The sequence below is a fragment of the Salmo salar genome, chromosome ssa03 (genome assembly GCF_905237065.1).
Source record: "Salmo salar chromosome ssa03, Ssal_v3.1, whole genome shotgun sequence".
NCBI lineage: Eukaryota > Metazoa > Chordata > Actinopteri > Salmoniformes > Salmonidae > Salmo > Salmo salar.
Window position 1 is genome coordinate 12036611 of NC_059444.1, and position 144179 is coordinate 12180789.

Consider the following 144179-nt stretch of genomic DNA (forward strand, 5'->3'; position numbering starts at 1 on the left):
TAGTAGTCCGAGACTAGCCTTGAATAAATAGTATTCTGCCAGCAGCACAGACAACGACGTCAATTAGTATGGTAATGGTAAAACCTTCAAAAATAAAAGCCTGCATTTCAAAACATTGCATAACTCATTCAAATAATATTGAATTTTAATCAATTGCCACTTTTATTGTGCCAACAACAAAATACAAAACGGCAATTTATGAAAACAAATATATGGTTTCTAAAAACATATATATATTTTTTTGATCAATAATGAAAAAATACAATGTTGACACTGATATGTTAAGAATATTGGCCTGTAGAGATTACATTTCTACCTGTCTCAGCTAAAGTGGGGTGGGAAATACTCAGTTTGGTCTATACTAACCTTATATGTGTAGTTTTGGAGGGGGACTGTGTCGTACATACCCAGCAGTACTTTGTTCTTCACCCCGTCCATAGCCCCCAATGCAATACAATAGATTGTAAGAAGGATCCATATTGGCTTGTAGAGCGAAAACCTTTCTACCTGTCACAGCTAAAGTGGGCTGGGAAATACTCAGTAGGGTCTCTACTAACCAAATATAGTTAGTTTCTCTATAAGCCAATATGCAGTGTCAGTATTCTGTATTCAACCCGTTGCTCAGCACGATAGCCATTTATTTTATTTAACCCTTATTTTACCAGGTAAGTTGACTGAGAACACATTCTCATTTACAGCAACGATCTGGGGAATAGTTACAGGGGAGAGAAGGGGGGATGAAAGAGCCAATTGTAAACTGGGGCTGATTAGGTGACCATGATGGTACGAAGGCCAGATTAGTAATTTAGCCAGGATACCAGGGTTAACACCCCTACTCTTACGATAAATGCCAAGGGATCTTTAGTGACCACAGAGAGTCAGGACACCCGTTTAACATCCCATCCAAAAGACGGCACCCTGTACAGGGCAATGTTCCCAATCATTGTCCTGGGGCATTGTGATATTTTTTTAGACTAGAGCAAAGGGTGCCTCCTACTGGCCCTCCAACACCACTTCCAGCAGCATCTGGTCTTCCATCCAGGGACCAACCAGGGCCAACGCTGCTTAGCTTCAGAAGCAAGCCAGCAGTGGGATGCAGAGTGGTATGCTACTGGCATTTAAGTTTCTGAAATTGAGTAATTCCAATAACATATATTTGTATTTTATTAAAAGTATTTATATAAATATGTCAAATTATCCATGTATTACAATGCTGTGAAAAACAGATGTGCTGCACTTGAGTGCAAAAAAATATATATCGATTTACCCAAACTTTAGCATGTCTTTGCAGAGGGACTCTTATTTTGAAGGAAAAAATAAAGCGTGTGTTCGTAAATTCACACTGGCGTGCCAGACTGAGTATGTACATTCATTGTCCGTTCATAAATTCAGAGCATACATTGGACGCTCTGGCCGAGGAGTAGGGTTTATCTGAGTGTTCTGACCTCACAACGGCAGTCACCCAAGTTAACTGGTTAAAGTTAGCTTGCTAGCTACTTCCAGACATAAATGAGAGAACACCTTACTCTGACCATTGTTCTCGCACTAGCAGAGCTGTTTAGGCTGTGTTCTTGTTACATAGAGTGTTGGTGACTGTAATTGTGCTGCTGGCAACAATTGACAAGTTTTTTTTTTGCCGACTTTTACTGACACCGGTCTTAAGGGTGTTGCGGGTTCATAAATGCATCAGTTATTCGGCACCCCGTCACACTCAGACGGCAGCGCTCTGAATTCGGATTAGATATCCAGAGTGAATTTACGAACGCACCCGAGATCTTGCGGACAGCATAACATCCTGATGCTAGGAGAACGGTTAATAGTCATCGGTCTGTATGATTCCCCAGTGACGCCCATACGACCTGAAAATCAACTATTAGCTACGTTATTAACTAGTCACAGAGTGTGGTAAGTGCAATAACCAACCTATGTGATGTTTTTGTCTTCAAAATAGAAACCGGAAAAATTCCAAATGTGTCCGTATCGCTAGGCCAGGTAGTACTGTGCAAACAGTGTGGCTAACTACAGCTAGCTAGCTATCATCGCAGCCAAATCACTAACTCTGGTCAATGTTGTTACGTGCGGTTTAATCTTTCTATTTTCCCCAATTTTGTTTAGTGACTGGCATCAATTTACTTTCGTTACTCACCAAAGTCACTAGCTATGTTATTGGAGTGCTGACACACTTTGTCGTTTCCCAGAAATACCGGTAAACGTTATTGAGCACTTTTGTTTTCCTCCAGACTGTCTCTGGTCCATACAGCCATTGGTCCACGCACATGCTCGTTAGGACCCACAGAGCCGGTGTTTCGGCTCGGAAAGTGTACCTCAATCCTGGGATGAGAAATGTGTTGTACTCCGAATTGTCCCGTTATCCCAACTGTTAAAACGAGAATATTGAAAGATTACGGGAGTTTATTTAAACGTATTGGTTTAACAGTTGCGATAATGGTACAACTGGGAGTACAACTCATTTCTCGCCCCTGGTTTGGAGGTACGTTTTCCCGAAGCCATAACTTGCGCAGTGACTTAATAATATAAACATGAAAGTGTGTCGGATCTGCTAGTTTGCGTCTGGACCAGCGCTACAACAAGATTAGCAAAGCTAGCCAGAACTGCTCTCTGACTGTGACTCGAGTTGGTCGGCAGTACTTTAATGTTTTTTTTGTAATGATAATTTAAATCGTTGCCTTGCCCCATGGATGCTTGTAGTTATCTATTAGGAATGTAGCCAGCCAGCTAGTTTGTGTGATAATTGTTAGCTGGCTAGCTACAGTATAGTAACTGACTAACGTTAGCTAGCTAACGTGTTAGCCAACATAAACTGACATAACCAAATTAAGCAGCAGCTGTGCATAGCATTTGGTAGTTGTCTACAGTAGCTAGTTTCACAGTCATAAGGTAGCTAGCTATCTTCTATGTTAGCCAGAGGTATGACTGTTATTAGCTGGCTAGCCATACAAGGTCTACGCTAAGTTAGCTAATAGGCTTTTGCATAGTAACAACAAACAATGGCGTGCATAATTAGAAACATAATAACCAGTTGTCTGTCTTGTCTGTCTTGTTTGTTGAACACCGAGGTAAAGTTGGTTTTATATTCACAAATTCAAGACATTCGCCAAAAGCCTTTTATTTTATTTTTTTATCATTAACTAATTCACCATTTGACACAGAATCATCAACCTAGATATGATTTATTCTATAAATGTCTAGCATCATTTTACAACCTTTTGTTTTGAGTAAAAAAATCCAGTTTTGATTTGATAGAGGGCGTGTGGTCAAAGTTCTAACGAGTCTGTTATACCCTATTAGAAGGGTCCTGGCATAACATTCTGCATCTTCAGTCATATTAAATTAGATTACAGGAACAAACGACGGGATGAAGGGGTCAGGCCTGATTAACAAAGAAGACGGGTGGATGGATCAAGAGGACCAAGAGGATCAACATCAACATTCCACAGTGGAGATAAGGAAAACTAAGAGTGAACCATAACAAACACTACTGTTCAAAAGTTTGGGGTCACTTAGAAATGTCCTTATTTTCAACAGTGAAGAGGTGATTCTGGGATGCTGACCTTCTAGGCAGAGTTGCAAAGAAAAAGCCATTTCTCAGACTGGCCAATAAAAATAAAATATTAAGATGCGCAAAAGAACAGACACTGGACAGAGATATGGCTTATTCTTTGCAACTCTGCCTCGAAGGCCAGCATCCCAGAGTCGTCTTTTCACTGTTGACATTGAGGCTGGTGTTTTGCGGGTACTATTTATTGAAGCTGCCAGTTGAGGACTTGTGAGGCATCTGTTTCTCAAACTAGACACTCTAATGTACTTGTCCTCTTGCTCAGTTGTGCACCGGGGCCTCCCACTCCTCTTTTGTATTCTGGTTAGAGCCAGTTTGCGCTGTTCTGTGAAGGGAGTAGTGCACAACGTTGTACGAGATCTTCAGTTTCTTTTAATTTCTCGCATGGAATAGCCTTCATTTCTCAGAACAAGAATGAACTGACGAGTTTCAGAAGAAAGGACTTTGTTTCTGGCCATTTTCTAGCCTGTAATTGAACCCACAAATGCTGATGCTCCAGACACTCAACTAGTCTAAAGAAGGCCAGTTTTATTGCTTCTTTAATCAGGACAACAGTTTTCAGCTGTGCTAACATAATTGCAAAAGGGTTTTCTAATGATCAATTAGCCTTTAAAAATGATAAACTTGGATTAGCTAACACAACGTGCCATTGGAACACAGGCGTGATGGTTGTTGATAATGGGCCTATGTAGATATTCCATAAAAAATCTGCCGTTTCCAGCTACAATAGTCATTTACCTCATTAGCAACGTTTACACTGTATTTCTGATCATTGATGTTATTTTAATGGACAATGATCTGCTTTTCTTTAAAAAACATGGACATTTCTAAGTGACCCCCATCTTAAGAACTGTAGTGTATGTATATACCAGAGGGTGGATAACAATATAAAACGCTAATAAGTGGACGGTACATGTTTTGTTTTTAGGCTAAATGTATACATTATGATTTGCCTCAGAACTGTATGTGAACCCCTCTGCAATCTACTAGCACTAACCATTAAAACCTAGTACTTCCAACAGGCTATTTGGTTTCTTTCTCTCTCAAACTGCTAGCACAGAGCCTACGTGAAAATGTGTTTTTTCACAACAAAAAAATCAACTGGCTCAAATCGGCTCTACATAATTCAGCAGGGAGGTGTGCAACTACCACACATTATACCAGTGGAGAAACTACGTCACCTACATAGGTATTACCATATCCCTTTCAACTCACATTCCTTGCAGAAAGAACTATTTTCTAACCTTTTAAAACGTCCAGAAAGACAGTGGTCTTAGAAGAGTATTTATAGTTTAAAAGACATATTTTATGTGAATGGATGTGGATGAAAGAATTCTGTCAGTGTTTTAATGTCCTAGTTTCATATTTTTCTTCTTTACCTCTTTCTTCTTTACCTCCAACTCTATATATCCAAGTGAGCCTATGAGGACCTTGGGGATCAGATTTACCATTATACCCATTGATCAAACATAACAGACAGACACTGCTCAAAAGGAGTTGTTTGTTATATCGATGCTCAGTTGCCACTTTATTAGGTTCACCACCCTATTCACGAAAATAAATTGCTCCTACATACACCAAGTCCCATGGTCTTTGCTTGCTAGACACTAAAGCATGCAGAGAAGTATTCAGGTATTCTGTTACTGTTTGTTTGAACTTTAGAATGTGCAAAATGACAGCACAGTCTTTGATGGTCTTTTGTAACTCAGAAAAGTTTCAAAACGTGTACTGACTGTGTAATAAACTCCAACTGGACTTAACTTGAACAGTATCTCCTTTCCCAGTTTCATCAACAGTTTTGAATTCGCTCTGTTCCAGATGCATAGGGGGGTGTACCTAATAAAGTGACCACTGCTTCTATATACTTTCCAGAATGTGTTCTGGGAATACCTGGGGTATTAAACATTTGGCTGTAAATGTTGAACAGTTGAATCTATTACCCCAGAAGATGGTACCGTTCAGCTTGTCTGGGGATGACAAAGAAGGACTTTAACAAAGCCAAAATAGGAAAATATTGGAAGGAGCCTCTTTGGTGTTAAATTAGAGACATATAAATAAAGGACTGGTGTGCCTTGTAACTACTTTAAAATGTGGAACTGTTGCACTAAAAATGCAAACATTGATTTGGCATACAATTGAAGGTTGTGTAACTTCATATAGAACAAATTGCACTTGAAATGAACATTTCTCGCAAATAAATGTATATTTTCACTTTTTTCTGCGACAATCACTGAATTAGTTGGTTATTGATTTATTCATCTTTACATGCAATATTTGAGATTTTATGTATTTCTAGAAAATCAAAACTGGAATTTGTCTGCATAACAAAAGGTTGTAAAAGTATGCTAGACATTTATAGAATAAATCATATCTAGATTGATGATTCTGTGACATGGTGAATTAGTTATTGATTTTTAAATGGCTTTTGGCGAATGTCTGTTGAATGTCCGAATGTGTGACTATAAAATCGACTTCACCTTGGTTTGCTGATCGCCCTAGCAAACCAGTGCAATTGTCCATTCAAAAAAAGTTTGTTACTTTCAGCTGAAACATCTGTGTCTCTACCTGTCCATCCATCTGACAGTTTAGAGGAGCTATCACAATGGAGCCATTGGGACAGGATGCCAACGACCACGGCCAAAACTCAGTTGGCGACGGTGTGCACCCATGGGAGGTAACAGACATGACCAGGCTCCGCCGCTTTATCTGCTACGGCTCGGAAATGGCCATCTATGACACCAAGGAGCACCGGCTGGGCATGGAGAGTGCCCTGGCTCTGCTCTCCCTGCTACAGGAGGGCAGGGGTTGCGAGGTGGTGGAGGAGGTCAAGAGGCTGGCTCTGGAGGGCAGGCCAGTCAGGACCAACCCTTCCCTGTTCGCCTTAGCTGTGTGCTCCCAACATTTGGACCTGAATACCAGACAGGGGGCGTTCCGAGCCCTGAGTGACGTGTGCCGGGCCCCCGAGCACCTCTTTACCTTCATCCAGTACAAGAAGGAGGCAAAAGAGAGGATGCGGTGCGGGATATGGGGACGGGCCCTGAGGAAAGCGGTGTCGGATTGGTACAATAAACAGGACCCCATGGGCCTGGCTCTGGCGGTGACCAAGTATAAAACGAGAGAGGGCTGGTCGCATCAGGATCTGCTCAGACTCTCCCACGCCAAGCCTGCTAACGAAGGTGAGCTGCAAGAGATTTACAATGTACACACTCTCAAACACTATTATCAATATACAAGGGACATAAGTAAATGGTGTAAGATTTAGACTACGGAGAATGTTTTTTTGTGTTGATGCCATTTTTTTAGTATAAGGGTTATCCTCATGGATGAAATCAGTAATAAAATAGTATCTCAGTAAAGCCTTTAAAGTAACAAGTGATTGTCTGATTTTTGCTCTGACAACTCTGCTGTGCTTGCAGCGATCGTGTTGATCAGTAAATACATTATGAAAGGATGGAAGGAGGTCCAGGGGGCATACGCCGACAAGGAGAACTCGGAGGAGGTGATCAAAGTCCTCTCGTACCTGGAAGCGGTTGAGAAGGTCAAACACAGTGCTGATGAGATGGAGGTCAGCCATCTAATAGAGGAGCATAGTCTGGAGCGGGAACAACTTCTGACAGACCACCTGAAGTCCAAAGCGGTGAGCAGTGTGCACCGACCAACTTATGTTTTTAACCAACTCTTTTAAAGGTGTACTTTGCTCAAATTAAAGTTGGTCAGATGTTGAGATGTCCTCGTCACTGCTAGCTTTTTTTTTTTAAGAGTGTAGTCCCACTCCTCACAGTTTTGGTTATTAACCGTGATACATAGGAAAGATAGAGGAGAGAGTGTGCTGAAATATAGCAGTGTGACAGATTCAAATCCATTGCGCGGGAGTATATGTAGGCTGGGGCCTGCGGCTTAGACCACTAGCCTACTCTAAGCCACACTCCTAGCTGTTTTCTACATCCAGCTCTATGTCTCAATGCCATATTAATGGGAAATATTAGCACCATATAATTATCATAGTGGAATTATCACTTTTTCATGTGTAGGGTCTCAAGACATCCTTATTACTTTTGTGGGATGGGGGTTGTTTTTTGGTCATGTATGATGCCTTTTCTCCACTGCAGGTATGGAAGGCATTGTTAAAGGAGATGCCCATGGAGTCAATGCTAAGGACCCTGGGTAAGATGACAGCAGACCAAGTCCTGGAACCAGGAAGCTCAGACGTGGCAGAGGTGTGCGAGAGGATCCAGAGTGAGGCGGCTTTAAAGAAGGTGAGGCGTACCTACCTACTGTCTCTCACCTTCTGACAACTGGGATTCATTCACATAATGCTTTCCCAGGGATCTATCTAACTGTTTTATTCTTGTCTTAGGCAAAACTCCACCCTTTCAGCGTCTTGACAGCCTCGGAAAACTACAAAAGGGGCCAAGGCAACCGGGGGAAAGTGAAATGGGAACCAGACGTTGACATCATCAAAGCACTGGACTCTGCTTTCTACAAATGTTTCACAGTAAGTCGAGCGTCGCATATACTGATACTCACAGATAGGGCTGTGGCAGTCATGAAATTTTGTCAGCCAGTGATTGTCAAGCAAATGTTAATTAACATAAACATATTTAGCATAACCTGCAAGCCACTGATGCAGAACTTTGGAACATCTACATTTTAAAAAGTCTAATACATTTAATATAGCTTGCACCATCACAATAAATCCATTATTTATTTTAGACAGGTCTTAAGAAACATGATATGAAGAAAATGTTCCATTTATATTTTAGTCATTTACTGTAAGTCACTCTTATCCAGAGCGACTTACAGTAGTGAATGCATGCATTTCATACATTTATAATTATTTTCTCTCCGTACTGGTCCCCCGTGGGAATCAAACCCACAACCCTGGCGTTGCAAACACCATGCTCTACCAACTGAGCCACACGGGACTGTAGTCTATTTCAGAAGAACAGAATAGCATACTCTTGAGTTGTCCTGATCTACCTATGCCATATAGTTGTGGGCTACACTAGTTCATTTAGCAGACAAGATTTGCTTAGAATTACAGTGGCATTATTTTATGGTATGAAAAATACATTTGAACATAGCTGAATAAAATATAAATAATATTTTCACCAAACGATTTCTGAGGGAGTGCCTACGTGGCTGTTCTGTGTTGAGCGGTTAACAAAGAAACAGGTCCTCCTATATGCTTAATTTAGAGCTATGTATTCAACTTCAGTTGTGATCCAAACGTTGGGCTATAGGTTTTGATTTTTAATACATTCTAAGGCTGCATGATGCGGCTAATGATTAGAAAAAGTTGCATGAAAGGCATGAGCTCTGCTTTGTTTCTTGCACACGCTGAACACACTTCAACAGTCTCTCATTCACAATTTGACAAGCACTTGATAGTGCCTGGAATTTCCCAGTGGCATCCCCCTTGTGTGGGAATATAATAATAATTCCCAGCTGCGTGCTCCAAAGCATCCAGGAGAAGGTCATTCGGAAAGTATTCTGACCCCTTGACTTTTTCCACATTTTGTTACATTACAGTCTTATTCAAATATTTATTACAAAACAATTCCTCAATCTACACACAATACCCCATAATGACAAAGTGAGAACAGGTTTTTAGACATTTTTGCAAATGTATTACAAATAAAAAACAGTTACATTATTTACATAAGTATCCAGACCCTTTGCTATGAGACTTGAAATTGAGCTCAGGTGCATCCTGTTTCCATTGAAGCCAAACTATGGCATGCAACTGCGCATGGGGACAAAGATCGTACTTTTTGGAGAAATGTCCTCTGGTGTGATGAAACAAAAATAGAGCTGTTTGGTCATAATGACCATCGTTATGTTTAGAGGAAAAAGGGGGACGCTTGCAAGCTGAAGAACACCATCCCAACCGTGAAGCATGGGGGTGGCAGCATCATGTTGTGGGGGTGGTTTGCTGCAGGAGAGACTGGTGCACTTCACAAAATAGATGGCATCATGAGGAAGGAGAATTATGTGGATATATTGAAGCAACATCTCAAGACATCAGTCAGGAAGTTAAAGCTTGGTTGCAAATAAGTCTTCCAAATGGACAATGTCCCCAAGCATACTTCCAAAGTTGTGGCAAAATGGCTTAAGGACAACATAGTCAAGGAGTGGCCATCACAAAGCCCTGACCTCAATCCCATAGAAAATTTGTGGGCAGAACTGAAAAAGCATGTGAGAGCAAGAAGGCCTGACTCAGTTACACCAGCTCTGTCAGGATGAATGGACCAAAATTCACCCAACTTATTGTGGGAAGCTTGTGGAAGGCTACCTGAAATATTTGACCCAAGTTAAACAATTTAAAGGCAATGCTACCAAATAATAATTGAGTGTATGTAACTTCTGACCCACTGGGAATGTGATGAAAGAAATAAAAGCTGAAATAAATCATTCTCTCCACTATTATTCTGACATTTCACATTCTTAAAATAAAGTGGTGATCCTAACTGACCTAAGCCAGGGCATTTTTACTAGGATTAAATGTCAGGAATTGTGAAACAGAGTTTAAATGTATTTGGCTAAGGTGTATGTAAACTTCCGACTTCAACTGTATGTAAATTTATACATTTGCAGAAATAAAAAAATATATACTTTTTGCTTTGTCATTATGGGGTATTGTGTGTAGTTTAAAGGGGGGGTAATCAATTATAGAATAAGGTCGTAACGTAACAAAATATGAAAGTCAAGGGGTCTGAAAACGTTCGAATGCACTCTGTGTGAAAATTGTTTTGATTTAGAAGTGACCGTTATCATGCACCTGTCTCGGAACAGATGCTGGGGGAAAAAATGTAATCTATGCACTTAATTAGCAAACGGTGGACGCTTTTCCCGTGGTTAATTTTCATGCCAGCCAGGTAGGCAATACTCTTGTTGTAAAGTGAAGCGATGTGTTTAGTGTTAGGAAATTTGAGAAATAAATATAGTAGGCCTAGCCTATAGAAACCTGATGGGCTCCTCTTTTTAATAGAGGCCATCAACTGTTTTCTCACGCAATTGCCTATGGGGTCTCATGAAGTGTTTGATTTTTCGATCACATTTGCATTGATGTCACAGTGATTAGAGAGACAATAGAGTGCTGAGTAGGCTACTAATGACCATGAGCAGCATCAGAGCTTGGAGAACCCTAGTTACCGTGACTAAACGGTCACATGGAATTTGACTGCGGTCGTTACTCGTCACCGCCGGTGTGGCGGTAAAGCGGTCACCGTAACAGCCCTACACAGAGCATCCCACTGTTCTGAGTAGTGTTCACAAATGCAAAACGTTAATTGTCCCCCACGATGAAATGGATACGTTTGTCGCACACGATATCTGACGTTAGTGGCCACATTTTTACGAAACATGGGTATGATGCGTCGTGCCATATAGATCCGGGATTTTCAAAATGACACTGATTGGCCCAAGGTGGTAGCTATCGTAATTAACTGAAATGTGTTAGTCACAAACAATATCTTAATTGGGATGCATTATTATTGAGGGACGACATGTTTACTGTTGCCATGTTTTTTTTCGTTTTTTTCCCATTACATTTTAGTCATTTAGCAGATGCTCTTATCCAGAGCGACTTACATAAGTAATTAGGGTTAAGTGCCTTGCTAAAGGACACATTGACAGATTTTTCACCTAGCCGGCTCTGGATTGAACCAGCAACCTTTTTCGGGTTACTGGACCAGCACTGTTAACCTCTAGGCAACCTGCCACCTTACTTCACTTGTGTTTCTTTCCTGAGAACGTGGAGCCGGCGGGGAAGCGCTTTATGGTGGCGGTGGACATTAGCACATCACTGAGCAGCGTTGTTAAGGGGACTGCCGTCAGCACAGCTGTAGCGGCTGCAGCCATGGCCATGGTAAGTCAACGCACTATGAGCGGTACTCCTAAACAAGGCTAAATGACTAATGTAGTTGTTTTGTAGCTGTCTTTCAAAGCGGTGTCTCTAACAGTTCGAAGACTGGTCTCTGGAGGAAGGTATAGTCAAGGAAAGGGTCTGTTGACACATTCTATGGATTCCTGCCACATGTTTCCCCACATGCCTCCATCTCAAGAGAGCACAGGCATTGCATGCGTGCTTTGTAATGAGGACTTGTCATTTTTACATTTGAATGTTAGTCCCTCTCTGAGATGCCAGGAATTATTTCAGCATTGTGTTCTAAGTTGGTTGTATCTTGGTTGTATCTATGTTACAGATTTTTGCGCGGACGGAGGCAGAGACACAGGTTATGGCCTACTCTGAAGGAGCTATAGTTCCTTGCACCATCACTGAAGGCATGTCTCTTCGACAAGTAGCAACCGAGCTGGTCAAGGTATGGAAACAAGAAGTGTCTCTCTGCAAACTATGCACCTCTGAATGACAAAATACATTTTTTTTACGGAAAGCTTGCTTGGAAAAAAACGAAATTCTCTTGCCAAAGTTCTAAAAGTTCACTGAAAGGCTTGAGAAAAGTTAATTTCCGTTTTGTTACGCTGGGCCCTACTGAACATTATGAATTTAAAATGTAATGACTCTGTGTCATGTTCATAGCTGACCCCCTGTGTCAACCACCTGTTCACAGATCCCCAGTGGCTATACAGACTGTGCTCTCCCCATCCTGTGGGCCTCGGAGAAGACGATCACCGTGGACATGTTCATCATATTCACCAACAGTGCCTGTTGGCACGGCGAGGCCAATCCAGCGGAGTGTCTGAGGATGTACCGACATGTAAGACACTTTGCTGTGGTGTACCACTGTCCTTCCCCTCTTAACTCCTTATTCTTTTGGTTGCATAGATATACAGCCTCATTATTACATCATTATATTGTATGTCATTACGTGGAACTACAACACTGTAGTGGCATGCAAGTGGCAAACATGGCATGACACATCCGCAAATATTGTATCCTCTGATCGTTCTTAATCATGTCAAATTAAAATGTATTGGTCTCGTACACATATTTTACAGATGTTATCGCAGGTACAGTGAAATACTTATGTTTCTAACTCAAAGTGCGATAATACCTAGCAATACACACCAATTCTAAAAATATGAGTTAGTTGGGCGGCATCCACATTTTCATACTGTTTCTGTACCTTCCCGGGGTTATACGGTATTACCGAATGTCCACACAAGGGCCGGTATTTCCCAAAAAACACTTCCTTTTTTTTTTTTTTTAATACATAACTATTTAGGCAACAGGGATCTTGATCCAGGAGAGGTTTGAATGTCTCTGTTGTAACCAAGAAGCTTGATCTTGACATCTAGCCACTTAGCTAGCAAGTTAGCAAACCAAATGCATAGCTGGAGTCCTGAGCTGGATCTAATTTATTTGACACATTGGACATTTTTTATAGTTATACTTAACCTATAGTTACAGTATAAGTAACTATTATTACGGTATCGTATTACGGTATTGAAAATCATACCGGCATTATTTGTAAATATTTCTAAATTCAAAAACATCCTGTGGCGTTCTGCATTAGCATCGAATAGCCCCCATGATATGCAACTTTTCAGCGAAGTTAGGAACCAATATACACAGGCAGTTAGGAAAGCTAAGGCTAGCTTTTTCAAGCAGAAATTTGCATCCTGTAGCACAAACTCAAAAAAGTTCTGGGACACTGTAAAGTCCATGGAGAGTAAGAGCACCTTCTCCCAGCTGCCCACTGTACTGAGGCTAGGAAACACTGTCACCACCAATAAATCCACTATAATTGAGAATTTCAATAAGCATTTTTCTACGGCTGGCCATGCTTTCCACCTGGCTACCCCTACCCTGGTCAACAGCCCTGCACCCCCCACAGCAACTCGCCCAAGCCTCCCCCATTTCTCCTTCACCCAAATCCAGATAGCTGATTTTCTGAAAGAGCTGCAAAATCTGGACCCCTACAAATCAGCCAAGCTAGACAATCTGGACCCTCTTCCTAAAATTATCTGCCGAAATTGTTGCAACCCCTATTACTAGCCTGTTCAACCTCTCTTTCGTATCGTCTGAGATTCCCAAAGATTGGAAAGCTGCCGCGGTCATCCCCCTCTTCAAAGGGGGTGACACTCTAGACCCAAACTGCTACAGACCTATATCTATCCTACCCTGCCTTTCTGAGGTCTTCGAAAGCCAATTTAGCAAACAGATTACCAACCATTTCGAATCCCACCGTACCTTCTCCGCTATGCAATCTGGTTTCAGAGCTGGTCATGGGTGCACCTCAGCCACACTTAAGGTCCTAAACGATATCATAACCACCATCGATAAGAGACATTATTGTGCAGCCGTATTCATCGACCTGGCCAAGGCTTTCGACTCTTTCAATCACCACATTCTTATTGGCAGACTCAACAGCCTTGGTTTCTCAAATGACTGCCTCGCCTGGTTCACCAACTACTTCTCTCATAGAGTTCATTGTGTCAAATCGGAGGGCCTGTTGTCCGGACCTCTGGCAGTCTCTATGGGGGTGCCACAGGGTTCAATTCTCGGGCCGACTTTCTTCTCTGTATACATCAATGATGTCGCTCTTGCTGCTGGTGATTCTCTGATCCACCTATGCAGACGACACCATTCTGTATACCTCTGGCCCTTTGGACACTGTGTTAACTAACCTCCAGACGAGCTTCAATGTCATATACAACTCTCCTTCTGTGGCCTCCAACTGCTCTTAAATGCAAGTAAAACTAAATGCATGCTCTTCAACCGATCGCTGCCCACACCTGCCCGCCCGTCCAGCATCACTACTCTGGACGGTTCTGACATAGAATATGTGGACAACTACAAATACCTAGGTGTCTAGTTAGACTGTAAACTCTCCTTCCAGACTCGCATTAAGCATCTCCAATCCAAAATTAAATCTAGAATCGGCTTCCTATATCGCAACAAAGCATCCTTCACTCATGCTGCCAAACATACCCTCGTAAAACTGACCATCCTACCGATCCTCGACTTTGGCGATGTCATTTACAAAATAGCCTCCAACACTCTACTCAACAAATTGGATGCAGTCTATCACAATACCATCCATTTTGTCACCAAAGCCCCATACACTACCCACCACTGCGACCTGTACGCTCTCGTTAGCTGGTTCTCGCTTCATACTCGCCGCCATACCCACTGGCTCCAGGTCATCTACAAGTCTCTGCTAGGTAAAGCCCCGCCTTATCTCAGCTCACTGGTCTCCATTGCAGCACCCACCCGTAGCACGCGCTCCAGCAGGTATATCTCACTGGTCACCCCCAAAGCCAATTCTTCCTTTGGCCGCCTTTCCTTCCAGTTCTCTGCTGCCAATGACTGGAACAAACTGCAAAAATCACTGAAGCTGGAGACTCATATCTCCCTCACTAGCTTTAAGCACCAGATGTCAGAGCTGCTCACAGATCACTGCACCTGTACATAGCCCATCTGTAAACAGCCCATCCAACTACCACATCCCCATACTGTATTTATTTATATATTTATCTTGCTCCTTTGCACCCCAGTATCTCTACTTGCACATTCATCTTCTGCACATCTACAATTCCAGTGTTTAATTGCTATATTGTAGTTACTTCGCCACCATGGCCTATTTATTGCCTTACCTCATTTGCACACACTGTATATACACTTTTTCTACTGTACTATTGACTGTGTGTTTGTTTATTCCATGTGTAACTCTGTGTTGTTGTATGTGTCGAACTGCTTTGCTTTATCTTGGCCAGATCGCAGTTGTAAATGAGAACTTGTTCTCAACTTGCTTACCTGGTTAAATAAAGGTGAAATAAATAAAATGAATGGTATATTGCCCAAGCCTAGTCAGAGTCTGGAATATAAATATATGTACCAGTCAAAAGTTTGGACACCTACTCATTTAAGGGTTTTTATTTTACTATTTTCTACATTGTCTTGAAGGAGTTCCCACGTATGCTGAGCACTTGTTGGCTTGTTGGCTGCTTTTCCTTCTCTCTGTGGTCCAACTCATACCAAATTATCTCAGTTGGGTTGATGTCGGGTGATTGTGGAGGCCAGGTCATCTGATGCCGCACTCCATCACTCTCCTTCTGGTCAAATAGCTCTTCCACAGCCTGGAGGTGTGTTTGCGTCATTGTCCTGTTGAAAAACAAATTATATTCCCACTAAGTGCAAACTAGATGGGATGGCATATCGCTGCAGAATGCTGTGGTAGCCATGCTGGTTCAGTGTACCTTGAATTCTAAATAAATCAGACCGTGTCACCAGCAAAGCACCATCACACCACCACCTCCATGCTTCACGGTGGGAACCACACATGCGCAGATCATACGTTCACCTGCTCTGCGTCTCAGAAAGACACGGCAGTTGGAACCAAAAATCTAAAATTTGGACTCGTCAGACCAAAGGACAGATTTCCACCGGTCTAATGTCTATTGCTCATGTTTCTTGGCCCAGGCAAGTCTCTTCTTCTTATTGGTGTCCTTTAGTAGTGGTTTCTTTGCAGCAATTTGACCATGAAGGCCTGATTTCACGCGGTCTCCTCTGAACAGTTGATGTTGAGATGTGTCTGTTACTTGAACTCTGAAGAATTTATTTGGGCTGCAAATTCTAATGAACTTATCCTTTGCAGCAGATGTAACTCTGGGTCTTCCTTTTCTGTTGCGGTCCTCATGAGAGCCAGTTTCATCATAGCGCTTGATGGTTTTTGCAACTGCACTTGAAGAAACTTTCAAAGTTCTTAATGTTCCATATTGACTGACCTTCATGTCTTAAAGTAATGATGGACTGTCATTTCTCTTAGTTTATTTGAGCTGTTCTTGCCATAATATGGACTTGGTCTTTTGCCAAGTAGGTTCTATCTTGTGTATACCAACCCTATTTTGTCACAACACAGCTGATTGGCTCAAACGCATTAAGAAGGAAAGAAATTCCACAAATTAACTTTTTAACAAGGCACACCTGTTAAATGCATTCCAGGTGACGACCTCATGAAGCTAGTTAAGAGTGTGCAAAGCTGTCATCAAGCCAAAGGGTGGCTACTTTGAAGAATCTAAAATATACACTGCTCAAAAAAATAAAGGGAACACTAAAATAACACATCCTAGATCTGAATGAATGAAATAATCTTATTAAATACTTTTTTCTTTACATAGTTGAATGTGCTGACAACAAAATCACACAAAAATAATCAATGGAAATCCAATTTATCAACCCTTGGAGGTCTGGATTTGGAGTCACACTCAAAACTAAAGTGGAAAACCACACTACAGGCTGATCCAACTTTGATGTAATGTCCTCAAAATGAGGCTCAGTAGTGTGTGTGGCCTCCACGTGCCTGTATGACCTCCCTACAACGCCTGGGCATGCTCCTGATGAGGTGGTGGATGGTCTCCTGAGGGATCTCCTCCCAGACCTAGACTAAAGCATCCGCCAACTCCTGGACAGTCTGTGGTGCAACGTGGCGTTGGTGGATGGAGCGAGACATGATGTCCCAGATGTGCTCAATTGGATTCAGGCCTGGGGAACGGGCGGGCCAGTCCATAGCATCAATGCCTTCCTCTTGCAGGAACTGCTGACACACTCCAGCCACATGAGGTCTAGCATTGTCTTGCATTAGGAGGAACCCAGGGCCAACCGCACCAGCATATGGTCTCACAAGGGGTCTGAGGATCTCATCTCGGTACCTAATGGCAGTCAGGCTACCTCTGGCGACCACATGGAGGGCTGTGCGGCCCCCCAAAGAAATGCCACAACACACCATGACTGACCCACCGCCAAACCGGTCATGCTGGAGGATGTTGCAGGCAGCAGAACATTCTCCACGCCGTCTCCAGACTGTCACGTCTGTCACATGTGCTCAGTGTGAACCTGCTTTCATCTGTGAAGAGCACAGGGCGCCAGTGACGAATTTGCCAATTTTGGTGTTCTCTGGCAAATGCCAAACGTCCTGCACGGTGTTGGGATGTAAGCACAACCCCCACCTGTGGACATCGGGCCCTCATACCACTCTCATGGAGTCTGTTTCTGACCGTTTGAGCAGACACATGCACATTTGTGGCCTGCTGGAGGTCATTTTGCAGGGCTCTGGCAGTGCTCCTCCTGCTCCTCCTTGCACAAAGGCGGAGGTCCTGCTGCTGGGTTGTTGCCCTCCTACGGCCTCCTCCACGTCTCCTGATGTACGGGCCTGTCTCCTGGTAGCGCCTCCATGCTCTGGACACTACGCTGACAGACACAGCAAACCTTCTTGCCACAGCTCGCATTGATGTGCCATCCTGGATGAGCTGCACTACCTGAGCCACTTGTGTGGGTTGTAGACTCCGTCTCATGCTACCACTAGAGTGAAAGCACCGCCAGCATTTAAAAGTGACCAAAACATTAGCCAGGAAGCATAGGAACTGAGAAGTGATCTGTGGTTACCACCTGCAGAACCACTCCTTTATTGGGGGTGTCTTGCTAATTGCCTATAATTTCCACCTGTTGTCTATTCCATTTGCACAACAGCATGTGAAATTTATTGTCAATCAGTGTTGCTTCCTAAGTGGACAGTTTGATTTCACAGAAGTGTGATTGACTTGGAGTTACATTGTGTTGTTTAAGTGTTCCCTTTATTTTTTTGAGCAGTATATTTATTTGTTTAACACTTTTTGGTTACTATATGATTCCATGTTTGTTATTTCATACTTTTTGTTCAATATTATTAGACAGTGTCGAAAATAGTAAAAATAAAGAAAAACCCTTGAATGAGTAGGTGTGTCCAAACTTTTGATTGGTACTGTGTGTGTATATATACAGTGCATTCGGAAAGTATTCAGATGCCTTGACTTTTTCCACATTTTGTTACGTTACAGCCTTAATCTAAAATTGATGAAATTGTTTTTTTGCCCTCAATCTACACACAATACCCCATAATGACAAAGCAAAAAGATGCTTGTAGGAATGTTTGCTAATTTATTCTAAATATCACATTTATGTAAGTATTCAGACCCTTTACTCAGTACTTTGTTGACACACCTTTAGCACTGATTACAGCCTCAAGTCTTCTTGGGTATGACGATACAAGCTTGGCACACCCTGTATTTGGGGAGTTTCTCTCATTCTTCTCTGCAGATCCTCTCAGGTTGGATGGGGAGTGTTGCTTCACAGATATTTTCAGGTCTCTCCAGATATGTTCGATCGGGTTCAAGTCTGGGCTCTGGTTAGGTCTCTCAAGGACGTTCTGAGACTTGTCCCGAAGCCACTCCTGCGTTGTCTTGGCTGTTTGCTTAGGGTCATTGTTCTGTTGGAAGGTGAACCTTCGCCCCAGTCTGAGGTCCTGAGCACTCTGGAGCAGGTTTTCATCAAGGATCTCTGTACTTTGCTCCGATCATCTTTGTCTCGATCCTGACTAGTCTCCTAGTCCCTTCCGCTGAAAAACATCCACACTGCATGATGCTGCCGCCACCGTGCTTCACCGTAGGGATGGTCTCAGGTTTCCTCCAGATGTGACACTTGGCATTCAGGCCAAAGAGTTCAATCTTGGTTTTATCAGACCAGAGAATCTTGTTTCTCATAGTCTGAGAGTCCAAGTTGGCTGTCATGTACCTTTTACTGAGGAGTGGCTTCTGTCTGGCCACTCTACCATAAAGGCCTGAATGGTGGAGTGCTGCAGAGATGGTTGTCCTTCTGGAAGGTTCTCCCATCTCCACAGAGGAACTCTAGAGCCCTGTCAGTGACCATCGGGTTCTTGGTCACCTAGGCCCTTCTCCCCCGATTGCTCAGTTTGGCCTGGCGGCCAGCTCTAGGAAGAGTCTTGGTGGTTCCAAACTTCTTCCATTTAAGAATGATGGAGGCCACTGTCTTATTGGGGACCTTCAATGCTGCAGAAATGTTTTGGTACCCTTCCCCAGATCTGTGCCTCGACACAATCCTGTCTTGGAGCTCTACGGACAATTCGTACATTCATCTCTAGTACGTTCATCTCTAGGAGACATAATGTGTCTCCTTCCTGAGCGGTATGACGGCTCCGTGGTCCAAAGATGTTTATACTTGCTTACTATTATTTGTACAGATGAATGTGGCACCTTCAGGCGTTTGGAAATTGCTCCCAAGGATGAACCAGACTTGTGGAAGTCTACAATTTTTTTCTGAGGTCTTGGCTGATTTATTTTGATTTTCCCATGATGTCAAGCAAAGAGGCACTGAGTTTGAAGCTAGGCCTTGAAATACATCCACAGCTACACCTCCAATTGTCTCAAATTATGTTAATTAGCTTATCAGACGCTTCTAAAGCCATAACATCATTTTCTGGAATTTTCCAAGCTGTTTAAAGGCACAGTCAACTTTGAGTATGTAAACGTCTGACCCACTGAAATTGTGATACAGTGAAATAATCTGTCTGTAAACAATTGTTGGAAAAATGACTTGTCATGCACAAAGTAGATGTCCTAACCGACTTGCCAAAACTATAGTTTATTAACAAGAAATTTGTGGAGTGGTTGAAAAATGAGTTTTTAATGACTCCAACCTGAGTGTATGTAAACTTCCGACTTCAACTCTATCTCAGCAAAAAAGGAAACATCCTCTCGCTGCGTTTATTTTCATTAACTTAACATCTGTAAATATTTGTATGAACATAACAATATTCAACAACTGAGACAAACTTAACAAGTTCCACAGACATGTGACTAACAGAAATTGAATAATGTGTCCCTGAACAAAGGGGGGGTCAAAATCAAACGTAAGTCAGTTTCTGGTGTGGCCACCAGCTGCATTAAGTTCTGCAGTGCATCTCCTCCTCATGGACTGCACCAGATTTGCTAGTTCTTGCTGTGAGATGTTACCCCACTCTTCCACCAAGGAAAACCTGCGAGTTACCGGACATTTCTGGGGGGAATCGCCCTAGCCCTCACCCTCTGATCCAACAGGTTCCAGACGTGCTCAATGGGATTGAGATCTGGGCTCTTCGCTGGTCGTGGCAGAACACTGACATTCCTGTCTCGCAGGAAATCACGCACAGAATGAGCAGTATTGCTGGTGGCATTGTCATGCTGGAGGGTCATGTCAGGATGAGCCTGCAGGAAGGGTACCACATGAGGGAAGAGGATGTCTTCCCTGTAACGCACAGCGTTGAGATTGCCTGCAATGACAACAAGCTCAGTCCGATGATGCTGTGACACACCATGATGGAGCCTCCACCTCTAAATCAATCCCGCTCCAGAGTACATGCCTCGGTGTAACGCTCATTCCTTCGACAATAAACACGAATCCGACCATCACCCCTGGTGAGACAAAACCGCGACTCGTCAGTGAAGACCACTTTTTGCCAGTCCTGTCTGCTCCAGCGACGTTGGGTTTGTGCCCATAGGCGACGTTGTTGCCGGTGATGTCTGGTGAGGACCTGCCTTACAACATGCCTACAAGCCCTCAGTCCAGCCTCTCTCAGCCTATTGCAGACAGCCTGAGCACTGATGGAGGGATTGTGCGTTCCTGGTGTAACTCGGGCAGTTGTGGTTGCCATTCTGTCCCTCAGGTGTGATGTTTGGATGTACCGATCCTGTGCAGGTGTTGTTACACGTGGTCTGGCACTGCGAGGATGATCAGCTGTCCGTCCTGTCTCCCTGTAGCGCTATCTTATGCGTCTCACAGTACGGACATTGCAATTTATTGCCCTGGCCTTATCTGCAGTCCTCATGCTTTCTTGCAGCATGCCTAAAGCACGTTCATGCCGATGAGCAGGGACCCTGGGCATCTTTCTTTTTATGTTTTTTCAGAGTCAGTAGAAAGGCCTCTTTAGTGTCCTAAGTTTTCATAACTGTGACCTTAATTGCCTACCGTCTGTAAGCTGTTAGTGTCTTAATGACCGTTCCACATGTGCATGTTCATTAATTGTTTATGGTTCATTGAACAAGCATGGGAAACACTGTTTAAACCCTTTACAATGAAGATCTGTGAAGTTACTTAGATTTTTACGAATTATCTTTGAAAGACAGGGTCCTGAAAAAGGGACATTTATTTTGTGTGTGTGACACTTAGATTGCACACAGGTGGACTTTAACTAATTATGTGACTTCTGAAGGTAATTGGTTGCACCAGATCTTACTTAGGATCTTCATAGCAAAGGGGGTGAATACATATGCACGCACCACTTTTCCGTTTTAGATTTTTTTTAAACAAGTTTCTATTTTTTATTTTTTCACTTCACCAATTTGGACTATTTTGTGTATGTCCATTACATGAAATCCAAATAAAAATCCATTTAAATTACAGGTTGTAATGCATCAAAATAGGAAAAACACCAAGGGGGTGGATTCTTTTGCAAGGCGCTGTATATGCAGGTGTGAATTTACCACATGTGTTTCTTCAACTTTATTGGAGTCCATCTCAAAGATGATCAATGGAAACTGGATGCACTTGAGCTCAATTTCGAGTCTCATAGCAGTGTCTGAATACTTATGTAAACAAGGTGTTTTTTTGTTGTCATACATTTTTTAATCTGTTATTGCTTTGTCATTATGGGGTGTTGTGTAGATTGAGGAAAATATTTAATTTAATCAATTTTAGTATAAGGCTGTAACATATCAAAATGTGGAAAAAGTCAAGTGGTCTGAATACTTTCCAAAGGCACTGTGTGTATATATATATATATATATATATATATATGGTGGTGGTGGTGTGAATAGACAGTATGCACAGTATATGAATTTAAAAGGGTCTCGATTGTGTTTTGTTTTTGCTAGAAAATGGGTATCTTCTCCAAACTTATGGTGTGTGGGTTGACCTCCAACGGCCTATCCATCGCTGACCCCGCCGAGGACAGGGGCATGCTGGACCTCTGCGGCTTTGACCTGGGAGCCATAGAGGTCATCCGTAACCTAGCCCTGGACCTGATCTGAGAACAGATTCTGGACAGTGCAAAGACGAGAAAGAAAAATATGGAGAGAATTGGTGGAAATACCTTGAAATGGATGTGGCTGGAAACGACGCAGAGAGCGGATTTCTTTTTTAAAGTTGATATTTCCAATAACGATTTCTTCAATTTATCATAACCTCAAAAAAATTATAAGGTCTCCCTGTTGGTCATGTTGAGAGGTTAGCATGTCTTGGGGGTATGATGCATCAAGTGCTTCATTTCTAAACGGTAAAACAGATGAAAATACTCTCAAATAAAAAGTGACATCTGTACTTTTTGGGCACAGCGGTCTAAGGCACTGCCTCTCCGTGCTAGAGGTGTCACTACAGACCCTGGTTAGATTCCAGGCTGTATCACAACCGGCCGTGATTGGGAGTCCCATAGGGCGGTGCACAATTGTCCCAGCGTCGTCTGGGTTAGAGTTTGGCCGGGGTAGGCCGTCGTTGCAAATAAGAATTTGTTCTTAACTGACTTGCCTAGTTAAATAAATCAAATAAATACTCACACCTCATATCTAACATTTGAGCTCAAATCCAAAATGCTGGAGTATAGAGCCAAATTCAAAGTTTTAGCTTCAGCCTCCAAATAAATACGTAGGGGAGTTTATGTAAGAAGGAATCCCTGTATACATCTACCACTGGAGGATGGCTCAAAATAATGGCTGGAACACCGTTTGATACCATTTCACTTTTTCCACTCCAGTCATTACTACAAGCCTGTCCACCCCAATTAAGGTGCCACCAATCTCCTTTGATATGTTATAGCAAGTTTGATGTGAACATAGAGCGCTTTTTTAATCTGTCAATTTTCATAATTTAGCAAACTCACTTATCCTGAGTGACTTACAGGAGCAAATCAACAGATATTTCACTTAGTCTGTTCAGGGATTCGAGCCAGTGACCTTTTGGTTACTGGCCCAATGTGCTTAACCGCTAGGCAACCTGCCTCGTCTCTTTTGACTTCTTCAATTGGTCTAATCACTATATAGAAGACTAAGCAACTTATTTTGTTCGATTGCAGTATATATTTTTTGTTTTTTTATTAGGTCAAACACATGATAGAATACAGTTGGTGCACTGAAGCATGTAACATGCGAATCCATTTAGTTTAATTTGCTTTGTCACAAGTCAAAACAAGGAAGTATTTGATGCCAAGAGATGAGAGAGTGACTGTCATCATTGTCACTGGCAGTTTTTGGCAAACCTGCAAAATTGGTTTATTCCCTGGGTCATGTTCATTAGGGCAGACGTTCAAAAAGGTTTTAAAATCTTGGACAATGGAAAATTTAAAATGAACGTTTCTTATTGGACAAGTGCAGGAAGTCCCTCCCTGTTTCAATTGGTTTTCTATTTGGTGCCTAATGATCTCGACCCTGGAATCTATTGATTTTATGGATTACCAATGGCTTTTTCTATTGCTGTATCATGTTGTTGAAGGTCTAAACAAGACCATTTAATAGTCTGAAGACTGAAGCTGCTAGACGCACATTAAAAGTATTCCAGTGTAGGAGGTTTATGATAAACAAGCACTAATGTTAGAATGTCAGTTATCCAAATACTTACTAATGTTCCATAGAAACTTACTAGCTACTTTTCCATTGTAATAGATCCCACTGAATGTATCTTTGTCATACTTGTGTAACACTGTAGATATTTAAAATGCAATGCTTTATAATTCTTCAAATATTGAATAAATAAAATGAGAATACTAAAATGCTTTACCTTTTAGCAGTCAATTCAATGGGAGAATGTTGGCTGAAGCTAAAATAGCGCAAGTGGAAAGTATTAACTGTGGTTTATTGAATTGTTATTTTCTGTCTTCTGTCATTTCAGATCAACCCTAATTTAGACAAAACAAATTCAGACCCGGTAACTGTGATTTCTAAAGACCTTTTTACTTTGTGTTGATTTCATCTTATTCAATATAAAGTATGGCACAAAATGTCAGTCTATTAGGGCCCCACCAGTTCCCAAGTTGGTCCCAACCCCATGAGTTGAGATAGAAGCCCATCTGAGGACATCGGTTCGAACGTAGTTAACAGAACATGCTACATTTGAAAATGCTCTAGACCCTAATAATGCATTCATTCTGAGGTAATAATACTTTGGAGTCATTTGCGATAGTAGAGAATACAGTGGGGCACATTGACAGGTGGAGATAGAATGGCCACAGCAGTCCATATTGATAGAGAAAGTTGAACTGAATAAATTCTAAATGTAGGCCTTACTGTCACATGACTAATCCATTCCTCTTTCAACTGAAAGGTGATTTCAGTTCATATTGCATGCCATTTACATTAGCCATAGTGTCAATGCAAACCTTAATAAAGTGTTTCATGGACATTTCTTTACTATGTGTGTATTTACTTTACAAAATGTACCTTTTACAGAGAAGGCAAGCAAGTATTTTGTGGCTATAGAAGGGAATTCAATTTTTCTTTTTAGGCATAATGGCCATAAATGAATCATGATACATTTATGCATTTTATATATGGAGAACAGAGATTATAATAAAACAAAAAGTGAAATGTTATGCAATTTGTGTTGAGAATAGACCTATCCATTGACACTGAACACAAATACAACTGGAAATTGGGATCAGGCATTCTGTGAGACCACATTGCATTCTGTTGATAGGTGACTGGGGGCCTTGCAATCACGCTCGCTAGTTACATGAAGACAAGTGAAGATGGCGGACGTGTTGAGTGTTCTTCGCCAATACAACATCCAGAAAAAAGAAATCGTCGCCAAAGGAGACGAAGTTATCTTTGGAGAGTTCTCTTGGCCCAAAAATGTCAAGACTAACTATGTCATTTGGGGGTATGTTAATTTTGCTTATAAATTGGTAAATTACTCGTTTCAATCGGCCTGTTGTAGCTAGGCTAGCTAGTAACGTTAATAGCTAACGTTAATGTTAGCGTGATAAGGTTGTTGATGCTAAAACTTTTCTTGCTGTGTTTAAAAGGTGCTAGCTACTATTTGCACCGAAAGATGGCAAATGCAGTTATCATTTATTGTTAGTTTGGGGGGTTTAACTAGCACACTAGCTAACTATCTAACGTTAATTGCTTTGTGTAAAAGCCACTACCCAGGCAACATTGTCATAAGCCAGCTGTCATGCTTGCAAACCCGCGGTAGTTAAGTTACAGTATTGCAACTAACTATTGATTTCCTCAGGTGACCGTACCTGTCACCGTGTTTTTAACATTTCTAGCTTGCCAGTTAGACGTTACTTTGATGTTCTGTGTCAGCTAGCTAGCTAAGTATTTCCTGGTTTTTGCAGAACAACCAGTCGTTCAGGCCGAATGACATGAAATAGTTGGACAACTTCATTTTAACCCAACAAGTTGGACCAGTTGGAAGTGTCATTGGAAAGCTGTGACAGTCGTCCTGGTCACTATTTGTGTGTAACGTCATTAACAAAATACAGGATTTAAACTATCTAAGCCTTCACTATTAATGCATACATTGTGACTAAATTCCAGATTAGTTCCACAAGAGGGCACCTGGATTTTACTGAAACAACTGTAAACAATGTTCAAAACTACTGGTCAACGCTGACTAGTGTTACAAAATTCTTTTAACTTTCCCAACATTCCCTGGTTTTCCAGAAATCCTGGTTGAAGGATTCCCGATTTCATGTTTATTCTGTGAATCTTCTAATAAACATTTCTGGAAAACCTAGGAATTTTGGGAAAGTTAGTTTAATTATGCAATGCTAAAGCTGATTGTAATGATTTTCAGAACTGGAAAGGAGGGTCAGCCCAAGGAGTACTATACTCTGGACTCCATTTTGTTCCTGCTCAACAATGTGCATCTCCCTCATCCATCCTACGTGCGAAGGGCTGCAGTAAGTAGACTTAATGTCCTCACTGCAAGTGAGAGTTGTATAGAGTTAGTTGAGTACTGCTGTCATGTGCCATGGATGTTCTGTCTTCTCAGTGTTGCCAGTGGTCTATGGATTGTCATTGCCAGAGGCGTTGTTGTGACCTTGGTAAATTGTGTTGTATTTCATTGTGATTTACATGGGTTTTCTGATCACCCCCTAGACAGAGAACATTCCGGTTGTCAGAAGACCTGATAGAAAGGGCTTGCTGTCCTATCTCAATGGGGAAAGTTGTAAGTACAAATTGAAACCAAATCAGATTTAATACAGTGAAATTAATGCACACACGTTGATTCCATTGAAATTATTGTACTAAAACAATTTCCTTTTTGATTTCTCTTCACAGCTACTTCAACAAGTATCGACAGAAGTGCCCCCATAGAGATTGGTTTGCAAAGGCCAACTCAAGGTAGTTTTAGCATTTTGAATATGACAACTCTTCCATTGATTGAATGATTTAATCCATGTATATTAGAAAATTTGTTCCCTTGAAACAGATATATCAACAGTCCATGCTGTAAGGCCTAATATACTATTTTGTTCACCATTGGCCTGTGTTGCACATGCAATCAGCTTGGTGAGAGTCATTTTAGATATTTTGCAGATTAGAATTGGAAAGGTATTGCGTAATTTTGCACAAGTTGGCTAATTAATCCTGTATTGCGTCATCAGTCAAACGAGCAGCAGATGAGGTGTCATCCGAAGCCAAAAAACCAAGGATTGAGGTATGTATATCATCTTTGACCGGCGCCATTCAGACTCCTCAGCTCAGTTCTTTATAGAACGTACTCCTCAGCTCAAAAGGAATTCTTTATAGGTATCCTGTTTAACAAGATGCCAGATAAAATTGTCTTAACAAGCAAGTTATCCAAAGCAATTTACAGTACAGTGAATTCATACATTTTGAGAATATGATCCCTGCCCAAATTGAATACATGATTATCTTTCATCATACGGCGCATTTTACCATTCTAACACATTCTGTTGTTATCTAGGATGAGGAACGAGTGCGACTGGACAAGGAGCGTCTGGCTGCTAGACTGGAAGGCCACAAAGAGGGCATAGTGCAAACTGATCAGATCAGGTATGAGGTGCCTACACCCTTCCATCATCCAGTCAAGTTTATTTTGAAATAAGTTTTTTTTTTTTTAACGGTTCAACAACATAATGAATCTGGCAGCATCGAGCTGAATTGCGAGTATAGATTTGTTAAAAATACCAAAACACAATAAACCGAAAATATATAGGTCCTAAGCAATGGATGAAAGTAGCTAGTAATGTTTATAATCTGCTGTTGGCCTGGGCAGAGCAGTCTTATGACTAGCGTTAGGATGGGTATGAAGGTACTGTCATTGAACGTCCATAGTTACAAAATGTGGGCCGTTATCATGAAGCCATTCACCGTTGCTACATAGGTTTTAAGATGCTATGGTATCCCAATGAGAGCAGGCTGACATAAATACAAACCAGGAAGTTTGCCTTATTCACTAAACACTGCATTATTTAAATTCACTGCTCAATCAACCACAAACATTCATTTCTGCTCGAGGCAGCTTAGCTTTTTATTAGAGTTTTTTTTTTTTCTCCCCCCACTAAATTATCTCGGGAGTGGGAAATATAAAAAAAATAATAATAATAAATAAACATTTCCAATTCACACATGCATATAATATATTCTTGTATAGGACAAATGTCAGCAGCCACCTAATTATTCATGTGTTCTGTCAGCTTAGCTGGTGAAGTAAGGGCTAATAGAGATCACCTCTGCCCTCAGGTCACTGTCTGAAGCCATGTCCGTGGAGAAGATCGCCGCCATCAAAGCCAAGATTATGGCCAAGAAGCGCTCCACCATCAAGACAGACCTGGATGAGGATATCACACTGAAGCAGAGGAGCTTTGTGGATGCCGAGGTGGACGTGACCAGGGACATAGTCAGCAGGGAGCGGGTGTGGAGGACCAGGACCACCATCCTACAGAGCACTGGAAAGGTCAGAGGTCAACCCCTAGAGTGTCTATGGCTGGGGGGAGCGAGGGTCATGCTGTCATTAACCCCCTAAGGTTAATTTCCATACCCCTGTGGATGCATCTCAATCAACCTCATCCGCCTATGTTGAACTTGAAAGGTGACGGCGCTAGAGCAGTGTTTGTCAGACAATGAGACATCCCAAAAATTGGTATTTTCACAAAATTGAATGTAGCGTTCAAACGGTTTTGCGTACAAACTATTGAGCCCTCAGAGTCATGAACACGATGGTGCTTTCCGTTTTGCTCTATGATCTCAAGTGTCAAGAGACTCGCCTGAAGTTGGTTCAACCGATCTGCCAACTTCTGTCTGTAGCGTCGGACCCGTATGGGCTACACACTAATATAACCCCTCTGTGCAATGGTGAGTGTCTCACGAACATGTACAATACCAGTCAAAAGTTTGGACACACCTACTCATTCAAGGGTTTTTCTTTACATCAAAACTATGAAATAACTCAGAATAATGTAGTAACTAAAGTGTTCAACAAATAGTCTTCAAACTAGCCACCCTTTGCCTTGATGACAGCTTTGCACACTCTTTTTTTACATTTTACATTTACGTCATTTAGCAGACGCTCTTATCCAGAGCGACTTACAAATTGGTGCATTCACCTTATGTTATCCAGTGGAACAACCACTTTACAATAGTACATCTATCTTTTTTTTGGGGGGGGGGGGGTAGAAGGATTACTTTATCCTATCCCAGGTATTCTTTAAAGAGGTGGGGTTTCAGGTGTCTCCGGAAGGTGGTGATTGACTCCGCTGTCGTGGCGTCGTGAGGGAGCTTGTTCCACCATTGGGGTGCCAGAGCAGCGAACAGTTTTGACTGGGCTGAGCGGGAACTGTGCTTCCGCAGAGGTAGGGGGGCCAGCAGGCCAGAGGTGGATGAACGCAGTGCCCTTGTTTGGGTGTAGGGACTGATCAGAGCCTGAAGGTACGGAGGTGCCGTTCCCCTCACAGCTCCGTAGGCAAGCACCATGGTCTTGTAGCAGATGCGAGCTTCAACTGGAAGCCAGTGGAGTGTGCGGAGGAGCGGGGTGACGTGAGAGAACTTGGGAAGGTTGAACACCAGACGGGCTGCGGCGTTCTGGATGAGTTGTAGGGGTTTAATGGCACAGGCAGGGAGCCCAGCCAACAGCGAGTTGCAGTAATCCAGACGGGAGATGACAAGTGCCTGGATTAGGACCTGCGCCGCTTCCTGTGTAAGGCAGGGTTGTACTCTGCGAATGTTGTAGAGCATGAACCTACAGGATCGGGTCACCGCCTTAATGTTAGCGGAGAACGACAGGGTGTTGTCCAGGGTCACGCCAAGGCTCTTAGCACTCTGGGAGGAGGACGCAATGGAGGTGTCAACCGTGATGGCGAGATCATGGAACGGGCAGTCAACTTAACTGATGAAATAATTGAGTTTATGGTGTGAAAATTAGCTTGCTAATAAAGTCAGACAGCTAATGTTAGCTAGCTAACTTTACATCAGATGAGCTAACATTAGTAACCTAACCATTTCACTATAGTATTCACTGGTATACGACTCCTTGCTGTTCCTCAAGTTATAACGCGTTAGTAGCTTACTGGACCCTGGGAATCTGTGTGAAATGTTAACTAGCTAACGAACTAACTACTATCTGTGAACTAATGTTTTCCCTCTACAGTATGTGGTTAATATTCGTAATGAGAGAATTAGGTGAAAATGAAGCATTGCTTGTTAAACAAGTGGATTCATGGATGAAGTGTAGCTGGAGCTGGGCCTGGTTTAAGCTGGATGCCACTATAGAGGTGAGTTGAAAGGAACACCATACACTTTCCCGCTTTCTCACTTTTTCAATACAGTGGATAAAAAGGGCTATGCCAGGTGTACTCTGTGCCTGAAAGAGACCCTTGGTTGGCATAATTGATATCATGCTCTGCTGGCATATTGTAGAAAAGGCAGAAAGTGTACAATGCAATAGTGTAGCCCGACGAGATTGCTTTTGTTGTGTTGAATTTGACAGTAACACTTGCGTGTGAGTGGGGGGGATCATTTAATGTTTTACTCAGTGAATGTTATTTTTGCACACATGTAGCCTTGTGCACTTGATTAATGTCTAACATAGTGGCCACTATAATAGAGCAAAAATAGAATGCCTGTTTTTCATTATTTTCATTAAGATGTTGTTTTTCCAAAGTGCAATAGTTAGATGTGTGTAGTTACAAGCATTCTATTATAAACATATTATAAAGACTGTCATGTCTAACTGCAATATTAGTGTATTGTTTTTTTTCTCAAGACTTGAGTTTCATTTGCAGTAAAGTCTAGGCAACAAATAACATTGGATTTTACTTTTTTTAGCTGTGAGTTAGGTTCACATTAACCTTTTTTTATTTTACACACACACTGATCATGTAGATCATATTCTTTGTTTAATTAGTTAACCTTTCCCCCTAGTGTCCCCTTTTTGGTCCCTCACCAGTTTGTAGAATAATAGTGAACAGGGATGCAATGTAAAAATAAATGATAGAAAACCCCTTGAATGAGTTGGTGTCAACTTTTGACTGGTACTGTGCATGTCTGTTTTGCTCTGGGACACCCACAGGCCTCACAAGACTTGTCTGAAGGTCCACCGGTACCAGTTGAAAAAAATGTATGGAAGTATTTATACTGTTCAATGCAAAGAACATGGGGTTAAATGCATGTTCAAACACTTTTTTTATTATAAAAAAAAGATTTACTATATAGAAGAGACTTCAGAACAAACTTCCTTTTGATATTTTTGGGGGACTATCTGTTCCATGCAGTGAATCTGTTATTCAATGCGGTTGTATGGGCTAATAGCAGTAAGGCCAAAAATACTTTTTCATATCATTTTTTTATTATATATATTTTTATACTTCAAGGGGTCTTAAAATTCAATCAAATAGGTAAATGTTCCTTGTTATGACCACCGTAATACAATTAATACAATTACTTATAGCTTAGTAGAACCCCCCCTCCCAGCTTAGACTCTGATGGGTTAAGGTAATGAGATGGACATCTGGACATTATTAGGAGGAACCCAGCCACATGGGAAGAACAAGCATGTATTCACTCCATGTAGACATTACCGTGTTTGGATCAGCTTCCCCAGTCCTAGCCTTGAAGGGCGGAGGTAATGGTCCATATCCGTAGCTGATCAACAATCTTTGGCTTATCTGTTTTCACACTTCAGTGTTCTTTTAATGCCTGCAGGTGGCAGCATCACCTCAAGGGAAATGAATGGTTTGGTGGCGATATCTGCTGTTCTCTTATTAAACAGAACAGCAGATATCTCGTCTACCTTTTTTACACTGACGTCTCGTCTACCTTTTTTCTTATTTTTTTTTTTTTTTTACACGGTGCTGATAAATCTTATGCTCTTGCAGAACTTCTCCAAAAACATCTTTGCCATCCTTCAATCGGTAAAGGCAAGGGAGGAGGGACGCGCCCCTGAGCAGAGACCAGCACAGAACACCACTCAGGTGGTAAGGAACAGCCCATGTTTGATTCTGGATATAAACTGATGTAGATATACCTTTTTAGTTTGATTTTGGATACACACTTTTGCATCCTAGGAATCCAGCCATGTGATTTTCATTTTTGCCATTGTGATGTAATACATGCATAATTGAGAATGACTTCCTTAACCAGTAAAGGCTTTAGCTGAGGAATTCCATAAACATAAATGAATACCTCCCTGTTCTAATTTCTCCAAGAAATGGAGCTTGAAATTAACTGGGAGTTTCTCCAGAAAAAGGTCAATGAGTATTTAACCCGTCGAAGCAGGGTTGAGCGTAGTATTACCACTGAACTGTCCGTTATAGCTGTCTCTCTTTGGATCCTTCATTGGAAATGACCTGTGTTTTAAGTGTGACCTCTTATCTTCCCTCAAGGACCAGTCCATAAGGAACAAACAGCCTGTCCCAGCTGCTTATAACCGATACGATCAGGAGAGATTCAAAGGAAAAGAGGGTGAGTGGTAGAGCTGGGATGATAAACTGAAAATTATCACTTATCGCAGGCATTTTGCTGATTATCGTTCATTATGATAAGTAGCCTATTGTAGAAAAATGTGATGTTTTTAAATGAAATAAGTTTGCTACTATAGGTGATTGTTAATGGGACAATTGATGCCTACAATCAAACTAGTTACCGTAATTTCCGGACTATTGAGCGCACCTGAATATAAGCCGCACCCACTGAATTTTTTACAAATTATTATTTTGAACATAAATAAGCCGCACAAGTCTATAAGCCGCAGGTGCCTACCGGTACATTGAAACAAATTAACTTTACACAGGCTTTAACGAAACACGGCTTGTAACAAAAATAATCAGTAAACAGTAGCCTACCAAGAAAGTCATTGCTCCAGACCAAGCTCCCGTGCAGCAGCTCTATTTCCTTTTCCAACAGCCAGATCAATCGCCTTCAACTTGAAAGCTGCATCATATGCATTTCCCTGTGTCTTTGCCATGATGAGGGTGACAAAATGACTACCGTAATCAGAATCATGGGAAGTTTGAGAGCGCTCGATTTAATCTAAACAGTAAACAAAAAAGTTGTTTGATCTTAACCCGTTCGGCAATTTCATTGGTCTAATGAAAGCTTCATGCCGCCAAAAAACTGAGCACGTCACAGAATGTTTATTTATTTATTTTTTTGTGTGTTTTTTTTAAAGCAGGAAAAAATCCATATATTAGCCCCGTCATTGTTTAAGCCGCGAGGTTCAAAGCGTGGGAAAAAAGTAGCGGCTTATAGTCCGGAAATTACGGTAGTAGTTTCAAGAGAAGTCCACATGAATGTTATAAAATTGAATATCTATTTATTGTTATTGCATCAATGCAGGACATTTATCGTGATATGAATTTTTGCCCATATCCTCCCAGCTCTAGTGAGTGGGACCAGGGCACATATTGTCATGTGACGTGTGCTGCTGTGTAAATATGGGCATGAATAGTAACATTTTGTGTGTGTGTGTGTGTGCATTAGTTTTAGCTGACCTGAATGAAAGTTTGTGTCTCTAGTCACATACGCATGCAATGTATATGTTCATAGATGGTGCTTAAATTTGTGAAGTAAATATATATTTTAGTGTTTTTCATTTCCTTACACAGTAATGAACAAATGAAGATAAACCAAAAAAAATTGTAACTATTTAAAAAAAAATGAAAAGTAAGATTCAATATTGATTAACTAATTGTGTCCTTAGAAACGGAGGGTTTCAAGATTGACACCATGGGAACATACCACGGCATGACCCTGAAGTCTGTGACGGTAAGATCATCCTTTCGTCTTCTGTTACCCTAGTCGGCTTGTAGTTTAACATATATTCAGGATGTTTAGTCCGTGCAGGAATTGAACAACCCCATCGTTGTAGGGTGACGCTGAAGGAGGCACAGTGATGCCGAAACATTGGTGATTTACTCAATAAATGACTGGTAGTTTATGTAGTGTGTGTCTCTATTTGTATAGTTTCTTCTCCGTTAGTCAGCTATATATATATTTTTTTTACCAGCCCCCCAGAAAATTGGGACCATAATTGCATAAAAATACCATTTAAAAAATACGGATGACCATGCTTTGTAATGTTTCTAAAACAATACATGAATTAGTAAGAAGTAATGTGGTATATTGCTCAATTTAAATGATCAGAGACCGGAGGTTACTGTGGTAATGGGAACACTAGACTCCTGTCACGTGTTTCTGGGAGATTTGGGATCTGAGCAACGGCTCTTCGCTTTGTTGAAGCAGCAGACTCGAACTAACGTTGAAAAACAACCAAGCTTGAAAACAAAACAATGTAAATCTACTCGCATTTGACAGGTGTTAATCTTATGCTCTGTGTTCCACCCAGATCTGTTTCCTGTCAACCACATGCTCTACTCTTGCAGATATCCTGTCTTTCATTCTTTCTACATGTCAACTGCTACTTGTGAGATGATTCAATGTTCTTTTTGGTTTTTGATACTTGACATTCTTTATTTGGCACTAGAAGTGGTTTTACCACTGCTCAAGTATGCCCAAAGATCTTTTGGGGGAATAATTGAAGTACCCTTGAAGGCTCTTTGAAACCCAACATAAAAATTTAAAAAAAGGGAAACTATTTAAACCCAAGTTCAACACAATGGATACCAGACCGTGACAGTCCACCAATACAGTCTAAGCTTTATCAGTATCCCCTGTTCAAATATAATGGGCCCTTCACACGCAAACGGCGATGGAGCATCATTTTCACACGTAGTTCTATGTACTTTCGTGTGGCTTAAATGTTGGAACGGCCTGTATATGACGCTCCATCGCGCTGTTTGTGTAGCGGCTTTAATTCAGGTCCTCTCTATACCGACGCATACATTTTTTTTTTCAATTAATATATTAAACAAAAAAAATGAACTGGAGTGCCAGTAAAAAAAAAATATGACTGTCCTCAACCATTAGTTTGTCCAAAAACGTGCTTTACTCGGTTACATCTTGCCAGTGACTCTGCACAGGCCATGATCTAACATCACCCTTGATCCTTTTGTCACCAAATATTCTGTACCCATGCAGTCTCCTCTGGTGAAACCTGCCCATCTAGTCGTTGGGTGTGTTGATGCAGGCGTTGTGCTTGTTGCGCTGCAGGTGGTGCCAGTACTTGAGCAGTTCGTTGGGGTCAAACTGGTGGGAGGTTATGAGGTGGCTGTACTTGCAGCTGGAGTAGGACACCCGCCAGTGGTTGAACAGGAACTCATTGGGTGGCGGTGTGGGTTCGATCCGCAGCTTGGCCAGGCAGATGCCCATGTAGACGTCCTCCAGATGCAGCCTGCGAATGCCTAGAGAGGCCCTGTAGATCTTCCCCGCCAGGTCCCCCGAGAACACGTAGCCAGTTCCTGAGCAGAAGGTGGGGTACCTATCGCTGGGATACAGCTCAGGGGACATGTACCACTTGCTGTTCTTATTCCTGTTGGGCGCATAGCCCTTCATCAGGTAGCCTGTGAAATAGTCACGTTTGGGCTGATTTTTGGGCCGGAGCAGCTTCTGGACGAGATACTCGGTGTTGACAAACATGTCACTGTCTGTCTTCATGACGTAATTGGCGCCCGGGCAGTGCGCGGCCACCCAGTGCATGCCCATCAGGGTTTTGATGGTCAGGTTGTTGTACGTGTCCATGAAGTCCTGCTGGATGATGTCATGGTGCCTCCTGCTCTCTGTCTCCAGTCTGCTCTGCTGCAGGCGGCCCACCTCACCCTCCTTCACGCCCAGCAAGAAGAGCCGGACAAGGCCTGGGACCACACTCTCGTTTCCCCATGTTTGCCGGATGGCCTCCCTGGCCTCCACCTGCTGGATCTCCGTGGCTATCAGTAGCACCAGTAAGGGTTCTGGGCCGCCCTCCCAGCACTTGTTGGGCTCGTTGATGATGTAAGGGTAGGGTTCCGATGTCAGCAGGCCCGCTAGCCCGACCTCTCCGCTCAAGCTAGCATTAGTCGCCAGCGAGCTCTCCAGTCCCATAACCCGCTGCGGAGAGGAGTCCCCCTGACGGTAACTGAGGTTGGCATTCATTTTCGGAGGTGCAGGGGGAACCGGTGCATCCCTCCATTGAATCTGTGAGGAGCTGTGATTTCTTTTGTCTTTGGAGTGTAGTCCTCCCTCAGTGTAAGCCACTGGGTTCTCCCTCCGCAATGTTGGGCCCTTGATGCCCGGCAGCCAGTCCTGATGACGCAAGATGACCAGGACCACCAGCAAGGAGAGGAGAGACAGGAGCCTGGTGACGTGCGTGCAGCAGTAGCGCCTCCTCCACAGCATGGTGGCTGTGCACCACCTCACTTGGGCAGCGGCGACACCCGGTCAGGTGCTTGTCGTGTGCGAACAAACCTTTATTGCCGACGACAGGGTGATGTGTCAGAAGTTCCTGAGGGAACTACACCTGGGATGGTGCATGCTGTTCTTCCATTCAAGTCACTTTAAATTGCTAGTCAGATGTCAGTCCTGCCTGTATGTTTCAACCAGCTTCATGCTCTGAGACGAAGTGCAGTCTTCAACAGAGGGTTTATCTAGGAGAAAAACAAGTTATTTATATATGAGGTAGATCAGCTTTAATATTGCAGATTGTAGCTTCCATCAATGTAATTGTCTGCATTTCCAATCCCCGATATTTTTCTGGTAAATATATATTTTTATACATACACTATCGTTCAAAAGTTTGGAGTCAGTTAGATATGTCCTTGTTTTTGAAAAACACTTTTTGTCCATTTAAAATAACATCAAATTGATCAGAAATACAGTGTAGACGTTAATGCTGTAAATGACTATTGTAGCTGGAAACGGCTTTTATTTTTTTTTATGGGATATCTACAGTTGAAGTCGGAAGTTAACATATACACTTAGATTGGAGTCATTAAAACGTTTTTCAACCACTCCACAAATTTCTTGTTAACTATAGTTTTGGCAAGTTGGTTAGGACATCTACTTTGTGCATGACACAAGTCATTTTTCCAACAATTGTTTACAGACAGATTATTTCACTTATAATTCACTGTTTCACAATTCCAGTGGGTTAGAGATTTACATACACTAAGTTGACTGTGCCTTTAAACAGCTTGGAAAGTTCCAGAAAATGTCATGGCTTTAGAAGCTTCTGATAGGCTAATTGACATCATTTGAGTCAATTGGAGGTGTACCTGTGAATGTATTTCAAGGCCTACCTTCAAACTCAGTGCCTCTTTGCTTGACGACATGGGAAAATCAAAAGTAATCAGCCAAGACCTCAGAAAAAAGATGGTAGACCTCCACAAGTCTGGTTCATCCTTGCGAGCAATTTCCAAATGCCTGAAGGTACCACATTCATCTGTACAAACAATAGTACGCAAGTATAAACATCGTGGGACCACGCAGCCGTCATACCGCTCAGGAAGGAGACACGTTCTGTCTCTTAGAAATGAATGTGCGAAAAGTGCAAATCAATCCCAGAACAGCAAAGGACCTTGTGCAGATGCTGGAGGAAACGGGTACAAAAGTATCTATATCCACAGTAAAACTAATCCTATATCGACATAACCTGAAAGGCCGCTCAGCAAGGAAGAAACCACTGCTCCAAAACCGCCATAAAAAAGCCCGACTATGGTTTGCAACTGCACATGGGGACAAAGATCATACTTTTCAAAGAATTGTCCTTTGGTCTGATGAAACAAAAATAGAACTGTTTGGTCATAATGGCCATCGTTATGTTTGGAGGAAAAAGGGGGAGGCTTGCAAGCTGAAGAACACCATCCCAACTGTGAAGCACGGGGTGGCAGCAGCATGTTGTGGGCGTGCTTTGCTGCAGGAGGGACTGGTGCACTTCACAAAATAGAAGAAAAATATGTGGATATATTGAAGCAACATCTCAAGACATCAGTCAGGAAGTTAAAGCTTGGTCGCAAATGGGTCTTCCAAATGGACAATGACCCCAAGCATACTTTCAAAGTTGTGGCAAAATGGCTTAAGGATCACACAGTCAAGGTATTGGAGTGGCCATCAACGCCCTGACCTCAATCCCATAGAAAATGTGTGGGCAGAACTGAAAAAGTGTGTGCGAGCAACGAGGCCTACAAACCTGACTGTTACACCAGCTCTGTCAGGAGGAATGGGCAACGTTCACCCAACTTATTGTGGAAGGCTACCTGCGACATTTGACCCAAGTTAAACAATTTAAAGGCAATGCTACCAAATACTAATTGAGTGTATGTAAACTTCTTACCCACTGGGAATGTGATGAAAGAAATAAAAGTTGAAAGAAATAATTCTCTCTACTATTATTCTGACATTTCAAGTTCTTAAAATAAAGTGGTGATTTTAACTGACCTAAGACAGGGAATTTTTACTAGGATTAAATGTCAGGAATTGTAATACATTTAAACTCAGTATTTGGCTAAGGTGTATGTAAACTTCCGACTTCAACTGTACAGAGGGCCATTATCAGCAACCATCACTCCTGTGTTCCAATGGCATGTTGTTAGCTAATCCAAGTTATCATTTTTAAAGGCCAACTGATCATTAGAAAACCCTTTTGCAATTGTTAGTACAGCTGAAAACTGTTGCGCTGATTTAAAGAAGCGATAAAACTGTCCGCCTTTAGACTAGTTGAGTGTCTGGAGCATCACCTTTTGGGGGTTCGATTACAGGCTCAAAATGGCCAGAAACAAAGTACTTTAGTCTGACGAGTTTCTGAAGATTCTCGTTCTGAGAAATGAAGGTTACTCCATGCGAGAAACTGAACATCTCGTACAATGCTGTGTACTATTCCCTTCACAGAACAGCACTAACTGGCTCTAACCAGCACAACTGAGCAAGAGGACACGTACATTAGTGTCTTGTTTGAGAAACAGGCGCCTCCCAAGTCCTCAACTGGCAGCTTCATTATATAGTACCCGCAAAACACCAGTCTCAACGTCAACAGTGAAAAGGCGACTCCAGGATGCTGGCCTTCTAGGCAGAGTTGCAAAGAAAAACGTACCTGACTGGCCAATATAAAGAAAATATTAAGATTTGCAAAAGAACAGATACTGGACAATGGAAGATTGTAAAAAAGTGTTATGGACAGACAAATCTATGTTTGAGGTCTTTGGATCACAAAGAAGAACTTTCGTGAGATGCAGAAAAACTGAAAATATGCTGGAGGAGTGTTTGACGCCGTCTGTCAAGCATGGTGGAGGCAATGTGATGGTCTGTGGGTGCTTTGGTGGTGGTAAAGTGAGGGATTTGTACAGGGTAAAAGGGATCTTGAAGGAAGGCTATCACTTAATTTTGCAACGCCATCCAATACCCTGTGGATGGCGCTTAATTGGAGCCAATTTCCTCCTACAACAGTACAATGACCCAAAGCACAGCTCCAAGCTATGCAAGAACTATTTAAGGAAGAAGCAGTCAGCTTGTATTCTGTCTATAATGGAGTGACCAGCACAGTCACCGGATCTCAACCCTATTGAGCTGTTGTGGGAGCAGCTTGACCGTATGGTAAGAAGTGCCTATCAAGCCAATCCAATTTATGGGAGGTGCCTCAGGCATCATGGGGTGAAATCTCTTCACATTACCTCAACAAATTGCCAACTAGAATGCTAAAGGTCTACAAGGCTGTAATTGCTACAAATGGAGTGTTCTTTGATGAAAGTAAAGTTTGAAGGACACATTATTTAAATAAAAAATCATTATTTATAACCTTGTCAACGTCTTGACTATATTTCCTCTTCATTTTGCAACTCATTTCATGTATGTTTTCATGGTAAACAAGGACATTTCTAATTGACGCCAAACTTTTGAACGGTAGTGTACGTACGTACGTACGAAAATTATAAATATATATTTTCCTTTTATAATTTCCCGCAAACTCTACCACCTCTCCCGTAATTGGAGTAAACTAATAAACAACAACACTTAGGCTTCTACTTCCAGCTTATAAATACTATATACGTTTTACATACACAATCTATTTTACTACAGTTCTATTTTGTTTTTAGACCTGGCCATCCTCTATTTCTGATGTCCATCCAGTTTGATTTCTATTTGCTGTATAATTGTAACTGATTGTTAACACCCAAGCTGAAACCATCAAACGCTTGGTTTGGGGTGACCTGAGCGATTTGTATTGGTGTGTCTTGACCATAATACTATTAATCTTCTAATGAATTATTAATTGTGAGAAGTGTAATCAGCTCTTCAAAGCTTATGAGCCCTGTTTAGCATGTCATTTAGAGATTAGACTGGCTAATGAGTCTCAGAAAGCAGGGAACTGTCATTCACACTGTAAAAGTGTCAAAAGGGCTGGGTGTGGCGCTAACACTGTCTGGTCTTTGACAGAGTTGGAGAGTCATTTAGTTTTTCCACCTCTGCTGCAGTTGAATTGTGTATTGTATGAAACTCTAGACTGCGACTGATTTTTGAGAGATGGCATCAATCGTTTTAGTGATGAAGAAAAGAGCAGTGGGGAGACGGCTATGTGTTTATTAATAGGTCATTCTGAGCAGAGATGACTAACGATGTTCGTGTAAGAACTCATCTGTCAATTGAGTCAGACCAGTCAACGACTATTCCCTTAGACTATTCTGATCTGCTGTATACCATGTACACTGGAGGCACTGATAAAGCTGCTTGGGAAAAGTATTTGTTTGGAGATGAGGAGAAAAGGACTCATTTTGATATTGCTTTGCATACATTTACGTGTCATTTAGGGTTATTTGTGTATCTCCTTGTGAGACATCTTTCTTTTTTCCTTTTTTTTTACAACTTTTTTTTCCCCCCAAAGGTGAACACCTATAGGTGGGTGGACTAGATGGTGAGCTTCTCTGACAATTGGAGGAATTCATACTGAGATGGGAAGTGGTCACATTTGGCACAACTCAAGCTCACTGACATTTTTAGGAAAACTTTGCTCCGGCATTAAGTAGGTTTGGTTTAGATTGCTGTAAAAGCAATGCTCCATTTGCCTTTTTTTGTGCCAGTAGCCCCCTGGAGTGGTGTGGGTTCTCTCGCATTCGACTGGTTTACATGCTGCCCTCTTAAGATGCGCGCCCCCCCCCACAGACAAAGGGTTGTTTTGTGCATGCACAAGAGGTGCTGAAAAGCCCAATGTTAAGCCCTCAAGGAAACATCCTCAGGAACACAAAGAAACACTAACACACCAATATGTTAGAAACAGAAGCAAGCCAGAAACTGTGTACTTGGCAGTTTTTACTACAACTATGTTGTTGAAGTATGTGAGTATATGTCAGCTGTGTTGTTGCTGGATTTGAGCTCGCCGGACCAGAAGACATACCTGTTCCCAGTGCAAGTCGTTTCGGAGGAGGACGGAGGGATTGCTCTGCACATCTCTCAGGGTAAAACAACCTCCCCATGCCTCTGCCCATTGCTGCCCCTAGATTGAAAGGTTTATCTATATCCTCTTCTCCCTTCCCACAACACACCTTGGCTCTCATCACCGTCGCACAGTTACACTTCCATCGCTGCTCTTCTCCCACTGGATGGTTGGCCCAATCACGCGGCCACTGCTTCTATGGATCCGGTCCTCAGGTTTGGACGCCGTCGTTCCTCTGCTATGTTTTCTCAGTTATTCCACTTACTGCAAACATGCCCACACGCAGAACCGTCCCTCCCTTGGTTTCAGTTCAATATTACTCACATGGGAACACTGTGTGTGTAGTTGGAGCACCAGCAATGCAGTCTCGTTTTCAGTGCTGCTGCTAACTTGAGGCTAACAGAGCCGTAGAGATGAGATCCAGCAGATCACCGGTACTGCTGCTGAGCGGGGCAAAGTTGTCCCGTACTCTGCACTCCACTCCAGTCGCTCCCTTGCTACGTTGCTAGGCAGAGTGCCAGATGAATGTATACCTGCCTGTTCTTTCCTCTGTACGTCTCTGGTTCTCTCAGGCACTCTGCATCTGTCTCACTGCTCTTATCTTTTCTGCCCTTGCGCTTCCTCTTTCCCTCTCTCTCTCTCTGGTGGGTGGTACTGAGGGGGCAGGGCTATTTTTCTCTGTACGGTCTGATAGACAGCTGCAGGCTTGGTGATTAGTATGCTCCACGTCTCACACACTACCCATGGCTCTGAAAGAGGGGGAGGGTTTCTGAACTATTAATTCCCACACCCCGATGAGGACGAAAGAATTTGAGGGGAGGGTTACAGTGCTCCTCTCCCAAGGCATGTTGTCTTGGGTCTCTATGTAGTGTTGTGGTGTCTCGTCGTAAATGTGTTCTTTAACTGACTTGCCTAGTTAAATAAAATGTAGTCACTCTCAATAGCTGATCTTCTCCAGAGCATTTGCAGGGACTCCAAACCTTAAGCTAAATGCCTTTTTTCTTTTATTTTTTTATTATTATTATTTTTTCTTTACCGGAGTGACAATTGTAACTGTAGCGTGTTCTCGCTGGAGCGCAACAAAATGCTATTTCACCCTGCCACCCTGGCTTTATCTCAATTCTTTCCCCTTCAGGTTTTTGTGTGCGAGAGGGATGTGAGCAGCTTCTAGTGGGGTGGAATATGGAGGGTCTGTTTGTGGTGTTTTGAGGCTAAAATAGCACCACCCACACACACACACACACACACACACACACACACACGTCGGCTCAAACAGATCCAGCTCGTAGAAGCCCAGCAGCAGATTTTAACTTAATGGAAAATTAATGGTTTTATGCAACAAATGTTAGTGCATCGATTCTTTCCTCTATTCAAACTGAATCGTTTCAAATGTAAAGGTATTGGAGCCCATGTATCTAGATGGGTAATTCAATCATCTTGAAAGGGAAAGCTGCACATCCCTAATGAATATGTTAGAGACCATGAGTTGGATGGAACTTACCTTCTTTCTGCCAGTATGTCGAGTTGGATCTTGTACCCATAGGAGCAAAGCAGGAAGTCTGTCCAATGTTTTTAGTTGATTTAAACTCAACTAACATTACAAAAAATTACATTTCATTGCATGAGCCTTATTTGTTATCATTTGAATGAACAATCTATATTACCATGGAAATTATTGCCTCACAATACCACACAGCCATTGTTTGGAGAAGTGTCAAGTGCTGTTTCCCTTTTGGTTTATTACCTCACTGTCAGACTGACTCAACTACCGTACATTGCACTACCGTGTTAGGCTAGACAAAATTGATTCACTGTTTGATGGATTTTCCCCCCAGAAAAGTGAAGCGAGCGAGCAAAATTATGTATATGTACAGTTGAAGTCGTAAGTTTACATACACTTAGGTTGGAGTCATTAGAACTTGTTTTTCAACCACTCCAAGTTTGTTAACCTCTATGGGCTAGGTGGGACGCTTGCGTCCCACCTACTCAACTGCCAGTTGAATCCTGTGGCGCATTATTCAAATCCTTAGATATGCTATTACTTCAATTTTTAAAAAATATGACTATTTTACACAATTTTAAAGACAAGACTCTCGTTAATCTAACCACACTGTCCGATTTCAAAAAGGCTTTACAACGAAAGCAAAACATTAGATTATGTCAGCAGAGTACCGAGCTAGAAATAATCAGACACCCATTTTTCAAGCTAGCATATGTCACATAAACCCAAACCACAGCTAAATGTAGCACTAACCTTTGATCTTCATCAGATGACAACCCTAGGACATTATGTTATACAATACATGCATGTTTTGTTCAATCAAGTTCATATTTATATCAAAAACCAGCTTTTTACATTAGCATGTGACTAGCATTCCCACCGAACACTGCCGGTGAATTTACTAAATTACTCACGATAAACGTTCACAAAAAGCATAACAATTATTTTAAGAATTATAGATACAGAACTCCTCTATGCACTCGATATGTCCGATTTTAAAATGGCTTTTCGGTGAAAGCACATTTTGCAATGTTCTCAGTAGATAGCCCGGCATCACAGGGCTAGCTATTTAGACACCCAGCAGGTTTAGCACTCATCAAAGTCAGATTTACTATAAGAAAAATGTTCTTACCTTTGTTGTCTTCGTAAGAATGCACTCCCAGGACTTCTACTTCAATAACAAATGTTGGTTTGGTCCAAAATAATCCATCGTTATATCCAAACAGCGGCGTTTTGTTCGTGCGTTCTAGACACTATCCTAAAGGCTAAATAAGGGTGACGAGCATGGCGCAATTCGTGACAAAAGAATTCAAAATATTCCATTACCGTACTTCGAAGCATGTCAACCGCTGTTTAAAATCCATTTTTATGCCATTTTTCTCATAAAAAAGCGATAATATTCCGACCGGGAATCTGCGTTTAGATAAACAGACAAAGGAAAAGAAACCATTCGGTCGAAGCGGGCACGCGCCTAAGCCCATAGTACTCTGAGTGGCCACTTGCCAAAAGCGATAGTGTTTCAGCCAGAGCCTGCCTCGATATCGTTCAACGTTTTCCCGGGCTCTGAGACCCTATGGAAGACGTAGGAAGTGTCACGTTATTGCACAGATCCTTAGTCTTCAATAAAAAGAGCCAAGATGAAACGCTACTTCTCAGACAGGCCACTTCCTGCTTGAAATCTTCTCAGGTTTTGGCCTGCCATAGGAGTTCTGTTATACTCACAGACACCATTCAAACAGTTTTAGAAACTTTAGGGTGTTTTCTATCCAAAGCCAATAATTATATGCATATTCTAGTTACTGGGCAGGAGTAGTAACCAGATTAAATCGGGTAGGTTTTTTATCCAGCCGTGCAAATACTGCCCCCTATCCCCAACAGGTTAAAACCTCTTTGGGCTAGGGGCACTATTTTCACATCCGGATGAAAAGCGTGCCCAAAGTAAACTGCCTGTTACTCAGGCCCAGAAGCTAGGATATGCATATAATTGGTAGATTTGGATAGAAAACACTCAAGTTTCTAAAACTGTTAAAATAAGTTCTGTTACACTCAGACATTATTTGGCAGGCGAAACCCCGAGGACAAACCATCCAGGGAAAAAAAAATATATATATATTGAGGTCAATGTTTTCAGTTCGTTTTCTATGGGAAACTGAGGCACCTGGTTGCAGTTCCAATGGCTTCCACTAGATGTCAACAGTCTTTAGATATTGGTTGATGTTTCTCTTTTGAGAAATGAAGAAGTAGGGCTGTTCATTGTGAGTGTCAAGCCAAGTGGACTCTATTGTTTGTTGTGCGCGACCTGGAGCTCGCTCCACGTTGATTTTATCCGCTATTGAACACAGTATATTCCGTCTTAAATTTTAGTGATTCTTTACGTTTTAGGATAGCTAAGGTTGATTACGAAAGTTGTTTGAAATGTTTGGACGACGTTTACATGTAACTTATTTGATAATTTGTAGTCATATTGGGCAAGTTGGAACCGGTATATTTCTGAATCAAACGCGCCAAATAAATGGACATTTTGGGGATATAAAGAAGGAATTTATCAAACAAAAGGACCATTTGTGATGTTTCTGGGACATTTTGGAGTGCCAACAGAAGATCTTCAAAGATAAGGCATGAATTATATTGTTATTTCTGACTTTCGTGTCGTACCTCCCTGGTTGAAATGTTTGTCATGCATTTGTATGATGGGGCGCTGTCCTCAGATAATCGCATGGTTTGCTTTCGCCATAAAGCCTTTTTGAAATCTGACACTGCGGCTGGAATAACAAGAAGTTAAGCTTTATTTTGATGTATTGCATTTTATGAAAGTTAAATATTTCACCGGATGTTGTCAATGTTCCGCTAGTGGAACGTCTAGCCGTAACAGGTTTTAACAAACTATAGTTTTGGCAAGTCGGTTAGGACAAGTAATTTTCCCAATAATTGTTGAGACAGATTATTTCACTTATAATTCACTGTATCACAATTCCAGTGGGTCAGAAGTTTACATACACTAAGTTGACTGTGCCTTTAAACAGCTTGGAAAATTCCAGAAATGATGTCATGGCTTTAGAAGCTTCTGGGAGGCCAATTGACATAATTTGAGTCAATTGGAGGTGTACCTGTGGATGTATTTCAAGGCCTACCTTCAAACTCAGTTTGCTTGACATCATGGGAAAATCAAAAGAAATCAGCCAAGACATCAGAACTAATTGTAGACCTCCACAAGTCTGATTCATCCTTGGGAGCAATTTCCAAACGCCTGAAGGTACCACATTCTTCTGTACAAACAATAGTACGCAAGTATAAACACCATGGGACCATGCAGTCGTCATACCGCTCAGGAAGGAGACGTGTTCTGTCTCCTAGAGATGAACGCACTTTGGTGCGAAAAGTGCAACTCAATCCCAGAACAACAAAAGACCTTGTGATGATGCTGAGAAAACGGGTACAAAAGTATCTATATCCACAGTAAAACGAGTCCTATATTGACACAACCTGAAAGGCCACTCAGCAAGGAAGAAGCCACTGCTCCAAAACCGCCATAAAAAAGCCAGACTATGGTTTGCAACTGCAAATGGGTACAAAGATCGTACTTTTTGGAGAAATGTTCTCTGGTCTGATAAAACAAAAATGGAACTGTTTGGCCATAATGACCATCTGTTTGGAGGAAAAAGGGTGAGGCTAGCAAGCTGAAGAACACCATCCCAACCGTGAAACACAGGGGTGGCAGCATCATGTTGTGGGCGTGCTTTTCTGCAGGAGGGACTGGTGCACTTCATAAAATGGATGGCATCACGAGGAGGGAAAATTGTGGATATATTGAAGCAACATCTCAAGACATCAGTCAGGAAGTTAAAGCTTGGTCACAATTGGGTCTTCCAAATGGACAATGACCCCAAGCATACTTCCAAAGTTGTGGCAAAATGGCTTGAGGACCACACAGTCAAGGTATTGGAGTGGCCATCACAAAGCCCTGACCTCAATCCTATAGAACATTTGTGGGCAGAACTGAAAAAGAGTGTGAGAGCAAGGAAGCCTACAAACCTGACTCAGTTACACCAGCTCTGTCAGGTGGAATGGGTCAAAATATGCCCAATTTATTGTGGGAAGCTTGTGGAAGGCTACCTGAAAAGTTTGACCCAAGTTAACCTGTTGGGGATAGGGGGCAGTATTTGCACGGCCGGATAAAAAAACGTACCCGATTTAATCTGGTTACTACTCCTGCCCAGTAACTAGAATATGCATATAATTATTGGCTTTGGATAGAAAACACCCTAAAGTTTCTAAAACTGTTTGAATGGTGTCTGTGAGTATAACAGAACTCATATGGGAGGCAAAAACCTGAGAAGATTCCTTACAGGAAGTGGCCTGTCTGACAAGTTCTTGTTCTTCTTGGCTCTGTTTATTGAAAACTGAGGATCTTTGCTGTAACGTGACACTTCCTACGGCTCCCATAGGCTCTCAGAACCCGGGAAAAAGCTGAATGATGTAATTCCAGCCTCTGGCTGAAAAACATTAGCGCGTTTGGATAGTGGCCGGTCAGAGTACCATCAGACTGAGGCTCGTGCACGAGGGGATCCCATGTTTTTAGTTTCTCTCTCTTTGTACGTAAACACGCTTTCCCGGTCGGAATATTATCGCTTTTTTACGAGAAATTGCATAAAAATTGATTTTAAACAGCGGTTGACATGCTTCGAAGTACGGTAATGGAATATTTAGAAATGTTTTGTCACGAAATGCGTCGTGCGCGTCACCCTTCTTTACACTTCGGATAGTGTCTTGAACGCACGAACAAAACAGAGGATATTTGAACATAACTATGGAATATTTTTAACCAAACCAACATTTGTTATTGAAGTAGAAGTCCTGGGAGTGCATTCTGACGAAGAACAGCAAATGTAATAACATTTTTCTTATAGTAAATCAGACTTTGGTCAGGGCTAAACTTGGTGGGTGTCTAAATAGCTAGGCCTGTGATGCCGGGCTATGTACTCAGAATATTGCAAAATGTGCTTTCACCGAAAAGCTATTTTAAAATCGGACATAGCGAGTGCATAGAGGAGTTCTGTATCTATAATTCTTAAAATAATTATGTTTTTGTGAGTAATTGAGTAAATTCCCCGGAAGTTTGCGGGGGGTATGCTAGTTCTGAACGTCACATGCTAATGTAAAAAGCTGGTTTTTGATATAAATATGAACTTGATTGAACAGAACATGCATGTATTGTATAACATGTCCTAGGGTTGTCATCTGATGAAGATCATCAAAGGTTAGTGCTGCATTTAGCTGTGGTTTGGGTTTATGTGACATTATATGCTAGCTTGAAAAATGGGTGTCTGATTATTTCTGGCTGGGTACTCTGCTGACATAATCTAATGTTTTGCTTTCGTTGTAAAGCCTTTTTGAAATCGGACAGTGTGGTTAGATTAACGAGAGTCTTGTCTTTAAAATGGTGTAAAATAGTCATATGTTTGAGAAATTAAAGTAATAGCATTTCTAAGGTATTTGAATAACGCGCCACGGGATTCAACTGGCTGTTGAATAGGTGGGACGATTTCGTCCCGCCGACCCTAGAGAGGTTAAACAATTTAAAGGCAATGCTACCAAATAATAATTTAGTTTATGTAACTTCTGACCCACTGGGAATGTGATGAAAGAAATAAAAGCTGAAAAATCATTCTCTCCTATTATTCTGACATTTCACATTCTTAAAATAGTGGTGATCCTAACTGGCCTAAAACAGGGAATTATTACTAGGATTAAATGTCAGGAATTTGAAACTGCGTTTTAAATGTATTTGGCTAAGGTGCATGTAAACTTCAACTGTGTGTGTGTGTGTCTGTGTGTATCAACATGAAGTGGATAAGGAATAACAGTACTTTACCACATTGTCCTACGCGCTTGTGCAGACTCTTGGGCCTAATGTGAGCTTCAAGAGTTATATTATTCCATGTGAAAACCTACACAATTTTTCTTAAAGAATGCAGATGTCAGTGTTATAACCATGAGAAAGGAAACACAATGGGAAGTATAACTTGTGACAGTTTCATTAAGTGCAATCCAATCTCGTGATTTTGATGTGTAGGGTAATAGAGAACACTATAATAAAAATATAATTAAAGAATGATTGACAAATAATTGTAATCGATTAAAATGTTGATGCATATGAATGAGTTCATTACCTGAATACATCTCTATAGCCGTTAACAAAATATTCATACAAATATGATTAGGCCTCTCATAGACTAGGCTTTGTTCAAAGAGGAGGTCAATCAAGTTAGGTCTGCCAAATTAATGGAGCATTGGAAAAAATACATAAATTCAGCCGTAGAGTATAGCCAATCATCAAAATAAATATTGTTTATAACATGCACAATTAGAAGCATCACTCTATATGGAGCAAGCTTGACTAAATTCGGGCCCAGTAATTTTGCTCACCGCGGCCTCTGTCTCGTCTGGCTGCCACATAAAGCCCCCACCTTGGAGACATGCGATCACATCATTGTGGAGCTGCTGATCTGCACGAGGTGTGTGCATGCCACTGGTGATGTATTTTCCTTGACATGCTAGCTGTTCTTGGCGGCTTATAATCACCTCAAATGCATTCCGTCCTGGTGTTACCAGTGGCTCGCTATTACTGCTAGTACCGGAAAAATGTAAGTTAGGAATCGCAAATCACCATACAGCTGACACACTTCAATTTCATCTATCATTTTGACTTCAATTTGGTTGTCCAAAATACTATCAGCTTGCACTGCGTCTTTGCTGATGAATGCCCTGCTCTCTGGCCAGTCAATTGGTTCAATGATGTTGCGTCTATTAATCGCTTCTAATAGATGTGAAAATTAAGCATTAAACATGAATTTAACCGACTGTTTTATAATGAGTGACGTCCCACGTTTAACTTGGACACACAGTAGGAATTTGCACTGGCTTCAGACATGGGAGAGAAATGAAACATCTGCACGTCGCCTGTAGGTGTGAACGTGTGTGTTTCACTGTCCAATCCGAGGCTGGAACATGATCGGAGGCTGTTTGGACTCTTGCGCATCAACTTGGGGAAAGCCTCAAGGTTGAGCGGACAGTGCATTATAAACAAAGCTCTACATATATTGCCACCGCATATATTTTTTAAATATTTATTTATTTTGCAGGGTGCGGAGTTAAGGCGGGGCATCCGTTAAACCGTAATTCAACTTTGTCCGGACTTAGTTTTACACAGATAATTGGGTGTACTGTTGCTTCATGCGTGGTGTGTGTCTACTTACTGAGACCAACTGACTATTGGCTACTAGGTAGCTACTTCCCACGCAGTTGCTGGACAGTAAGTGTCAAGCGGGAGCGAAGGGCACTGTGTCCCGGTGTTGCCGTTCATGCCCTCCCCATTGACTAGTAGACTGTATGTATCAAGGTGACATCTAGCTGGTTATCAATATTATTTATTTGTTTAGGCTGCTGTCCTACTTGAAATAAAATCATATGAGGGGTGGAAAAAATTGGCACGTTAGCTACCGCCAGCAACACGACTTTGATACCCAATAGGAAGCAGGATGGAAGTGTGGTGGAAATTCTACCTTTTTAACTAATGAGGCGAGGCAAAGTCAATAATCAATCAAAGTATTACTTTAATAAAAAAATGTATTATAATGAGGCTGGTCGTATTTCACGCAGGTGAAATGGAGTGAGAGCCTGCTGTACAAAGAGTACAGGATCATTTATATAGTCAAGCTACCCCATGCAAGCATCTGCAAAACACGTGACCCTATGTATGTTTGTGTGAGGGGAGAAAAGGTTGCCTCAGTCTGTCGCAAACTTCATACTTCCTCTATCAGTAGCTCAAAGGTTCCCCCAAGTTGGTCAAACAAGTGCTTTTGATTGTCTGAACAGAACAACAGCTTTATCACTGTTGTGCAGGATATAACCTTTACTCTGTCTCCAGTTATCTTAAGAGGGACCGGTCAGTTTCTGTCAAGTCTTGGCTAAGCTCCAGACATCATGGGGTCTTTCTCCACACACAGAACCGTTAGAACAGGCCTCTATTAATGACACACACACACACACACGTATCTTATGAGTTAGTTTATTTAACAAACTCAAGCCCAATGCTTAGGCTTAAAGATGGATATTTTAGTACAAAAGCATTAGTAAGGTTTCATAGAAAATGCCCCCACAGCAGGCACGTAGATACAACGGTGCACTGGTCGCCGACTTATCGACTCGTCGTGCAGCCCAATCAGCCACACACAGGTCTTGAGTGGCAGCAAATCTGCACAATTAGCTGATTGGCTTTCCATACACTCACTCCTTTCAACTCGCCCATACTCTGTGCACCATATTGGGCTGCACCTACCCATACTTGATTTAGTGTATCCATGAGTTTACCAGTTAAATTGACAGGGTTCTATTCATTCTACTTCTATGTGTGCTGCTGCTGCATTGTGGTGGGGGGGGGGTGTTAAGAGTCCATATAACCGCAGGAATGTCAGGCCATCCCGTCGTCAGTCAACTGTTTTTACCCTTTTTCTTTTGTCACATGCGCCGAATACAACCGGTGGAGACCTTCATATGAAATGCTTACTTATATGCCTTTAACCTCTACGGGATGGGTGTCCCTAAACCAGGATGGTTGTTGCTAACGTGCGCTAATGTGACTAGAATGACGTTATATACAACAGCCAACTTTCCGGGACCAAGACATGTCTTAGATTAACAAGAATTTACACTTTCTGCCCATATATCTGCAGTTTCCAATTAACAGTAGCTATTAAAGTGAAAAAAATACCATGCAATTGTTTGAGAGTGCACAACAAACTTATCACGGCAACTGGTTTGATAACAGCTCACCCAGAGGCGGTGCTCCTAGTAGCCGGGGACTTTAATGCATGGAAACTTAAATCTGTTTTACCAAATTTCTATCAGCATGTCACCTGTGCAACCAGAGGGGGAAAACAACTCTGGACCACCTTTGCTCCACGCAAACAAAGCTCGCCCTCCATTTGGCAAATCTGACCATAATTCTATCCTTCTGATTCCTGCATACAATCAAATATTAAAGCAGGAAGCACCAGTGACTTGGTAAATAAGAAAGTGGTCAGATGAAGCAGATGCTAACCTGCAGACTGTTTTGCTAGCACAGATTGGAATTTGTTCCAGGATTTCTCAGACAGCATTGAGGAGTACACCACATCAGTCATTGGCTTCATCAATAAGTGCATCGATGACGTCGTCCCCACAGTGACCGTACGTACATACCCCAACCAGAAGCCATGGATTACAGGCAACATCCGCACTGAGCTGAAGGCTAGAGCTGCCGCTTTCAAGGAGTGGGACTCTAACCCAGAAGCTTATAAGAAATCCCGCTATGCCCTCCGACGAACCATCAAACAGGCAAAGCGTCAATACAGCACTAAGATCGAATTGTACTACACCGGCTCTGACGCTCGTCGGATGTCCTACATTAATTTCACATTTCCACAAACTTCAGTGTTTTCAAATTGTATCAATAATATGCATATCCTTGCTTCAGGTCCTTAGATACAGGTAGTTAGATTTGGGTATGTTGCAAAAAGAAATACATTTTTTTTCTTACTCTAGTTTTTGTTACACAATTAAATAACCATAACGAGGCTATATACATGGGGTACCGGGACAGATTTCATGTTTTATTTTAGTTTTCATGACGGTCTTCATCCGTAACCGTTGGTTATACTGTGCCATCCCTAGCTGCAGCTTGACCAGTGTGTTTGTGTTTCAGGAGGGAGCGTCTGCCAGGAAGGCCCAGACACCAGCCCTGCAGCCCGTCCCCAGACCAGGTCTGTATCTAGCAGCACCAAAGTAGATCAAATGGAAACGACATGTTTAAAGTAGGCCTTCGTAGAGATGGCTTTACAAGTCATTCAAAACTCCTATATCAGTGGTCACCACCAACCCTGGTCCAGAAAGTACGTTTTGGTGCTGGGCTGGAATGAAACCCTGCACACCATGTTGTCACGCTGGACTTATAACATGGTGTGTGTGTGTGATTCAAGGCCCTCTCTTTATTGGTTGAATGGAGAACGTTAATGGGCTGGACTGCATGCCCTGTACTCAATGTTCCCTCTAAGCAGTAGCCTCCCCTGGGACTGCCTCGCAGAAGAAATATATCAGCCCACGGAGAGAAACACGAGTTTGAACTTCACTCAACTTTCTAGAGCAGTGGTCACAAACCGGTCGATTGCATTCCTAGTCGATTGCCAAACTTTTTTTTTTAAACGATAAAGCGGTTTTATTTTTTGGGGTCTCTGGCTGTTGGCGGTAGGTGCACCTGATTCAGCTGCCTTGCGTGCCGGGTAGGCCAGCGGTTACCATTTTGAACCATTTCATGTCTGAAAGTACAAACTCCGCCTTCCCGGTGGGCCCAGAGAGCAAATCAAGTGGCGGCGGGGGGCGTAGCCTAATACAGACGGAAGCATGTCTGTTCTACAAAATATATTTACTTTGTAATAAATGCTTTGAGTGGATAATTATTTATAGAATCATAATAAAATACTAATCATTTGTAATCATAACAATTGTGTCCAATGGGATTAATCCAGGTAGGCTTTAGCATGGGGTTTGTCCTTGTACATTTTTATAGCCACTGCTTAATCAGTTGGGGTACAGGTGTTGATGCTTATTGCTAATAGCACATCTGATAATTAGACCATGCGTATGCTATTTCCAGTATGTTAAAATAATGCTTTTTAAAAAAAAAAATTGTACTAATATGTTATTTGGCCCATTTCTGGAGATGGAAATTATCATTTAGATGGTGTCTGCATAATTTTAATTAGAGTAGAATGTCCTTTATAAAAAGTCACCAGTCCTCCTACGTAAAAAATATCCCGGGGGAGTACCCCGGACCCGACCCCCTAAACAAGGGGACTGAAATTGGTCAAAATTGCAGTTTAATACATGTACAAAATTATCCTCTTTCCGTAAAAGCATGATGGTCTTGACTTTCTTACATGAAAGGGGAGATTAACTTGGCCCCAGACAATCCATCTGAGATCGACATAAGTTTCAGTCTTGGGATTTTTGTTGTTGCTTTAACCCGTCTCTGGATACTCTTTTCAAAACCTTTCTTGGGACAACTGTCAATTGCTTCAAGGTTGCACACCTTCACCAAACGCCAAAGTCCTCCAAGGAGCGCCGTCAGACCAGTGTTTGGCAGCTGTCATCGAGCGTCCGTCATTGTTTCCACCCAAATCATTTATGGGGGAAGTGCAGAGCGGACATGAGGTCCGAAGCTGGAGGTCACCGCTCAGGCCCTTGATTCGCAAGTTTGTTCTGCTATCCAGTTCTGACATCCGGCGTGACTGTGTAGAGGAAAAGTCACGTTCGGTGTGTGTGTGTGTGACATCCATCCACGTTGTGAGCAATAGCCTGACAGCCAGAATCTGACACATTTCCACCGCACCGCTGATGTAGATTAATAGATGAGCTCAGTTTGATAAAGTAGCAGATGTCACAAACACTGGCCTGGAGGAAGGAATGCTGAAATTCAGCTTTAAGGAACTCGCCACATTACACAACACATTAGTTTAAAAGTGTCGTTACTTTTTCTGTTCTGAATACAGGACGGAATTCAATGTGACTTTACAGTCAAGATGTGTCCACATCTCACGCCATTGAATGTGTAGACCCAGCTGTCTCTAATCCTGAAAAAATTGAGTTAGGAAATTACATGGTGCTTGTCCTTTCCATTCATTTTGGATTGTGGCATATAACTGCATCATGTTCAAACATGGCCTGGGTTGTGGACTTAACTCAAGAGGACCACTTTTGAGTTATGAAACATTTTGACTTGAGTGTTATGTCCCTTTTAATGACAACTTGACTTTTTAATTTGATTTGTGAACCAACCCCACATTTCAATGTCTTTTTTTGCTAATTGTTAAAAAAAAAAATGCATTAATGCGACAGTGTCATCTCTCCTGTCACAGAATATATTAATAATCAAGGCAACAACCAGCATAAATGTATCTCGGGCAGAATCAATGCTGGTTTGTGTCTGTTCTTGGTGGAAAAGAGATGCAAGCTTTTAAAACCTAATAGGAAAATCTATTTTTGGAAGCCTCTGACACACATGGCTCTGTTGGATGAGATCTGGGCCTATATTCAGAGTCTCAGAGTTGGAGCGCTTATATAGGATCAGTTTTGCCTTTTCAGAGAATGAATTTAATTATATGAACAGTGGTGACCTGATCCTAGATCAACACTCATAATCTGAGACTCTTTGTGAATATGGGCCCTTTAACTATAAAATAAACCATAGTAAGAGCTGCTTTGCTATAGTGATATACAGGAAACATACTAAAGCAGCTGCTCGCTACTCATTGTATCAAAGCCTCTAAACACATGGAGACAAAAAATAGCTATAGGTCGTGTCTCGGAACGAACAAGTGAAACTGAAATCGGTAAACAGAACAGCAGTACATTTGGTTTGATAATACGTGTCTTCAGTAAGCCAACTCCATTAAGTTATTTTATTTTTTAGGAATTGGATCACGAAAGCAGTGCATTGGCTTTACCTGGTCTATGGCTTTCTGTTGAAAGCTGAATAGAAGCCAGAGCTGTGTCCTCTAACACATTTCATATGTTGTATCCTTCTCCCTGCAGTTTCCCAAGCCAGACCCCCACCAAATCAAAAGAAGGGTAAGTACTGCTACACGTGGTGTGTGTGTGTGTGTGTGTTATTGATGAATGTTGTTAAATGGGAATATATGAACTAATGCGTATTGTGGTCCTGTTTCATTGCAGGCTCTAGGACTCCCATCGTCATCATCCCAGCGGCCACCACATCCCTCATCACCATGCTCAATGCCAAGGACCTCCTGCAGGACCTCAAGTAAGTATTGTGTCTGTGTCTACAGGGAAAAACGTTGATAAATCCTTTTGGTGTTCAACCCTGGTAAGTCATCATCAATACACACACAGTATTTATGCAACTCTATTTGTGGTGCTGGGTGTTGGCATTATCAATAATTTTAATTGTCTTCTGCTTTGTACAAATACATCGAGCATAAAGTGCTAAATAGGAAGCAGGTGTTTGACTGAGCCAAACCCCTATCCGTTGAAATGTGCACAAGCATTTGTCTAAGTGGTAAACGTTTAACGTACATGACATTAAGTCGAGTTTTATCCAGGAAAATACACGTTCTTATTTGATTAATAACAGTACTTCACGAGTGAGGCTTAAACAATGAAACCCTCTGCAATGTCATTGTTCGCCACCTCCACACCTCACGAAGGTGAAATACACCGGCGTGTTCATTGAAGGTGCGTACAGACGCACATGAGTGGAGTAATTGCTATTTTGCAGTTTAATTGGCGTCATAAATCACTGGACGTCATAAGATGTCGGTGGCTCCGGCTGTGTGGATAAGCAGCGTGGAGGGAGAGCTGCCGTCAGGGCTCTCCCTGGTTATAGAACACAGGGTCTAGCTACCCACCCCCTGCTCTGCGAATACATGACAACTCTTTATAAATGCCCCCAGCTCTGCGAATACATGACAACTCTTTATAAACACCCCCTGCTCTGCGAACACATGACTGCTTCTAAACATTGCTACCATAGCTGCACATAGCTGTTGGTTACTAAGCCAGCCTGTTGCCTGAGGTCATAGTGTCCGGTTACATTTAAAAACAGGGTGTTTTATTAGGGGGTGGGAATTACTTTTGGTAAAAGAAAATTAGCGCTTATTATTGGCCTTTATCATCAAAGAGAATAAACATAATTAGGTCAAGGAAATGGTTCTCCAATACTGCCCTACAAAACAAAAGAGCGGGAGCTGCACATTTGGTCAAAAATGACTCACTGACAATTTTGATATGTTAACTACTAGGGCTGCGAATTGCTAGGGACCTCATGATACACCTTGTTTTGTGTATGGAGAGGCTAGCAATTGCTAAGTTTCAAAACAGGCAAAAAAACTAAAACTACCCTACGGGGGATGTCTTTTTAGTGTGACTGGGAGAAGATGGGACTTTTTTGTAGTTAGTGTGCTAGGGAGACAATGGAGGTAGGGCTTTGAAGGCAGAGGCTGGAACGAATGATGGCCAAGTGGAAACCATTCAGACTGGGCTAAAAATAAAATCTGTGCTGGAAATAAGACTTCATTATTTGGGACACTTAGTAACTTGATCTTATCACACCCAAGTTGTCCACATTTGTCCTCTTGGGACCACTACTACCAATTATTCATATGTATAAAATAAATTCCAAAAACACAACTTCATTATTAGAATTATAATGCCTTTGAGATTTGCATATATCCATAAAGCTATGTCACCTTCATCGTCCCAAAAAAATACTTATTTTTAGCTTTGCCCCCCTTTCTGAAGAACAGTTGATAACAGTAATGCACTGTTGAACTTGGTTATACATGCGTCAGTGATAAGATTTCTCAGGAATCCGTAATTCCTGCTTTCTGACATCCTCTCATACTGAATTGATATTAACCAACATGTTTATTTTTTCATTGCCCTCCCTCTGTTAGGTTTGTGACGTCAGAGGAGAAGAAGAAGCAGGGCATCCAGCGGGACAATGAGGTGCTGCTCCAGAGACGTAAGGACCAGATTCAGCCCGGGGGGGCAACGCTCAGCGTCACCGTGCCCTACAGGGTTATTGACCAGCCCCTCAAACTAGCACCGCAGGACTGGTGAGTCACCACCACCAGACATGATCATTTGTCATCTTCCATACATATGTTCCACTCTGTATCGTCACCAGGACCGTACATGATGGTTCATTATCGTCCATACATGCATTGTACTCAGTAGGACTGTTGAGTCACCAGGACTGTACAGGACTACACAGGGCTCTAAATTAACATTTTTCATTAATAGCACTGGTGCTCCTAACTTAAAGTTAGGAGCACCACACAAATGTAGGAGCACCAGAAAAATAGATGTTTCTAGTTGATTGAGATATTGCCTACTTTGGGCCTATATGAATCATACTTACTTTTGAAGCACATATTTTGAAGAAGGTATCCATTTTACTTTCTGTGCCATACCCACCAAATGTTTGCATATACTGGTGATGATACCAGGTTGTTAGTGGGGTTGCACGATTTGAGCAAAAAATCTAATTGCAATTTTTCTACCAAACATTGCTATTTGACTTGTGATATAGATCAAAACACTGAGTCATAGAATTAGAATAATCATTATATTTCTATGGTTGCTATTTGGCAAGACAACAAATGGAAAAAGCCAGGTAGGAGTTATGTCAGGGTAGGAACCAAAGTGTTGGTCAGTGTTTCCCAGGGGACCCTATTTACATTTACGTCATTTAGCAGACGTTCTTATCCAGAGCGACTTACAAATTGGTGCATTCATCTTGTGATAGCCAGTGGAACAACCACTTTACAATAGTACATCTTATCTTTTTTTTTGGGGGGGGGGTTAGAAGGATTACTTTATCCTATCCCAGGTATTCTTTAAAGAGGTGGGGTTTCAGGTGTCTCCGGAAAGTGGTGATTGACTCCACTGTCGTGGCGTCGTGAGGGAGCTTGTTCCACCATCGGGGTGCCAGAGCAGCGAACAGTTTTGACTGGGCTGAGCGGGAACTGTGCTTCCGCAGAGGTAGGGGGGCCAGCAGGCCAGAGGTGGATGAATGCAGTGCCCTTGTTTGGGTGTAGGGACTGATCAGAGCCTGAAGGTACGGAGGTGCCGTTCCTCTCACAGCTCCGTAGGCAAGCACCATGGTCTTGTAGCAGATGCGAGCTTCAACTGGAAGCCAGTGGTGTGTGCGGAGGAGCGGGGTGACGTGAGAGAACTTGGGAAGGTTGAACACCAGACGGGCTGCGGCGTTCTGGATGAGTTGTAGGGGTTTAATGGCACAGGCAGGGAGCCCAGCCAACAGCGAGTTGCAGTAATCCAGACGGGAGGTGACAAGTGCCTGGATTAGGACCTGCGCCGCTTCCTGTGTAAGGCAGGGTCGTACTCTGCGAATGTTGTAGAGCATGAACCTACAGGATCGGGTCACCGCCTTGATGTTAGCGGAGAACGACAGGGTGTTGTCCAGGGTCACGCCGAGGCTGTTAGCACTCTGGGAGGAGGACACAATGGAGTTGTCCACCGTGATGGCGAGATCATGGAAAGGGCAGTCCTTCCCCGGGAGGAAGAGCAGCTCCGTCTTGCCGAGGTTCAGCTTGAGGTGGTGATCCGTCATCCACACTGATGTCTGCCAGAGATGTGATTCGCCACCTGGTTATCAGAAGGGGGAAAGGAGAAGATGAATTGTGTGTCGTCTGCGTAGCAATGATAGGAGAGACCATGTGAGGATATGACAGAGCCAAGTGACTTGGTGTATAGCGAGAATAGGAGAGGGCCTAGAACTGAGCCCTGGGGGACACCAGTGGTGAGAGCACGTGATGCGGAGACGGATTCTCGCCACGCAACCTGGTAGGAGCGACCTGTCAGGTAGGACGCAATCCAAGAGTGAGCCGCGCTGGAGATACCCAACTCGGAGAGGGTGGAGAGGAGGATCTGATGGTTCAAAGGCAGCAGATGGGTCTAGAAGGATGAGAGCAGAGGAGAGAGAGTTAGCTTTAGCAGTGCGGAGAGCCTCCGTGACAGAGAAGAGCAGTCTCCGTTGAATGACCAGCCTTGAAACCTGACTGATTTGGATCAAGAAGGTTATTCTGAGAGAGATAGCAGGAGAGCTGGCCAAGTACGGGACGTTCAAGAGTTTTGGAGAGAAAAGAAGGGATACTGGTCTGTAGTTGTTGACATCGGCGGGATCGAGTGTAGGTTTTTTGAGAAGGGGTGCAACTCTCGCTCTCTTGAAGACGGAAGGGACGTAGCCAGCGGTCAAGGATGAGTTGATGAGCGAGGTGAGGGAGAAGGTCTCCGGAAATGGTCTGGAGAGGAGGGGATAGGGTCAAGCGGGCAGGTTGTTGGGCGGCCGGCCATCACAAGACGCAAGATTTCATCTGGAGAGAGAGGGGAGAAAGAGGTCAAAGCATAGGGAAGGGCAATGTGAGCAGGACCAGCGGTGTTGTTTGACTTAACAAACGAGGATCGGATGTCGTCGACCTTCTTTTCAAAATAGTTGTTGAAGTCATCCGCAGAGAGGGGGGGGGGGGGGGATTCAGGAGGGAGGAGAAGGTGGCAAAGAGCTTCCTAGGGTTAGAGGCAGATGCTTGGAAGTTAGTGGTAGAAAGTGGCTTTAGCAGCAGAAACAGAGGTGTAAAATGTAGAGGGGGAGTGAAAAGATGCCAGGTCCGCAGGGAGGCTAGTTTTCCTCCATTTCCGCTCGGCTGCCCGGAGCCCTGTTCTGTGAGCTCGCAATGAGTCGTCAAGCCACGGAGCAGGAGGGGAGGACCGAGCCGGTCGGGAGGATAGGGGACATAGCCAGTCAAAGGATGCAGAAAGGGAGGAGAGGAGGTTTGAGGTGGCAGAATCAGGAGATTGGTTGGAGAAGAATTGAGCAGAGGGAAGAGATGATAGGATGGCAGGGGAGAGAGAGCGAAGGTTGCGACGGCGCAATACCATCTGAGTAGGGGCAGAGTTAGTAGTGTTGGAGGAGAGCGAGAGGGAAAAGGATACAAGGTAGTGATCGGAGACTTGGAGGGGAGTTGCAGTGAGATTAGTAGAAGAACAGCATCTAGTGAAGATGAGGTCAAGCGTATTGCCTGCCTTGTGAGTAGGGGGGGGACAGTGAGAGGGTGAGGTCAAAAGAGGAGAGGAGTGGAAAGGAGGAGGCAGAGAGAAATGAGTCAAAGGTAGACGTAGGGAGGTTAAAGTCACCCAGAACTGTGAGGGGTGAGCCATCCTCAGGAAAGGAACTTATCAAGGCGTCAAGCTCATTGATGAACTCTCCAAGGGAACCTGGAGGGCGATAAATGGTAAGGATGTTAAGCTTGAATGGGCTAGTGATTGTGACAGCATGGAATTCAAAGGAGGAGATAGACAGATGGGTCAGGGGAGAAAGAGAGAATGTCCACTTGGGAGAGATGAGGATTCCAGTGCCACCACCCCGCTGACCAGATGCTCTCGTGGTGTGCGAGAACACGTGGTCAGACGAGGAGAGAGCAGTAGGAGTAGCAGTGTTTTCTGTGGTAATCCATGTTTCCGTCAGCGCCAAGAAGTCTCCTAACATAATCAAATTTTTTGCTTTCGCTGTAAAGCCTTTTTGAAATCGGACAATGTGGTTAGATTAACGAGAGTCTTGTCTTTTAAAATGGTGTAAAATAGTTGTATGTTTGAAAAATAGAAATTATTGCATTTGAGGTTTTGTATTTTGCGCCACGCTCTTCCACTGGCTGTTGAATAGAGTGGGACGGTGACGTGCCAACTAGCCCAGAGAGGTTAAACCCTTTACATTGAAGATCTGTGAAGTTAATTGGATTTTTACTAATTATCTTTGAAAGACATGGTCCTGAAAAGGGACTTTTCTTTTTTGCTGAGTTATGATCGACATTACCTGACAATATTGTTGTAATGCTTGGCTGTACATGAAAGTACCCTACATCCACATACTGCTACACCACTATAGCAACCAGCCCCTCAAAAGTTTACAAATGACTATCCTCTAAATCTGGCTTACAATGCGTACTGCCATTTTACTGGACTACACACATTCAGTACAGTGACATGTTGTATTATTTGTCTTTTGGTTTTGTTTATAATTAAGCAATAAGGCCCGAAGAGGTGTGGTATATGGCCAATATACCACGGCTAAGGGCTGTTCTTGCCCACGATGCAATGCAGAGTGCCTGGACATGGCCCTTAGCCGTGGTATATTGGCCATATATCACCTCCCCGGGGCTTATTGCTTAAATATAACCCTTAGGTGCCTTATTTCTATAATAAACTGGTTACCAATGTAATTAGAGCAGTAGAAATAAATGTTTTTTTCATACCCATGGTATACGGTCTGATATACCATGGCTGTCAGCCGATCAGCATTCATGGCTCGAACCACACAGTTTATAATTTGGTGGGTGCTTATATTTGTTCTATTTCACACATGTACACGTGTGTATTACTACGCATGTGTAAATTGGATATGTTTTTAATTTTCTTTGCATATTCCAACTCCCCCTGGGACGCCTTTTTGGAGAGTTGGTTCATGGCCAGGGTCTGCCGTTATCAACGGCGACCCTGGAGCAATTAGGGTTAAGTGCCTTGCTCGAGCACATCGACAGATTTTTCACCTAGTCAGCTTGGGGATGCGAACCTGCAACCTTTCTGGTCACTGGCCCAAAGCTCAGCTGCCCGCCGCCTGTGAAAAATTCACCCGCAATCTGCAATCAGAATGTCTGCCAGGGTTAGAAAGTTGATATTGACTTTGTGTTGTGCAGGGATCGTGTGGTGGCTGTGTTCGTGCAGGGCCCTGCCTGGCAGTTCAAAGGTTGGCCTTGGCTGTTGCCTGACGGATCTCCTGTGGACATTTTTGCTAAAAGTGAGATTCCTCCCATTTCTCTTGCTGTTATACACACGGGTAGCATTTTTGACAAGGTAATTGAATTTCTTGTTGCAGGTAACTACTGGTAATTAGTGTGGTTACCCAGTTAAAGTGCCACCCATACGGGTCTTTGGCTCCTAACCTGTTATACCTGTTCAATGAACTGGACTTAGGTTAATTCATATTTGCAAGCTAACCTGTACAACCCAAGTCTCAACTAGTATTGGTCCTACCTAATTGACCTTGTGGTCTCCCTGCAGTAAGAGCCTTTCATCTGAAGTATGACGAGCAGAAGATGGATCCCAACGTTCAGAAGTGGGATGTCACCGTGTTGGAGCTGAGCCACCACAAGCGCCATCTCGACCGGCCCATGTTTCTGAAGTTCTGGGAGACCCTCGACAGGTGTGTTCTTGAAAGCACATTTGTGCACATGTATGCTCGTGATGCAATGGGGTTGATATTAAACCCACCTCTCTCTAATCTGGGATATATTTTCAATAAAATGTCTGGGGAAAATTACTAAAGGGGAAAAAAAGTGGAAGGAAGATTTCTGTGTAGATGGGTTATTGTAAATGTTAGCACTCATATACATGGAGCTAAATAATCTATCTGTAAATGTTCTCTGGCGTTAGACACAGTTGGGATGTACAGTATATTTCAATGAGATGACATTGTAGAATGCATGAGCTCCTACTGACCAGGTGTTCTCGTCCTGTTCCACCTACAGATACATGGTGAAACACAAGTCCCACCTGAGGTTCTGAGCCTGGACCGCTGCCTCCTTCCTCCACAGGTCCCGTCAAGGCATTAATGAACCCCCTGCCCCAAACCTAGCCCCCCCCCCCTTCCTCCTCCCTACCAGGACTACCTCTAGAAGAGACTGGGTACCCTACTAGCACTTTGGGCTCCCAGAAAAATCCCCCGTGTTCAGATAGTCCTTCAGGAAAATACCTTCTACCTGGTCTCCATAGTTACAAGCAGCAGATGCAGTATGTCACTCTGGACATGGGGAAGTTGGAGCTTCCAATGTTTTTTCAAGTTCCAATGTAAAAAAAAAAAAAAGATCAAAAATATTTTCTAACATCAGAGCATCTTACTGTGGAGACCGAGGTTGAAGCAAGAGCAAGATGGAGGGTCAGAGCGGACGAGGGGGGATGGATAGATGGAGGTGAGAGAAGAAACCTCTTCTCGTACTATTTCCTTTGTGAAATGAATCCTGTACATTCCATGTGAAACATGAGCTGGCTAAGAAGCCCTTTGGAAATCTAGTGGTGCAAATTAAAATCACTGCTAACCATAAAGGGTATGAGACCTCTGTCAGATTCATTTTCCTGTGTTTTTACTTAATAAAGGAACCCTCCCCCTCCCCCCAGGCTGCCTCTCAAATGGCACCCTACTCCATATATAGCGCACTACTTTGTCTACCCAGTGTCTAAACACAGGGCCCTGGTCAAAGGTAGCACTATGAATGGAATATGGTGCCATTTGTGATGGAAACCCATTTTGACAAAGTGTAGGTAGGCAGCCCATAGAGAATTATAGAGGGCTCTTTGTTTCTGTTATTATGGTGTCAAAGTGCATAGGCAGCGCCTTTGATGCCATCTCCATTTTGATGTCAATTTTGTTAATCTACTACTTCTGAGTTGGTAAACGAAGGGTACACACTACCACCTGGAGTGTGTTGTTTGAACAAGGCCACCGTCGATTTACTGACACCTGCAGTTATGGAATGTTTGCTCACCAGCTAAATTCATTTGCTGATCCCTTCTGGTGACCTGAATGGATTTTGCAATCCTTCCTTAACACATAGGAAGTCCCACCAAGTTGACTACTTAAAAAATGGTGGAGGTCCTCAATGGCGCTGCTTTTGGGCACTATGATGCAGCCCTGTAGCATCTGAATGATGTTCTATGCGATACAAATCTATATATGATATAAGAGCCAAACTTTCTGAACATACTTTGAAGAAAATCAAAGAAGCTAGTCTCTCTTATTGATGCTTATCAAAGATCTTTATGATTCAGTGGTATTGATGTGTTCACATTTTTCAGACAGTCAATTCCAACCTTTGCTCCAAGTGTTTTTTTTGTGTGGCGCAAATGAAAGGATTGATGGCGAACATTGCATTATGTTATGTGTTCATAGTGAAAAGGGTCATAAAGCTGGTAGAGGAACGAGTCTTGATTGTGTTGCTATTTACTTCTACCTTTACCATGCAGAGATGTTTTTTTTCCTGCCCATATGATCTGAACTCCACTAGGGAAACTGATGACAACTGAACTTGTAACATATTACCAGTCTTACCTCTATTTACTGTTGGTAAATGGAACAGTGGCTTTGAAGAATAATCTTAAAGTTTAAAAATGGGTGTGTAATCAGCCAGCTATTGTAAAATAAAATACCTCAGTATATCAGCTACTTTAGAACAACAAAAACTCCTATGCCAGTGTCTAAAATGTGGTGGGAAAAAGACAGGGTGAGTCAACCAACTGTTGCCCAATGAGTCAGACTACTTCTTTTTCTTTTTTTTAACTAGGCAAGTCAGTTAAGAACATCATTTACGGCCTAGGAACAGTGGGTTAACTGTCTTGTTCAGGGGCAGAAGGACAGATTTTTACCTTGTCAGTTCAGGGATTCGATCTAGCAACCTTTCGGTTACTGTCCCAATGATCTAACCACTAGACTACCTGCCACCCCGAAATGTACAGCACCCTGAAATGGAACCTTGCCCACTTATACTGGAACACAACCAGGTAGTAGTGTCGAAGATGGAGAACAGAGCAGATCAGGCTTCCTGTAAATTCAGAGCCATGTCTCTAGGTCCTATTCAGTAGATGCCAATCGGGAGAAAGCGGACAAACCTTAAGAGACTTCATGCACTTGTCCAGAATTTAACGCTCGTCTTCTGTCATCAAAAATGTTTTTGCTATGAAGTTAACTCAAATTGTGTTAGTCACATGCTTCATAAAACAGGCATAGGTAGACGAACAGTGAAATGCTTACTTACGAGACCTTCCTAACAATACAGAGAACATGGAGCAAAAAAACAAAACAATTGCCGAATTGGTCAGGAGCCCGTAAAATCTGCTATACATTGCAGCGCCATTCTAAGAGATTCCATGTGCAAGAATGTAGACGACACTGGTGTAAACAATGACCCGCCACACTCTGTGGTTATGTTTATTATGGGACGTGAAGGTGATCTGACCAAATAAAGATTGACTCGGGGTGGAGTTGTCGAAATTGGATATCTGATCTCATCACCTCTAGTGCCACAGATGATACATTTTTATAAATAGGTAGGAATGTTGAGTCATAATTTAGAAACAAGTTTCGAAACAACCCCCAGCAGCACAGAGGTAAGTTACAACATTAACGCATTATAATATTGGCCAGGTGAAGTCCAGGAGTGGAGTTGGCCAGACAGATGTCTTGCTCACCTGAAGGGTGGTGCACATGCAGCAGATCAGTGACGTCAGTCAGCTAAACTCTGGGTATGGTAAAGTGGGGTGTGTAGAAATATACCCACTTTACCATACCCAGAACTTTAATGTAGTTCTAGCCTACATCATTTACAAACTGTAAAATGCTATTTGGAGAACAGCAACAACAAACAAATGACCCCACACGAATTATCACTGCAATATTAGGTTTAAATGTCTGTGGAATGGCGTGTACAATGTACTACTGAACTGTATACATACTACTTTACTTGTGAAACAGTGCATCATGAAATGGACGCATAATATATATGCTATCAAGTCTCAAGGCCGAATTCAAAAACCGACATCAATGTGCATTAAACCGGAGCATTAAACCGTGGACTGTGAATATAAACTATGCTAGATAATTCCAACACATGCATTTAAATACAAGGCACACAAAGGATTTACTTAGGTCTACAATCGACAAGGACGCATGAAGACAAACTCGACCAAAGAATTAAGAAAATCGTAAAATACAAAAGGAAGATCTACACAATAAGGCCTTGCGTGTCGTTCAGCACCACTGAATGGACACTGCCTCCGTACAGGTAGACATAGAGGAGGTCCGTGGCACGTGGCTGAATGGACACTGCCTCCGTACAGGTAGACATAGAGGAGCTCCGTGGCTGAATGGACACTGCCTCCGTACAGGTAGACATGGAGGAGCTCCGTGGCTGAATGGACACTGCCTCCGTACAGGTAGACATAGAGGAGCTCCGTGGCATGTGGCTGAATGGACACTGCCTCCGTACAGGTAGACATGGAGGAGCTCCGTGGCATGTGGCTGAACGGACACTGCCTGTGTACAGGTAGACATGGAGGAGCTCCGTGGCACGTGGCTGAATGGACACTGCCTCTGTACAGGTAGACATAGAGGAGCTCCGTGGCACGTGGCTGAATGGACAGCGTCTATGTCTAGTAGCTAGAATTATTCAGTTTGTGGCCAGTTAGACATTTTTGGGGCATGGTTGAGTAAGTAGCCTACAATGCTTATATGCAAATCATAACCGGCACGCAGATCTTTAGAGATGGTAGGATCATTTGTAAATTGGCACTCACATGGAAAAGGTTGCCCACCGCCTGCTATTGGCTATATGAAGCCACCCTCGTGGAACGGCGCATACAGTGTACTATGACAGTGTCGTCTCATGTGATTCCCACCAAAATTGTTGCCTTGCATTCAGAGCAGTGTTGCCAACTCCTCAGTAAGGAAAGTAGCTATTGGCTGTCCTAAAAGTCGCTAGAATTCGCCAAATGACATCATCACCAAATTTTCATAATTGTCCATGTGCATGTAATTGTGATGGATGCTGTCGGAGAGAGGAATAACTTCGTGGGAGGCAAAAAGTGAGTAAGAAACACCCTAAATATGTTTAGAACTACAAATGAACTTATGTCGATTCTTGTTTTTTTTTATGTCACAATTCCAACCCTCCTCCTTTATCCGGGCTTGGGACCGGCAGAGTGACCCAAAAGAGAGACTGGCGGAGTTACTTCGTTTATTTTATGTTTTGTTTTTTTGTTTAGTTTTTTACATTTACATCCCGCCCTGAATGTACCCGCTGCTTGTTGAGAAGAGTAAGAACGATACGTGCTTTCACGTCAGAGTCTCCAAAAGTCTCCAATAACACCAGAAAAAGTTGCTAGATTTGTCGCTAGTCGTTTTTTTTTTAAATGTGTCGCTAGAGGGGTCTGAATACTCGCTTAATATAGTGACAAAGTCGCTAAGTTGGCAACACTGTTTCAGAGATGTACGTTATGTGTGCATCCTGCTCATTTTTGCATTTGCCTGTCTGCATTATTCGCCGCAGGGAAGGAAAACATTCTGTGAATTTTGAAGCATTGTATCAACAGGGTGGCTCTGAGAAGATTGAAGCATTTTATCAACGAAGGAGGCGGCTCTGAGAAGATTTTAACATTTTGTATCAACAAGGCGGCTCCGAGAATATTAATATTGCAACATAGTAGCCAAGGAGGAGGCGGCCCATGCAACTTTTTTCCCCGGGGCCAGTTTATGAGTATGAGTATTGTGTTGCCTAGCAGCATCTGTGCTATCTGGGTGCTCATTGTATATTTAAGTGATAGTAACCGAAAGGTTGCTGAATCGAATCCCTGAGCTGACAAAGGTAAAAAATCTGTCTTCTCCCCCTGAACAAGGCAGTTAAACCCTCTGTTCCCTAGTAGGCCGTCATTGTAAATAAGAATTTGTTCCCTGTTAGGCCTTCATTGTAAGTAAGAATTTGTTCTTAAAACTTCAGGATTGGTGGGTCCCCCACGGGACGGTTGAGTTAACATAGGCCAATGCGATTAGCATGAGGTTGTAAGTAACAAGAACCTTTCCCAGGACATAGACATATCTGATATTGGCAGAAAGCTTAAATTCTTGTTAATCTAACTATACTGTCCAATTTACAGTAGGTATTACAGTGAAATAATACCATACTATTGTTTGAGGAGAGTGCACCATTTTGAACATGAAAACCAATTAGGCACATTTGGGCAGTCTTGAGCCAACAGTTTGAACAGAAATGCAATGGTTCATTGGATCAGTCTAAAACTTTGCACATACAAACTCTAAATTGCAGCTGGGCTGGAATAATACATTATGGCCTTTCTCTTGCATTTCAAAGATGATGGTACAAAAAAAATACACAAAAAACAGTTGGTTTTATCTTTTTACCTTTATTTAACTAGGCAAGTCAGTTAAGAACAAATTCTTATTTTCAATAACGGCCTAGGAACAGTGGGTTAACTGTCTTGTTCAGGGGCAGAACGACAGATTTTTACCTTGTCAGCTCGGGGATTCGATCTTGCAACCTTTCAGTTACTAGTCCAACACTAACCACTAGGCTACATACCAGATCTAATGTGTTATATTCTCCTACATTCCTTTTAGATTTCCTCAAACTTCAGTGTTTCCTTTCAAATGGTACAAAGAATATGCATATCCTTGCTTCATGTCCTGAGCTCCAGGCAGTTAGATTTGGGTAAGTAATTTTAGGCAAAAATTGAAAAAAGGGGCAGATCCTTAACTGACTTGCCTAGTTAAATAAAGGTTCAACTAAAAAAATGTAATAAAACATTTTTTACAGCAAGAAGTAAAAAAGTTTGCCCAACTAAGTAATCATTAATGATTTGCATTATCTCAGATATCATTCTGTCTCTGCATGACAATGCACATTTGTTATAGCCTACAATTGTTATTGTCCTTAAAGCCAAAAACAGGACATGTACTTGTGGGAAATGCTCTAAATAGCAAGTTGTTTATTTTCATACCAATAGGCCTACATGAAACCAAAATTACACTAGCCTACTGGGCGAATAAATTAAAATAACAATTACGCTTACAGCTATTACAACATACATTTGTAATAGCAATAAAACAGCTTTTGGCTTTGAATGGTCACCAAAAAGGAGGGCTCGCTACCTCCCAATTCCCAATTAAATGAACCCCTGGCTATCAGATTACAACAAGGTTTACAAGGCCAGGTTCAAATGCAGTCATCAAATTCAAAGCAATCGGCACACTCCCCAAAAGGGATCGGAATGATTTGAGTCTACTTCTCTTGTTGTGGCCTACTTCACATTTTTGGTCTTGAGCTAGGGTATACCCGTCCATACCCAACTGTTATAGGCTTAGATAGAACTAGCAGTAGTACCAGGTGTGTAGTAGCAGGTGTCTTGGTCCTGGATGGATAGCTCTTTTCTATCCATCCGTCAAGCTTGGATTGGTCGTTGTGGCTTCGTGCTTGGATTGTAGGAATTGAGCAGGTGAAGGTGTTGGCTTTATAAAGGGCTGTGCTACCCACTAAAGCAGGGGTGTATTCATTACTGCATACCGTAGCAAACCGTTTAGCAGGAAACAGTTTTGCCACAAAAACAAGCATTTCTTATTGGACAAGTTGAGGTTAGTCCCGCCCCGTTTCCACAATTTCCTTCGATTTGACTCCTAGTGAATACTCCCCTGGATGTCTTCCCTTTCAATGGGAGTCATCCGTTGCCAGATGAATGACAATGGATGCTGATGGATGATGATTGTTCGACAGAGCACGCACAAACGGTTGTCCGTCTTTTTACTTATGTCATACACGATTTAATCCATGTTCATGCGTCTGAGTGTGGCCATAGTCATATGTAAATCCTCTTCTCTCTCCCTTCTTGTTTTTATATCTTCTCCTTGGCCCAGACGGCATCCCGTTCACCGCCCGCAATCACAGGGCTCTCGAGAGGGTGGTGCGGTCTGCCCAACGCATCCCCGGGGCACACTGCCCTTCAGGACCCCTACAGCACCCGATGTCACAGGAAGGCCAAAAAGATCATTAAGGACATCAACCACCCGAGCCACAGGCTGTTCACCCCGCTATCATCCAGAAGGCGAGGTCAGTACAGGTGCATCAAAGCTGGGACCGAGAGACTGAAAAACAGCTTCTATCTCAAGGCCCTCAGACTGTTAAACAGCCATCACTAGCTTAGAGGCTGCTGCCCTATATACTGTATATACACATGGAATCACTGGCCACTTTAATAATGGAACACTAGTCACTTTAATAACATTTACATACTGCTTTACTTATATATATAAATATATACTGTTTTCTATTCTACTGTATTTTAGTCAATGCCACTCCGACATTGCTCATCCTAATATTTATATATTTCTTAATTCCATTCTTTTACTTTTAGGTTTGTGTGTATTGTTGTGAATTGTTAGATATTACTGTTAGATATTACTACACTGTTGGAACTAGGAACACAAGCGTTTCTCTACACCCGCAATAACATCTGCTAAATATGTGTGTGACCAATAAAATGTGATTTGATTTAGTGTGTCTTTGTGTGTGTGTGACATTTATGTTAACTGGGCACATTATGTCCCTCCAATATGATGATGATGATGATGACCCTACTAGCCATGCAAAATGCCCACATTACATGTTCAAGATGTTACATGTAAAATGTCATACTCGGAAATTACACACCTTGGAGCAATGTTCGAGCTAAGGCAATGGATGTCAGATTCCATTGGACAGAGGAATGGATGTCAGATTCTCTTGGACTTTACCAAAGGGAAAAACAGACAGAAAACTCCCCAAAAAATCACGCGTTTGGGTAGGCGGGGCATAAAATATGGTCTGGAATTGTGCTCATATTTAGCTGGGGAAGAGGCGGATACAGCAGTGATGTCACTGTTGAGTGGTGTCTCATTTCTGACTCGTCCTCTCTGTCCCAACTGAAGCTGGAACTTCTAGGCCTGATTTAAAAATATATATAATACAAAATAAATATATTTACATTTTTTGTTGGGGGGGGGACTCGAATTACCAACCAGGTCATCAGTTATCCGATTAAAAACATTTGCTTCCACCCTATGCCAAAATGTGTAGAATTGCAGGAAATTTGTTATAAAACTGCAAAATCTACCCCATGGCAAAATGTGTATGGGGGGGGGGGGTATGGACGTGGGTGAAGACCCAGGACCACTGCGGCCCCTCATGGTGAGTTCCATTTTTTTTTATGGCCCCCAACACCATCAAACTTGTAATTTAGCTGAGCTGACCTTTTAAGGATATTAGTGATTATTTTATTGTATGTTTATTTGTCTACTGAAACAGGCCCATCGCAGGAGTTTCTGATTTCCTAATGTTGTCAATGTCAACAGTGAAGGGCCAGGAATACCAATACCCCTCTGGACTGATTAGCAAGACTTGATTAGCTGTCAAGGCGACTAATTTGACCAGCTTGTGGTAAGCCTTAAAACTGCAGGTAACCGACTGTCAAAGGAGTGTTTTAATAGTGTCATGTTTAGGTGAGACCAATGTTAATTAAGCAGGTACAAATATATTCAGTATCTGCTTTTTAGCTATGTCTCTCTCTCTCTCTCTCTCTCTCTCTCTCTCTCTCTCTCTCTCTCTCTCTCTCTTTTACAAACGTTGTTAGGTTCTGAACAAATAGTAATGGTTCAGCTGGACAAAAAAAAGCTCAAGCCAAGTTTATTCATCCCATTGGGTCATACAGCTGCAAAGACGAGGTATGATAACAAGCACATAAACTACCGTTCAAAAGTTTGGGGCTCACTTAGAAATGTCCTTGTTTTTTAAAGAAAAGCACATTTTTGTCCATTAAAATAACATCAAATTGATCATAAATACAGTGTAGACATTGTTAATGTTGTTAATGACTATTGTAGCTGGAAACTGCAGATTTTGTTTATGGAATATCTACATAGGCGTACAGAGGCCCATTATCAGCAACCATCACTCCTGTGTTCCAATGGCACGTTGTGTTAGCTAATCCAAGTTTATCATTTTAAAAGGCTAATTGATCATTAGAAAACCCTTTTTTCAATTATGTTAGCACAGCTGAAACCTGATATAAAGAAGTAATAAAACTGGCTTTCTTTAGACTAGTTGAGTAACTGGAGCATCAGCATTTGTGGGTTTGATTACAGGCTCAAAATGGCCAGAAACAAAGACCTTTCTTCTGAAACACGTCAGTCTATTCTTGTTCTGAGAAATGAAGGCTATTCCATGCGAGAAATTGCCAAGAAACTGAAGATCTCGTACAACGCTGTGTACTACTCCCTTCACGGAACAGCGCAAACTGTCTAACCAGAATAGAAAGAGGAATGGGAGGCCCCGGTGCACAACTGAGCAAGAGGACAAGTACATTAGTGTCTAGTTTGAGAAACAAACGCCTCACAAGTCCTCAACTGGCAGCTTCATGAAGTAGTACCCGCAAAACACCAGTCTCAACGTCAACAGTGAAGAGGCGACTCTGAGATGCTGGCCTTCTAGGCAGAGTTGCAAAGAAAAAGCCATATTTCAGACTGGCCAATAAAAGCCTAGAAGGCCAGCATCCCCGAGTCGCCTCTTCACTGTTGACGTTGAGACTGTTGATGTCCCAGACAAACTAAACAACTTCTTTGCTCACTTTGAGGACAATACAGTGCCACTGACACGGCCCGCTACCAAAACCTGCGGGCTCTCCTTCACCACAGCCAACGTGAGTAAAACATTTAAACGTGTTAACCCTCGCAAGGCTGCCGGCCCAGACGGCATCCCTAGCCCTGTCCTCAGAGCATGCGCAAACTAGCTGGCTGGTGTGTTTACAGACATATTCAATCAATCCCTATCCCAGTCTGCTGTTCCCACATGCTTCAAGAGGGCCACCATTGTTCCTGTTCCCAAGAAAGCTAAAGTAACTGAGCTAAATGACTAACGACTCACTTCTGTCATCATGAAGTGCTTTTAGAGTCTAGTTAAGGATCATATCACCTCCACCCTACCTGACACCCAAGACCCACTCCAATTTGCTTACCGCCCCAATAGGTCCACAGACGACGCAATCGCAATCACACTGCCCTAACCCATCTGGACAAGAGGAATACCTATGTAAGAATGCCGTTCATCGATTACAGCTCAGCATTTAACACCATAGTACCCTCCAAACTCGTCATTAAGCTCAAGACCCTGGGTCTCGACCCCGTCCTGTGCAACTGGGTCCTGGACTTTCTGACGGCCCGCCCCCAGATGGTGAGGGTAGGAAACAATATCTCCACTTTGCTGATCCTCAACACTGGGGCCCCACAAAGGTGCGTTCTCAGCCCTCTCCTGTACTCCCTGTTCACCCATGACTGCGTGGCCATGCACGCCTCCAACTCAATCATCAAGTTTGCAGACGACACTACAGTGGTAGGCCTGATTACCAACAACGACGAGACGGCCTACAGGGAGGAGGTGAGGGCCCTCGGAGTGTGGTGTCAGGAAAATAACCTCTCACTCAATGTCAGCAAAACAAAGGAGATGATCGTGGACTTCAGGAAACAGTAGAGGGAGCAGCCCCCTATCCACGAGACCGCAGTGGAGAAAGTGGAAAGTTTTAAGTTCCTCGACGTACACATCACAGACAAACTGAAATAGACCACCCACACAGACAGCGTGGTGAAGAAGGCACAACAGCGCCTCTTCAACCTCAGGAGGCTGAAGAAATTTGGCTTGTCACCGAAAACACTCACAAACTTTTACAGATGCACAATCGAGAGCATCCTGTCGGGCTGTATCACCGCCTGGTACGGCAGCTGCTCCGCCCACAACCGGAAGGCTCTCCAGAGGGTAGTGAGGTCTGCACAACGCATCACCGGGGGCAACCTACCTGCCCTCCAGGACACCTACACCACCCGATGTCACAGGAAGGCCATAAAGATCATCAAGGACAACAACCACCTGAGCCACTGCCTGTTCACCCTGTTATCATGCAGAAGGCGAGGTCAGTACAGGTGCATCAAAGCTGGGAACGAGAGACTGAAAAACAGCTTCTATCTCAAGGCCTGTTAAACAGCCATCACTATCATTGAGTGGCTGCTGCCAACATACTGACTCAAATCTCTAGCCACTTTAATAATTAAAAATTGGATGTAATGAATGCATCACTAGTCACTTTAAACAATGCCACTTTATATAATCTTTACATACCCAACATTACTCATCTCATATGTATATACTGTACTCTATACCTATACCATCTAATGCATCTTGCCTATGCCGCACGGCCATCGCTCATTCATATATTTATATGTACATATTCGTATTCATTCCTTTACACTTGTGTGTATAAGGTAGTTGTTGTGAAATTGTTAGATTACTTGTTGGATATTACTGCACAGTCAGAACTAGAAGCACAAGAATTTCGCAACACTCGCATTAACATCTGCTAACCATGTGTATGTGACCAATCAAATTTGATTTGATTTGGTTAGACCTGTTTGCGCTGTTCTGTGAAGGGAGTAGTACACAGCGGTGTACGAGATCTTCAGTTGCTTGGCAATTTCTCACATAGGAATAGCCTTCATTTCTCAGAATAAGAATAGACTGATGAGTTTCGGAAGAAAGTTCTTTGTTTCTGGCCATTTTGAGCCTGTAATCGAACCCACAATTGCTGATGCTCCAGATACTCAACTAGTCTAAAGAAGGCCAGTTTTATTGCTTCTTTAATCAGAACAACAGTTTTCAGCTGTGCTAACATAATTGCAAAAGGGTTTTCTAATGATTAATTAGCCTTTTAAAATGATAAACTTGGAATAGCTAACACAACGTGCCATTGGAACACAGGAGTGATGGTTGCTGGTAATGGGCCTCTGTACGCCTATGTAGATATTCCATAAAAACATCTGCTGTTTCCAGCTACAATAGTCATTTACAGCATTAACAATGTCTACACTGTATTTCTGATCAATTTGATGTTATTTTAATGAACAAAAAATATGCTTTTCTTTAAAAAACAAGGACATTTCTAAGTGACCCCCAACTTTTGAACAGTAGTGTTTATTTATAACCTCCTACTAGGCACGGTCAATTCCTTACACATCTAGACAGCCAATACATCTCTGTTGCTAGGCAGGAACTTAATTGGCTCCTCTCACTGGTGTAGTTATGGCCCTTCCTGATTCTAGAACTTTTGTGGGCTTGGAAGTGTGTGTGTGTGTGAGAGATAGGACTGTAGTAGGAGGGTCTTTGGGGTGGGCCCCTCTGGCCCCTCTCCCAGAGGTTTCTTCTCACTACATCTGTTGACTTGACCTCAAGCCAAATTCCTCCCCCTCCGTAGTTCCGCTGCTGGCCCGCCTTATCAGAGACTAACTGTTGCCCTTCGTCTCCCTTAGTAACTTTCCATACACATTCCTTATTGAACCTTCATTGACACAGAACATAAACAGTTATCATATGTGTAACATAACTGACTTGCCTAGTTAAATAAAGGTTAAATAACATTTTTTTATATAAAAAAAAGTAATCAACAAGTTCTTTATATAGTGACAGGAATAAGTATATTTCTAGTTAGAACCCAACAATGTAAAACAGAAAAACAAGAGAAGCCAGCTGGTGCCTGCTTCCTTTAAAGAGGTCCCTGGTGTGTTTCTCTAACGTTTAAAATATGTATGCTCTCCCCCTAGTTCCCGGACACTGTTTTAATGGGCTCCAAGTCTGATTTACCACTCAAATGAAGCTGCTGGGAGTGGGGAAAACATAAAAGCTAAAGCCCAGTGTCCCTTTAAAGAAAAGGAACAGGATATCTATGAGCTGTGACCCAGAAAGGTTACTGCAACACATTGTAATTGGCCCATGGAGAATTGCCCTTTTCTAGTTAGGATGGAGTGACAGTTTTAAAGGCACAATCTGGGATATTAATGATTTATACCCATTGCTTCTAGAAGAATATAGGTTAATGCCTCATGGGCTTAGAAATGTTTCTTCCCCTATCATACCCCAAAATATAAGGTACTCCATTGATTAGCTCCATCTATAAATGTGAGTAGTTTCAATTCCCCAGCCCAATTTCTCTGCTTTATACCGAACCAAGTGGTGGGTCTGTCGTTTATGTCATGAAACAAACTAAGGATTGTATATGTAATGCTACTCTGTATGTTGATGCTGTGTCTTATCGTGTTGAATTAAGATTCAAGTAGGCATGTTATTGGCAGCTATTCTCATGGATAGAGACCCTACTGCTAAGCCTGATGTGTGACACATGGGAAATGTCACTTGTTTGCTGTTTTTTTTGGCCAGATTAACATTTTGAAAGTATTACAATTAATCTCCCGTGGTTTTTATCAAGTTTGAGTGTGTCATTTGACATCTAAGTTTGTTTGGGAATGCGGGTCAATCATTAAGTTATACTGTAGGGGAGAATCCTATCAATGGCAACAGTCACCCATTTGCTATGCACAGTACACGTGACTCTATAGTCACATCATCAGTTATCTCCAGTATATTTCCGCTCCATCTATTCGACATGGTTGGTAGTTATGGTTACACACAATCGTACAGTTGCTAGTATTAAAAAGTCCCCCTCAATCTATTTACAAGGATGACTCAGGAGGACATCCTTCCTTTTCCTCGCTCGACTGCGTAGTCTGCATATTCATTTCATTACGGGAAAAAAAGAATGGCTCACCTATTCCTCTCAAACTGTCACCTTATTTCAATAGTGGGATCGTGTGCGCTTCTGGTGTGAAAAATCCTCCTCGCTTGTGTCTGTAGGGTACATCAAACCTGTGATGAATATCAAACACATAACCAGACTGACAGTTTCAGGACCGTTCTCCCTCCACAATTGATTCGACAGCTTTGACCTTTGAGCCATGAACGATCGTAGAGGCAGGTGGGTGATGGGAGAGGGAATGGGACTCTGTAGATCTGGGTGATGGGAGAGGGAATGGGACTCTGTAGAGGTGGGTGATGGGAGAGGGAATGGGACTCTAGATCTGGGTGATGGGAGAGGGAATGGGACTCTGTAGATCTGGGTGATGGGAGAGGGAATGGGACTCTAGATCTGGGTGATGGGAGAGGGAATGGGACTCTAGATCTGGGTGATGGGAGAGGGAATGGGACTCTGTAGATCTGGGTGATGGGACTGTAGAGGTGGGTGATGGGAGGGAGAATGGGAATATTTGTATAGTATGACTGCTGATGCAGCATTCTAATGTACTCATACAGAGGCTGAGAATGACCTATACGGGAGTCACCATAACATATATCACATGCGATAGACAGAAATCTAACAGAAATCTAATCCTCCAAGAGTAATTGTTGTGGTGTATCTTACATTTCGAAATAGCTGTGGAAAGAAGAATTTTGTACAATAAGGCTTTGAGAGTGGTGAAAAGCTTTATCTCCCCTTCCACATTCTTCGTAGATGGGTTGCGTCTCAAATGGCACCATATTCCCTATATAGTGCACTACTTTTCACCAGGCCCCACAGTAGTGCATTATGTAGAGAGATGGTGCCATTGGGGACGGCACAATGGGCTTTCAGCTTTGATAGGCATGTACGAGTCGATCTCCGTGGTATCATCCTCAGGTCCGTCTCGGGGTTAATTGGATGCGCTTGCTCCAAATCCGTGGCTTTAGTGTTTCAGTCAGAGGAAGTATTTGTCCCGGAGGTGTTGCTGTGTTCATGTCCTTTCCCCAGGTAGGAATGCAGATATTCAGGCAGATAGGATGTTCCCATGGCCCCTCCTCTGGTTCCCAGGCTCCGGGGCTCCAGACAGGGCCAGGGGGATACACGGTGAACTCGTTCACGCCACAGCTTGGCTCACTGGAGGTCACAGACACAGCACTCATCACAACCATCAGTCAGAATCAACACAACAAATTAGACTGAAGTGTGGGGAAGTCTTTTGTATCCTTGGTAAGATACAGTGCTTTCAGGAAGTATTAAGACCCCCTCACTTTTTCCACATTTTGTTACGTTACAGCCTTATTCTGAAATGGATTAAAAAAAATAAAAAAATACTCATCAATTTACACACAATACCCCAAAATGACAAAGTGAAAACAAGCTTATAGAATATTAGCAAATGTATTAAAAAAATCTAACAGAAATAGCTTACTTACATAAGTATTCAGACCCTTTGCTATGAGACTCGAAATTGAGCTCATGTGCATCCTGTTTCCATTGATCATCCTTGAGATGTTTCTACAACTTGATTGGAGTCCACCTGTGGTAAATTCAATTGATTGGATATGATTTGGAAAGGTACACACCTGTCTATGTAAGGTCCCACAGTTGACAGTGCATGTCAGAGTAAAAACCAAGCCATGAGGTTGAAGGAATTGTCTGTAGAGCTCCAAGACAGGATTGTGTCGAGGCACCGATCTGGGGAAGGGTACCAAAAAATGTCTGCAGCATTGAAGGTCCCCAAGAACACAGTGGCCTCCATCATTCTTAAGTGGAAGATGTTTGGAACCATCAAGACTCTTCCTAGAGCTGGTCACCCGGCCAAACTGAGCAATCGGGGGAGAAGGGCCTTGGTCAGGGATGCGACCAAGAACTCGCCGGTCACTCTGACAGAGCTCCAGAGTTCCTCTGTAGAGATGGGAGAACCTTCCAGAAGGACAACCACCTCTGCGGCACTCCACCAATCAGGCCTTTATGATAGAGTGGCCAGATGGAAGCCATTCCTCAGTAAAAGGCACATGACAGCCCGCTTGGAGTTTGCCAAAAGGCACCTAAAGGACTCTCAGAACATGAGAAATAAAATGTGGTCTGATGGGGAGACAGGGGGAGAGGGAAATGGAGAGAGGGAGGGAGATGGGGAGAAGGACAGGGAAGGAGATGGAGAGAGATATGGGGAGAGGGAGGGAGAGGGAGTGAGATGGGGATGGGGAGAGGGAGGGAGATTGGGGGAGAGGGAGTGAGATAGGGAGATGGGAAGATGGAGAGGGAAATGGGACGATGGAGAGGGAAATGGGGAGAGGGAGGGAGATGGGGAGAGGGAGGGAAATGGGGAGAGGGAGGGAGATGGGGAGAGGGTGGGAAAGGGTGGCAGATGGGGAGAGGGAGGAATATGGGGAGAGAGAGGGAGGGAGGGGGGAGATATGGGTAGAGGGAGATGGGGAGAGGGGGATGATGGGGAGAGCGAGGGAGTGCGATGGGGAGAGGGTGGCAGATGGGGAGAGGGAGGAATATGGGGAGAGGGAGGGGGGGAGATATGGGTAGAGGGAGATGGGGAGAGGGTGGCAGATGGGGAGAGGGAGGGATATGGGGAGACGGGGATAGAGATAGGGATAGAGAGGGAGGGAGATGGGGATAGAGAGGGAGGTGGGGAGAGGGAGGTATATTGGGGGAGAGGGAGGGATATGGGGAGAGAGGGAGGGAGATGGGGAGACGGGGATAGAGATGGGGATAGAGAGGGAGGGAGATATGGGGAGAGGGAGATGGGGAGAGAGAGGGAGTGAGATGGGGAGAGGGAGGGAAAGGGTGGCAGATGGGGAGAGGGAGGGATATGGGGAGATGTGGAGATGGGGAGAGGGAGAGAGAGGGAGATGGGGATAGAGAGAGGGAGGGAGATGGAGAGAGGGAGTGATATGGGGAGATGTGGAGATGGGGAGAGGGAGAGAGAGGGAGATGGGGAGGGAGATGGGGATAGAGAGAGGGAGGGAGATGGAGAGAGGGTGGGAAAGGGTAGCAGATGGGGAGAGGGAGGGATATGGGGAGAGGGAGGGAGATGGGGAGATGGGGAGAGATAGGGAGGGAGATGGGGAGAGGGAGGGAGATGGGGAGAGGGAGGGAGATGGGGAGAGGGAGGGAGATGGGGAGAGGGAGGGAGATGGGGAGAGGGAGGGGGAGATATGGGTAGAGGGAGATGGGGAGAGGGTGGCAGATGGGGAGAGGGAGGGATATGGGGAGACGGGGATAGAGATGGGGATAGAGAGGGAGGGAGATGGGGATAGAGAGGGAGGTGGGGAGAGGGAGGTATATGGGGGGGAGAGGGAGGTATATGGGGGGGAGAGGGAGGGATATGGGGAGAGAGGGAGGGAGATGGGGAGACAGGGATAGAGATGGGGATAGAGAGGGAGGGAGATATGGGGAGAGGGAGATGGGGAGAGAGAGGGAGTGAGATGGGGAGAGGGAGGGAGATGGGGAGAGGGAGGGAAAGGGTGGCAGATGGGGAGAGAGAGGGAGGAAGAGGGAGGGAGATTTGGGTAGAGGGGGAGATGGGGAGATGGGGAGAGGGAGTGATATGGGGAGATGTGGAGATGGGGAGAGGGAGAGAGAGGGAGATGGGGATAGAGAGGGAGGGAGATGGAGAGAGGGTGGGAAAGGGTAGCAGATGGGGAGAGGGAGGGATATGGGGAGAGGGAGGGAGATGGGGAGATGTGGGGGGAGATGGGGAGAGAGAGGGAGGGAGATGGGGAGAGGGAGGGAGATAGGGAGGGAGATGGGGAGAGGGAGGGAGATAGGGAGGGAGATGGGGAGAGGGAGGGAGATAGGGAGTGAGATGGGGAGAGGGTGGGAGATGGGGAGAGGGTGGGAGATAGGGAGTGAGATGGGGAGAGGGTGGGAGATATGGGGAGAGGGAGGGAGATATGGGGAGAGGGAGGGAGATGGGGAGAGGGAGGGAGATATGGGGAGATGGGGAGAGAGGGAGGGAGATGGGGAGAGAGAGGGAGGGAGATGGGGAGAAAGAGGGAGGGAAGTGGGGAGAAAGAGGGAGGGAGATGGGGAGAAAGAGGGAGGGAGATAGGGAGAAGGAGTGAAATGGGGAGAGTGCATCTGCACGCACAGTGAGGCGAAGACTTTTGGAGGATGGCCTGGTGTCAAGAAGGGCAGCAAAGAAGCCACTTCTCTCCAGGAAAAACATCAGGGACAGACTGATTTTCTGCAAAAGGTACAGGGATTGGACTGCTGAGGACTGGGGTACAGTCATTTTCTCTGATGAATCCCCTTTCCGATTGTTAGGGGCATCCGGAAAAAAGCTTGTCCGGAGAAGACAAGGTGAGTGCTACCATCAGTCCTGTGTCATGCCAACAGTAAAGCATCCTGAGACCATTCATGTGTGGGGTTGCTTCTCAGCCAAGGGAGTGGGCTCACTCACAATTTTGCCTAAGAACACAGCCATAAATAAAGAATGGTACCAACACATCCTCCGAGAGCAACTTCTCCCAACCATCCAGGAACAGTTTGATGACAAACAATGCCTTTTCCAGCATGATGGAGCACCTTGCCATAAGGCAAAAGTGATAACTAAGTGGCTCGGGAACAAAACATCGATATTTTGGGTCCATGGCCAGGAAACTCCCCAGACCTTAATCCCATTGAGAACTTGTGGTCAATCCTCAAGAGGCGGGTGGACAAACAAAAACCCACAAATTCTGACAAACGCCAAGCATTGATTATGCAAGAATGGGCTGCCATCAGTCAGGATGTGGTCCAGAAGTTAATTGACAGCATGCCAGGGCGGATTGCAGAGGTCTTGAAAAAGAAGGGTCAACACTGCAAATATTGACTCTTTGCATCAACTTCATGTAATTGTCAATAAAAGCCTTTGACACTTATGAAATGCTTGTAATTATACTTCAGTATTCCATAGTAACATCTGACAAAAATATCTAAAGACACTGAAGCAGCAAACTTTGTGGAAATTAATATTTGTCTCATTCTCAAAACTTTTGGCCACAACAGTAGTTGTGTACAAAAGGTTATTCAAGCAACCTCATCAAAAATATCTGTTCTGTCATAACTATTGTGTAAAATGTGTTGTTGGAGTGTGAACTAAAAGGTAGGATACATAGATAGAAATGACTGTCTTTTATTTTAGTGTGTGTGTGTGTGTGTGTGTGTGTGTGTGTATATATGTATGTATGTATGTATGTATGTGTGTGTATATATATGTATATATATATATATATATATATGTATATATATGTATGTATATATATATATATATATATATATATATATATATATATATATATATATATATATATATAGTGTGTTTGACATGTGTTTCTACTGTACAGAGAGAAGGATCTTATGAAAAGGGAATCCTTGGTAAGCCTCAAGTAGGAGCACAGATGTGATCTGATGTCATAAAGTTATCCCCTGTTGTTATTAGTTGAAGTCCATCTGTTGTGATTAGTTGAAGTCTTATCTGTTGCCATTAGTTGTAGTCCATCTGTTGTGATTAGTTGTAGTCCATCTGTTGTTGTTATTAGTTGAAGTCTATTTGAACTGATTGCTAGTCCATTGCCGTTTTTCTTTTTTCTTTTCCGGGGTTCCTTTTGGATTTACCAGGCCAAACTGTAACGCCAGGACCGCTAGTGGGACTACTGAATCCTTTTGTTTTGTCCAATTCATGTTCTGTGGAATAATTACTCTCAAAATATTGCTTTCAGTTTTTTGGCTTTTATTACTTTTCAGTTTTAGTCTAGCTAGCCCAAGCCAGACCCTTTGAGAGTTAACATATTATGTCTGGCTTGGCCCAGCTAGATAAAACTGCCACGGTACAAAGACCCTGGCCTTTTATTTATTAATATATAGTATGAAAACTTAGAAAACTGGTGTCACTCTCTTCAATTCACTTTTGTGCTCTTCCTTTTTTCAAAATCACAAACAACATATCAAATCAAATGTATTTATATAGCCCTTCTTACATCAGCTGATATCTCAAAGTGCTGTACAGAAACCCAGCCTAAAACCCCCAAACAGCAAGCAATGCAGGTGTAGAAGCACGGTGGCTAGGAAAAACTCCCTAGAAAGGCCAAGACCTAGGAAGAAACCTAGAGAGGAACCAGGCTATGAGGGGTGGCCAGTCCTCTTCTGGCTGTGCCGGGTGGCGATTATAACAGAACATGGCCAAGATGTTCAAATGTTCATAAATGACCAGCATGGTCAAATAATAATAATCACAGTAGTTGTCGAGGGTGCAGCAGGTCAGCACCTCAGGAGTAAATGTCAGTTGGCTTTTCATAGCCGATCATTGAGAGTATCTCTACCGCTCCTGCTGTCTCTAGAGAGTTGAATATAGCAGGACTGGGACAGGTAGCACGTCCGGTGAACAGGTCAGGGTTCCATAGCCGCAGGCAGAACAGTTGAAACTGGAGCAGCAGCACGGCCAGGTAGACTGGGGACAGCAAGGAGTCATCATGCCAGGGAGTCCTGAGGCATGGTCCTAGGGCTCAGGTCCCCCGAGAGAGAGAGAGAGAGAGAGAGAGAGAGAGAGAAAGAAAGAAAGAGAGAATTAGAGAGCATACTTAAATTCACACAGGACACTGGAGAAATACTCTTAGCTATGATGTGGGCGTGCCCCAAGGGTCAATACTGGGGCCCCTCCTGTTCAGCCTGTACATTAATGATCTGCCTTCCGTCTGCACTGGGTCTGAAGTTCAAATGTATGCAGATGATACAGTGATATATGTGCATGCAAAGAGCAAACAACAAGCTGCACAAGAACTCACTACTGTAATGGTCCAGGTTACAAAGTTGCTCAGTGACTCGTGTTTGCATCTCAATGTGAAAAAAACAGTTTGCATGTTCTTCACAAAGAGGGCAACAGATGCTACTGAGCCAGATGTCTATGTGTCAGGGGAGAAGCTCCAGGTGGTATCTGATTTTAAGTACCTTGGAATCATACTTGATTCCAACCTCTCTTTTAAAAAGCATGTGAAAAAGGTAATTCAAATAACCAAATTCAACCTAGCTAATTTCCGATTTATACGAAATTGTTTGACCACAGAGGTAGCAAAACTGTATTTCAAATCGATGATACTCCCCCACTTAACATACTGCTTGACTAGTTGGACCCAAGCTTGCTATACAACATTAAAACCTATTCAGTCTGTCTACAAACAGGCTCTCAGTGCTCGATAGAAAGCCCAATAGCCATCATCACTGTTACATCCTCAGAAAGCATGAGCTCCTGAGTTGGGAAAATCTTGTGCAATACACCGACGCATGTCTTGTATTCAAGATCCTAAATGGCCTAGCTCCCCCTCCACTCAGTATTTTTGTAAAACAGAAAACCCAAACATATGGCAGCAGATCCACAAGGTCTGCCATGAGAGGTGACTGTATAGTTCCCTTAAGGAAAAGCACCTTTAGTAAATCTGCTTTCTCTGTGAGAGCTTCCCATGTCTGGAATACACTGCCATCAGACACACATAACTGCACCACATATCACACTTTCACAAAATGCATGAAGACATGGCTAAAGGTCAATCAGACTTGTGAACATAATCCCTAGCTGTGTATTGCCGCTTTCCATGTTGTCTGTTGTCTGTAGCTTGTGAGGTGTGGAAACACTTTGTTGTTTTTATGGATTTTGTCTTGTTGCTTTTTGTTCTATGTTGCTCTGTCTGTATGCTACATCTTGCTTGTCCTATGTTGCTCTGTCTGTGCTCACTGTTCAATGATTGTCTATATTGTAATTGTTTTTAATAACCTGCCCAGGGACTGCGGTTGAAAATTAGCCGGCTGGCTAAAACCAGCACTTTTACTGAAACGTTGATTAATGTGCACTGTCCCTGTAAAAATAAAATAAACTCAAACTCAAACTCCAGAGATAACAGACTGACCCTAGCCCCCTGACACATAAACTACTGCAGCATAAATACTGGAGGCTGAGACAGGAGGAGTCAGGAGACACTGTGGCCCCATCTGAAGATACCCCCGGACAGGGCCAAACAGGCAGGATATAACCACACCCACTTTGCCAAAGCACAGCCCCCGCACCACTAGAGGGATATCTTCAACCACCAACTTACCATCCTGAGACAAGGCCGAGTATAGCCCACAAAGATCTCCGCCACGGCACAACCCAAGGGGGGGCGCCAACCCAGACAGGAAGACCACGTCAGTGACCCAACCCACTCAAGTGACGCACCCCTCCTAGGGACGGCATGGAAGAGCACCAGTAAGCCAGTGACTCAGCCCCTGTAATAGGGTTAGAGGCAGAGAATCCCAGTGGAGAGAGGGGAACTGGCTAGGCAGAGACAGCAAGGGCGGTTCGTTGCTCCAGTGCCTTTCCGTTCACCTTCATACTCCTGGGCCAGACTACATTCAATCATAGGACCTACTGAAGAGATGAGTCTTCAATAAAGACTTAAAGGTTGAGACCGAGTCTGCGTCTTTCACATCGGTAGGCAGACCATTCCATAAAAATGGAGCTCTATAGGAGAAAGCCCTGCCTCCAGCTGTTTGCTTAGAAATTCTAGGGACAATTAGGAGGCCTGTGTCTTGTGACCGTAGCGTACGTGTAGGTATGTACGGCAGGACCAAATCGGAAAGATAGGTAGGAGCAAGCCCATGTAATGCTTTGTAGGTTAGAAGTAAAACCTTGAAATCAGCCCTTGCCTTAACAGGAAGCCAGTGTAGGGAGGCTAGCACTGGAGTAATATGATTACATTTTTTGGTTCTACTCAGGATTCTAGCAGCCGTATTTAGCACTAACTGAAGTTTATTTAGTGCTTTCTCCAGGAATCCGGAAAGTAGAGCATTGCAGTAGTCTAACCTAGAAGTAACAAAAGCATGGATTAATTTTTCTGCATCAATTTTGGACAGAAAATGTCTGATCTTTGCAATGTTACGCAGATGGAAAAAAGCTGTCCTTGAAACAATCTTGATATGTTTGTCAAAAGTGAGATCAGCGTCCAGAGTAACGCCGAGGTCCTTAGTTTTATTTGAGACGACTGTACCACCATCAAGATTAATTGTCAGATTCAACAGAAGATCTCTTTGTTTCTTGGGACCTAGAACAAGCATCTCTGTTTTGTCCGAGTTTAAAAGTAGAACGTTTGCAGCCATCCACTTCCTTATGTCTGAAACACAGGCTTCCAGCAAGGGCAATTTTGGGGCTTCGCCATAGGCCGATAGTTTTTTATGTTTTCTGTGTCACGGTTTGGCTTTTTCAAGAGAGGCTTTATTACTGCCACTTTTAGTGAGTTTGGTACACATCCGGTGGATAGAGAGCCATTTATTATGTTCAACATAGGAGGGCCAAGCACAGGAAGCAGCTCTTTCAGTAGTTTAGTTGGAATAGGGTCCAGTATGCAGCTTGAGGGTTTAGAGTCCATGATTATTTTCATCATTGTGTCAAGAGATATAGTACTAAAACACTTGAGTGTCTCCCTTGATCCTAGGTCCTGGCAGAGTTGTGCAGACTCAGGACAACTGAGCTTTGGAGGAATACGCAGATTTAAAGAGGAGTCCATAATTTGCTTTCTAATGATCATGATCTTTTCCTCAAAGAAGTTCATGAATTTATTACTGCTGAAGTGAAAGCCATCCTCTCTTGGGGAATGCTGCTTTTTAGTTAGTTTTGCGACAGTATCAAAAATAAATGTTGGATTGTTCTTATATTCCTCAATTAAGTTGGAAAAATAGGATGATCGAGCAGCAATGAGGGCTCTTCGATACTGCACGGTACTGTCTTTCCAAGCTAGTCGGAAGACTTCCAGTTTGGTGTGGCGCCATTTCCGTTCCAATTTTCTGGAAGCTTGCTTCAGAGCTCGGGTATTTTCTGTATACCAGGGAGCTAGTTTCTTATGACAATTTTTGGGGGTTTTTAGGGGTGCAACTGCATCTAGGGTAATGCGCAAGGTTAAATTGAGTTCCTCAGTTAGGTGGTTAACTGATTTTTGTCCTCTGATGTCCTTGGGTAGGCAGAGGGAGTCTGGAAGGGTATCAAGTTATCTTTGCGTTGTCTGAGAATTTATAGCGCGAGATTTGAGGCTCCTTGGTTGGGGTCTGAGCAGATTATTTGTTGCGATTGCAAACGTAACAAAATGGTGGTCCGATAGTCCAGGATTATGAGGAAAAATATTAAGAATCAAAACATTTATTCCATGGGACAAAACTAGGTCCAGAGTATGACTGTGGCAGTGAGTAGGTCCGGAGACATGTTGGACAAAACCCACTGAGTCGATGATGGCTCCAAAAGCCTTTTGGAGTGGGTCTGTAGACTTTTCCATGTGAATATTAATGTCACCAAAAATGTGAATATTATCTGCTATGACTGCAAGGTCTGATAGGAATTCAGGGAACTCAGTGAGGAACGCTGTATATGGCCCAGGAGGCCTGTAAACAGTAACTATAAACAGTAACTATAAAAAGTGATTGAGTAGGCTGCATAGATTTCATGACTAGAAGCTCAAAAGACAAAAACGTTGTTTTTTTGTGTAAATTGAAATTTGCTATTGTAAATGTTAGCAACACCTCCGCGGGATGCGGTCACTAGTGTAACCAGGAGGTGAGGCCTCATTTTACACACTAAATTCATCAGGCTTAAGCCATGTTTCAGTCAGGCCAATCACATCATGATTATTTTACATTTACATTTTGGTAATTTAGCAGACACAACTTACAGTAGTGAATGCATACATTTCAATTCATTTCATAATTTTATTTTTTTCCCCCGTACTGGCCCCCCGTGGGAATCGAACCCACAACCCTGGCATTGCAAACACCATTGCAAACACCATGCTCTACCAACTGAGCCACAGTTGGACAGGCTAGTCAGGACCGATTAGTCAGGACAGGCTAGTCAGGATCAGTGATTAGTTCATTGACTATAACTGCCTTGGAAGTGAGGGATCTAACATTAAGTAGCCCTATTTTGAGATGTGAGGTATCACAATCTCTTTCAATAACGGCAGGAATGGAGGAGGTCTTTATTCTAGTGAGATTGCTGAGGCGAACACCGCCATGTTTAGTTTTGCCCAACCTAGGTCGAGGCACAGACACGGTCTCAATGGGGATAGCTGAGCTGACTACTGTTGATGAAAGTTACTTGAGAAGGAGACCAAGTCAAGACGCTGGACCAGGTGGATTCAGTATATAGTAAGGCTGTTTATTATGAGACAAAGATATTTGGGTGAGCGTGCACGGGCTCGTTCGTTTAGCTCTTAGGGAACTAGCAGAAGAGAGAGCCCCGAAACATGTTGTGCATTCATTTTATACTTTGTATCTGTAATGTGATGACGTAGGTTGAGTCTGGTAGATTCGTTCTCCTGACTGGTCGTTGAGCAGTGGGCTGGTCCGGTCCTTGGGTGGTGTCGACTCCTCATTAGTCTTTGACAGTGTTCTTTGTTCTTGTCACCCAGCCCTCAGGGATGGGTGCTTGTGTGTGTGTGTGTATGTGTGTTTCTGCTGACCCATGTCTGTGTGTCTGTAGTCACAAGATGTTATGCGAAACTGGCCGTCAGGTCATGGTCAGGGTATTTCCTGTTTTGTCAGTGCTGTGTGAAGCATGTTGTGCAAATGCCCTCCTTATATATCATTAGGTAAAACGTTAGATTATCTTTATTACACTACACTGACTGTGCTAGTGGCAGACTCCACTAAGCTGGCAGGCTGGCTAACAGCCTGCTGCCTGGCCTGCACCCTATTTCATTGTGGAGCTAGAGGAGTTAGAGCCCTGTCTATGTTCGTAGATAAGATGAGAGCACCCCTCCAGCTAGGAGGGAGTCTGTCACTCCTCAACAGGCCAGGCTTGGTCCTGTTTGTGGGTGAGTCCCAGAAAGAGGGCCAATTATCTACAAATTCTATCTTTTGGGAGGGGCAGAAAAAAGTTTTCAACCAGCGATTGAGTTGTGAGACTCTGCTGTAGAGTTCATCACCCCCCTAACTGGGAGGGGGCCAGAGACAATTACTCGATGCCGACACATCTTTCTAGCTGATTTACACGCTGAACTATGTTGCGCTTTGTGACCTCTGACTGTTTCATCCTAACATCGTTGGTGCCGACGTGGATAACAGTAACCCTATACTCTCTACACTCGCCAGTTTTAGCTTTAGCCAGCACCATCTTCAGATTATCCTTAATGTCGGTAGCCCTACCCCCTGGTAAACAGTGTATGATCGCTGGATGATTCGTTTTAAGTCTAATACTACGGGTAATGGAGTCGCCAATGACTAGGGTTATCAATTTGTCAGAGCTAATGCTGGGAGCCTTCGGCGTCTCAGACCCCGTAACGGGAGGAGTAGAGACCAGAGAAGGCTCGGCCTCAGACTCCGACTCTCTGCTTAACGGGGAGAACCGGTTGAAAGTTTTTGTCGGCTGAATGAGCGACACTGGTTGAGCATTCCTACAGCATTTCCCTCCAGAAGCCATGAGAAAGTTGTCCGGCTGCGGGGACCGTGCGAGGAGATTTCTACTACTATCTATACTTACTGGTGGCACAGACGCCGTTTCATCCTTTCCTACACTGAAATTACCCTTGCCTAACGATTGTGTCTGAAGCTTGCAGCCCAGCTATCCTCACCGTAAGGAGATCGTTCTCCTGTATATGATGAGTACAGTGACTGTAATTAGAAGGCATCATGTTAATGTTACTACTTAGCTTCGGCTGGTGGAGGTCTTGACGAACCACGTCCAGATAAAACGTCCGGAGTGAAAAAGTTGAATGAAAAAAACCCAACATAACATTGAATCGTAGAATCACATCCAGTCATACTATTTATTGACGAGGTGATGCTTGTTTGTCTGCTGAGCTCATACACTCTCATTTCTAAAACCTACTTCATTTTTGTCGCTTTTCAAGAAAACATCATATGGGGAGACAAGGAAGATCACAGGCATCTTTTATTTCAAATGAACGGATCGCAGTAAACAATCAGATGGGAGGATAAATTATAGAAGACTACTAAATAAATAATATCTCTATCTGTCGATTTCTAAGGATGGTACATTTTCCACATCACTACTACCCAGTGAGAAAGACAAATGAAATCAATCTCCCAACACATTTCCTCCCCAGACAGGCACCACATATTGGCCCTGTTCAAAATGCATCTGTCCTTCCTTGTTTTGTTGAGGTAATCACAGGTCTAAAATTGATTTGATAGCTGTAAGCATGGTAACCATCCTATTACTTGCACCAATTCATATCTGTGATTATCTCAAAGTGGGTAGGAAGGACGGATGTGTTTCTGGAGTATTGGAACAGTGCCATTGTTTGAATCATAGCCTTCATCAGCTTGTGTATTACCAAGCCAGTTTGGGAGGGGACTGCATCATCATCAGCTGAGGGAAAACAACGATGGAGGAGGAGCCAAAGCAGGAATTGATGGAGAGGCAATTGAGCTTCCGCGTCAATCAAAAAGGGCCAGGAATGAGATTGTAACAAATTGCTGTGTGTAAAATAGATAGGGGTGAAATCAATGGAGATTAGGGCTTGGACTCCAGGGCTTATATACGGAGGAGCACTAATTACCTCCAACCCTCACTCTGTCAGCAAGTGTGTGTGGCGGAAGAATCAGAATTAGCTTGGTAACATAGATAATTAAGATGTCTTATCTGCATAACATGCTGTAAATCAAATTATACAAACCCCCCCAAAAAATCTGTTTTAATTCCAGGTTGTAAGGCAACAACATTGGAAAAATGCCAAGGGGGTGAATACTTTTGCAAGCCACTGTACAGTGTAGACATTGTTAATGTTGTAAATGACTGTTGTAGCTGGAAACAGCAGATTGTATTATGGAATATCTACATAGGCCTACAGAGGCCCATTATCAGCAACCATCACTCCCGGTGTTCCAATGGCACGTTGTGTTAGCTAATCCAAGTTTATCATTTTAAAAGGCTAATTGATCATTAGAAAACCCTTTTGCAGTTAGTGCTGCTGAAAACTGTTGTCCTGATAAAAGAAGCAATAAAACTGGTCTTTAAACTAGTTGAGTATCTGGGGCATCAGCATTTGTGGGTTCAATTACAGACTCAAAATGGCCAGAAACAAAGAACTTTCTTCTGAAACTAATCAGTCTATTCTTGTTCTGAGAAATGAAGGCTATTCCATGCGAGAAATTGCCAAGAAACTGAAGATCTCGTACGACGCTGTGTACTACTCCCTTCACAGAACAGCGCAAACTGTCTCTAACCAGAATAGAAAGAGTGGGAGGCCCCGGTGCACAACTGAGCAAGAGGACAAGTACATTAGAGTGTCTAGTTTGAGAAACAGACGCCTCACAAGTCTTCAACTGGCAGCTTCATTAAATACTACATGCAAAACACCAGTCTCAACAGTGAAGAGGTGACTCCGGGATCAAACTAGACACTCTAATGCCCCCCCCCCCCCCCGTGTCTCCCCTCACGTATGAATCTCCCTTAGCAGCAGCGGTGGACAAACTCCTCTCTGGACTGGCCATGCTTGTGTTGGGGATGATGTCAACTCTCAGACCACAGAGGAAAGGTGCGGCTGGAGGAGCCAAACAAGCGGACAGAAAGAGTCACAACCTAGAGGAAGGGGGAGAGGAGGACCTGCGTGGACACCCTCTGCTCAACAACAGCTATGTTAGCCGCCAACCAACACCCAAACGGGGGCCCCTCAGCACCAGTGGGGTCCACAAGGGGGCCCTCGAGGCAGAGGCCAACCTGTGGCCTGGCAGACGGGGCCGCCTGCACAGATGACCCTGTACAATCCAGGACAGGAACAGGAGGAGGAGAATTGACATGATGAGGGGACAGGGAAAGAACACGGAGAATCATCAGAACCAGTAGAACAACCAGAGCCATACCCTTCCTCGATTTGAGCCAACTGTGGAGGCTTGCGTCAATGGTGAGTCAATAATATTTCTTGTTGACACTGGGGCTGCTATGTCTGCCATTAATTGAAAGGCTATGAAAAAGCCTCCCATGTCTAGTGAAACAGTCAAAACTGTTGGGGCTTCAGGCCTCAGATTCAGAGAACATGTAGCTATGCTTCTGTCTGTCTACTTTTGTGAGGAAAAATGTCAACACCAATTTCTCTACTCTAATCACTGCCTGGTCAATCTAACGGGCAGGGACCACTTGTGCAAATTAGGTTTTAATGTAATGTGTGTCCCCTCACGGCTCACTGTTATACATGAGGAGGAGAGGGAGCAATTGATGCTGATGTCTGAGTTTTGTGACTGGTATTATTCATGGGACGTTGATAATGAGGTGCCCAGTATTGCTCGTGTTTTCTTAATGGCTAAAACCCATTGGGGCCACGAGGGAAGTTTCATGTCTGAAGCAGACTTACATTGCACCTACCATTTTTCACCATTGACAAGAGACCTGAGATATGATAACAAATGGCTTTTAGAAAGTGTAGCATCAGAATCAGTACAGTGTGAGGGTCTGTATTTTAGCAGTGATTTCTGTGCTCCAGGGGTTCATTTAACCCCTGCACAGCAATAGCTCTACATGTTTGAGGATATCGCACCACACGTGTCCCTGGCAAAATCAGACAGAGTTGAGTGGGCGGATACTGGGGTTTGGATGAAGGGACTGGTGAATGCTTGTGGTTACTGCTACAGATACCAGGTGCCCCTCCAGAGCACAGTATCCAGTCAGTAAAGAAGCTGTTGCTGGTATTACTCCGGTACATGCTTCATTGCTAGAGTACAGAGCGTTAGTCCTGTTTCCAGAGTCACCTTGATACCCCTGTCTTGTCAGTAAGGAAAGCCTCAGGGGATTGTCGTTTAGTTCAAGATTAAGGCCAGTTTAAGAATGCTGTCTTTGCCCCTGTGGTTCCCAATCCAACTACGTTATCTGCAGTCCCAGCCACTGCTAATTGGTTTTCTGTTATTGATTTGGCTAATGCATTCCCGTTGCACCAGAGTCACAGTTCTGGTTTGCTTTCACGTTCCTCGGAAAGAAGTTCACTGAGACCCCTGCAATCTTTTCAGCTGCATTGGCACAACATTTGGAGGGTTTTATAGTACGTTGATGACTTGTTACTGTACTCTTCAGGCATGTGAAACTAACACTCAAGCACCTTTGATCTTTCTGGCAGAGACCACAAAGTATCAATAAAAACTAAAGTAAAAACTGTAAAGTATTTTAGGACATGATACCACACCAATGGCAGACAGCTGGGGTCCAGAGAGAGTACAGGCTAATATCTCTGTCCCACAGCCGGTTACCAAACCACCCATGATGTCACTGACTGGTATGACAGTGTACTGTAGGGCGTGGCTGCCTGACTAGGCCAAGGTTGTCCAGCCTCTCTCAGATCTCATTTATGGTCACAAGATGGATATGAATCATAAAATAAAATGAATGACTGACTGTCCTGACAAAACTGAAACAACTCATGACTACTTCTCCATGTCTCGGTCTCCCTGTGCACATTCTGAACCCTTTCAATCTGTTTGTGTGTGAGAAGAATGGTTTTATGTCTCCTGTGTTGACTCAGGCTCAATCCAGCAACACTGTTGCTGAACATGGACGGAGAACCCCACGACTGCACACCTCTGATTGACATGGTATCAAAACCAAGGTCAGATTTCACCCTGTGGAAACAGCGTGGGTTCCTTATGTCCTCTGGGGAAACAATTTCTCAATTTAAACTTGTTGATAACCTCTTGAAAGCTATTCTTCTCCCTTCTGAAATAGCTGTATGTAAATGTTCGGCTCATACTAACTATTTTGCTCCTGTCTCCAAGGGCAACACAGTTGCTGATTTGGCAGCAAAGCAGTAGATGTGTTACAGATGGTTTCACTTCCTGTTAACTTTTTCTCAACTACTTATATATCTGACTTACAATCCTCTGTAGGTCCACCTGAATCAAGGAAGTGGAAATGACTTCGTACATACGATCAGGTGTAGAAACTCTAGCTGGGCCCTGCTGGGTTACCAGTCCTAACACGTTCTAACACGTTACCAGTCCTAACACATTGTCACATGGTAGAGCCCATGTGTCAAAGGGGAGGGTAGTTGATTTTGTAAATACATTTTGGTTTGCACCTGGGTTTTCTGTGTTTGCTGAACAATTTTGTGCAAAATGTGTGATTTGTATGACTAACAACATGGGAAGAGGGATTCCCATGCCCATGTCGGCTCATCCGAACCCTGAAGGGCCCTACTGGCTCCTCACGAGATTCTGACAGGTAGAAAAATGAAAATGATCAAATTCCCCTTTCCCAGAGAACAAGTTGACACTGATGGGCTGTGACGATGACATGGTCAGTTATTGTACTGCTCTTAATGTTCTGAAGGCTATTTTCCCCAGGGTGAAAGCGGCTCAGCCCCAGCCTCTGGTGGGGATCCTGCACAAACTGCAACCAGGTGACTGGGTGGTGGTGAAAGACCTGAGACGAAGGCATTGGAACCAGCAGAGGTGGACTGGTCCATACCAGGTGATGCTGATTACCCCCACTGCTGTTCGCGTAGCTGAGAGGTCTACTTGGATCCACGCCAGCCACTGCAGGAAGGTGCCATACTGCCCACCAGACCCTGAGGATGGAGGACCCAGGACACTGGAAGTCACTGACCAAATGGCCATGGGAGGACCGTGAGGAGACACCCCTCATCTTGGTGGGCGCCTTGGGGTGACCTGCCTGATCGCTGCGGCCGTGCTGACACCGATGATGGCAGGACTCCCTCCCACCTTGGGTGAAGACTAGAGAGAAGAGGGCGATGCGGCCCATCCACCATCCCCATGACTAGGGAAGGAACTTGTTCTTCCAGACATTGAATCAGACTGCACAGATAATTCTACAATCTGTTATGTCTGTGGGCATGTTCAGAGAGATGACTGTCCTATCTGTTGTGATGAGGCCTGTGTTTAGACACTGATTCTCCTGTAACTTAGGGAGTGTTTCTCATTTCTGTTTCTTATTTCTGTATTTTCCTCAACAATGTATTATTCTGTGTGATTAAACATGTGCAAGTATGTCTTGAGGAATAAAGGTTGTAAACTCAGTTTCCCAACGGAGGAAGCTTACATAGAATTAAGGTACTCGACATTGAAGGAATTTGATTCAATTTTTATTTTATTTTTATAATTCATATACTCTGCAACAAATGTTAGTAAGATATCATGTTACTGTTCTGATGTCTCAGGAAGAGACTCCGTCCCTTGAAAGGGTAATGTGGAGGATAATCAGAATTAGCTCGGTAACATAGATAATTAAGATGTCTTATCTGCATAACATGCTTATGTGATTAAACTGTTGAACTCTTGTTATTAGAATGTATCCCTTCAGACTCTGGTGTTTGCAGTTGCACTTCCTCCCTCATATGGGCCTCAGTCACCTGGGGCCCAGAGAGGGGTGAAGTCAGGCTTGTCTATAACGTCCCTGTTGCTATGCAGAATATCAGAAAGAGAAGAGGACAGGAGGGAACATTGTCTTCATATGTGAATATGTGTCTTTACCTACTGCAAACCATGTGAAGGGATGGCGTGATTAACCAATTAGTTGTCTCCACAATGTCTGTGCCCAGTCACTCCCTCCTTTCGACCATGGGGGAGATAAGGTCTGAGACAAGATGTGTGGGGTAGTGTCTGGAACCATTGTACATCATCTAGAGAAGCTTAACCAAGTAAAATTCTCTCCCCCTCCTTCTCTCCCCCTCCTTCTCTCACTTGCTGACCCTCAACACGGGGGGCCCCACGCTGGTGCGTACTTAGCCTTTACTCCATGTTCACCCAAGTTAAGGGATCGTTTGCTGTGGCTCTGGACACTAACACTTGAAGAGGCGGTGACACCTCAGCGGTGAACGATATCAGCAGAATACATTAGCAGCTTTTTTTATGTAACTGTAAGCTCCCTGCTAGACCATTACCTTATGTGTCCCTTGCTGTTTCCTGGCATCTAGGCATTTTAGCAGCTCTTCAATAAGGACTTGTCCTTAATTTTTTTTAAACAAGGCTGTTTATGTTTTGAAGATGTGATAGAATGAGATGAGTGGTGGTGGTGAGACGTGTTTTGATTAAAATGATTCATTAATTAAAGGAACATGTAAAAGGGTGTGAAGGAAGCGGAGTGAAGCAGAACTGATCCAAATCTAAGCCCATTGGAGTACTTTCCCCAATATTTATTTATGATGATTTTCACTGATCTCGTCCCTTTGATTAAATTCAGACTAAGACGGTCTAGCAGCGATTGGATACCCCATGGAGAGAGAGTTGGTAGGTAGACTATTGCTGCAGATCAAAGAACAGCTATGTGTCTAGTTCTCGATACAATTCTAATCTCCCTCGAAAAGAAAAACAACACAAAGATGTAGGGTGTGTGTTGCTGTGTGAATCCCTATGGGCAGGTTTGTGATACGGGCGAACATTCTCAGACAGCATAACACAAGACAATTACTTTGTGTTCTAGATAATGAATTACATAGGATGCTATTAGGCCTAGGGAGGATGCAAAAAATAAATACAAAGATTTGATTTGGCTATGAGACAAGCCAAGGAGTGCTTCTGTCTCCTAGTTTTCTGATCTGCCGTTTGATTTTCATAAGCATTATCTCATACCATTATCTGGTTAGTCTTATTGTATTCATAAGCATTATCTCATACCATTATCTGGTTAGTCTTATTGTATTCATAAGCATTATCTCATACCATTATCTGGTTAGTCTTATTGTATTCATAAGCATTATCTCATACCATTATCTGGTTAGTCTTATTGTATTCATAAGCATTATCTCATTCCATTATCTGGTTAGTCTTATTGTATTCATAAGCATTATCTCATTCCATTATCTGGTTAGTCTTATTGTATTCATAAGCATTATCTCATACCATTATCTGGTTAGTCTTATTGTATTCATAAGCATTATCTCATACCATTATCTGGTTAGTCTTATTGTATTCATAAGCATTATCTCATTCCATTATCTGGTTAGTCTTATTGTATTCATAAGCATTATCTCATACCATTATCTGGTTAGTCTTATTGTATTCATAAGCATTATCTCATACCATTATCTGGTTAGTCTTATTGCGGTCAGAAATCAATGATAACTATTGAAATAACTATTCCTTCTATCAATGTAAAATGGTAAAACATCTATTTCATATACAGATCTCTTTCATATGCAGTCTGAGTGTTTGGGATAGGTGACATTTTGTCAAGCTGTACCTTCTGTCTAATAAATGTGAGAGTCTACTACTTAAGATAGCTCTCTCAAGGGGCAGTGTAAAGCCGTCACTCTGCCATCTCCCTTCCTCTTAACCCTTCCTCAGGGACGTTCTGCTGTCTTCCTCTGAGCTCTAAAGCATTTATCTAACCCCACACACACACACACACACACACACACACACACACACACACACACACACACACACACACACACACACACACACACACACACACACACACACACACACACACACACACACACACACACACACACACACACACACACACACACACACACACACACACACACACACACACACACACACACACACACACACACACACACACACACACACACACACACACACACACACACACCTTTATCTAACACCACACACACCGACAAGCGTATGGGCACGCACAGACACACACAACCGTACGGGTATACACACACACTCTGAGGCCTTCCGAGCACCAAGCACAGGCACCTGACAGGATTGCCCAGGTCCGGTCCTGGCCGTTCTGCCGCCATAGGCGAAACATACCAATGAGGTCTACTGATGGTGAAATTGTACGACAAGAAATCCTTGTTAGTTAATTGCTGTAGTTATCATTTGTTTCTACAACGATCACTCTGTAGACCTACTTCTGAATACTAAGTTGCTATTATGACTTCTGTGTCCTGTCATAATACTACAATATGATAACCTATTATCATAGTAGCAAATCTAACTATACTGAACAAAAATATAAACACTACATGTAAAATATTGGTCCCAGGTTTCATGAGCTTCATGAGGTTTCATTTTATTTCAATAAAAGATACCCGAAATGTTGCATACGAACAAAAAGCTTATTTCTCTCAAAAATGAATTTACATCCCTGTTAGTGAGCATTTCTCCTTTGCCAAGATAATCCATCCATCTGACAGGTGTCGCATATCAAGAAGCTGATTAAACAGCACGATCATTACACAGGTGCACCTTGTGCTGGGGACAATAAAAGGCCACTCTAAAATGTGTGCAATTTTGTCACACAACACAATGCCACAGATGTCTCAAGTTTTGAGGGAGTGTGCAATTGGCATGCTGACTGCAGGAATGTCCACCAGAGCTGTTGCCAGAGAATTGAATGTTAATTTCTCTACCATAAGCATTGTTTTAGAGAATTTGGCAGCACGTTTACCAGTCTCACAACAGCAGACCACATGTAATCACGCCAGTCCTGAGACCATCCACCCAGACAGCTGATGAAACTGAGGAGTACTTCTGTCTGTAATAAAGCCCTTTTCTAGGGAAAAACGTATTCTGATTGGCTGGGCCTGGCTTCCCAGTGGGTGGGCCTATGCCCTCCCAAGCCCACCCATGGCTGCGCCCCTGCTGAGTCATGTGAAATCCATAGATTAGGGCCTTAGGAATTTATTTCAATTAACTTATTTCCTTATATGAACTGTAACTCAGTAAAATCTTAGAAATTGTTGCATGTTGCATTTATATTTTTGTTCAGTATATTTAGGATATTATGGGATATCAAGCACAACAGGGAGCAGAACTACTTGAGAGCCAGGAGGTAGTTTATCATAGTTAATATGAATATTTGACAACAGTACTCACACCATAAGCATTCCAATACATCATAGTCCCAGGGAGCTTCAAGAAGCATGAACTCAGTGCTCTTAATTTGTTTCAATCTGTCTAATGCTTACATTGTTTGTTGGTAGTCTTTTATCTGCTAAACTAAAGGGTCACTTTGGTTGTGCAGCGCTATATCGTATTATTGTATATTGCTTGGATATAGTACTCAGATTACTGTTTAACAAGTGGGAAAACAGTGGGTTAAGTACAATAAGCTCATATATGGATCATGGGTTAGTATAAGCATGACACCTCAATACCTCATGGGAATGTAGTTGTGACATCATTAAATCAAATCAAATCAAAGAGGCTCTGTAAACCGAAACAAACGGATCAATACATGCATGGTCATAAATAACTACATAGTTAAAATGATGGTGCTTTTACACTTGAAGCTTATTTCCATGTGCCTTTTTTTTGCTATTGTTAATTTGAATGCCGTGTTTTGAATGTAAAAAGACGCGTGTCAATTCATTCATACTGTCTAACATGATTAAAAAATAATTCATTATAATTCATTAATAATATGTTGATTAATGTGCACTGACACCGTCAAATATATACAGAAACTAAGGCCGGGATTCAATGCAACGCGAGTTATAGCACGGTGCCCTATACAGCCGACAATGCACCTTTTAAATGTTTTTTCCCTGTTGTTCACATTTTCCCTGACGTACCATCGCCATCATAGTAAACACTGGGCATGCCTGCTCAATGGCAAATTACCTTTAAGTCTGTTATAGTGTGCTGTGCTAAACGTGCTTTGCATTACATCCTGGCCTAAATAAACTTAAAGGGGAAGTACAAAAACTACAGCATCTTTTGGTATTTTTTTTATTAGTCCAATGTTGATACAGTCCCAAAATGGCTGGAGACACTTTTCTCCTTAAAATTCCAATATCTTGACAACTTGACTACTGGCATGCAAAACATTTTGGGACTGTATCAACAGTGGACTAATTAAACAAAATACCACAAAATATAGTTTGAGTGCAATTCCCCTTTATAAGCCAAGGAAGAAAAGTTTTGCCCATATCCAGTTCAAAAGCAACCCTATTTTTTTTTCAAAGTGTGCATAGATAATGAGAGTAAACATTACATAATTTATGACAGTCAATATTAACGACAACAAACATTCAACAGATGAGTATAGTAACAATTCATGATTGACATATTATTCTACAAATGAATAAATAGACAGTACTTATGATAACATGGAGTATACCGCATACTAAGAACAGAGGTGAACTTTGCAGAGCGTGCCTAAACAGTTCAATTTGCCCCACACCCCAAAGGTGAAAACAATGACCCCATGGAGTGTCTTTAAAACCCCTAAATTCCTACATTGAGTATATCATCTGGAAAGACCAGATTGTGAAAGAGAGAGATAGATTTGAAGACATCAGTATCAATTGAACAGCAGATACAGTATGGGGTGATACGTTCTGAAATTATACTGATTCCTACCCCACCCACCCCCCATGCTTTACACAATGCAATGTGAACCGTAGGACGTAAAACATAAATATGGCATTAAAGGGATAGTTAATGTTTTTGGTATTGTAGCAATGCTAGTGGAAACCGATTGTATCAGTTAGCGGTGCAAAAAAAAATGAACTATCCCTTTTACCAACCCCAGCACAACAGTATAGGCAGGTTGTGTGTAAGTATGGATCAGAAAGGCGTCTCTGTCTTGGTGTGCTCCCCAAGACATGTGCTGCTTCCCAGACTCTCCCTGCTGTCACCAGCCTTAGGGACGTACCCCAGGGGATCTGAACGGATGATATACCTGTATGATAGGATGGAGAACTTCTTAATCAATCTATTGTTGACGTGAAATGATGAACTCTCCTCTGCGACTCTAAATGGTTTGATCTTTTCAATTACTAACAAAGACACTGTGTGCTCAAACATAGGGTATTAAGTCACAAAATAATATGTGAATGTAAGTATGGAGTAGTACTGTGGAGTAGTAATGTGGAGTAGTAATGTGGAGTAGTAATGAGGAATAGAAATGCGGAGTAATATGGAGTAGTACTATGGAGTAGTTATATGGATTAGTAGTATTGTGGAGTAGGAATATGGAGTAGTAATATGGAGTACTAATATAGTGTAATATGGAGTAGTACTATGGAGTAGTACTATGGATTAGTAATATGGAGTACTACGGAGTAGTGATACGGAGTACTATGGAGTAGTAACATGGAGGAGTAATATGGAGTAGTAATATGGAGTAATATGGTGTAGTAATATGGAGTAGTAATATGGAGTAGTACTATGAAGTACTACTATGGAGTAAAAATACAGAATAATAATACGGAGTAGTATTATGGAGAAGTACTATGGAGTGATAACATGGAGTAATAACATGGAGTAGTAATATGGAGTAGTAATACGGAGTAATAATAAGGAGTAATAATATGATGTAATATGGTGTAGTAATATGGAGTAGTAATATTGCGTAATATGGAGTAGTAATATGTAGTAATAACATGGAGTAGTAATATGGTGTAATATGGTGTAGTAATATGGAGTAGTAATATGTAGTAATATGGAGTAGTAATATTGCGTAATATAGAGTAGTAAAATGAAGTAGTAATATGGAGTAATAACATGTAGTAGTAATATGGTGTAATAGCATGGAGTAGTAATATTGCGTAATATGGAGTAGTAACATGGAGTAATATGGATTAGTAATATGGAGTATTATGGAGTAGTAATATGGAGTGGTAATATGGAGTGGTATGGAGTAGTAATATGGAGTGGTAATAGTGGGTAATACAGAGTAAAATTGAATAACATGGAGTAGTAATAAGGAGTAATATGGAGCAGTACTATGGAGTAATATGGAGTGGTAATAAGGATTATTATGGAGTAGTAATATGGAGTAGTAATATGGAGTGGTAATCTGGAATAAAATGGAGTAGTAATATGGAGTAATATGGAGTAGTAATATGGAGTAGTACTATGGAGTAATATGGAGTGGTAATAAGGATTATTATGGAGTAGTAATATGGAGTGGTAATCTGGAATAATATGGAGTAGTAATATGGATTAATATGGAGTAGTAATATGGAGTAGAACTATGGAGTAATATGAAGTAGTATTATGGAGTAATATGGAGTAGTAATATGGCGTAGTAATATGGAGTAGTACTATGGAGTAGTAATATGGAGTAGTAATATGGAGTAGTTATATGGAGTAGTTATATGGAGTGGTAATATGGAGTAATATGGAGTGGTAATATTGGGTAATACAGAGTAAAATGGAGTAGTAATAAGCAGTAATATGGTGTAGTAATATGGAGTAATATGGAGCAGTACTATGGAGTAATACGGAGTAGTAATATGGAGCAGTACTATGGAGTAATATGGAGTAATATGGAGGAGTAATATGGAGTAGTAATATGGAGTAATAATATGGAGTAGTAATATGGAGGAGTAATATGGAGGAGTAATATGGAGCAGTACTATGGAGTAATAATCTGGAGTAGTAATATGGAGGAGTAATATGGAGAAGTAATATGGAGTAATAATATGGAGTAGTAATATGGAGCAGTACTATGGAGTAATAATCTGGAGTAGTAATATGGAGTAATAATATGGAGTAATATGGAGTAGTAATATGGAGTAATAATACGGAGTAATAATACGGAGTAGTAATATGGAGTAATAATATGGAGTAGTAATATGTAGTAATATGGAGGAGTAATATGGAGGAGTAATATGGAGTAATAATATGGAGTAGTAATATGGAGGAGTAATATGGAGTAGTAATATGGAGTAATAATATGGAGTAGTAATATGGAGTAATAATATGGAGTAGTAATATGGAGTAGTAATATGGAGTAATAATCTGGAGTAGTAATATGGAGTAATAATATGGAGTAATATGGAGTAGTAATATGGAGTAATAATACGGAGTAATAATACGGAGTAATAATATGGAGTAATAATATGGAGTAGTAATATGGAGTAATAATATTGAGTAGTAATATGGAGTAATAATATGGAGTAGTAATATGGAGTAATAATATGGAGTAGTAATATGGAGTAATAATATGGAGTAGTAATATGGAGTAATAATATGGAGTAGTAATATGGAGTAATATGGAGTAGTAATATGGAGGAGTAATATGGAGTAGTACTATGAAGTACTACTATGGAGTAAAAATACAGAATAATAATACGGAGTAGTATTATGGAGAAGTACTATGGAGTGATAACATGGAGTAATAACATGGAGTAGTAATATGGAGTAGTAATACGGAGTAATAATAAGGAGTAATAATATGATGTAATATGGTGTAGTAATATGGAGTAGTAATATTGCGTAATATGGAGTAGTAATATGTAGTAATAACATGGAGTAGTAATATGGTGTAATATGGTGTAGTAATATGGAGTAGTAATATGTAGTAATATGGAGTAGTAATATTGCGTAATATAGAGTAGTAAAATGAAGTAGTAATATGGAGTAATAACATGTAGTAGTAATATGGTGTAATATCATGGAGTAGTAATATTGCGTAATATGGAGTAGTAACATGGACTAGTAATATGGAGTAATAATATGGAGGAGTAATATGGAGTAATAATATGGAGTAATAATATGGAGTAGTAATATGGAGTAATAATATGGAGTAATAATATGGAGTAGTAATATGGAGTAATATGGAGTAATAATATGGAGTAGTAATATGGAGTAATAATATGGAGGAGTAATATGGAGTAGTAATATGGAGTAATAATATGGAGTAGTAATATGGAGTAATAATATGGAGTAGTAATATGGAGTAATATGGAGTAATAATATGGAGTAGTAATATGGAGTAGTAATATGGTGTAGTAATATGGAGGAGTAATATGGAGTAGTAATATGGAGTAATAATATGGAGTAATAATATGGAGTAGTAATATGGAGTAATAACATGGAGTAGTAATATGGAGTAATAATATGGAGGAGTAATATGGAGGAGTAATATGGAGGAGTAATATGGAGGAGTAATATGGAGTAGTAATATGGAGTAGTAATATGGAGTAATAATATGGAGTAGTAATATGGAGTAATAATATGGAGTAGTAATATGGAGTAGTAATATGGAGTAGTAATATGGAGTAATAATATGGAGTAGTAATATGGAGTAATAATATGGAGTAGTAATATGGAGTAGTAATATGGAGTAGTAATATGTAGTAATATGGAGTAGTAATATGGAGTAATAATATGGAGTAATAATATGGAGTAGTAATACGGAGGAGTAATACGGAGAAGTAATATGGAGTAATAATATGGAGTAGTAATATGGAGTAATAATATGGAGTAGTAATATGGAGTAGTAATATGGAGTAGTAATATGGAGTAATAATATGGAGTAGTAATATGGAGTAGTAATATGGAGTAATATGGAGTAGTAATATGGAGTAGTAATGTGGAGTAATATGGAGTAATATGGAGTAGTAATATGGAGTAGTATTATGGAGTAGTAATATGGAGTAATAATATGGAGTAGTAATATGGAGTAGTAATATGGAGTAGTAATATGGAGTAATATGGAGTAATATGGAGTAGTAATATGGAGTAGTAATATGGAGTAGTATTATGGAGGAGTAATATGGAGTAATAATATGGAGTAGTAATATGGAGTAGTAATATGGAGTAGTAATATGGAGTAATATGGAGTAGTAATATGGAGTAGTAATATGGAGTAGTATTATGGAGGAGTAATATGGAGTAATATGGAGTAATAATATGGAGTAATAATATGGAGTAGTAATATGGAGTAATATGGAGTAGTAATATGGAGTAGTAATATGGAGTAATAATATGGAGTAGTAATATGGAGTAATATGGAGTAATATGGAGTAGTAATATGGAGTAGTAATATGGAGTAATATGGAGTAGTATTATGGAGTAGTAATATGGAGTAGTAATATGGAGTAATATGGAGTAGTAATATGGAGTAATAATATGGAGTAGTAATATTGAGTAGTAATATGGAGTAATATGGAGTAGTAATATGGAGTAGTAATATGGAGTAGTATTATGGAGGAGTAATATGGAGTAATAATATGGAGTAGTAATATGGAGTAGTAATATGGAGTAATATGGAGTAGTAATATGGAGTAGTAATATGGAGTAGTATTATGGAGGAGTAATATGGAGTAATATGGAGTAATAATATGGAGTAATAATATGGAGTAATAATATGGAGTAGTAATATGGAGTAGTAATATGGAGTAATAATATGGAGTAGTAATATGGAGTAATATGGAGTAATATGGAGTAGTAATATGGAGTAGTAATATGGAGTAATATGGAGTAGTATTATGGAGTAGTAATATGGAGTAGTAATATGGAGTAATATGGAGTAGTAATATGGAGTAGTAATATGGAGTAGTAATATGGAGTAGTAATATGGAGGAGTAATATGGAGGAGTAATATAGAGTAATATGGAGTAGTAATATGGAGGAGTAATATGGAGTAGTAATATGGAGTAGTAATATGGAGTAATAATATGTAGTAGTAATATGGAGTAGTAATATGGAGTAGTAATATGGAGTAATAATGTGGAGTAGTAATATGGAGTAGTAATATGGAGTAGTAATATTGAGTAATAATATGGAGTAGTAATATGGAGTAGTAATATGGAGTAGTAATATGGAGTAATAATATGGAGTAATAATATGGAGTAGTAATATGGAGGAGTAATATGGAGTTTGCAACTTTATTGATTGCTTTTACTTTTTTGCATCTCATCAACTGTTTCTTCAGTCCCCTACTTTTCTATGTGCTGCCATACTTACACTATGTCATTGAGCTCCAGCCTGGTGTCAGGAGGTGGGTTGATCAACACGTATGTGTGGGAGTGAGTGGTCTGGTTCTCACTCATGTCATCTGGAATTGGAAAAATACAATAATGACAGGCCAGAGTTGAAACGTCCAATGATTTAGGCTACGGCAATACAAAGATTGTGTCAGAAAATGTCTGATTGAACAAATGGTTTTTCAATGGAAGTCGTCTTTTGACAGATGATGGACATTAGAGATGATTGTCCAACAAAAGACGTACTGCCTTTTTGCGTATGCAACTGACCGGAAAATAGTTGACAAGAGATTAACTATTGATGGACATAAATGGACACTGATGAATGCGTAGCTTCAGGCTTTGGCCACATGAATACAGATAAAATTGTATGCATTCACCATTGTCCATTTTGGTCTGTCAAAAGGCTGACATAGTATATTAAATGACAATCATCTCCATTGTTAGTCTGTCTGTCCATCCATCCATAAAGACTAAGTGTCATGTTTCAAACACATGACATATTTTGTTCCAGGCCTTGAAAATACAACTCGCAATCCCCCCCAAAACATCCCTCCCCATGTGTGGGGTCTCTCACCACAAGCCGTGGCCCAGAGTCCAAGGCTTTTCATCCTGTTGCTGACCAGCTCGGCCAGCTCCTGTCTCTCTGAGCGTCTGGCCCTCAGACCCTGCTGCCCCCCCCTCTGAGCCCCCCGCTGGTTCCCTCGAGTCCCCCTCCAACTCAGCTTCCGCACCCACTGCACGCTCTTCCTTCTCAGCAGGGGAGCCTTCCCGTCCGATGGGTCGCTGGAGGTCGAGCTGCGGTGGAGCCCTCCGGCCACAGGGGGGAGTTCTCGGTCTCTCTGCTCCTTGGGGTCATCTAAGTCCTCCACACACACCGAGAGCTGTGACTGAGTACGGTCAAAACACAATGCCATATACATGAATGAAGTCTATGGTATGTCTACAGTCAAATAGGGTCAAATGAAATGACCCAGAACAAAGCGAATGATCAGGAGTGAGGACAGAGAATGTATAAGTTGGTTTGACATTGATTTCTTCCTGATATAACCACCAGTGGCAAGTCTCGGCGTGGTTTATCAAGCACAATTTAACCAAGACACATTACAGAGGAAGAAAACCTACCTCATCTGCACAAACATTAGGCAAAAGAAATCTATTGTTTTTCGCGAATCATGGAATCACACAAATAGGAATCATGGAATCACACAAATAGGAATCATGGAATCACACAAATAGGGCTGAACTTACTTGGGAGGATGGCTCGCATTGCTTATGATGGGGAATGAAAAGAAAAGAGATGAATGACATTAATGTAGCTTACTGTGTTGTAACATGCTTAAATAACCATGAAAGCATACAGACTAAACATGTATACGTAAGAAATGAGAAAATGTTTAAAAACACACACACGACAGAATGACAGCATAATCAATGCCGCTGTAATATGTAATTAACACAAAAAAAAACCTAAACTGGGATTTCACAGCCAAACAAATGAATGTCAACAATGTTAAAACAGCCTTGCTGTCTAGAAGGCACCTCCTCAGAGGAATCTGCTGTCTGGGACTCGGTCCTGTAGATGCCGATGGGAATGTCACCCACAGTGGAACACAGTTTCTGATAGAGCCTTCCATACGTCTGGATCCACAGGTCATCCTCAGAGATCTGCATCTAAAAGGTCATTTCAAACTCCATTTCTCTACAGGAGGAACAACTGTACAATGATTTTAAATGACCGTGGAGCCACTTTTACCTGTCAGTGTAAGGATTTGGACAGGCAAGTAAAGCCTGCACTGAGTTTATTTTCTGACCTTAGCTGCTGTGCTGTCACACATAGGATTACTGTACAGTACAACGGGTGAATCTCAATAGTCTAAAGACGCCTCCTTTCTTTGTCTTCTCTCCTTCTGTCTGAGACGTGGAGAGGAAGCCACTTTTGACCATTGAGATGCACCCAGAGAGTAACTCACAGAGCAGAGGAAGCCAGAGCCCGGGGTGGTGTCCAGGCCCAGCAGCAGCCTGGTGATGGAGATAATATAGTCTTTGACAAACGACTGGGATGGCAGACAGACAGGACAGACAGACAGGACAGACAGACAGACAGGACATGTGCATAGTCAGTACATAGAAGGGTCATTCCTGGTCATCCAGAAATCAAAACAGCATTATATTATATGGACACTGGGATGCATATGAACACATTGTAACAGTAATAAGAATGTTACACATTTTAACATAAAATATCTGGGAGGTACAAAATTGTGTAATAAATAACTCTAATCACTACAGTACATGCCCTTAAGAAAAGTCAGTCTGTGCCACAGAGATAACCTTGTTTTAATAAGCCTCTGTAGGCTAATTAAAGAGATGACCCTCTGTAGGCTAATTAAAGAGATGACCCTCTGTAGGCTAATTAAAGAGATGACCCTCTGTAGGCTAATTAAAGAGATGACCCTCTGTAGGCTAATTAAAGAGATGACCCTCTGTAGGCTAATTAAAGAGATGACCCTCTGTAGGCTAATTAAAGAGATTACCCTCTGTAGGCCAATTAAAGAGATTACCCTGTGTAGGCTAATTAAAGAGATTACCCTCTGTAGGCTAATTAAAGAGATTACCCTCTGTAGGCTAATTAAAGAGATGACCCTCTGTAGGCTAATTAAAGAGATTACCCTCTGTAGGCTAATTAAAGAGATGACCCTCTGTAGGCCAATTAAAGAGATTACCCTGTGTAGGCTAATTAAAGAGATGACCCTCTGTAGGCTAATTAAAGAGATGACCCTCTGTAGGCTAATTAAAGAGATGACCCTCTGTAGGCCAATTAAAGAGATTAGCCTCTGTAGGCTAATTAAAGAGATTACCCTCTGTAGGCTAATTAAAGAGATTAGCCTCTGTAGACTAATTAAAGAGATTACCCTCTGTAGGCCAATTAAAGAGATTAGCCTCTGTAGGCTAATTAAAGAGATTACCCTCTGTAGGCTAATTAAAGAGATTACCCTCTGTATACAGTACAGAACAACCTCTACTTAAAAAGGTAGCTAGTTCAACAGCAAGAAACATTCTTATCTTCTCTGCTGCTGTACAGAACAGGCGGGTCCAGCTGTACAGAACAGGCAGGTCCTGCTGTACAGAACAGGTGGGTCCTGCTGTACAGAACAGGTGGGTCCTGCTGTACAGAACAGGCGGGTCCTGCTGTACAGAACAGGCGGGTCCTGCTGTACAGAACAGGCGTGTCCAGCTGTACAGAACAGATGGGTCCTGCTGTACAGAACAGGTGGGTCCTGCTGTACAGAACAGGTGGGTCCTGCTGTACAGAACAGGTGGGTCCTGCCTGGTTACCTGGTAGAGGAGAGTGTCCAGCATGCCGATACTGAAGACCCTCCCTGCAGCGAATGGCAGGCGAAACATGAAGGCCAGGTTGGAGCCTTTCTCCCGCTCTTTCTAATAAATAATAATACATTTTATTTGTAGAGCTCTTTTCAACACATGCAAGAATCACAAAGCTCTTTTAACTCCCATAGACATGTAACAGGGGGACAGAAACACCAACACACTAATCCCACTGGGCACAGACGTCAGTTCAACATCTAGTTTTGATTTACTTTTGGTTGAGTTGTCATCTAATGTGAATACAACAAAACATGTCACCCTGTCATTGAATTTAGGTTAATTAAAAGTTGGGTATAAAAAAGAAAATCGAAAAAAGAAAAAAGGTTGATTACTTTTTGCAAATCCAATCAGTTTTCCATGTTGATTCAATGTCATCACATTGAATTATTTGGATGAGATAAAGTGGAGTAACTTTTATTCAACCACTTTTTGCCCAGTAGGATGTTAGGGCAGCATTCTGCAAACCTTTCCTTGAATAAACCAGTCTATTGCAGTACAGTATAGCCTGATTCAACTGGTCACCTTATCATCAAGTCCTTCAGGTGTTACAACTGGAACAGATCAAATGGGGATGCTCAAGAAGAGCTTAGGATATTTGAAAGAGAGAGAGCGCCAGCTGGTGGTCGATACTGATGTGAGGTGAAAGATGCACCGCAACAGGAACCATATTGATATCTTATTAAGGAAAGGATGCCTACGCATAACATAATACCCGTCATATTACCCCTGGAAATGTTACATGTGTCTATGAACGGGAATAATCATTTCTCTTAGAAGAAAAGATCCAACGTCTGGTGTTGTTTGAGAGGGCAGTGGAAAAATTCTATGCTTGTACTGTATGTACTGTCCAACCTTCACATAATGATTGTTTAACCTTCTCATCCTTTGTTTGAAGACTACTCAATGTATAGTCAGTAGCCTTTGAAGACGACTCAATGTATAGTTAGTAGCCTTTGAAGACGACTCAATGTATATTTCGTACCAGGGTTGGGGTCAATTCCATTTCAATTCCAGTCAATTCAGAAAGTAACCCAAATTCCAATTATACATTTTTCTAATTGAAAAGCATTTAAGAGAATTTGAGTTTCAGTCTACTTCCTCAATTGACTGGAATTTAACTGGAATTGACTCCAACCCTGGTCCATCACCTTTGCTACTGCAGACAAGAATAACTAGTTGTAAACTGTGCATTTATAGAGTTAGAGACATCTACATAGTTTAGGCTGGGATTCAATCCAAGGCGTGTTATAGAGCAGCATACTGAACAGACAACGTGCCTTTTCATTTACGCTTGAGTTGACATCTTCAGCATGAATGCAATCTCCGCAAAGGTCGGGGACATTGCTTTTAAAATGCTAATTGTCAGCTGTCAAGTGTGTTTCTCTATAACGCGCCTTGGACTGAAACTCGGCCTTGAGGTACAGTTGGTGTACATTCAGTGACGGCTTACCTTCTCCAGTTTAGAGAGAGCCAAAGAGTACCAGTCCTTAGCTCTGAACTGCATAAACCTCATATTGGCGGGATGGGTTAGCTCGGTGATGATACTGAGACTGGAGAACAACCTGGATGAGAAGAAACACAATATAGCTGAGATTAACTGAACAAAATAAAACAGAAAATCACAATGGCAGAACAAAATGTCAACTTTGTAATCAAATGTGACATCCAAAATACACTGAGTTTACCAAACATTAGGAACGCCTTCCTAATATCTACAACGTGCCGAAAGCGTTCCACAGGGATTCTGACCCATGTTGACGCCAATGCTTCCCACAGATGTATCAAGTTGGCTGGATGTCTTTTGGATGGTGGACCATTCTTGATACACATGGGAAACTGTTGAGCGTGAAAAACCATGCATTCGGAAAGTATTCAGACCCCTTCCCTTTTTCCACATTTTGTTACGTTACAGCCTTGTTCTAAAATGGATTAAATAAAAAAATGTCCTCATCAATCTACAGACAATACCCCATAATGACATCACAATACCCCATAATGACAAAGGGAAAACAGGTTTTTAGATTTATTTTCTAATTTATTAAAAATAAAAAACAGAAATACCTTATTTATATGTGTATTCAGACCCTTTGCTAGGAGACTCGAAATGGAGCTCAGGTGCATCCTGTTTCCATTGATCATCCTTGAGATGTTTCTACAACTTGATTGGAGTCTACCTGTGGTAAAGTCAATTGATTGGACATGATTTAGAATGGCACAAACCTGTCTATATAAGGTCCGACAGTTGAAAGTGCATGTCAGAGCAAAAACCAAGCCATGAGGTCGAAGGAATTGTCCGTAGAGCTCCGAGACAGGATTGTGTTGAGGCACAGATATGGGGAAGGGTACCAAACAATTTCTCCAGCCTTGAAGGTCCCCAAGAACACAGTGGCCTCCATCATTCTTAAATGGAAGATGTTTGGAACCATCAAGACTCTTCTTAGAGCTGGCCGCCCGGCCAAACTAAGCAATCGGTGGAGAAAGGCATTGGTCAGGGAGGTGACCAAGAAGTCACTCTGACAGAGCTCCAGAGTTCCTCTGTGAAGATGGGAGAACCTTCCAGAAGGACAATCATCTCTGCAGCACGGAAGGGACTGGGAGACTAGTCAGGATCGAGGGAAAGATGAACAGAGCCAAGTAGAGAGAGATCCTTGATGAAAACCTGCTCCAGAGTTCTCAAGACTTCAGACTGGGGCGAAAGTTCACCTTCCAACAGGACAACAACCCTAAGCACACAGCCAGCACAATGCAGAGTTGCTTTGGGACAAGTCTCTGAATGTTCTTGAGTGGCCCAGCCAGAGCCTGTACTTGAACCCAATCAAACATCTCTGGAGAGACCTGAAAATAGCTGTGCAGCAACACTCCCCATCTAACCTGACAGACCTTGAGCGGATCTGTAGAGAAGAATGGGAGAAACTCCCCAAATACATGTGTGCCAAGCTTGTAGCGTCATACCCAAGAAGACTTGAGGCTGTAATCGCTGCCAGAGGTGCTTCAACAAAGTACTGAGTAAAGGGTCTGAAAACTTTTAATTTTTATTTCTAAAAACCTGTTTTGCTTTGTCATTATGGGGTATTGTGTGTAGATTGATGAGGGAAAAAAACAATTTAATTCATTTTAGAATAAGTCTGTAACGTAACAAAATGTGGAAAAGTCAACGGGTCTGAATACTTTCAGAATGCACTGTACTACCGTACTCCGTTCAAAGGAACTTAAATATTTTGTCTTGCTTGTTCACCCTCTGAATGCCACACAATCCATGGCTCAATTGTCTCAAGGATAAAGAAAAACTTTTTTTAACCTGTCTCCTCCCTTTCATCTACACTGATTGAGGTGGATTTAACAAGTGACATCAATAAGGGATCATAGCTTTCACCTGGTCAGTCTATGTCATGGAATGAGCAGGTGTCCTTAATGTTTTGTATACTCACTTAAATGAATGACTGGATGAAATGAATAACTATGAATTAATAGCCTAGCTAATAAACGTGTGAGAGCCAAGAAGAAAAACAGCATCGCTATCTACTGTACTAACACCATTATAGGATTAGCACTATTTAGTGAACAACTGATACCGATGCTACCGTATATACTAGCTACCTAATTAAGAAATAAGGCACAAGGAGGTGTGGTATATGGCCAATTTACCACGGCTAAGGTTGCGTTTGGGCTGGATACAACCCTTAGCCGTGGTATATTGGCCATATACCACAAACCCAAGAGTTGCCTTATTGCTATTATAAACTGGTTACCAATGTAATTAAAGCAGTAAAAATAAATGCTTTATCATACCCGTGGTATGCGGTCTGATATACCACGGCTGTCTGCCAATCAGCATTCAGGACTCGAACCACCCAGTTTAAAATATAGGTTATATAATAACAGTGGGAGCAATTCATGAAACATAAACCCCAAATCAAAGTGTTTCAATATTTTTGCAAGCTTCTACGTTGTCTGGTGAAAATTATAAAGTGAGTTGACATTTTTGATTAATTGTCTGACAACAAGAAAGCAATCAGAAAACAAATGGATTCCCTGATGCAGTGTGGCAAGGTTGCCAAGGAAACTAGCTATGAAGTGTGTACTTTAATCTACACGGTTGAAAGAAAATCACTGTCATATAATTAATCTTTGAAACCCACCTATAAAATGTTAATCTGTGTTTAAAGATTTAATAAAACATTAGCCTGTATGACACTTTTGATATCATAAAAATGCCTGCATAAAATGTGTGAACATGTGGTCCAGTATATTGGATCATAGAATAGTTTGACCAAAGGTTAAAACCATGACAGTGACTTTGGTACCAGTGTCTGTACATTGATAGGGGTTGAGGTACCTGAACAGTGTCTGCATATTGATAGGGGTTGAGGTACCTGAACAGTGTCTGCACATTGATAGGGGTTGAGGTACCTGAACAGTGTCTGTACATTGATAGGGGTTGAGGTACCTGAACAGTGTCTGCACATTGATAGGGGTTGAGGTACCTGAATAGTGTCTGTACATTGATAGGGGTTGAGGTACCTGAACAGTGTCTGGACATTGATAGGGGTGGAGGTACCTGAACAGTGTCTGTACATTGATAGGGGTTGAGGTACCTGAACAGTGTCTATACATTGATAGGGGTTGAGGTACCTGAACAGTGTCTGCACATTGATAGGGGTTGAGGTACCTGAACAGTGTCTGGACATTGATAGGGGTTGAGGTACCTGAACAGTGTCTGTACATTGATAGGGGTTGAGGTACCTGAACAGTGTCTGGACATTGATAGGGGTTGAGGTACCTGAACAGTGTCTATACATTGATAGGGGTTGAGGTACCTGAACAGTGTCTGTACATTGATAGGGGTTGAGGTACCTGAACAGTGTCTGGACATTGATAGGGGTTGAGGTACCTGAACAGTGTCTGCACATTGATAGGGGTTGAGGTACCTGAACAGTGTCTGTACATTGATAGGGGTTGAGGTACCTGAACAGTGTCTGGACATTGATAGGGGTTGAGGTACCTGAACAGTGTCTGCACATTGATAGGGGTTGAGGTACCTGAACAGTGTCTGCACATTGATAGGGGTTGAGGTACCTGAACAGTGTCTGTACATTGATAGGGGTTGAGGTACCTGAACAGTGTCTGTACATTGATAGGGGTTGAGGTACCTGAACAGTGTCTGGACATTGATAGGGGTTGAGGTACCTGAACAGTGTCTGCACATTGATAGGGGTTGAGGTACCTGAACAGTGTCTGTACATTGATAGGGGTTGAGGTACCTGAACAGTGTCTGGACATTGATAGGGGTTGAGGTACCTGAACAGTGTCTGCACATTGATAGGGGTTGAGGTACCTGAACAGTGTCTGTACATTGATAGGGGTTGAGGTACCTGAACAGTGTCTGGACATTGATAGGGGTTGAGGTACCTGAACAGTGTCTGCACATTGATAGGGGTTGAGGTACCTGAACAGTGTCTATACATTGATAGGGGTTGAGGTACCTGAACAGTGTCTGGACATTGATAGGGGTTGAGGTACCTGAACAGTGTCTGTACATTGATAGGGGTTGAGGTACCTGAACAGTGTCTGTACATTGATAGGGGTTGAGGTACCTGAACAGTGTCTGTACATTGATAGGGGTTGAGGTACCTGAACAGTGTCTGTACATTGATAGGGGTTGAGGTACCTGAACAGTGTCTGCACATTGACAGGGGTTGAGGTACCTGAACAGTGTCTGCACATTGATAGGGGTTGAGGTACCTGAACAGTGTCTGCACATTGATAGGGGTTGAGGTACCTGAACAGTGTCTGTACATTGATAGGGGTTGAGGTACCTGAACAGTGTCTGGACATTGATAGGGGTTGAGGTACCTGAACAGTGTCTGCACATTGATAGGGGTTGAGGTACCTGAACAGTGTCTGCACATTGATAGGGGTTGAGGTACCTGAACAGTGTCTGCACATTGATAGGGGTTGAGGTACCTGAACAGTGTCTGTACATTGATAGGGGTTGAGGTACCTGAACAGTGTCTGTACATTGATAGGGGTTGAGGTACCTGAACAGTGTCTGCACATTGATAGGGGTTGAGGTACCTGAACAGTGTCTATACATTGATAGGGGTTGAGGTACCTGAACAGTGTCTGGACATTGATAGGGGTTGAGGTACCTGAACAGTGTCTGGACATTGATAGGGGTTGAGGTACCTGAACAGTGTCTGCACATTGATAGGGGTTGAGGTACCTGAACAGTGTCTGTACATTGATAGGGGTTGAGGTACCTGAACAGTGTCTGGACATTGATAGGGGTTGAGGTACCTGAACAGTGTCTGCACATTGATAGGGGTTGAGGTACCTGAACAGTGTCTGTACATTGATAGGGGTTGAGGTACCTGAACAGTGTCTATACATTGATAGGGGTTGAGGTACCTGAACAGTGTCTGGACATTGATAGGGGTTGAGGTACCTGAACAGTGTCTGCACATTGATAGGGGTTGAGGTACCTGAACAGTGTCTGTACATTGATAGGGGTTGAGGTACCTGAACAGTGTCTGTACATTGATAGGGGTTGAGGTACCTGAACAGTGTCTGTACATTGATAGGGGTTGAGGTACCTGAACAGTGTCTGCACATTGACAGGGGTTGAGGTACCTGAACAGTGTCTGCACATTGATAGGGGTTGAGGTACCTGAACAGTGTCTGCACATTGATAGGGGTTGAGGTACCTGAACAGTGTCTGTACATTGATAGGGGTTGAGGTACCTGAACAGTGTCTGGACATTGATAGGGGTTGAGGTACCTGAACAGTGTCTGCACATTGATAGGGGTTGAGGTACCTGAACAGTGTCTGCACATTGATAGGGGTTGAGGTACCTGAACAGTGTCTGTACATTGATAGGGGTTGAGGTACCTGAACAGTGTCTGTACATTGATAGGGGTTGAGGTACCTGAACAGTGTCTGTACATTGACAGGGGTTGAGGTACCTGAAAAGTGTCTGTACATTGATAGGGGTTGAGGTACCTGAACAGTGTCTGGACATTGACAGGGGTTGAGGTACCTGGACAGTGTCTGCACATTGATAGGGGTTGAGGTACCTGAACAGTGTCTGCACATTGATAGGGGTTGAGGTACCTGAACAGTGTCTGCACATTGATAGGGGTTGAGGTACCTGAACAGTGTCTGTACATTGATAGGGGTTGAGGTACCTGAACAGTGTCTGTACATTGATAGGGGTTGAGGTACCTGAACAGTGTCTCTACATTGACAGGGGTTGAGGTACCTGAACAGTGTCTGTACATTGATAGGGATTGAGGTACCTGAACAGTGTCTGTACATTGATAGGGGTTGAGGTACCTGAACAGTGTCTGTACATTGATAGGGGTTGAGGTACCTGAACAGTGTCTGGACATTGATAGGGGTTGAGGTACCTGAACAGTGTCTGCACATTGATAGGGGTTGAGGTACCTGAACAGTGTCTGCACATTGATAGGGGTTGAGGTACCTGAACAGTGTCTGTACATTGATAGGGGTTGAGGTACCTGAACAGTGTCTGTACATTGATAGGGGTTGAGGTACCTGAACAGTGTCTGTACATTGATAGGGGTTGAGGTACCTGAACAGTGTCTGCACATTGATAGGGGTTGAGGTACCTGAACAGTGTCTATACATTGATAGGGGTTGAGGTACCTGAACAGTGTCTGGACATTGATAGGGGTTGAGGTACCTGAACAGTCTCTGGACATTGATAGGGGTTGAGGTACCTGAACAGTGTCTGCACATTGATAGGGGTTGAGGTACCTGAACAGTGTCTGTACATTGATAGGGGTTGAGGTACCTGAACAGTGTCTGGACATTGATAGGGGTTGAGGTACCTGAACAGTGTCTGCACATTGATAGGGGTTGAGGTACCTGAACAGTGTCTGTACATTGATAGGGGTTGAGGTACCTGAACAGTGTCTATACATTGATAGGGGTTGAGGTACCTGAACAGTGTCTGGACATTGATAGGGGTTGAGGTACCTGAACAGTGTCTGCACATTGATAGGGGTTGAGGTACCTGAACAGTGTCTGTACATTGATAGGGGTTGAGGTACCTGAACAGTGTCTGTACATTGATAGGGGTTGAGGTACCTGAACAATGTCTGTACATTGATAGGGGTTGAGGTACCTGAACAGTGTCTGTACATTGATAGGGGTTGAGGTACCTGAACAGTGTCTGCACATTGACAGGGGTTGAGGTACCTGAACAGTGTCTGCACATTGATAGGGGTTGAGGTACCTGAACAGTGTCTGCACATTGATAGGGGTTGAGGTACCTGAACAGTGTCTGTACATTGATAGGGGTTGAGGTACCTGAACAGTGTCTGGACATTGATAGGGGTTGAGGTACCTGAACAGTGTCTGCACATTGATAGGGGTTGAGGTACAATGAACAGTGTCTGCACATTGATAGGGGTTGAGGTACCTGAACAGTGTCTGCACATTGATAGGGGTTGAGGTACCTGAACAGTGTCTATACATTGATAGGGGTTGAGGTACCTGAACAGTGTCTGTACATTGATAGGGGTTGAGGTACCTGAACAGTGTCTGGACATTGATAGGGGTTGAGGTACCTGAACAGTGTCTGCACATTGATAGGGGTTGAGGTACCTGAACAGTGTCTGTACATTGATAGGGGTTGAGGTACCTGAACAGTGTCTGGACATTGATAGGGGTTGAGGTACCTGAACAGTGTCTGCACATTGATAGGGGTTGAGGTACCTGAACAGTGTCTGTACATTGATAGGGGTTGAGGTACCTGAACAGTGTCTATACATTGATAGGGGTTGAGGTACCTGAACAGTGTCTGGACATTGATAGGGGTTGAGGTACCTGAACAGTGTCTGCACATTGATAGGGGTTGAGGTACCTGAACAGTGTCTGTACATTGATAGGGGTTGAGGTACCTGAACAGTGTCTGTACATTGATAGGGGTTGAGGTACCTGAACAGTGTCTGTACATTGATAGGGGTTGAGGTACCTGAACAGTGTCTGCACATTGACAGGGGTTGAGGTACCTGAACAGTGTCTGCACATTGATAGGGGTTGAGGTACCTGAACAGTGTCTGCACATTGATAGGGGTTGAGGTACCTGAACAGTGTCTGTACATTGATAGGGGTTGAGGTACCTGAACAGTGTCTGGACATTGATAGGGGTTGAGGTACCTGAACAGTGTCTGCACATTGATAGGGGTTGAGGTACCTGAACAGTGTCTGCACATTGATAGGGGTTGAGGTACCTGAACAGTGTCTGTACATTGATAGGGGTTGAGGTACCTGAACAGTGTCTGTACATTGATAGGGGTTGAGGTACCTGAACAGTGTCTGTACATTGACAGGGGTTGAGGTACCTGAACAGTGTCTGTACATTGATAGGGGTTGAGGTACCTGAACAGTGTCTGGACATTGACAGGGGTTGAGGTACCTGGACAGTGTCTGCACATTGATAGGGGTTGAGGTACCTGAACAGTGTCTGCACATTGATAGGGGTTGAGGTACCTGAACAGTGTCTGGACATTGATAGGGGTTGAGGTACCTGAACAGTGTCTGTACATTGATAGGGATTGAGGTACCTGAACAGTGTCTGTACATTGATAGGGGTTGAGGTACCTGAACAGTGTCTGTACATTGATAGGGGTTGAGGTACCTGAACAGTGTCTGGACATTGATAGGGGTTGAGGTACCTGAACAGTGTCTGCACATTGATAGGGGTTGAGGTACCTGAACAGTGTCTGCACATTGATAGGGGTTGAGGTACCTGAACAGTGTCTGTACATTGATAGGGGTTGAGGTACCTGAACAGTGTCTGTACATTGATAGGGGTTGAGGTACCTGAACAGTGTCTGTACATTGACAGGGGTTGAGGTACCTGAACAGTGTCTGTACATTGATAGGGGTTGAGGTACCTGAACAGTGTCTGGACATTGACAGGGGTTGAGGTACCTGAACAGTGTCTGCACATTGATAGGGGTTGAGGTACCTGAACAGTGTCTGCACATTGATAGGGGTTGAGGTACCTGAACAGTGTCTGCACATTGATAGGGGTTGAGGTACCTGAACAGTGTCTGCACATTGATAGGGGTTGAGGTACCTGAACAGTGTCTGTACATTGATAGGGGTTGAGGTACCTGAACAGTGTCTGTACATTGATAGTGGTTGAGGTACCTGAACAGTGTCTGTACATTGATAGGGGTTGAGGTACCTGAACAGTGTCTGGACATTGATAGGGGTTGAGGTACCTGAACAGTGTCTGGACATTGATAGGGGTTGAGGTACCTGAACAGTGTCTGCACATTGATAGGGGTTGAGGTACCTGAACAGTGTCTGCACATTGATAGGGGTTGAGGTACCTGAACAGTGTCTGGACATTGATAGGGGTTGAGGTACCTGAACAGTGTCTGTACATTGATAGGGGTTGAGGTACCTGAACAGTGTCTGGACATTGACGATGGTCTTGGCGTCAGCCATGTAGTCCTCTTCTGCACTCATGGTGCTCTCCTTGTCCACCACCACCATGTTGGCTGCAAAATACACACCGCAACGCAGGAGGTCATCCAGGCTAGGAAAACACACACACACACACACATTTGACTTCTTGACATAAAGGACTAGACTTTTCCCTGACCAGGAAGAACTCTGGACCCTGCACATGAGCTAGCTATGACAGATTATCTGTGACGGATTCACTGTGGAGAGAGAATCGTAACTGATAGCATCTTGGAGGCTGTCAAGAAGGTGACTTTCTACACAGGACTTATGAGAAATTGCTTTTTTGGTTCACTCAGTCCGTTTCCTTGAGATGTACTCTTGACAGGGAGACAAGAAGTGGAAGGGTGCCACATACAATTGCAGAACAGGCACTAAAGAAGATGATGTATAAGGTTATAAGGTGTGTGATGATGCTGTGTGTCACATACTTATCGATGGAGCCCACCATGTAGTAAACCATGGGGAACCCACAGACAGCCTCCAGGAACTGTGGGTCAGGCCTGGTGAGACAACAGAACACTAATCAGAAGAGAACCATGGTGCTCTCCCAGAGGCTTGGCTGGTGGGTAAAACCCCACAATTCAGACAAAGATGTGTATTGGGTTTGCATGTCTCATAAAGATTACTTCATTATTCAATGTTTTAAATGTTTTACTGCATCAGGGATGGCATTCACAGCCGTTTTGGCTGTACAGCCTTCTTCGGTGTGTAGGATTTAATAGAATTCAATTCAATAGATATATATTGTCCATATGCACAGATATTGTTATTTTTGATGTCACAGTACCCAACCAGACATATCCGAAAGACACAGTTACTTTTGTAAAACAAACTAAATATGGCTGCTTTGCTTGAGGTAAAATCACAAGGTGAAAGTAAACCGGTACCAGGGGTATGCCATGGGTATGGCATACTGGTAAAACATGAGCCTATCACAATAATTAAAACTGTAGGCTATTACAATATTACTTATCATTACCGCATGCCAGTCGCATGAAAAATGAGCGAATGGACTTGAAAACTACTGGAAAATACACTCCAAAATGATGTGTGTCAAATTTGCTAAGGCAGAGATATGAGTGGCCGAGAACGAGACGTGCGTGGACACATCAATCCTCGTGCGGGGACGTATCAATTCAGGTTACAAGTGTAAGCTTATTTCAAAATCACCGAATGTAATTCCTTACATTTTTACGTGTTTCGTAACAGATGTCTCTTTCCGTTTCTCAAAAAAATATTTCGATGTATTCCCCAAAGGGAGAAAGAGCGAAATGTTTTCATTTCATCAGGACATCCCATTGAGGTCAGGACACCTCTTTTTCCAGGTTGCAAAATATTCCGGTAACTTTCCCCAAATTCGCAGGTTTCCAGAAATCCTGGGAATAAGATTCTGCTTATTCCCTAATTATTTCTGGAATATATTCTGGAAAACCTGGGATATGGGGAAAGGGAATCTTGCAACCCTACCTCTTTTAAATGGGAGACCTGGCCAATGAGGGCAGCTCAATAAAAAGGATAAAAGGATGTTTTGAAACAGTCTTCTTACTGATTATCCAGGAGCAGCACAATGGGGTTCAGCTCTTTCTTTAGTCTGTAGGAAGCTCTAAGCGGGACGATGAAGTTGTACAGTCCATTCCCCGCCGTCTCAGCTGACACAATGATCAGCTTGTTCTTAAAGCTGTAGGCTTTGGCATCCTCAAAGTTGTTATGCTTACAACCCTGTGGGGAAAATAAACCTATATTTGTGTGTTGTTGCTTTTTTAAATTATATATATATATATATGGAGTATATACAGTATATTTAACATAGGCTGTACTTGTGGGCCGATTTCCTGGACACAGATAGCGATTCTCCATTGTGCATGCATTTTTAGATTAGGACTCGGCTTAATCTGTGTCTGGAAACCAGCCTCAACAGTGCAAATGGGGAACATGACTTAAAACTACCTACAGTATATTGATTTAACTGAATAAGTGACTTGCATAATTTACCTTTTCCAGTCTGAGGCAACAGTATGGTACTTTCTCCTTCAATAGATGGCACAGTGTTGGAGAACTACCGATGTAGGGCAGGTTGGGAGGATAGCCTTTCATATAGCTTGAAATAAACACATACACAATTCATATCTTACTGCAGGGGTGGGCAGTAGGATGTGGATCTCCCATTCAAGTGAACGGCCAAACAAATGTCATCATTGTCTCACAATGCCTCATCTACCGCAGGGGTCTCCAATTCCAGTCTTGGAAAGCTACTGGTTATGCAATCTTTTGTTCCAGCCCAACACTAACCTACATGATTCAATCTATGCATGGTCTTCATTCTGGACCACAGGAGGCTGCTGAGAGGAGAACAGCTCATAGTAATAAAAGCTGGAACAGAGCAAATGGAATGGCATCAAACACATTAAAAACCATGTGTTTGATGTATTTGATACCATCCCGCCTTTTCCGCTCCAGTTATTACCACCAGCGAATCCTACCCAATTAAGGTGCCACCAACCTCCTGTGAAAAATAAAATAAAACATACCCCTCAGTTGATAGGTCCTCGTTGGAGGGCATGGTCTCGTCCTCTGATTGGTCGCTATAGAGGTCACCTGTGTGCATAGAGGAAGTGTCTGGCACCTCTAGCACTGGGCCGATGCTGGGCCTCCTGCTGTTACCCTTGATGTCCTCCGGGGGGAGACAGAGAGAGGGCCCACAGCCTGTGTCCTGGAGGTCTATGGCCACAGTGCCTGAACAAGGAAGGATACAAAGAACATACAACGTTTACAACATACTATTTATTGTGGGCATATTTCTGTGTCTTACATGTCAATTCATTTATCATTTTTTTCGAAAATACTATAGTAAAGTAAAAAAAAAAATACTTAAGTAGTATTTTTACTGAAGTACTTTACACCACTGCTTAATATACTTGTCCAATACATCACTTCATACTAGGTAGTATTGGAACTCATATTACTGACCCATGCAGGCGATTACACTGTGTACTGGCAAGCAGGGCCGGCTACCCGTCCTCTCCCTCTGGGTCTTAAAGGTAGTGTTCTCCTCCTTAGTGATGTTGATGTAGAAGCAGCTGTCATTGGGGCTCATTCTAAACTGTGGCCCGGGGTTCAGCAGGATGCTCTTACTGTCCTCCCGGCACACCCCGATCAGACACACGCCATACCTGAGGACAGTGATAGAGATATAGGGTTAGGGTTAGATCACATAGGCTGGAGGTTTAGAGGGCAATACGAAGAGGGAGAGTGACTCATAAATAGGGCTGGTTTTAAATGTGTAGGATCAGTGAACCTTTCAATCTTATTTGTGTGTACGGGATACGTGGACTGTTGGTGAAAAAGTGGGGATTGAGTTTGAGCCCACATGTCTGTTCCCATCCATGGATACAACTGAAATAGCACAGAAAATGGAACCATAGGAACCGGTATCAGAAGAAAATGTGGTCATTTGTCAGTAGTGAGGCTTAATAAGAGAAAGTATGCGACCCTAGACCCTGGGACCATGCTAAGAGGTATTGGTGTTAGCTACTTACTTCTTATGCGCGTGGAAGGAGGTGTAGGTGAAGCTTTTCCCCATATATTCTGAGAAGAAGATGCTGTCCCTCATGGTGATGTTGTAAACCTCATTCCCGGAACACTTGCCATAAGTCCTGTGCCACTCCTCTGGAGACTGCTGCCCCTCCCTGAAGCACACAGAGAAACGTATGGTAACACCTCCTGGGAATACACTATTCATAATGCATTACAAGCATAATTATAACATCTTATGAGCTGCTATATAATGCTGTGTAAAGCACTACGACGGTATTCATATGAAGTGTTACTTTTAGTTGGGTTCAGTCTGGGCTTTCGCTGCAGACAATTAACTAGGTACAATATGAGGGTCTGTAGCATTTCTCCCTTTCACAGACTTGGTGGGTTGAGACTTGGTGGGTTGGTGGGTAGAGACTTGGTGGGTTGGTGGGTAGAGACTTGGTGGGTGGAGACTTGGTGGGTTGGTGGGTAGAGACTTGGTGGGTTGGTGGGTAGAGACTTGGTGGGTTGGTGGGTAGAGACTTGGTGGGTTGAGACTTGGTGGGTTGATGGGTAGAGACTTGGTGGGTTGGTGGGTAGAGACTTGGTGGGTTGAGACTTGGTGGGTTGATGGGTAGAGTCTTGGTGGGTTGGTGGGTAGAGACTTGGTGGGTTGAGACTTGGTGGGTTGATGGGTAGAGACTTGGTGGGTTGGTGGGTAGAGACTTGGTGGGTTGAGACTTGGTGGGTTGATGGGTAGAGACTTGGTGGGTTGGTGGGTAGAGACTTGGTGGGTTGGTGGGTAGAGACTTGGTGGGTTGGTGGGTAGAGACTTGGTGGGTTGAGACTTGGTGGGTTGGTGGGTAGAGTCTTGGTGGGTTGGTGGGTAGAGACTTGGTGGGTTGAGACTTGGTGGGTTGATGGGTAGAGACTTGGTGGGTTGGTGGGTAGAGACTTGGTGGGTTGAGACTTGGTGGGTTGATGGGTAGAGACTTGGTGGGTTGGTGGGTAGAGACTTGGTGGGTTGGTGGGTAGAGACTTGGTGGGTTGGTGGGTAGAGACTTGGTGGGTTGAGACTTGGTGGGTTGGTGGGTAGAGACTTGGTGGGTTGGTGGGTAGAGACTTGGTGGGTTGAGACTTGGTGGGTTGATGGGTAGAGACTTGGTGGGTTGGTGGGTAGAGACTTGGTGGGTTGAGACTTGGTGGGTTGATGGGTAGAGTCTTGGTGGGTTGGTGGGTAGAGACTTGGTGGGTTGAGACTTGGTGGGTTGATGGGTAGAGACTTGGTGGGTTGGTGGGTAGAGACTTGGTGGGTTGAGACTTGGTGGGTTGATGGGTAGAGACTTGGTGGGTTGGTGGGTAGAGACTTGGTGGGTTGAGACTTGGTGGGTTGATGGGTAGAGACTTGGTGGGTTGGTGGGTAGAGACTTGGTGGGTTGAGACTTGGTGGGTTGATGGGTAGAGACTTGGTGGGTTGGTGGGTAGAGACTTGGTGGGTTGATGGGTAGAGACTTGGTGGGTTGGTGGGTAGAGACTTGGTGGGTGGAGACTTGGTGGGTTGATGGGTAGAGACTTGGTGGGTTGGTGGGTAGAGACTTGGTGGGTTGGTGGGTAGAGACTTGGTGGGTGGAGACTTGGTGGGTTGGTGGGTAGAGACTTGGTGGGTGGAGACTTGGTGGGTTGGTGGGTAGAGACTTGGTGGGTGGAGACTTGGTGGGTTGGTGGGTAGAGACTTGGTGGGTTGATGGGTAGAGACTTGGTGGGTTGGTGGGTAGAGACTTGGTGGGTTGGTGGGTAGAGACTTGGTGGGTGGAGACTTGGTGGGTTGGTGGGTAGAGACTTGGTGGGTTGATGGGTAGAGACTTGGTGGGTTGGTGGGTAGAGACTTGGTGGGTGGAGACTTGGTGGGTTGATGGGTAGAGACTTGGTGGGTTGGTGGGTAGAGACTTGGTGGGTTGATGGGTAGAGACTTGGTGGGTTGGTGGGTAGAGACTTGGTGGGTGGAGACTTGGTGGGTTGGTGGGTAGAGACTTGGTGGGTTGATGGGTAGAGACTTGGTGGGTTGGTGGGTAGAGACTTGGTGGGTTGGTGGGTAGAGACTTGGTGGGTGGAGACTTGGTGGGTTGGTGGGTAGAGACTTGGTGGGTTGATGGGTAGAGACTTGGTGGGTTGGTGGGTAGAGACTTGGTGGGTGGAGACTTGGTGGGTTGATGGGTAGAGACTTGGTGGGTTGGTGGGTAGAGACTTGGTGGGTTGATGGGTAGAGACTTGGTGGGTTGGTGGGTAGAGACTTGGTGGGTGGAGACTTGGTGGGTTGGTGGGTGGAGACTTGGTGGGTGGAGACTTGGTGGGTTGGTGGGTAGAGACTTGGTGGGTGGAGACTTGGTGGGTTGGTGGGTAGAGACTTGGTGGTTAGAAATGTGGTGGGTTGATGGGTAGAGACTTGAGGGGTTGGTGGGTGGAGACTTGGTGGGATGGGGGGTAGAGACTTGGTGGGTGGAGACTTGGTGGGTTAATGGGTAGAGACTTAGTGGTAGGTGGGTAGAGAACTGGTGGGTTGATGGGTAGAGAATTGGTGGGTTGGTGGGTAGAGACTTGGTGGGTTGGTGGGTGGAGACTTGGTGGTAGGTGGGTTAGTGGGTAAACACTTAGTGTTAGGGGGTTTGGTGGGTAGAGAATTGGTGGGGTGTTGGGTAGAGACTTAGTGGTAGGTGGGTTGCCTACTGTACTTTGCAGATCCTATGGAGTGTAGACCATTGAAGAGTCGACTAGATATGAGGGTGCAGGGATTGGTGGGTAGAGACTTGGTGGGTGGAGACTTGGTGGGTTGGTGGGTTGGTGGGTGGAGACTTGGTGGGATGGTGGGTAGAGACTTGGTGGGTTGGTGGGTAGAGACTTGGTGGGTTGGTGGGTAGAGACTTGGTGGGTGGAGACTTGGTGGGTTGATGGGTAGAGACTTGGTGGGTTGGTGGGTAGAGACTTGGTGGGTTGATGGGTAGAGAATTGGTGGGTTGGTGGGTAGAGACTTGGTGGGTAGAGACTTGATGGGTTGGTGGGTAGAGACTTGGTGGTAGGTGGGTTAGTGGGTAGACACTTGGTGGGTAGAGACTTGGTGGGTTGGTGGGTAGAGACTTGGTGGGTTAGTGGGTAGACACTTAGTGGTAGGGGGTTTGGTGGGTAGAGAATTGGTGGGGTGTTGGGTAGAGACTTAGTGGTAGGTGGGTAGAAACTTGGGGGTAGGGGGTGGGGTTGGTGGGTAGAGACTTGGTGGGTTGGTGGGTAGAGACTTGGTGGGTTAGTGGGTAGACACTTAGTGGTAGGGGGTTTGGTGGGTAGAGAATTGGTGGGGTGTTGGGTAGAGACTTAGTGGTAGGTGGGTAGAAACTTGGGGGTAGGGGGTGGGGTTGGTGGGTAGAGACTTGGTGGGTTGGTGGGTAGAGACTTAGTGGTAGGTGGGTAGAAACTTGGGGGTAGGGGGTGGGGTTGGTGGGTAGAGACTTGGTGGGTTGGTGGGTAGAGAATTGGTGGGGTGTTGGGTAGAGACTTAGTGGTAGGTGGGTTGCCTACTGTACTTTGCAGATCCTATGGAGTGTAGACCATTGAAGAGTCGACTAGATATGAGGGTGCAGGGATTGGTGGGTAGAGACTTGGTGGGTGGAGACTTGGTGGGTTGGTGGGTTGGTGGGTGGAGACTTGGTGGGATGGTGGGTAGAGACTTGGTGGGTTGGTGGGTAGAGACTTGGTGGGTTGGTGGGTAGAGACTTGGTGGGTGGAGACTTGGTGGGTTGATGGGTAGAGACTTGGTGGGTTGGTGGGTAGAGACTTGGTGGGTTGATGGGTAGAGAATTGGTGGGTTGGTGGGTAGAGACTTGGTGGGTAGAGACTTGATGGGTTGGTGGGTAGAGACTTGGTGGTAGGTGGGTTAGTGGGTAGACACTTGGTGGGTAGAGACTTGGTGGGTTGGTGGGTAGAGACTTGGTGGGTTAGTGGGTAGACACTTAGTGGTAGGGGGTTTGGTGGGTAGAGAATTGGTGGGGTGTTGGGTAGAGACTTAGTAGTAGGTGGGTAGAAACTTGGGGGTAGGGGGTGGGGTTGGTGGGTAGAGACTTGGTGGGTTGGTGGGTAGAGACTTGGTGGGTTAGTGGGTAGACACTTAGTGGTAGGGGGTTTGGTGGGTAGAGAATTGGTGGGGTGTTGGGTAGAGACTTAGTGGTAGGTGGGTAGAAACTTGGGGGGTAGGGGGGTGGGGTTGGTGGGTAGAGACTTGGTGGGTTGGTGGGTAGAGACTTAGTGGTAGGTGGGTAGAAACTTGGGGGTAGGGGGTGGGGTTGGTGGGTAGAGACTTGGTGGGTTGGTGGGTAGAGACTTAGTGGTAGGTGGGTAGAAACTTGGGGGTAGGGGGTGGGGTTGGTGGGTAGAGACTTGGTGGGTTGGTGGGTAGAGACTTAGTGGTAGGTGGGTTGCCTACTGTACTTTGCAGATCCTATGGAGTGTAGACCATTGAAGAGTCGACTAGATATGAGGGTGCAGGGTGGTTGTGTAACTTACCGGCCCTGTGAAGTGTGGACCAGTAGGGTTATGAGGGAGGAGGTTGCTGGACAGATGCAGTTCAGGGCCAACATGGCATACTTGAATTCCTCCTCACACACTACATGATCTGGGGAAACAGAGAGGAACAAGATTTGATGTCGTTTTAAAAAGAGTCTTACAGAGATGAGACTCCATAACCAGGTTTCCATCCAACCTTTTTATGCAAGTAAAGTACATGTCGGATAAAAAAAAATGTCACGACAGGCCTGATGGAAACAGCAAATTTGTCGATAAATTTATAAAATGGTGACAAAACAAAATACGCTAGACAAGGTGGGATCTTTTTGGTGTCGGTAAAGTTCAATATGCAGGAAATGGTGGTGAAAATGCTTTAATGAGCAAATATTGATATAATAACCGTCATATTGAAGTAAACTTGGAGTCACGCAATGATATGGTGTGTGGTCCTCCCACTACGACTCGGGAAAGCATGCAGTTTACTAGGTGGTGAAAGTATACACGGTGATTGATGTTCCTTTCCAATAAATATTGAGGGTCTTATTCTGGAGACAAGATGATCGATGCTGGGCTGCCTTTTGACAAATAAAAATAACCTTTCGTCTTTAGCTCTTTCGTCCACATTAATCTCATAATGTAGGCTATCCTACCCGCACTGTTTCTGCAAGCTGTTGGCTAGAGCGCACGAGCCAATACCAGAGTGGGCACACTTGCAATACAATGCAACATTTTTGGGGTACAAAACCATCAGTAGAGTTGAATATGCGAGAGAAACCCATTTAACGTTTAGTCTTTATTTGGTGCATGGGAATTTAACCACAAAATACAGTTGAAGTCGTAAGTTTACATACACATTAGCCAAACACATTTAAACTTCGTTTTTCACAATTCCTGACATTTAATCCTAGTAAAAATGTCCTGTCTTAGGTCAGTTAGGATCACCACTTTATTTTAAGAATGTGAAATGTCCGAATAATAGTGGAAAGAATGATTTATTTCAGCTTTTATTTCTTTCATCACATTCCCAGTGGGTCAGAAGTTTACATACACTCAATTAGTATTTGGTAGCATTGCCTTTAAACTGTTTAACTTGGGTCAAATGCTTCGGGTAGCCTTCCACAAGCTTCCCACAATAAATTGGGTGAATTTTGGCCCATTCCCCCTGACAGAGCTGGTGTAACTGAGTCAGGTTTGTAGGCCTCCTTGCTCTCACATGCTTTTTCAGTTCTACCCACACATTTTCTATAGGATTGAGGCCAGGGCTTTGTGATGGCCACTCCAATACCTTGACTTTGTTGTCCTTAAGCCAATTTGCCACAATTTTGGAAGTATGCTTGGGGTCATTGTCGATTTGCAAGACCCATTTGCTACCAAGCTTTAACTTCCTGACTGATGTCTTGAGATGTTGCTTCAATATATCCACATCATTTTCCTACCTCATGATGCCATCTATTTTGTGAAGTGCACCAGTCCCTCCTGCAGCAAAACAACCCCACAACATGATGCTGCCACCCCTGTGCTTCATGGTTGGGATGGTGTTCTTCGGCTTGCAAGCCTCCCCTTTTTCCTCCAAACATAACGATGGTCATTATGGCCAAACAGTTCTATTTTTGTTTCATCAGACCAGAGGACATTTCTACAAAAAGTACGATCTTTGTCCCCATGTGCAGTTGCAAACCGTAGTCTGGCTTTTTTTATGGTGGTTTTGGAGCTTTGGCTTCTTCCTTGCTGAGCGGCCTTTCAGGTTATGTCGATATAGGACTTGTTTTACTGTGGATATAGATACTTTTGTACTTGTTTCCTCCAGCATCTTCACAAGGTCCTTTGCTGTTGTTCTGGGATTGATTTGCACTTTTCGCACCAAAGTACGTTCATCTCTAGGAGACAGAACACGTCTCCTTCCTGAGCGGTATGACGGCTGCATGGTCCCATGGTGTTTATACTTGCATACTATTGTTTGTACAGATGAATGTGGTACCTTCAGGCGTTTGGAAATTGCTCCCAAGTGTGAACCAGACTTGTGGAGGTCTACAATTTTTTTTCTGAGGTCTTGGCTGATTTCTTTTGATTTCCCCATGATGTCAAGCAAAGAGGCACTGAGTTTGAAGGTAGGCCTTGAAATACATCCACAGGTACACCTCCAATTGACTCAAATTATGTCAATTAGACTATCAGAAACTTCTAAAGCCATGACATCATTTTCTGGAATTTTCCAAGCTATTTAAAGGCACAGTCAACTTAGTGTATTAAAACTTCTGACCCACTGGAATTGTGATACAGTGAATTATAAGTGAAATAATCTGTCTGTAAACAATTGTTGGAAAAATTACCTGTGTCACGCACAAAGTAGATGTCCTAACCGACTTGCCAAAACTATAGTTTGTTAACAAGAAATTTGTGGAGTGGTTGAAAAACGAGTTTTAATGACTCCAACCTAAGTGTCTGTAAACTTCAGACTTCAACTGTATATTGTCATGTGCACTACGCCATCACGCACAGGCTTTTATATGTGTCACGGGTGTCGTATGGATTTGACCAAAACGCAGCGGGAGTGTGCATACTCATCTTCTTTTTATTCGGCAGAAAGAAGGAAAACCAAAACAAAACACACGTATACAAAAACAACGACTATAAACAGTCCTGTAAGGCTTACAGCTATACAAGGAACAACTACCCACAAAATCCCATAGAAAAAACACCCCTCTTAAATAGGACCTTCAATTAGAAGCAACTAGGAGCAGCTGCTTCCAATTGAAGGTCAACCCAACAAACACCACATAGAAATAGACATACTAGAACTAACATAGAAATAGACTAACAAGAACTAACATAGAAATAGACTAACAAGAACATAACCCAACAAACCCCGAAACACTCTAAACAAACACCCCTCTTAAATATAAACATAGCCCATCAAACCCCGAAACACTTTAAACAAACACACCCCTGCCACGTCCTGACCAAACTACAATAACAAATAACCCCTTATACTGGTCAGGACGTGACAATATGCAACAGGTCAATTTCATGGAACATCTCTGGTGGGAAAATGAGCATATTGTTTTTATGCAGATTTTAGAATATTCACATGAAAATATTGCCAATTGGATGGAAACCCAGCTATTGAGACTAACCTAAATGCATAGAGGAGGGGTTACCCAGGTATTGGAGCCACAATTCAGAAAGATGTATGCCAAGGTCCCGAAACATCTAAACAAATGTCTCTTAACAAGACATTAGTCTGTCATTACCTGCAAATTTCACATGGAATTTATTCTCTGGCTTCAGAATCTGGACGTAAATGGGGCACTTTGGAGCAAAATCCTTCACAGCCCAAGCTCGCAAAATGGTCTGATGGTCCTTAAAGGTAAACAAGACAAAAATAATACATTAGAGGTTCATTTTTATTTGTTTGAACTGTTTTATGATTGATTGCTTTATGCATTGGTTAAAACACTGGCCACTAGAGGTATGTTTACGGAAGATGAGCAATACAAAGTCCCTCCGTCTACCTTGTATAGGTACTTGTCCTATTATAAGTGATGCTATTGCCGGTATGTACCATAGTATTGTCAACTCACTTTGCAATAAAAATATTTGTATTTTAGCGCCACAATGCTATAGCCAGTCTGATCAGACCATAGCTTCAACTCTACAAAACTGAATTAACTGCTGTATCAGAAATTAGAGGCATGTTTTCTATGACTCACACCCTACAGTCACTTGAAGTAAAGTTCTAATAAACTCTAATAGAACTAATAGAACTCTAATAAAGCTCTAATAAAACTCTAATAGAACTCCAACAGAACTAATAGAACTCTAATAGAGCTCTAATAGAACTAATATAACTCTAATATATCTCTAATAGAAATTGAATAGAACGAATATAACTCTAATAAAACTTGAATAGAAGTAATAGAACTCTAATAGAACTAATAGAACTCTAATAGAACTCTAATAGAACTAAAAGAACTCTAATAGTGTAACGCCCTGGCCATAGAGAGGGGTTTTTGTTCTTTATTTTGGTTAGGCCAGGGTGTTACATTGGGTGGGCGTTCTATGTGCATCTTTCTATGTTGGTTTTTCATTGATTTTGGCCGTGTGGCTTCCAATCAGGCACAGCTGTAGATTGTTGTTGCTGATTGGGAGTCACACATAAGTGCCTGTTTTTCCGTAGGGAGTTTTGTGGGTAATTGTTTCTGTTTAGTGTTTGCACCTGACAGGACTGTTTGGCTGTCGGTTGTCTTGTTTTGTTTTGTTTTGTATAGTGTTCTTTCTGTTATTAAATTCAATGATGAACACTAACTCCGCTGCGCCTTGGTCTACTCTCTCTCCCGACAGCCGTTACAGAATTACCCACCACAAGAAGACCAAGCAGCGGAGTAAGGAGCAGAGCAAGGTTAAGAACCAGGAAAAAAGTTATCTGGAGTCATGGACTTGGGAGGAAATCCTGGATGGGAAAGGACCATGGTCTCAAGCGGGGGATTATCGCCACCCGCAATGGGAAATAGAAGAGTCGAGAGCTGAGAGGCGCTGGTACGAAGAGAGGGAGCGCAACGGATACGGGAGGCAGCCCCAAAAAATGTTTGGGGGGGGCACACGGGGAGATTGGCGGAGTCAGCCGGTAGACCTGAGTCAACTCCCCGTGCTTACAGGAGGCAGCGCAGTACTGGTCAGACACCGTGTTATGTGGTCAAGCGCACGGTGTCCCCAGTGCGCGTTCAAAGCCCGATGCGCTACATACCAGCCCCCCGCAAGTGCCATGCGAGGGCAGGCATCGAGCCAGGACGGGTTGTGCCAGCTCAGCGCATCTGGTCTCCAGTGTGCCTTTTCGGGCCAAGGTATCCTGCACCGGCTCTGCGCACTGTGTCTCCAGGGCGCTGGGAGGGTCCAGTTCGCCCAATGCCTGCTCTCCGCCCGTGCCGGGCCAAAGTGGGCATTCAGCCTGGAGTATGGGTAAAGAGCGTAAAGTCTAGAACTCCAGTGTTCCCCCACAGCCCGGTTTATCCTGTGCCTCTTCCTCGGACCAGGCCTCCAGTGGATCTCTCCAGCCTGGTCCGTCCTGTGCCACCTCCCAGGACTAGGCCTCCAGTGGGTCTCCCCATCCTGGTTAAGCCTGTGCCTCCTCCTCGGACCAGGCCTCCAGTGGATCTCTCTAGCCTGGTCCATCCTGTGCCACCTCCCAGGACTAGGCCTCCAGTGGGTCTCCCCATCCTGGTCCGTCCTGTGCCGCCTCCTAGGACTAGGCCTCCAGTGGGTCTCACCAGTCCAGAGCTGCCAGAGCTGCCCGCCAGTCCGGAGCCGCCAGAGCCGCCCGCCAGTCTGGAGCCGCCAGAGCCGCCCGCCAGTCCGGAGCCGCCAGAGCCGCCCGCCAGTCCGGAGCCGCCAGAGCCGCCCGCCAGTCCGGAGCCGCCAGAGCCGCCCGCCAGTCCGGAGCCGCCAGAGCCGCCGCCTGTCCGGAGCCGCCAGAGCCGCCCGCCTGTCCGGAGCCGCCAGAGCCTCCCACCTGTCCGGAGCAGTCAGAGCCGCCGCCGTAAGAAGGCCCAACCGGACCCTCCCCTTCAGAGTCAGGTTTTGCGGTCGGAGTCCACACCTTGGGGGGCGGTACTGTAACGCCCTGGTCATAGAGAGGGGGTTTTGTTCTTTATTTTGGTTAGGCCAGGGTGTTACATTGGGTGGGCGTTCTATGTGCATTTTTCTATGTTGGTTTGTTTCATTGATTTTGGCTGGGTGGCTTCCAATCAGGCACAGCTGTAGAGTGTTGTTGCTGATTGGGAGTCACACATAAGTGCCTGTTTCTTTCCGTTGGGGTTTTGTGGGTAATTGTTTCTGTTTAGTGTTTGCACCTGACAGGACTGTTTGGCTGTCGGTTTTCTTGTTTTGTATAGTGTTCTTTCTGTTATTAAATTCAATGATGAACACTAACTCCGCTGCGCCTTGGTCTACTCTCTCTCCCGACAGCCGTTACAAATAGAACTAATATAACTCTAATACAACTCTAATAGAACTAATATAATTCTAATAGAACTAATAAAACTCTAAAGGAACTCGAATAGAACTACTAGAACTCGAATAGAACTACTAGAACTCGAATAGAACAAATATAACTAATAGAACTCTAATATAATTAATAGAACTCTAATAGGACTCAAATAGAACTAATAAAACTCTAATAGAACTAACATAACTCTAATAGAACTAATAGAACTCTAATAGAACTAATAGAACTCTAATAGAACTAATACAACTCTAATAGAACCAATAGAACTCTAATAGAACTCGAATATAACTAACAGAACTCTAATATAATTAATATAACTCGAATATAACTAATAGAACTCTAATAGAACTCTAATAGAACTCTAATTCAGCGTTTCTTAAAGTATGGTGGGTAGTGACGTAAATGTATAATTATTTCATTAATTACTGGAATTTATTTGGCCAAGTGCAACTGTGCTCTCTGTTCAGTGCGCTCTCTGCTTAGCAGCGGTCTCTGCTCAGTTTGGCAGCTGCGCAAGTGTGTGTTTCTGCAGTTTTCTTGAAGATCACTCCGCGACCCACACGCTGCAGCGCTGTCGTTCAAGCCACTGACTTGTTATTCCCACTCGCCATCACGAAATGGACACATGCTAGACACAAGTTCTGACTGAGCTCAATCGTCATGAAACGCAAATGGATAATTCTGAAACTAACGGGAACTTCTATGTCCTCAGGGTCAATTTTGGCGATTTTATAAAAAAAATACATGTTTTTATTCTTTATATGTTAAGTTCACACTACAATCACCCCATATTCTTTTCAACACCTCTCTATCAAGTATTTTTAGCTACTTTTCAGATGCATTTTATACCTACATTTCACTGTTTTGCCCTTGTCCCTGACCCAGACTGAGCTTCTACTACGTTTTTCTATGAAAAAACATTAATAAATACACATTATGTAATGTTATCTTCTAGAGAAAGAGTCAATTAAATAAAATCATATCAATATTTATTGTGAGTATGCCCTTTATATTGTTATTTACACAAAATATACCTGTCCTTTGGTAGTGGTGTCATTTCCACCACTGAGGGCAAATTCCTCATTAATAAAGTTTTGTCAAGAGAATGTTAATTTAGTTACCATGGAAACGTATTATGACCCTGAAGCACATGGCTGCAGAGGACAGTTGTTCCAGGTGTGATGTCCAGAAATCTACGTAAATATTGCTTGTGTAGAGAATATTTTTACTGTCAGTCATTTCCAAACAGGCTACAATTTCTTTAATTTGTGGTAGAATTTTGATTTTTTTAAATATATTTGATGTATTTAGTGTAAACCATATACTAGCTGTAATACTGGCCAAAGCATGCTAAGCAGTCTGTCATTTTTCTCCAAAAACAGCAGAAGCGTAATTTCCATCACAGTCATTTCTATCAGTCATTTCCATCACAAACTTAACTGTGGTGGAAATGACAGAACGTGGTGGAAATGACAAAAATCCATTATGTTATTACTTTTTACTTAAAAAAAAAAATCTAGGCTTATTTAATCATGTTTTAAATTACTTTAATCTAGAAAATGCTCCAAGTTGTGCACAATTGGAAAACTTAAGTAGTATTTTTCTTTGTTTTTAGAAGATGCTACATAAAAACAGCACAGACATAGAAACAAAATAAAACATTATCCTATACGACAGCGGTCCCCAACTCCCGGGCTGCGGACCGGGACCGGTCCGTGGGTCATTTGGTACCGGGCCGCAGAGAAATAATAAATAACTTACATTATTTTTGTTTTATTTATTATCTGTCTGAACGATGTTTTATTTTGAAAAATGAACGCGGAGCACAGACACCTTTTCTTATACACAGAAATAAGATGGTTATCCCGAGGGAGATCACTGGCCAGAGTGTTTGAATTACGAGAGCCGCTGCAGAGATTTCTCTTAGAAAAAAAGTCACCGCTGGCAGCACAATTCAGTGACGAGGAATGGGTCGCAAAACTCGCTTACTTGTGCGACATATTCAACCTGCTCAATGAACTCAATCGGTCACTTCAGGGGAAAATGACAACTGTCTTCAAGTTGGCAGATAAAGTAGCTGCATTTAAAGCCAAACTGGATTTGTGGGGACGGCGCGTGAACAGAGGTATATTTGACATGTTTCAAACATTCGCGGTGATTTTGGAAGAAACTGAGCCCGAGCCTTCATTGTCCCAGCTGGTGCACGATCCGCTGTCTTTGCTTTTAAAAGAGTTTGAGCGCTACTTCCCAACCACAAAAGACCCACGAACTGCCAAGGAATGGATCCGTGACCCATTTGTCAAAAAACCAGGTGAATCCAGCATGTCTATGCAAGAAGAAGATCAACTGCTGGAGATCGCAAATGACGGCGGTAAAATGGTGTTTCAATACATTTTAATTTCTGAAAGCTTGCTGGGCCAAAGTGCCCAAAGTTGCAGAATCACCCAAATATAGTGATGACTTTTTGTCTCTTTCATACAAACTTTAAGAAATAACGAGGAGCACTCACAATGTGTTTTGTGTGGGTAAGTGCTTAGTAATGAGTCTCTCACTACGAACAAATTAATAAAACGACACATCCTGACCAAACACCCAGGCACAACATGACGTTCTTTCAGAACAGGGCAGAATGCTTCAGGAAACAGTGCTTCGAAAGTGGAAAAGTCAACTAGCAAGGCATTGTTGTAATTTAATAACAGGTGATGATAAGCAGAAATAAGGGAGTACCATCTCTCATAGTAGTAGATGTGAGTTTCTCTTTCAAACAATCCCCTAGCCTTGTAATGTTACACAGCTAATAGCTAACGTTAGCCAAAGCTAGCTAACTAGCTACTGATAATTCAACCCTAAGAAACAGTACAGATGAAGATTAAAAATGATCAGGCCTACTGTACAAATTATTGTTGAAAACAAGTCTAGATTGGAACTTGCTGTTAAAATACAATAATAACTGTTATTCTGAACTGGAATAAACTGATTGAAGCAAGATGCTTTTTGAGGTAAACACTCACACAGTTCTGGGTTGTTCATCCGCTGCAGGAAGCGGTGACTGAGAAAGCAGTAGATGATCTGGTCCAGTTTGGCACCATATACCTATGCAAGTCAGGGTTCTCAAGTACAGAAACAGTGTCAATGCTGAGCATGACCTCAGTGTTGCACTGTTAAAAACTGAGCCCAGAATAGACATGCTTGTTGAAAACTTCAGCCAGCTACACACCTTTCATTAGGACTCTGTGTGTTTTCTGGTCTACATCTGTGTGATGTGATCAATCAGTTAATTACAGTTCAGAATAAAAACATATGTATTTTAACAGCAACAGTTCCAACCTAGACTTTCTATCAACAATAATGTATACAGTATGATTGTCACGTTCGTTGGAATAAATGTCGGACCAAGGCATAGCGAATGTTGAGTTCCACATTATTTATTAGAAAGTGAAACTAAGCAAAGACAAAAACAAATAAACAATAAACTAACAACGAACCGTGACTATAGAGATGCTACATGCACTAACTCAAAACAAACAATATCCCATAACCCACAGGTGGAAAAAATGCTACTTAAGTATGATCCCCAATTAGAGACAACGATAACCAGCTGCCTCTAATTGGGAATCATACAAATCACCAACATAGAAAATAAACCTAGAAACCCACATAGAAAATATAAACTAGAACAACCCCCCAGTCACGCCCTGACCTACTCTACCATAGAAAATAAAAGCTTTCTATGGTCAGGACAAGACAAAGATGTACAGTAGGCCTGAATTGTTTATCTGTACTGTTACTTAGGGTTCCACTATCAACAAGCCTGTGTGTGTGTGTGTGTGTGTGTGTGTGTGTGTGTGTGTGTGTGTGTGTGTGTGTGTGTGTGTGTGTGTGTGTGTGTGTGTGTGTGTGTGTGTGTTCTGTCATACATCTGTGTGATGTGATCAATCAGTTTATTCCAGTTCAGAATGAAATCATTTGTTGTATTTAACAGCAACAGTTTCAACCTAGACAGGTATGAGTGTTTTCAATGGGGAAAAATAAACATGAAAATATATTTATGGGTATTTCATTGTTATTTGTTTTTGTCTATATTGCATTTTTTTTGGCATAAAGGCAATGAAGTGTACCGATATTTACGTATAGTTGCATGTTTTCCTAAGCTTGGGTCCCAGGAAAACACAGAATTTCTATTTTGGGTCCCAGGCTGAAAAAGTTTAAGAACCCCTGCTCTAATAGAACTAATAGAACTAATAGAACTAATAGAACTCTAATAGCACTATTAGAACACTATTAGAACTCTATTAGAATGAATAGAACTCTAATAGAACTAATATAACTCTAATAGAACTAACATAACTCTAACAGAACTGTAATACAACTAATATAACTAATATTTCTCTAATAGAACTATTAGAACTCTAATATAACTAATATAACTCTAATATAACTAATAGAGCTCTAATATAACTAATATAACTCTAATATAACTCTAATAGAACTAATAGAACTCTAATAGAACCAATAGAACTCTAATAGAACTAACAGAACTCTAATAGAACTAACAGAACTCTAATAGAACTAATAGAACTCTAATAGAACTAATGTAACTAATAGAACTAACATAACTCTAACAGAACTCTAATAGAACTAATAGAACTCTAATAGAACTAACATAACTCTAATTGAACTAACATAACTCTAATTGAACTAACATAACTCTAATATAACTAATAACTATTATAACTCTAATATAACTAATAGAGCTCTAATATAACTAATATAACTCTAATAGAACTAATATAACTAATAGAACTCTATTATTACTAATAGAACTCTAATCGAACTAATAGAACTAATATAACTAATATTTCTCTAATAGAACTATTAGAACTCTAATAGAACTAATAGAACTCTAATATAACTAATATAACTAATAGAGCTCTAATATAACTAATAGAACTCTAATATAACTAATATAACTAATAGAACTCTAATATAACTAATAGAACTCTAATAGAACTAATAGAACTAATAGAGCTCTAATAGAACTAATAGAACTCTAATAGAACTAATAGAACTCTAATAGAACTAATAGAACTCTAATATAACTCTAATATAACTAACAGAACTCTAATATAACTAATATAACTAATAGAAATCTAATAGAACTAACATGACTCTAATAGAACTAACATAACTCTAATAGACCTAATAGAACTCTAATAGAAATGTAATAAAACTAATATAACTACTATTTCTCTAATAGAACTATTAGAACTCTAATATAACTAATAGAACTCTAATAGAACTAATATAACTAATAGAGCTCTAATAGAACTCTAATAGAACTCATAGAACTCTAATATAACTAATATAACTCTAATAGAACTCTAATAGAACTCTAATAGAACTAACAGAACTCTAATAACTCTAATCGAACTAACATAACTCTAATAGACCTAATAGAACTAATTGAACTCTAATAGAACTGTAATAAAACTAATATAACTAATATTTCTCTAATAGAACTATTAGAACTCTAAAATAACTAATATAACTCTAATATAACTAATAGAGCTCTAATAGAACTAATAGAACTCTAATATAACTAATATAACTAATATAACTCTAATAGAACTAATAGAACTCTAATAGAACTCTAATAAAACTAACAGAACTCTAATAGAACTAACAGAACTCTAATAGAACTAAAAGAACTCTAATAGAGCTCTAATATAACTAATGTAACTTATAGAACTAACATAACTCTAATAGAACTCTAATAGAACTCATAGAACTCTAATAGAACTCTAATAGAACTAATAGAACTCTAATAGAACTAACAGAACTCTAATATAACTAATATTTCTCTAACAGAACTCTAATAGAACTAATAGAACTCTAATTGAACTGACATAACTCTAATTGAACTAACATAACTCTAATTGAACTAATATAACTCTAATATAACTAATATAACTCTAATAGAACTAATAGAACTCTAATAGAACTCTAATAGAACTCTAATAAAACTCTAATAAAACTCTAATAAAACTCTAATAAAACTAACAGAACTCTAATAGAACTAACAGAACTCTAATACATTTACATTCACATTTAAGTCATTTAGCAGACGACTTACAGAGCGACTTACAAATTGGTGCATTCACCTTATGATATCCAGTGGAACCACCACTTTACAATAATGCATCTAAATCTTTTAAGGGGGGGGGTTTAGAAGGATTACTTTATCCTATCCCAGGTATTCCTTAAAGAGGTGGGGTTTCAGGTGTCTCCGGAAGGTGGTGATTGACTCCGCTGTCCTGGCGTCGTAAGGGAGCTTGTTCCACCATTGGGGTGCCAGAGCAGCGAACAGTTTTGACTGGGCTGAGCGGGAACTGTGCTTCCTCAGAGGTAGGAGGGCCAGCAGGCCAGAGGTGGATGAACGCAGTGCCCTTGTTTGGGTGTAGGGCCTGATCAGAGCCTGAAGGTATGGAGGTGCCGTTCCCCTCACAGCTCCGTAGGCAAGCACCATGGTCTTATAGCGGATGCGAGCTTCAACTGGAAGCCAGAAAGCGGAGGAGCGGGGTGACGTGAGAGAACTTGGGAAGGTTGAACACCAGACGGGCTGCGGCATTCTGGATGAGTTGTAGGGGTTTAATGGCACAGGCAGGGAGCCCAGCCAACAGCGAGTTGCAGTAATCCAGACGGGAGATGACAAGTGCCTGGATTAGGACCTGCGCCGCTTCCTGTGTGAGGCAGGGTCGTACTCTACGAATGTTGTAGAGCATGAACCTACAGGATCGGGTCACCGCCTTGATGTTAGTGGAGAACGACAGGGTGTTGTCCAGGATCACGCCAAGGTTCTTAGCACTCTGGGAGGAGGACACAAGGGAGTTGTCAACCGTGATGGCGAGATCATGGAACGGGCAGTCCTTCCCCGGGAGGAAGAGCAGCTTCGTCTTGCCGAGGTTCAGCTTGAGGTGGTGATCCGTCATCCACACTGATATGTCTGACAGATAATAGAACTAACATAACTCTAATAGAGCTCTAATAGAACTAATGTAACTTATAGAACTAACATAACTCTAATAGAACTCTAATAGAACTCATAGAACTCTAATAGAACTAATAGAACTCTAATAGAACTAACAGAACTCTAATAGAACTAATATAACTAATATTTCTCTAATAGAACTCTAATAGAACTAATAGAACTCTAATTGAACTAACATAACTCTAATTGAACTAACATAACTGTAATTGATCTAATATAACTAATATAACTAATATAACTAATAGAAATCTAATAGAACTAACATAACACTAATAGACCTAATAGAACTAGTAGAACTCTAATAGAACTGTAACAAAACGAATATTTCTCTAATATAACTAATATAACTCTAATATAACTAATATAACTAATAGAGCTCTAATATAACTCTAATATAACTAATTGTCAGGGATTTCGTCGTCGTCAGACGATATGGCGAAATCATCGTTGGAAAAGGAGGACCAATATGCAGCAGAACTGGTTTTGTTCATTTTGAACATTTATTAACTCAAAATGATTACCAAAAACAACAAAACAAACTCACGATATACTGACAGTCTTCTCAGGCTCATACATGCTAGACAAAGAACAATCTCCCACAAATGACAAACACACCCTAATATATGGGACTCTCAATCAAAGGCAAAGAGAAAACACCTGCCTTCAATTGAGAGTCCCAACCCCAATTAATCAACCATAGAAACACACTCACTAGACTCCACATAGAAATACATAAACATAGACCATAAACCAAAAACCCGGAAATACTAAATCAAACGCCCTTTTTCCAAAACACCACCCCGAACCACATAAAACAAATACCCTCTGCCACGTCCTGACCAAACTACAATGACAATTAACCCTTATACTGGCCAGGACGTGACACTAATATAACTAATATAACTAAAAGATCTCTAATACAACTAATAGAACTCTAATAGAACTAATATAACTCTAAAATAACTAATATAACTTTAATTGAACTAATAGAACTCTAATAGAACTAACATTACTCTATTTGAACTAATAGAACTCTGATAAAACTAACAGAACTATAATAGAACTAATGTAACTAATAGAACTAACATAACTCTAGTAGAACTATAATATAACTAATAGAACTCTAATAGAACTAACATAACTCTAATAAAACTAATAGAACTAACATAACTCTAATAGAACTAACATAACTCTAATATAACTAACATAACTCAAATAGAACTAACATAACTCTAATAGAACGAATAGAACTCTAATAGAACTAATAGAACTCTAATAGAACTAATAGAACTCTAATAGAACTAACAGAACTCTAATAGAACTAATAGAACTCTAATATAACTAACATAACTCTAATAGAACTAACATAACTCTAATATAACTAATAGAACTCTAATAGAACTAATAGAACTCTAATAGAACTCTAATAGAACTAATAGAACTCTAATAGAACTAACATAACTCTAATATAACTAACATAACTCTAATATAACTAACATAACTCTAATATAACTAACATAACTCTAATATAACTAACATAACTCTAATAGAACTAATAGAACTATAATAGAACTAACATAACTCTAATAGAACTAACATAACTCTAATATAACTAACATAACTCTAATATAACTAACATAACTCTAATATAACTAACATAACTCTAATATAACTAATAGAACTCTAATAGAACTAACATAACTCTAATATAACTAACATAACTCTAATATAACTAATAGAACTCTAATAGAACTAATAGAACTCTAATAGAACTAACATAACTCTAATAGAACTAACATAACTCTAATATAACTAATAGAACTCTAATATAACTAATAGAACTCTAATATAACTAACAGAACTCTAATATAACTAATATAACTAACATAACTCTAATAGAACTAATAGAACTAATAGAACTCTAATAGAACTAACATAACTCTAATAGAACTAACATAACTCTAATAGAACTAATAGAACTAACATAACTCTAATATAACTAACATAACTCTAATATAACTAATAGAACTCTAATAGAACTAACATAACTCTAATATAACTAATAGAACTCTAATAGAACTAACATAACTCTAATATAACTAATAGAACTCTAATATAACTAATATAACTCTAATATAACTAATAGAACTCTAATAGAACTAACATAACTCTAATATAACTAATAGAACTCTAATAGAACTAATAGAACTCTAATAGAACTAACATAACTCTAATAGAACTAACATAACTCTAATAGAACTAATAGAACTCTAATATAACTAACATAACTCTAATATAACTAACATAACTCTAATAGAACTAACATAACTCTAATAGAACTAACAGAACTCTAATAGAACTAATAGAACTAATAGAACTCTAATAGAACTAACATAACTCTAATAGAACTAATAGAACTAATAGAACTCTAATAGAACTAACATAACTCTAATAGAACTAACATAACTCTAATAGAACTAACATAACTCTAATAGAACTAACAACACAACTAATAGAACTCTAATAGAACTAACTTAACTAATAGAACTCTAATAGAACTAACATAACTCTAATAGAACTAACATAACTCTAATAGAACTAACAGAACTCTAATAGAACTAACAGAACTCTAATAGAACTAACAGAACTCTAATAGAACTCTAACAGAACTCTAACAGAACTCTAATAGGACTGTAATAGAACTCTAACGGAACTCTAATAGAACTCTGCCAGAGAGAACAACAAACAAACAGACAGACAGATGGAGGTCTACTGGTGTGGGTGATTCAGTGGAGGCTGCTGAGGGGAGGACGGCTCATAATAACGGCCAGAACGGAGCAAATGGAATGGCATCAAACACCTTGACACCATGTGTTTGATATATTTGATACCATTCTACTGATTCCACTAAAGTCATTACCACGAGCCCATCCTCCCCAATTAAGGTTCCACTAACGTCCTGTGGGGTGAACAGAAGAGGAAACAGCTGTACCTTTAATTATCATAGATGGACAAAAAAATAGGAAATAGGCCTATTCATCTAATAATATGACTGGCTAAAATGCCTTTGTATTGGCAAGTTAATGAATATTAATTTAGTCTCAATCTAACAAAGAAATGGACAGGCCATAGGTCCGTTCAGCCAAATGCCTGGTAGGCTGGACCCTCTTTAGGCCAGTGGGCTGGTTTCTTGGTCCCAGTCTGCCCCTGATTTAACACTTTGTGTAGTGGTAATATTAGCAATGTACGTACTGCGGCGGTGCGGTCCACCTCACAGCGACTGCTTAGGATGAAACAAGCCTCTGCATTGTCCAGTCTGGAAAAGAAGGACAACATTCAATACTGAGTGGGTACATCTCAATACTCTACAGTGGCTTCCTCTCCTTATCTCCTCTTCAACTGAATAGCTACCCACATTGATCTGAAAACAGAAGAGGTGGATGCCTATTTCCTATCCAGTATTGGCTTTCACCAGTCCAGCTCTTCCACATAAGTGCAGTTGAAGGAAAGGTGACTAAAGACCAAAAGAGAGGAAACTGTTTTAGCGGATTGAGACGCAGCCCTTGGTGTTGGTGACTCACTTGGCTCGTATGAGGTCCTGGTCCTTGAGGGCCGATCCCTGGAGGTAGATGACCCGCTGGGACCACAGGGGGATCTGGAGGACCCGGCGCACCTGGGGATCCATCTCTGTTGGACACAGGATGATGACATAGTAGTCCTGGATAGACAGGAAGACAGAGGAACAGCCTGGGACGTGTTCATTCGGCACCAAATGGAGCAAAATGGACAGAAACAGCAAGGGACTACCCTGGCTTGTCCAATAAGAAATGCAAAATTATGTTGCAAAGTGTTTTAAAACCTTTCTTGTGTTCCCCAAATGAACAAGATCCAAGCAAACACACACACACACACACACACCCACACACACACACACACACACACACACACACACACACAAACACACATGTACACACACACACACACACACACACACACACACACACACACACACACACACACACACACACACACACACACACACACACACACACACACACACACACACACACACACACACACACACAC

The 144179-nt window shown here is 42.5% G+C and overlaps 4 protein-coding genes and 1 long non-coding RNA gene across 10 annotated transcripts in view; 3 read left to right on the forward strand and 2 right to left on the reverse strand.

Annotated features, from left to right (window-relative positions):
* The first annotated feature begins 1475 nt into the window (after positions 1 to 1475).
* On the forward strand, positions 1476 to 24743 carry ro60 (Ro60, Y RNA binding protein). 4 transcript variants are annotated; one of them, XM_014189577.2, is made up of 9 exons: positions 1476 to 1905; positions 6122 to 6753; positions 6994 to 7214; positions 7687 to 7833; positions 7935 to 8072; positions 11331 to 11447; positions 11785 to 11901; positions 12151 to 12297; positions 22226 to 24743. In XM_014189577.2, exons 2-9 carry the CDS (start codon positions 6180 to 6182, stop codon positions 22379 to 22381), a joined length of 1617 nt encoding a protein of 538 aa, XP_014045052.1. In that variant the 5' UTR covers positions 1476 to 1905; positions 6122 to 6179; the 3' UTR covers positions 22382 to 24743. The 4 variants fall into 4 exon arrangements, with proteins under 4 accessions (XP_014045052.1, XP_014045051.1, XP_014045054.1 ...); XM_014189576.2 differs by having other exon boundaries at positions 1479 to 1905; positions 6162 to 6753; XM_014189579.2 differs by lacking the exon at positions 1476 to 1905 and adding an exon at positions 4318 to 4766 and having other exon boundaries at positions 6162 to 6753.
* A 320-nt stretch (positions 24744 to 25063) lies between these two features.
* cdc73 (cell division cycle 73, Paf1/RNA polymerase II complex component, homolog (S. cerevisiae)) lies at positions 25064 to 64207 on the forward strand. The gene is made up of 17 exons (XM_014189583.2): positions 25064 to 25217; positions 26142 to 26247; positions 26447 to 26516; positions 26630 to 26692; positions 26956 to 27008; positions 27279 to 27367; positions 28058 to 28271; positions 31687 to 31785; positions 32194 to 32272; positions 33510 to 33574; positions 52346 to 52403; positions 55231 to 55266; positions 55372 to 55459; positions 57111 to 57272; positions 61926 to 62026; positions 62290 to 62431; positions 62757 to 64207. The coding sequence occupies exons 1-17, from the start codon at positions 25087 to 25089 to the stop codon at positions 62791 to 62793; spliced, it is 1593 nt and encodes a 530-aa protein (XP_014045058.1). The 5' UTR covers positions 25064 to 25086; the 3' UTR covers positions 62794 to 64207.
* On the reverse strand, positions 33363 to 42848 carry LOC106598552 (beta-1,3-galactosyltransferase 2). Of its 3 annotated transcripts, none has more exons than XM_014189593.2 (2): positions 42604 to 42848; positions 33363 to 36327 (listed from the first exon to the last, which is right to left on the reverse strand). In XM_014189593.2, the coding sequence occupies exon 2, from the start codon at positions 36077 to 36079 to the stop codon at positions 34871 to 34873; it is 1209 nt and encodes a 402-aa protein (XP_014045068.2). In that variant the 5' UTR covers positions 36080 to 36327; positions 42604 to 42848; the 3' UTR covers positions 33363 to 34870. The 3 variants fall into 3 exon arrangements, with proteins under 3 accessions (XP_014045068.2, XP_014045066.2, XP_014045064.2); XM_014189591.2 differs by lacking the exon at positions 42604 to 42848 and adding an exon at positions 41212 to 42316; XM_014189589.2 differs by lacking the exon at positions 42604 to 42848 and adding an exon at positions 41064 to 42315.
* A 2034-nt stretch (positions 64208 to 66241) lies between the features above and the next one.
* On the forward strand, positions 66242 to 70059 carry LOC123741606 (uncharacterized). Its single transcript, XR_006769060.1, has 3 exons — positions 66242 to 66861; positions 68411 to 68501; positions 69701 to 70059. It is a non-coding gene; the product is annotated as an uncharacterized lncRNA (long non-coding RNA).
* Positions 70060 to 97413: 27354 nt separating this feature from the next.
* LOC106598568 (potassium channel subfamily T member 2) overlaps positions 97414 to 144179 on the reverse strand; it is a 58269-nt gene continuing 11503 nt past the window's right edge. Inside the window, exons 12-30 of the mRNA XM_014189602.2 lie at positions 143675 to 143811; positions 143346 to 143409; positions 130296 to 130404; positions 127045 to 127153; positions 122517 to 122666; positions 121948 to 122150; positions 121509 to 121713; positions 120973 to 121078; positions 120527 to 120699; positions 119409 to 119480; positions 118916 to 119050; positions 109924 to 110035; positions 108423 to 108524; positions 107057 to 107140; positions 106626 to 106757; positions 106335 to 106355; positions 105661 to 105973; positions 105064 to 105154; positions 97414 to 100045 (exon numbers count right to left, since the gene is read on the reverse strand). Of these exons, the coding sequence (XP_014045077.1) occupies positions 99931 to 100045; positions 105064 to 105154; positions 105661 to 105973; positions 106335 to 106355; positions 106626 to 106757; positions 107057 to 107140; positions 108423 to 108524; positions 109924 to 110035; positions 118916 to 119050; positions 119409 to 119480; positions 120527 to 120699; positions 120973 to 121078; positions 121509 to 121713; positions 121948 to 122150; positions 122517 to 122666; positions 127045 to 127153; positions 130296 to 130404; positions 143346 to 143409; positions 143675 to 143811 (2433 nt within the window). The 3' untranslated portion in view covers positions 97414 to 99930. The remainder of the gene's footprint in view (positions 100046 to 105063; positions 105155 to 105660; positions 105974 to 106334; positions 106356 to 106625; positions 106758 to 107056; positions 107141 to 108422; positions 108525 to 109923; positions 110036 to 118915; positions 119051 to 119408; positions 119481 to 120526; positions 120700 to 120972; positions 121079 to 121508; positions 121714 to 121947; positions 122151 to 122516; positions 122667 to 127044; positions 127154 to 130295; positions 130405 to 143345; positions 143410 to 143674; positions 143812 to 144179) is intronic.

Bases quoted from the DNA above. Each gene is read 5' to 3' on its own strand.
- ro60 (XM_014189577.2), top strand. From the start codon at position 6,180: ATGGAGCCATTGGGACAGGATGCCAACGACCACGGCCAAAACTCAGTT. The intron at 11,902-12,150 runs GTATGGAAACAA...ACCTGTTCACAG, and splicing joins TAGCAACCGAGCTGGTCAAG to ATCCCCAGTGGCTATACAGA. The intron at 12,298-22,225 runs GTAAGACACTTT...TGTTTTTGCTAG, and splicing joins GTCTGAGGATGTACCGACAT to AAAATGGGTATCTTCTCCAA.
- cdc73 (XM_014189583.2), top strand. From the start codon at position 25,087: ATGGCGGACGTGTTGAGTGTTCTTCGCCAATACAACATCCAGAAAAAA. The intron at 26,248-26,446 runs GTAAGTAGACTT...ATCACCCCCTAG, and splicing joins CCTACGTGCGAAGGGCTGCA to ACAGAGAACATTCCGGTTGT. The intron at 55,267-55,371 runs GTAAGTACTGCT...GTTTCATTGCAG, and splicing joins CCCACCAAATCAAAAGAAGG to GCTCTAGGACTCCCATCGTC.
- LOC106598552 (XM_014189593.2), bottom strand. From the start codon at position 36,079: ATGCTGTGGAGGAGGCGCTACTGCTGCACGCACGTCACCAGGCTCCTG.